At 38.7% G+C, this 144,179-nt stretch overlaps 1 protein-coding gene across 3 annotated transcripts; it reads right to left on the reverse strand.

Moving 5' to 3' along the window:
* Positions 1-11,794: 11,794 nt before the first annotated feature.
* Positions 11,795-84,213, reverse strand: clip2.S (CAP-Gly domain containing linker protein 2 S homeolog). Of its 3 annotated transcripts, none has more exons than XM_041584125.1 (17): positions 84,087-84,213; positions 59,504-59,727; positions 50,032-50,570; positions 44,987-45,111; positions 41,769-41,982; positions 40,402-40,599; positions 38,159-38,262; positions 37,837-37,897; positions 33,651-33,755; positions 28,954-29,895; positions 26,141-26,198; positions 24,428-24,511; positions 22,107-22,263; positions 21,254-21,413; positions 19,398-19,583; positions 14,861-14,923; positions 11,795-13,799 (listed from the first exon to the last, which is right to left on the reverse strand). In XM_041584125.1, the coding sequence occupies exons 2-17, from the start codon at positions 59,613-59,615 to the stop codon at positions 13,788-13,790; spliced, it is 3,120 nt and encodes a 1,039-aa protein (XP_041440059.1). In that variant the 5' UTR covers positions 59,616-59,727; positions 84,087-84,213; the 3' UTR covers positions 11,795-13,787. The 3 variants fall into 3 exon arrangements, with proteins under 3 accessions (XP_041440059.1, XP_018105178.1, XP_018105175.1); XM_018249689.2 differs by lacking the exon at positions 84,087-84,213 and adding an exon at positions 79,979-80,615; XM_018249686.2 differs by lacking the exons at positions 33,651-33,755; positions 84,087-84,213 and adding an exon at positions 79,979-80,613.
* Positions 84,214-144,179: the final 59,966 nt, after the last annotated feature.

Consider the following 144,179-nt stretch of genomic DNA (forward strand, 5'->3'; position numbering starts at 1 on the left):
AAACACGGTTCAAAAATCGTACGAATCCTCGATTCGTACGATCAGATATTTGCGTCTATGGCCAGCTTTAGATCTACCAGGCAGCTGTTATCTTGTGTTAGGGAGCTGTTATCTGGTTACCTTCCCATTGTTCTTTTGTTTGGCTGCTGGGGGGGGAGGGAGGGGGGTGATATCACTCCAACTTGCAGTAAAGCAGTAAAGAGTGATTGAAGTTTATCAGAGCACAAGTTACATGACCAGGGGCAGCTGGGAAATTGACAATATGTCTAGCCCCATGTCAGATTTCAAAATTGAATATAAAAAAATCTGTTTGCTCTTTTGAGAAATGGATTTCAGTGCAGAATTCTGCTGGAGCAGCAATATTAACTGATTCATTTTGAAAAAAAATTTTTTTCCCATGACAGTATCCCTTTAACATCAATTTAATATAATTACATTTAATTATACTATGCATTTAAATGGTAGTTGTGATGGGTGTATCTGGCTGAGGTAGGGTATATTTGATACCAAGAGGCTCAAAAATCAGTGTTCTCTCAGATGGGAAGCACAGAGCTGCAATGTTTAGTCCTGCTAAACTGGAATCTTAGGTTCTATTCTTCGAGTTTGGATGGTCTCCCCGTTCTTTTCTGGTTTTTGTCTGGTCTTCTCCTACAGTTCAAAAACATACAGGCAGGTTAATTGGTGCCTGATAAGTGTCTATAGATCATGGGAATGCAATTGGGAGATTGTAGGCTCCATTGGGGCGGTGAATGTATCTTTGTATAGCATTGCGGAATATGGCTTTTAGATTGCAAGTTTGATTTTTTTAATGTAATCTGTATGTTCAATGTTTACATTCAATTATTGTAAAGTGTTGTAATATGGTGCACTTTAAATGCATTTTATTAATAAGAAGAAGAAGAAATAGAAGACGAAAATCATGTTGGTGCTTTATAAATGAAGAATAACAATTTTTTTTTGGTGACATGAGCTACATTACATAGGCAACAAGTGGCAAGTCACCCGTGTGGTTACAGGCCTACTTCTGCCTGTACTAGTGATATGTATACTGGCTTCATAGAAATTATATATGAAATGATATATGTGCATCAGGCCATTAAACCCTAAATGAAACAAAATTAAGAAAATATGATGCTCTTAATAATAAACCTTACAGGGCACCTATCACCTATATGTATTTTCCTCACTACAGGCATAGGGTAAAAGAACCTGAACTCTGGATGCTGAACCAATAGTATGTTTTTTCGGGAGAAAAAATCCCTCACTATGTCGATGTGGTCATATTGGGACAAACATTCACGTAATGCAGAAATGACACTAGAATTTAAAAGAAATACTATTTTTAAAAAATGAAATGAATAACTAGCCGTAGCTTCTTGACTACTGATTCTACTTTTACACCTGCTCATTTCAGTGACTGTGATTTAACAGCCATAAAGTGAATTTAGACACAGTATACAAGACACAAGGTTGCACTTTTGCAGTAAGTGTGGAAGATGTATCAGAAATCCTCTATTAAAAAGTGCATAGTAGCTGCTCCTCTGAATTGACACATATTTAAGTGTTTGGGTTTTTTTTGCACTCTGTATGTGCTAATTTGTAATAAACCTGGGTAAATGTTAAAGGGGAGCTAACATGAGAATGAAAACTCTTTACGTTGTAGAACAGTGTTAGTTATATCTATAAACAGCAATTTATTCAAAGTAATCCAGTCTGATTTTGAGTAAAATACCTCCACTAACCCCTGGGCTGCTTCACCCCCTGTCCAGCTAAGATTCAAATGCTGTTTATTGACTAATATACTTTATAGAAGAACTTCAACAATTTGCTTATCATCACCATTTACTGTACAATTTAAGTAAATGCTTCTGTGTGGCATTTAGAATTTACATGTAGTAACACTCATTGGGGCAAATTCACTAAAGGGCAAATTTTTGCCAAATTTGAGATGGTGCAAATGCTTAAAGTGGCCACTTATTATTAAAATGTCCGAGGAAGCAAAATAAAGACAAAAGAGATCCTCTAATGCCCTAGACATGAGCCCACCCCTCATGGTAAAAAAAAAAGTAAAACAATAAAATTTTAATAGTTACAAATTTTAAAGACAATTCCACTTAAAAATATGAAAAAACTCCAGCGTTTTTTATCATCATTACTTTTCAGCATACAGGATATAATGTCAGTGACATAAGATTGAGGAGGATGTAGCTTCATCTTATAAGTTCACCAGGTCTAAGCTGGCGAAGGAAACTCTGGCGAAAGGGGTAACGTTCTGTAAAATTCGCACTTTAATGAATTTGCGGTATAACGATCACTAACCTGAGCAAAACTTCACCTGGAGATAGGGCACCAAACTTTGTTAGCGAAGTAATTTTTCTCTAGCGAATTGTCCTCTACGCCTGTTAGTAAATTGGCGATGTCCCTGCAGATGGTATTTTTGCTAGCGACGGCCACTTCGCCATAGTAAATCTGCCCCATGGCTCTAACAAGGAAGCAATCCTGCTAGTATATGAAAGTTTATCCTCACATAAGCACTTTGTCCTCTTTTGTTACTGTAAAGATGTGTTCTGCTATATGGAGCCTAAAAAGCTTTTTAAAGAATGAGTGAAAATATCACTACTTGAAGTGCATGTGAAATAAATTTTATGCATTGAACAAGGCATTCTCAGAATGGCTTGAAGTGTATATTAATAGGAAATTATGCAAGTAATAAAGAACAGAATCTTAATGAGCTAGCCCAATTAAAGGAAAATGTAACAATCAGAATATGCATGTAAAATACAAACAAGAATGCCAAGCCTCATAATTAATATAATTATTAAGCAAAATAACATATTTACAGTCATCAATAACTGACCTTTAACATATACTTTTATATAAAAAATAGGGTTATTATATTATAGCCAGTCAATTAAAGAAATTATAACTTAACCAATAGATACAGTAATTTATATCCTAGTAAGTGACCTAATACAGAATATACATGACAGCAAATATTGTCACTCATTGATCACCTGACAGGAAATTATTTTGGTTCTAACTGTAACAGGAAGGAGTGCGGGAATAAAATACACAGCTCTATCTGTTTATTGACTGATGTAACTTAAAGGGTACGGTCATGGGAAAACATGTTTTTTTCAAAATGCATCAATTAATAGTGCTGCTCCAGCAGAAGTCTGCACTGAAATCCATTAATTAATTTGAAATGGGGCTAGACATATTGCCAGCTTCCCAGCTGTCCCCAGTCATGTGCTCTGATAAGCTTCACACACTCTTTACTGCTGCACTGCAAATTGAGTGATATCACCCCCTCCCTCTTTCCCTAATACAAGATAAGAGCAGCCTAAAAACAGAACAAAGGGAAGGTAACCAGATAACAGCTCCCTAAAGATAACAGCTGCCTTGTAGATCTAAGAACAGCACTCAGTAGTAAAATCCAGGTCCCACTGCGACACATTCAGTTACATTGAGCAGGAAAAACAACAGCCTGCAAGAAAGCAGTTCCATACTAAAGTGCTGGCTCTTTCTGAAAGCTCATGACCAGGCAAAATGACCTGAAATGGCTGCCTACACACCAATATTATACATTTAAAAAAAATACACTTGCTGGTTCAGGAATTAAATTTTACATGGTAGAGTGAATTATTTGCAGTGTAAACTGTGTAATTTAGAATTAAAAACTACACCATAAAAATCATGACAAAATCCCTTTAACATGTATTTGTGCACTTGCTTTGAGCAGGCTTGCTTATCAAACACTTGACAAGAGTAAACAAAATACAAATGGAAAGGAAAATATGTTACTTCTGACTATAGAGTAAAAAATAGAGTAAAAAAAGACCAGCAACGTCAGAGTTAATCCCATGTCTATGGATGGGGGATTCTTTTTTACAGCCCACCTGCAAGACAGACATAGGACAGGTGGCATTTTTCTCCTCTGAAGGAATAGTATCAACTGTTTTTTCTAAACGACTCCATTATTGGTTTACCCTACCACAATGTCATTTTTTTATGGAAAAAACAAAATACATCTACATATATATAGAACTCTGCATTCACTCTTATGCTCTTAAACCAAATTCTGGCACAAAGGCCTTTTTTGCACTGGCTATTGGTGACAAGGCAGTACCAAGACCAGAACTGGATGGTATGAGCGTGCATGCTGGGGTTGTAGTCTATCCAGGGAAGTTAGCATGAGGGAGATTCCACTGGCCCCTCCAAATAGCAGCAAAGCCTCCCGCATTGATATATACACCATAGATGTAAAATATGGGGACTATGCATTTATTACTAAGGAGTTTTGAAAAGGTTTTACTTTACCTTTAAGGGGTGATATTTTCCAAGTAGGGTGGAAGGTTTAGGGGAGACACTTGGGTGTTTTAAAATGCTTTAAAAAAATTCTCTCCACGCAGAGTTGTGGGGGAGAGGGGTACCCCTCTCTCCTTCAACTGGCATATGCGCAGATGGTACTGCAAGGTAGAGGTCCATTTGGAGGTCTATGGGATGACTTGAGGCACCAAAGAATTTCTGACATTAAAAGTAGTGAAAATGTTGTAGAAAAAGCAGTGGCACTCAACATTTTTAGAATTTATCTGAAAAAGGAATACATACATAATAACCACAGCTTTGAAACTGCATTTTTTTTTTTCCTTTATATTGAAATTAAGTTGGGCCATTAAGATCTATAATTAGCATTGCTTAGAGGTGTGCAGCATGAAAAACAGGAATAACTTGTTATCTTGTTACTGGGTTACAGTACAGATGGCCCCATCTCTCCATCTGGGTGCATTTCTATGTTACTTGGAAAGGGATGAAAGAAGCAGTGTGTTTACAGTGTCTAGCTGTCATGAGAAGCTCATTCTCCCCTCCACCCAGAGATACAAGTTCTAGACAACAGCTAATGCTTAACACTTTCCCAAATGCTGCTGTCTTTGTATGTATGTACGTTTGTCTCTAATTACATTATGTACATATATACATTGCCAGAATTGTTCTGTAACCCAGTAAAAAGATTTCATACAAACAACTTTGTACAGGTATGGAGTCTGTTATCCAGAATGCTTGGGACCTGGGGGTCCAGATAACGAATCTTTTCATAATTTGGATCTTCATACCTTAAAGTGGACCTGACACCCATAAACAAAAAGCTGCATAATAAAAGTCCTTTTCAAATTAAATATGAAATCCAATTTCTATTTTTTATTAAAGCATTCATAGCTTTTGTAAGCTCATTTAAAAATCTCAGCTGTCAATCAAATATTGCCTGCCCCTCCTCTATGCCTTAGGCACAATTACTTTCACTTTCCATTCAGCACTTCCTAGATGTCACTGCTCTCCACATATTCCCCCGTTCTTGTTTAATTGTGTAGCCAGGGAATGGAGATGAACATTCTGGTGCACAAACAAGATTCTGAGATGATACAAGGCTTGTCTTAATAACAGTGTCCACAAAATGGCTCCTGCCTGCTTGTTATAATTATGAATTCCCAGACTGAAGGAAACAAGATTTAAATAATTTATATAGTGTAATTAAAGTTCATTTTGCTTGACTAATGTGATAAAATAGGATTTTGAATATTTTTTTGGGTGACGGTCCCCTTTAAGTGTACTATAAAATCATGTAAACATTAAATAAACCCAGTTGGCTGATTTTGCTTACAATAAAGATTAATTATATCTTAGCTTGGCTCATTATATAATATATATATTATATAATATTATTATAGAGGAGCTATAGTACACAGAATATTTTTAAACTTTCGGTCTAACGTATTTGACAATGTATTTGATATTTTCATGAAAAAAATAGATTTGCTGATAAAAGCATATATTTTGTATGCTCTCCCATTTTAAAATGTTCTTCCATAATAAAATACTAATACTTTGGAATCTTAATAAAACAGCATTATGTATTAGAGAGTGATAAGCCTAGAAATGTTAACACTTTTTACAGATACGGACTCTGCACCAGCTCTAGTGATCATAAATGCATGGTACTTTGCTTTTTCTGCGTGTCAAATATATTAAGACTTACCCATATGAATGTGCGGAGAACGACCGCTCACATCCACTTGAAGGTTAAAGTAAATGAAAAATAAATTGAATGGTTCTTATGGGCTTTCACAGCTGAATGGTTGGGGGGTCTACTATTTTTGTTATAGCACATGAAAGGTCTGATGGTGGGCTCCCAGTTACAGTAGGCCCTGGGCAGTTGCCCCTTTTGTCTTTTTATTATTATTGATTACCAGGAACATAGGTGGCAGACTGACAGTTCATATAATCACGTAGAGGCCCTCAGGAATCAATTGGTACCAGACATCTTATCATGGTATTAGACACCCCCCCCCTCTAGTTGATGCTGCACAGTGATAGCTGAATTGTTGTCTTAGTATCATTTAAATAGTGTGAGTGCTTAATTTCAACTCCGCAGTAAATATGATGTATCCAGGTAACCAGGGGATAATATGCACGCACTGTATGCATGCCCTGGATTCCAGCCAATGCTGTCACTACCAGTAAAATGTGGCAGAAATCCAGACGTACCACAAGCCCTTGGTTTAGTTAAATAAAATATAATTTTGCCTGGAATCCTGAATAAAATTGGCTTGTTACACACAGCAGCTCATAAGTAGGTTTGCTAGAAGCCCAACTAGAAAATATTGTATAATTTCTGTGAATCCAGCAAAGCCCTGGAGCTATAAGTACAGGGGCTGCATGAATAGGAATCCAAATGACCAGCAGCCAGGTGAGATGAGAAGGAATGAGTTAAAGGAGAACTAAACCCCCTTGCTAATAAAAACCCCCACCCCTTACCCTCCCAGCTCCCCCTGCACAGTGGTTCGAAAAAGTAAATGCCCCTATGCTGATAATTACCCCTCATTGCAGAGTCATCGCAGCGGAGCTCACTGGAGCCATCTTTAGTGCTTCGGGAATATTAAGTAGGTAAGTGCCGTATCTGCGCATGCGCAGTTGTAGCAATATTCCAGTCCCGAACAATTGCGCATTCGCCGAAAGCCACTGCAACTGCCAAAGGGACCCGAAGATTGCAAGATGGTGCCCGTGAGCTCCGCTACCCTGACTCTGAATGAGGGATAATTACAGCTTAGGGGCATTTACTTGTTTGAACACCTGTGCTGGGAGAGCCGAGAGGAGGACTATGGAGGGTAGGGGTTTTTATTAGCAAGGTTGTTTAGTTCTCCTTTAAGGCAGGAGATGGCCGTACCCAGGGGCAGAGAAAAAGAGTGACATGATGTCAGGGAAGGGTTGCCAGGTTGGCAGTTTTTCCGCCAAATTGGGCTACTAATTTCAAGCCCAAGTGAGTTTCCAAAGTACAAACTAGCCAAGGAACAGATTTGGGCTAGTTTTTGGGCCTTGGTGGGTTTGCACCAGAGAGCATCAGGGTAAGTGAGCTGAACCAACAAAAGAAGTCCTTAGAAAAAATGAAAGAGAACTTAGAAAGAAGTTTCCTCTTTTTAGTGAATTGTACTGTATTGACAGGATCAGACACCGGGAAAAAACCCAGTGGACCCCACTGGCCCAGACCCGGTCTCCACGGCCCATTGATCAATTGCCGGACGTCCCTGCCACACGGCCCCAGTATGACACTGTGTATTGATGGTCTCCATATTTCACGCACCTGAGTAGTCAGATGTAGCACATGCTTATGGGAGCACTTAGTGCTGTTGTGTCAAGCATCCCAATTTCAGCAGTCTATTTTAGCTATGTTAAAGGAATTGTTCAGTGTAAAAATAAAAATGTAGTAAATAGATAGACTGTGCAAAATAAAAATTATTACTAATATAGGTAGTCAGCCAAAAATGTAATCTATATAAGGCTGGAGTGACCGGATGTCTACCATAATAGCCAGAACCCAGCTTCTTGTTCTGCAGCTTTGTTATTGGTTACCAGTCAGTAACCAATCAGTGACTTGAGGGGGGCATGGGTCATAACTGTTGCTTTTGAATCTGACCTGAATGCTAAGGATCAAAAGCAAACTCACTGAACAGTTATGTCCCATGTGGCCCCCCTTCAAGTCGTTGACTCAGAGTTAGAGAGCTGAAAAGCAGGAAGTTGTGTTTTGTTCTGTTATGTTAGACATCCAGTTTCTCCAGTCTTTATACATTACATTTTTGGCTAAGTAACTATATTAGAAATATTTTCTATTTTGCACAGACTATCTATTTACCCAGTTTTTTAATTTTACACTAAACTATTTCATTAATGGGTCACCCTTTTTTACCCCGTCAGAGGCGTGGGCTACTAGAGCCCGCACCCCAATTGGGGGATATAAAATGGTTTTGTTTTTTCAAAAAATTGCCCCTGCCAGACCTAGGCTGCCCACACCTCTGGTGGGGTAAAGAAAAGGTGACCAGCGCCAGATGGAACTAGTGCATTTTCTTAAAGGAGCAAACTTTTATGTTTTGTGTGCCTCTTAACCAATTGTAAGTAATACAGGTATTTTCTCAGTGTATAGGTTGGCTTCTCACTCAACATTATTTATTACAGCTTTGTCTGAATATGTCATTTAGGCAGATGGAAGCAGTGGCATCTAGTGGTTGGAAAAAATATTTATTACGCAATCCCCAAGCATTTCATGACTGATCATTACATTTTATTTGTAGCAACATATTGCCTACCTTTTTGCCTAGTATTGTAAAACATAAAGAGTGGCAGAAACTTACCGAACCAAGAGCTAAGGACCCTACAAATAGGGATTATGATTTAAAACCTTTTTTAATGAAGTCTGCCGCAGTGGCTAATATGGGCTAGTTCATTGGTATCTCTAAGGTTGCTAAAACTCAGTGATTTATGGATTCTGTAAACAATGTATGGCATTTCCACTGTCTGCTGGTTTGAAAAGTTATGGTACGTTAAAGCTAAGGAATCTGCCAGTTTGCATGGTCGCTAAGCCACTCAGTGCTGTGTTTTAATTAGAGTTTATAAACACTTCAATCTGACTTAAATAAGGCTCTTTTGAGGATCATTTACTATGACCCTGAGCTAAAGAACTATGCAGTTTGTAAGCCTGAGTCTAAATAATGCTCAAGTTGCAAAGCTTGAGGGAGATGCCTAGATGTCCATCCCTTATGATTACAGAGCTGCTATATAAAGGCAGTCCTGTTTTCATTGGTCACTGCTATTTAGAGAGGGCAGAGGACACATTTTTTTGCACTTTTACCCTGCACTTTGTAAATGATCCTTTAAAGGGGAAACCTAGTCGGCGCAAACCCCCCACCCCCCCTCCCGTTTGTTGCCCACCCTCCCTCCTCCCCCTGGCCTACCCGTCCTGCTGGGCAAATGCCCCTAACTTGTTACTTACCCTTCTGCGCAGGTCCAGTCCAGGGAGTTCAGAGACGACATCTTCTTCCACGCGATCTTCTTCCTGCTGTGAACGGCGTTTTGGCGCATGCGCAGTAGGATAATTTCGCCGGTACGGATCTACTGCGCATGCGCCAAAAGTCACGCGCATGCGCAGTAGATCGTACCGGCGAAATGATCCTATTGCGCATGCGCCGTTCAAAGCAGGAAGAAGATCGCGTGGAAGAAGATGTCGTCGGTGAACTCCCTGGACTGGACCTGCGCAGAAGGGTAAGTAACAAGTTAGGGGCATTTGCCCAGCGGGACAGGTAGGCCAGGGGGGAGGAGGGAGGGTGGGCAACAAACGGGAGGGGGGTGGGGGGTTTGCGCCGACTAGGTTTCCTTCCCCTTTAAAGGGATTGTTCACCTTCAAACACTTTTTTTTCCAGTTCAGTTGGTTTTAGTTCATCAGAAATAGTTTCTTTTTTCTATTGGTGACCGTTTTCCTAACAGTGAAGTGTAAAGTTTAATTTTTCACCTTCTAAAGCAGCTCTGGGAAGGGGGGTCGCCGACTCTTTAACTGTTCTCAATTGATACATTTAGTTGATACATTTGTTATCTTTGTCCCTACTGAACAGAATCTCTGGGTTTAATTAAAGGGATTGTTCAACAACTTTTAGTATGTTGTAGAGAGTGATATTCTGAGACAATTTGCAGTTGGTTTTCATTTTTTATTATTGAAGGTTTTTGGGTTATTTAGCTTTTTATTCAGCAGCTCTTCAATTTGCATCTTAAGCAATTTGGTAACTAGGGTCCAAATTACCCCATACATTTATTTGAATAAGAGACTGGAATATAAATAGGAAAGGCCTGAATAGAAGGATCATTAATAAAAAGTAACAATAACAATACATTTGTAGCCTTACAGAGCATTTGTTTCAGAAGAAAAAGGCAAATAATAAAACTATAAAAAATAAATTGGAAAGTTGCTTAGAATTGGCTGTAATAATAATAGAAGTTTCTAAATGCTTTTTTGAACTTTCACCAGTTTTAATTCATCAGAGCGAGCATTTCTTAGTGAACGTTTGCTAGTGTTACGTTTAGGTCAATTTGAATAGGACGGGTTCACATAGGTCGTATAGATGTCTTTATTAGTGATGTTGGTTAAAATGCTTGAAGTGGCTACTTTTTATTACAAATGTCCATGGAAGCAAAGTAAAGAATGAAGAGATCATTTAATGTCCTAGACATGAGCCCACCCTAAAACAAATGTGGCATGCCCCCTCAAATCACAAAAATCACAAAAATCTTTCTAGTTAAAAGTTTTGAAGGCAATCCCGCTTTAAAAAATTAAAAACTTTTATAAGTTTCCAGCTTACAGAATATGATGTCACTGACATAAAATTGAAGAGGATAAAGCTTCATCTTTTCAGTCCACCTGGTCTAAGGTGGCGGAGGAAACTGGCGAAACGGGTAACATTATGTAAAATTTGCACTTAAGTGAATTTGTGGAGTTACGCTTTCAACTGAGCGAAAATTTGCCTGGCAATAGGGCACGAAGCTACTCTAGCAACTTGCTAGCGAATAGTCATCTATGCCTGTTAGTAAAATGGTAATGTCCCTGCGGATGAGATTTCTTCACTATTCACTAGCAATACTGTACTTTTCTGAAGTCCTGGTTGGATTTGGATTTGGAACAGTAAACAAATTGTGCATTTAAAGACAATTTCTGAGAAAGTTTTGCCTGCTTCGCTTTGGATAAAAATGTGATTAAAAACCTAAAGGGTTTGAACGTTAGCGCACAATGTGCAAGGCTGAAAGCACAAAAGACATGCATACTTGTGCACCTTTCTCCATTTTTGGTAATAGAAACAAAATTATGATTCTCTTTTCATCTCGGTTTTTTAGGAATATAAAAACTTATCAAATCCACCCTAGAATTTTACAGTGATTTACAGTGATTATGCTAAATACCAACTCTGAATGTTTCTGTCTAGAAGGTTTTTCATGTCTTAGCATGTTCCAATTAGAGGTCAGGCACCCTGTGTTGGGGTCAGTACAATGCACTAACAGGCAGGAATACTGTTTACATTTCCAGGCCCGGATTTGTGGCAAGGCCACAAAGGCCCTGGGCCTAGGGCGGCAGAATTTCAGGGGCGGCATCCAGTTTGACACAAGAACTGCACATGATTTTACAGCAGTGGTTTTCAAACTGTAGATCTCTCTAGGGAACCAAAGCAGAGGAAGGATACCCAGGCTGAAAACTGGGAATTTTGATACTGAATGATTGGTTAATATTTAAGGGACACATTTTCATAAATGTGTCCTCCTAGTATGTTAGGATGGTTTGTACCAAAGGTTTGTTTGCAAGGGGGTTATTAAACCCAAAAGGTCAAACATTACAGTCTTCTTGTGATATAATGATCTCAGTTGCATCTCTGTTACCTTAGTTTCAATTAGATGCACAGGTAGAATGAGGAAGCATTGAACACTGGTGCCTAAATTAAAATATTTAATATATAAAAGATTGTGTTGCAACATTTATACATTTAACATTTTCAAAACATCAATATGTTGAGGGGCAAATGCACACTATTTCTGAGCAGGATGTGGCTTCCATTTATTCCCCATTAGATGGTAAATAGAAATGTGTTTTCCATACTGTGCACAAAACATGGCTGCTTTGGGTAATCTGCAAATTCTCTGCAGACTATAACAATGGCCCCACTAGGAGGCACATTTATCAATGGTTGTATTTAGAATTCATGAGAGTTTTTTAAAACTCCCATAAACTCGAAATTCGGCCAATTGAAATGTATTAATAAAATTGAATTTTCTCAGCTTGGACGAATATATTCAACCCAAAATCTCGAATCAAATTCGATTCCAATTAGAAAAACTCGAATCGAATTCTCTGGAAAAAACTCGAATGTCAGGAAGGCTGCAGACATCCCCAAATTGATCCCTGTACCTCTCCTCTTGACTTATACAGCAATTCGGCAGGTTTAAGGCGGCAAATAGTCGAAATCGAGTTATTCAAGAGCATGATAAATCTCAGAATTCAAATCCGAATTTGAATTAAAATTTGAATCGAGTTTTGATAATTCACAATTCGAATTTGAGAGTTTCAACCCATAATAAACCTGTCCCTAATAGTCACAAACATATGGGGCTGGTGCAATTGTCTAGAATTCATATTAGATTTTTATTTTTAGGCAATTCCGCTAATATATATAACTGCCCAACATGGTGGGGGAAATATGTTCTGTGCCGACCATAAGCTACACTGTCACACTGTACTTTCTATTGTAAGAAGAAACATCTAAAATAAAACATATTGTACAAAGTTTCATTTCATTTTTGTTTTATGATATAGCAGGTACTGCCTATTTATTTTTCATAAATCTCCTTTAATGTTACAACACGTTCATTCTTAATATAAAACATATAACAGGATTAGTTTCCCTTTAAGACAAAAAGGTCTAGATTTTTTGAAAACCTGTCAGTGTCATGTCTGCTTAGACAATCCGCACAATGTAATCTGCAAACTGAGCATTTACAGGCACATTTGCCCCCCTTTAAATAAATAAGATATTGCATGAATTAAAAGGTGTATTTTATCATTCTAAAAAGACCAGATCTATAGAGTCTAACGTTGAAGCCTTATATACCCTTCGTTTTAGTAAAGGTTCCTGCGGGATTTATGTATTAACCAGATATTTGAGTGGTTATACAGTGTTTATATGGTTTTACTTTTGTTTTATTTGGGCATTTTGAGAGCAAATGAGATAACCAGAGGTGGGCTTGCTATCTACATTCACATCATCTGTAATAAGTGCAGTTTGTTGATCATAGTCAGTCAGTAACTGCCACAACAATAACAAGGGTTATTTACAATTAAAAAAAAGCATATATACCATTCTTATCAAATACTGTTTTCCCTGAAAAAAAATTATATTTTTCATGATGAGTTTGGATCTTTGTTGACTTTGCTGTGTCATCCAATGCACAGAAACACTTGAGCTTCTTCTGCTGGTCAGATGATGTTTAATGATCCAAGCCTTTGCCGTGTCATCTCTGTCTTCAGATTCAGTAAAATATTTAGTGTCATAACTATGTTTGTGCCTGTAGTATTAAACATTTCAACTACAAATAAGTTATTATGGCAAGTGTTTACTTTAGCCATTCCAAATAGCTCTGGCAATGAAAGCTAAAGCAGACGAAATCAACAAAACAAAAATGAGAACTGGCCAAATCCAGGTTAGACAGTGCATTGTTACGTTAACTGGCCCATGATATGAGAAACAATTGGGATTGTGGAATTATAGATTGTGGAATTATGTGCTTCCTGAAGTCCATCAACTGGTGCCCTCCAAATGATTGTCCTAGAGAGATAGCTGATAGTGCTGTAGCTTATCAACACTGCTGTCTTAAATGAAAACACTGCGTTGGAGAATTTTAGGCCCACCAAAAAGGATTTGTCCTCAATTTTAATGATTTTCCTACAAGAAAAATAGAAAGAAAAAATTGATTAGTACAATATACATTAAAGAAGGTAAAAATGTTTCAAATGGAATGCTACCCGCAAATTTGTTTTTGCATAGCAAAAGGAAATGAAATAAAAGTTCAATGAAAAGGGCTTGTGCTGAACCTACTTTTCTTATCTACATCGCAAGGACCGAACATGAAGTGGTTTCAGTCTCCCTGTTGTCCTATTTACTTTAAGAAATAACAAGCAAAAAGCCTACCCAAACTAAAACCAGCGAATTTCCTACAACAAACAGAATGGTTTGATTATAAATGTAGTTATTATACCACGTGTTCTTGGGTTTTATACCCGACATTGCCACTATATTTATCAGAGATGCTCTGTTGGAGATTATTTATATTGTAAGAAAGGTTTCCAGGATGGTTGTGATTACTTAAAGAATGAAAATTTTATGCACTTTGTTTTTTTAAATAAAATAATAATAATGTACAATAAATGGATATTCCCCAGTGTCAAGGCCCGAAGGAGCAGTTTGCAGTGTGGACCAAGGAGGAAGCATTATAGGAGGAACACGGTTCGCGGTACACAAGGATTAGGCAGAAGAATCATCAGTTCAGGCGGAAAGATTTTGTGGTCAGGATTCAGGCTTGGGTCAAGGATCAGGAATTCACATAATAATCACACCCAGGAACTCCTATAATCGGGCAAAGATTCAGGCCTCTGGCGTCCTTTTATGTGACTTTTCGCGCCAAAACATTTTGATTCTGCGCCGGAATGGTGCGCTGGCGTCCGAGGACCCACGACTCCCCTGGGCGCCGACGTCTTGGGGAAGAGGCCGAAAGAGTAGGGAGCACCCGCGAGCGCTCCTTACACCCAGGCCCGGGTTTTCCTTATTTGGCACCCCCCCCAGGCTGCCAGGTCTCGCCACAAATCCGGGCCTGATAATCCCATACTAAATAAAGGGTATCACCTTTAGTGAAGAGAATACTGTTGCATTTACTAGCCATTGACACACTATAGTAATATTGTCAGAAAACTGTGACCTCTTATTTAACGTTACTATTTCTTTCTCACCTCTTCTTTGTGGGCCGTGTCCTGTTCATGGATCCCATTGGCGGAACCTGAGTTTTCAGTAATCTGACAGAAAACAAAGGAAAAACACTGCTCAAGCAAGACACTATTGACATTTCAGCATCTAATTTTGGCATGGAAATAAGACAATATAGACATAGCCAATTATCCATATTTACAAAAGTAGCCCAACTAATACATTATTTGGTAATGTCTCTTGATCATTTTACAGATATCAAGGCAATAGTCACACCTTAAAGGAGAACTAAAGTTAAAATCATCGGGGTGGTGTCAAATGTTAGGTACCTGTCAGTAATTATAAACCCCTTATACCCAGAGCATGTGCTCCTATTAGCAGAAAACTGCACCAGCCAGGGCATAGAAGCTCATTCTCCATGATCCTTCTTCCTCTTATGTCCTCTTTTCTCTAGGCAGGTGTTTGTATTGAATTAAGGCAACTAAGCTGGTAAAAGGTATTGAAAATCTTAGCTATGAGGAAAGACTGGCCATGTTAGGGTGGTTCATGCTGGAAAAGAGGTGCTTAAGGGGTGATATGATAACTATGTATAAATATATATAAGGGGACCATACAATAATCTCTCTAATGCTTTATTTACCAGTAGGTCTTTCCAGCTGACACAAGGTCACCCATTCCGATTAGAAGAAAAGAGGTTCCACCTGAATATTCGGAAGGGGTTTTTTTTTACAGTGAGAGCTGTGAAGATGTAGAATTCTCTCCCTGAATCAGTTGTACAGGCTGATACATTAGATAGCTTTAAGAAAGGGTTGGATTGCTTTTTTAGCAAGTGAGGGAATACAAGGTTATGGGAGATAGCTCATAGTACAATTTGATCCAGGGACTAGTCCGATTGCTATTTTGGAGTCAGGAAGGATGAATCAAATTTGAGAGGCTTCAAATGGTTTTTTTGCCTTCCTCTTAATCAACTAACAGCAAAGCGGGTTAAAATTGAGTTTAAAGGTTGAACTTGATGGATGTCTTTTTTCAACCTAATTTACTATGTGCAGTAGCTTGAAGAAATCAGCGTATTGTGTCTAAGTTCTGCATATACTTTACTGGACATGTGCCTGCCCTGACTGGAAAAAAAAAGAAGATGGAAGTGCATAAGATGAAAATGAGGACCTTCTACAGAAATAACCAGTGCTGGTGCAGTTTTTAGCAAACAGGAGCACTGAGCTGGGGTATCAGGTAAGAGATTATTATCCCTGGCGGGTACCTAAGATGTTGGATAATTATTGCTGTAACCAAGTTATACACTTCAGAAGCGATTCATAAAAATCACATTTTATTGTATTACTGTATTTTGGTATTAAACATCGGTTTTTACAGTTAAACTCTAAACATTAAATTAGTCATGACAATAAAGCAGAATACTAAAAGGAAAGTAACTAGCAGAGCAAATTGCTGCATAAATCAACAATTTTAAAAAGCTGAGTCACAAAGTGAAGTTCCAGTAATTGAAGAATGGAAGAGAAAGTCTAATTGTACAGTTGTCAATAAAAGTCAGAGATCCTCTTTAACACACTGAGTTAAAGGAAAGGGTAGGATTTGTTATTAGACTTAAAATCAGGGATAGATTCTGCAAGAGCATTGGGAGCACTCACAGCAGCACATATGTATATATAAAAAATATATATATATATATATATATATATATATATATATATATATATATATATATATATATATACACATACAATCGCTCCACATGGCTTTGAGTATCTATCTATCTATCTATCTATCTATCTATCTATCTATCTATATATATATATATATATATATATATATATATATATATATCTCATTAATTAAAATGATACTGAAAATTCCAAACCAATAGATATCATAGATGCTACAATGCACTTGTTACCTTTTCAGATTTAAAATTGCTCACAATTGGGCAAATGGATCTCTGAGCATGTGAGAGTTGCATGAAATGTTTAGCAAAGCCCTTCCTGGGACATTATAGCAAATTAGTCCAGCTAGAAATCATGGGTATAGAGATGCTTAATTCTTGACAGAGAGTAAGAAAGGAGAAGGAAAGGCTTGGTGCACTTGTGGGTGCCAAATGTTAGGCATCACCAAGTGATTGTATTGACTTACCTGAAACCACGGGCCTCTGAGTGAATCATTTGCCGAAGTTGCCTGAAGTTTCCTCGTCAGGCAACTTCGGGCAACTTCAGGCAACTTCAGAAAATGAAATGCTCGAAGTGCCATCCGGCTGGCGGTTTACATTCTAGCTGGCGACTAATCTCTAATCTAATCTCCCCGAATCTGCCTGTGTGCCCTGACCCTTATACAAAATGTAAAAACCTCTGCTGTTATTTTTTTTTGAATTCCTATTGGCTACAATAAAAGCCCAGGACAGGGTCAGCCCACATGGTGTATTTATGGACATAAAAAAAGCCTGCAAGGAGAACTGAGCAAAACTTTCCAAGGTTCTGAATCTGATCCAAGGCTCTTAGACTAAGAAACATGCCCTGTGAAATGGTTGACTGGAACTTTCTAGTGGGTGTAAATATTATTCTAAGGAGTCATTGATGTCATGCTCACTCAAATCCCTAAAGGTGTGTCCTTACTCTTCTATTAGCATTATGATATGCGTGTGATTAGAGTGAACAGCACCAGCACATCCCACATTTTCAACAGGTGTGAAGCTGATAATGAAAATGCCACTCCCTACTAATCTTCAATTATATCTTGTTAAAGGAAAACTATACCCCCCAAACAATGTAGGTCTCTATAAAAAGATATTACATAAAACAGCTCATATGTAAAATCCTGCTTCATGTAAATAAACCATTTTCATAATAATATACTTTTCTAGTAGTATGTGCCATTGGGTAATCATAAATAGAAAATTGCCATTTTAAAAAATAAGGGCCGCCCTCTGGGATCGTAGGATTCACTGTACTCACAAACAAACCAACAAACCATACATGTTAGGTCACATGAGCCAATTAACAGACAGAGTTGTGTCTTTTGCTTCCTCACTTCTTCCTGTTACAGTAAGAGTTGTAGTATTTCTGGTCAGGTGATCTCTGAGACAGCACACAGACCATCACGAAATGGTGGCTCAAGGCAAGAGATGTAAAAGGGCAATATTTACTTTAATATATATTCCAGTTTGGTAAGATTCTTTAATATGCCACTTAATATGATATAAACTATCTGTTGCTTAAGTGTTCATTTTGGGGGTATAGTTTTCCTTTAAGTGAGAAGTTGATTGTTTGTTCCAATGTTCTTCTTATGAGTAGCCATGTACCAGAATAGGACAAGTCACTTTTCTAGTATTGTTTATTATTGGTGAGATGTTGCCATATAGATTGCTTTTTTGGGCATTTTTACATTGAAGCATTTGACTATTTCAACTCCATTGTAGATATCTTGGTAATAGATTTGATGTGGACATTTATTATGCAGTGCAATGACTCTTTTCTATCCATCTATGTCTATTTCTTAAAAGTAGCCCTGTCTAAAACAGATCGATTTGAATAAGCTAAATAGTTGATGGACTATAAAATCACGCAAAACATAATGCAACGGAAACAACCTATGCCAATTGTCAAATCGTCATGTTCTTGATGTCATCTTATCCTTCTTCTATATAAACAATACTGCAGATTCAGCCACTTAACTGTTCCGTATTATTGCTCTTACGTTAATGTAGGTATATAAATCTAGCATTTGCCATAGTGATGAGTTTGCTATTTCAGACAACTGAATGTGAGAACATGTCCCACAAAATATATAAGGACTCATTTACAACATGGAAGCACAGTGCAGTACAAATTCTGCAATATTTTTTGTACTTTGCACCCTGCTTTCAGCATTGTCTGTATAATCGTAGGTCTTAACATTTTTAGGAACAGTTCAGTTTAAAAAATAAAAACTGGGTAAATAAATAGGTTGGCAAAATAAAAATGTTTCTAATTTAGTTAGTTAGCCAAAAATGTAATGTAAAAAAGGCTGAAGTGACTTGGCCCTTGGGCTGAACGATTGGATTACAATGCTACAACTGTGCGCCGACGGGTCACAGGGCTGCATCAACTAGCCGATGCGGTCCTGGATCGTTAAAAAAAATCAAACTTGACCGATCGATATCTGCCCGATTTTTGGCCTGATATAGATCGGGAGGACCCGTCGGGAGCCCCCACACATGGGCATATAAACTGCCAAATCGGTCTAAAGGACCGATATCCGCAGCTTTAATCTGCCCGTGTATGGCCACCCTTACTCTGAATTAGTCAGCAACTTGAAGGGGGGCCACATGGGACATAACTGTTCAGTGAGATTGTAATTGATCCTCAGCATGCTGGCTAGATTCAAACGCAAGCAGATATGACCCATGGGCCCCCCCCCTCAAGTCACTAATTGTGGAAACCTAGAGAGCTGCAAAGCAGGACGTAGTGTTCTGGCTATTATGTTACACATCCGGTCACTCCAGCCTTCAGATTCATTTAAGAGTACAGAGACCTGAGACTAGAATAAACCTGTGAACACTGTATCTGCAGTTAGTACCTGTGGCTTATCTGCTCCATTTCGCATGGCCTCCATTAGTTTCTCCACCTGTTGACCCTGATCAAGGGCAACCCGCAGAGCATCCTCTGTGTTAATCAAACGGTGTTGTAATCGCAGAACTTCTGACTCTGTTGTGGGATCAATAAGTGAGTAGCGCCTCTGTTCTGATCCAGGCTTCTCTTTATCCTAGAAGTTAAAGGAGAAGGAAAGGTTAAAACTAAGTAAGCCTTATCAAAAAGGTCCATCTAAATATACCAGTAAACCCCCAAAGTAATGCTGCTCTGAGTCCCCTGTCAAAAGAAACACAGCATTTCTTTCCTTCTATTGTGTACACATGGGCTTCTGTATCAGACTTCCTGCCTTCAGCTTAAACCTCATTGCCCTGGGCAAGAGCATGCTCAGTTTGCTCCTCTCCCCCCACCCCCTCCCTTCTCTACTGTAATCTGAGCCCAGAGCAGGGAGAGACTCAGGCAGGAAGTGATGTCACACCACATTAATACTGCAGCTCCTATTCTAAACAAACAGAGTTTCTAGAGCTTTTTACTCAGGTATGGTAAAACATTCTACAGAATAAATATAGCATTCTAGCTTGCACTAGTGCAGCTAATCTATTGGCAATAAAATGCCTCTGTAGCTTTCCTTCTCCTTTAAGGCAAAATAGAAGAAATTGAAATATTGCATAAATATGAAGTGCTAAGGAGCAGCAAACTTACTGGTTCCCACAGAGGGAGTTCCTGGGGGGAATGTAATAAAATTTGCAAAGAGCACAACTTTTAACCTTTAATGCATGCTCTGGAGTTTCTTTAAATATTTTGTCGCAAAAAATAGTTTGTGATTGCGAAATTTTAATACATACAATGAGAATGTTCACAACATGCAGTTTTGTCACACACTTTGCGAGGAAATCATCGAGGTCTTAATTAGTCAAAAAAGGTGCAAACATAGTCGCTATTGGGTGCAAGCATCTTTGGGAAAGTTTTTTTTGCGATAACAAAGCAAATTACATACCCCCTAATGAGTTGTGAAGAAAGGATGTAATGGCAATATATAATCAGTTACTTGTCTGATTCTGTGGTACTCATGTACTTTACTTTAAAGGAGAACTAAAGCTAACAAAGAAATTGTTTAGAAATATTGTACATTATGTTGTGATAATCTACACCAGCCCATGTGACTACTACCCTTTAGAAGTGAAGAGCTGTGCCCCATTAGCTCCCCATGCCATGGGCTGCTGTCCGTTGCCTGAGTTTAGGGATTGACTCACAAAATTATATAAACAGCATATAAAATCAAAAAATATATATCAAAATACAAGGCTAATTAGTAATTAATTCAGAATTTAATCAGCCCTCTAGCATCATTGTCTCTGAAAAGTGAAACTCATTTTTGCTTGATTATTCGAGTTGATCCCTAAGCTTCTCAACAGCTGCTCAAAGCATGATTGAGCATGTGCAGTGTTACTGACACTCCTAACAAAATCCAAGATGGTGACCTCCCGTGCACAAGTTCAAAGGCCTCAATCATTACTGTTATAGAGATTTATAGGCTGATGCAGTAATTTCAGCATATAAAATATTGTACTCCTACCCATATTTGATTTAGAGTTTTCTTTAAGAAAAATCAGAAATCATGAAAAACCATTGGTTAATAAAAATACACTGTTAACATCTTTAAAAATTCTCTTTTAATTGACCGTTAACATTATCATAGCTTTATAGCTATATTTTTACATTTGCCTTTTTCTGCCATCGTCCAAGCCACTGTAGGGTCATTTCAACCTATTGTTTAGAATAAGTTAAAATCATCTAAGACTAGAAAGGCATGAGCAGAACAATGTTATGTTTAAGTTTACTTGCCACAATAATTAACTTGTCTCTTAATATTTTTATTTCTTCCTTGAGTTTTTGCTCCTTTGATCTCCAATCTGCTTTATGAACTTCTCTGCTTAAATCTTTCTCTGGTCCTGGAGAGTGGCGATTGGCTTCCAGAAGCAGAGCTCTCAATTCATTTAGACTTCTGAGATAAAAAAAAAAAAACACAACACAGGGCAGAATAAGAGACTGTTGAAATTTCACCCACCCATCGTACACTTTGCTGACCTTCATGGTATTCTATAGCTTGTCCTTGGGTTGAATAAACGTATACTGTACTAAGGGTCTTTCATTTGGCCAACTGAGTAAAATTTTACATTCATTTTACATTAAGGCCAATAATCTTCCATCCAGCCAGATCTCTTATTTGGTGCAGCGGTCAAACAAGCTGATCTCTACCCAACTTGGCCATCCATGCTGTGGGCCAAATTTGTCTGATATGATTGTTGGCCCGGGGGGATAAAAAGAGGGCCTACGGAGACCATTGTACGCGGACAACATGTCAATGCAGTCTACATACAACACGATTTTGTAACCTACCTCATAGAAAAGTTTTTATCAAGTTGTGTATGGCTACTTTAATTTGGAGATTTAAAGCACCAATATATTGAGCATCACTGTACAATAAATGGATGAATGCATACAGATTGCATACAAAAAAACAGAAAACCAATAACAGATACAGTACAAAAGTAAAGAAGGGCTTACAATCAACTACACAGTATTACAAGAAACTGTACTCTCTGTTCATTATTTCTTGTATACAAAACATAAAAAAAAAGTTAGTAATAAACTTATCCTACAAATAAAGTATATATATTTAACTCATTCCACTCACCGCTCCTTCTTGAGTAAATCTTGACTGATCATAACAAACTTCCCTGAGGAATCATGGGACTTCCTCCAAAAAGCTTCTAGTTCTGCTTCCAGCCTTTTATTCTCTTTTACTAAAGCATCAACTTTCTTTTCTCCTGCTTTGCATTTGTTTTCTAGTGCTGTCATTGATAGTAAATCAGAGTAATTTGATTAGTTTGTCATATCATATGTATATACAGTATAAAAAGGCATAACTCTGATATTTGGTGTACCTATTATATTTTAATAAAGTCATGATCAAAACTTCTTATATTACATATTACATGTTTACTTGTTTCTTAGTTAAAAGAACACTCTACAAGGAACAAATACAAATAAACATCATGCCCAAGCCACTTGAAGTACCAATCATTAACTGAGGATAATAGGAGAACATAAAATAAAACGAAACATTTATTATTAAACATTAAAAATACAAAAGCCACTTAATCGTGTTAACCAAAACAAAAGATTTAAACGTTTTTGGCACCTTAACAATCAGTACATAATAACAACCGTTTTGACAGAAATGCCACCCTTTTAAAAATTTCTTGCAGCCAATTTTGCCTTTCTTGCATGCAGGACAATCAGGGGCAGATTTATCAAGGGTCGGATTTGGAGTTAATGGGAGTTATTTTAAACTCCCATCACTTCGAAATTTGAATAAAAAAAGACCAACCAAAATTTATTAAGAAAATCAAATTTTTTAACTACGGGTGAATAGGCTGTATTCGATTATTTGAATCCCGATTGTATTCGATCGAATTAGATTCAAAGTTTTTCCCGAAGAAAACTTCGATTTTTCATTGTCCACCAAATGACTCCAAATTGGTTGTAGGAGGTTCCCCATAGGCTAAAACAGCAACTCGGCAGGTTTTAGATGATGAATAGTTGAAGTCGAATTTTTATATAGACAGTATATGATAAATTTTGATTTTCGATTTTTTGAATTTTTTTCAAATTCAAATACCTCAAAATTTGAATTTAAAATTTTGATTTTTCAATTCGACCCTTGATAAATCTGCCCCTTATAGTCCAGGTCCTGGTTGCCTTGCATGCACTGCATGTGTGAGATCCACACAGTGATTGCCCATAATACTTAAATCTTGGGGACAGAGATGGTCATTCCAAAACCTTAATATTTTTAATTTATCATTTCAAACTTTTTCAGATGCACTATGCAAAATTAGCTTCCAGGATTTGTTAATATTTGATAAAATTTATTTTTACCCCTATCCACACAATATTTTCTGCCCCAGTACTACTACACAAATCCAAAGCATAATAGATACATCCCTATGCTTAAGAGTTGGCAAGGGGTTCTTTTCTTCTAATGTTTCCCCATTTTTTCTGCAACAAACCTTTAGTGAATGTCGGCAAAAAAAAATCATATTTATTTGATCAGATAATTGTACTGGTTTCATTCCTCTCAGGGATCTGCAACCATGGCTCTCCAGCTGTTAAGGAACTACAAGTCCCACAATGCATTTGCCTTTAGACTCCTTCATTAGACTCCTTCATTGCATTGTGGGACTTGTAGTTCCTTAACAGCTGGAGAGCCAAGGAAGGTTATGTAAAGGTGGCCATACAGATTTTAGCTGCTGATTCAGCTTATTCAGTCTGAGTCTGTAGTTTATCTTTCCATGTATAGGACACTCCTACTTGAAAATTGACCAGATATCAATTGTCAGGGTTAAGAAAATCAGGGTGAAGAACACATGAAATTGGGCATATCAGGGAAACATCCGCTTGTTTGATGACCTTGGCCAAATCTGTTAAATTATTCAAATAAATACTGTAGAAAGGTAATGTAAAAGCATCAGGCAAATACTTTTATGAAAAATTATAAATAGCATTCAAAGACAATGTTATGATAAATAATAAAAAAAGGTTATTTTCTGATGTCAGTATCTCTTTAATATGTTGCAGAGATGCCCTTATACTGTCAAATGTCTAAAATGTAGTGTTTTAGTTAGAGTTGCCTCTGTAACATAATATCAAAGGAGACCATGTTATGATCACTATTCCCTTAATACTCACGCACACAAATGCTAGAGATGAGTTTGGTATTATTCGTTATTACAAGATCCAAAAGGGAATCATTCCTAGCAACGATAATCAGTTTAATATAAAATGGGTGAAGTGTATAATTGACTAGCAGGGGAAGCTTTTCAGGATACCATTGCATCATCACAAGATGGGGATTTTAATACTTTTGAAGCCTTTGTGGGAATATCCATTACATTTAATGCCAGATAAACTATGTAACTGTGTAATGAAAATGTAAGTCAACATATAACTTACCATTGACCTGAGCTTTTAGTGCTTCAGTATGTGATGTAATCGTTGATACTTCTTTGTCCCGCTTACTGAGTTTGACTTGTAGATCTTAATAGAACCAAAATATAACATTAGCTTTCTAACCCTTATAGAACACAACAATTTCAGCTTATAAGGAGAATTCCTAACTTGTCATGTAGATTTAATTCTAAATAACACTGTTTACATTACAAATAATTTACTCTACCACAGTGGTCCCCAACCAGTGGCTCACAAGTAACATGCTGCTCACCAACCCCTTGGATGCTACTCCCAGAGGCCTCAAAGCAGGAGCTTATTTTTCAGTTCCTGGCTTGGAGGCATATTTTAGTTGGATAAAAAACAGGTCTACCAAATAGCCAATCATAGTCCTTATTTGGTATCCCCCAGGAACTTTTGTAATGCTTGTGTTGCTCCCTATTTAATTTTAGATTTCAGTCTTGCTTAGGTGTAAATAGGGGTCTCCAACTCAAGCATATTACATTTAATTCATAAACCAATAAAAGTATTTTTTTAGCTATAATACTGATGTGTAGGCAGCCATCTCACATCATTGTGTCTGATTCTGCTCAACAGAAAGAGCCAGCACTTCTCAATGGAACTGCATTCAAATAAGTTTCTCCTACTCACTGTAACTAGAGGAGTTGCAGTGGAACTTGGATTTTTACTACTAAGTGCTATTCTCATATATACCACTAGGTCGGGCATGGGAGCATTGTTAGCAATGCATGTGTCAGGGAGCTGTTACCTTGTAAACTTCCCATTGTTCTACGTATAGGCTGCTTGAGGGGAGGGGTTTATATCACTTTTACTTGCAGTGCAGAAGTAAAGAGTGACTGAAGTTTATCAGTGCACAAGTCACATGACTGAGGGCACCTGGGAAACTAACAACATATCTAGCCCATGTGAAATTTCATAATTATATATTTAAAAACCGGCTTGCTCTTTTAAAAAATGGATTTCAATGCAAAATTCTGCTGGAGCAGCACTATTAGCTGATACATTTTTAAAAAAATGTTTGCCCATGACAGATGTAGACACATTTACTAGAAATCTAGAAAATAACAGTGACTCTATCACCAGCTGGCGTTAACATGCAGCTTCTATTCAACACAATGGGTATGCAGCAATTGAGTGATTATAGGTGTCAGAAAACAAACTGGCCTGTATTCCACAGGCCAAAAGAAGCGAAAATATAGTGGCACTTTTTTATGTATTTTAATTTTTTTTATTGATTAGTTTAAACTAATAAAAGATCAGGTGAGCACACTGGAAACTAGAGATACATGTGAAAATCATATTGGTCAGTTAAAGGTATTTTGAAAAGGAGGTAAACCTGTATTTGTACTCAAACTGTGGGTAAAGGGGGGAAAAAGTCGGAGGAAATGACCGGTGGGCCAACTATAATACAAGATTCTGTATAACTAGGGTTCTTAGTGACCTCCATTGTTTTTATTAATCATCAGATTAATAATCGTAACTATTTTTGCAAATTGGATTGCAGATTAAGTTTTCCTAGTGAAATGGCTTGTCCATAACTGTTACATTGTTAATTTGGTTGAACACATTTGTTCATGAAGTTTGCAACTTTATACAACAAAGTCCATAGTATATAGATGCTTGATTTTTTTATGACATCACATAAATGATCCCATCCCCCAGTTATTGTTCATGTGACTATTATCTAAAGCTGTATACCTTCTATAGTATTCTTCATTTTTATCTTCTCTTCTGAAATGTCATTTGTCTCAATCATCTATAAAAAAAAGAATTAATTGGTTATTAAATAATTATGTAAGAGGAAACAAAGCTGATTCTGCATGCTTTTAAGTTATTTTTGTAACAATATTATCCTAAAAGGCCATTTAACACAGTAAATTGCAGTGTGTTGCGGCTACTTTGTGAAACTCCATGCAGGCTTTAGATAACGGTCCAGAAGCCAAAGTATCAAAGAGACAAAGCAGGTCTTACCTCCTACCATTGTCTTTTACTTACTGTATAATAACCTGCTAAAGAGAAATAGAATGTTTACAATCCTTGGTGGTATGGCATGGGGTTATCTGAGCAGATCGGGCAAACAACTGCACCAATAAGGGCTTGTTTACAAACAGAGAGGCACAAGAGCAAAACAAGCACCATGGGGTTTATTTATCAAAGAGTGAAGTGAAAGATCAACATAGTCTGCTAGAGTGAAATTCTGCCACTCTGCATTAATTTCTATGGGATTTTGAAAGGCGTATTTATCAAAGGATGAACTTTCACCCATTTATAAATACTTATAGAAATTAATGGAGAGTGGTGGAATTTCACTCTAGAGGACTGTGGTGATCTCTACCTTCACTCTTTGATAAATATACCCCTATGTTTTTTAAATTTTGTACTTTGCCCTTTTTCTGCAATTTGAACCCACTGCAGCATGTGCAATGCTTTGTACTTGCAGCCAACATGTGGGCTTTCCCTGCCAGTTATGGCAGAAGCGACAGGGAACAGCAGATGCAAACAGTGTCGGACTGGCCCACAGGGATACCAGGAAAACTCCTGGTGGGCCCAGGTGTCAGTGTCCCCTCATGCTGCTGAACATTTGGCCTATTTTATGGTCATTCCCTATTTCTATGAGAACAAAGAGGCTAAATAGATGGAACAATTGATTATAGTATGTAAAGAAAACAGACTAGGAGAATAGAGATTGATTAAGGAGATGAAGAATAATAGTACTGACAGTGGCCCCTGGTCTAAGGTTCTCTAGTCTGAGGTTTTTGGGTGGGCCCCTGGTGTCCCAGTCCGACACTGGATGCAAAGTAATTAGTCCAGGGGTTCCCTTTGGGTGAGCACTTTTTGCCTGTACCAATGGTAAATTAGCCTTGTAGCTGCAACCAGAGCAAATAAAATGATGTAGTTAGCTGGTAGAATTTGTTTAAAAGAAAAATAATCCATTTTATATATTTACCACCAACAACACAAATATTCAGGCACAACATATTTTATTTCTCTGCTTGTGTGTGTGTATGTATATATATATGTATATATATATATATATAGCCTCCTTGCAAGTCCGCACACGTCGTTTGTCTGCTACTTCGGGTGCAGTGTGTAGATTGTAGTATACAGCATTCCAAGTTTACACGCACACCTTATCAGAAATCAATAATTATTTATTAGCATATATTATGCAATGCATCCGCATCGACGTTTCGGTTCATGGTCTTGAACCTTTCTCAAGATTCTTTACTATCATGCTTTATGGTAAAGCATTTTGAGAAAGGTTCAAGACCATAAACCGAAACATCGATGCGGATGCATCGCATAATATATGCTAATAAATAATTATTAATTTCTAATAAGGTGTGCGTGTAACCTTGAAATGCTATATATAGATATATACACACACACACACACATGTCCGTCTGGGTGGCACACTGTTTCTTGCATATTAACCGGGTGCATATAAATATATATATATATATATATTTATTTATTTTTTTACGTTTTTTAAAGGACCATGTAAAAAATGAAAAATCTGGCAAAATGTAAAATAAGGGAAGTGTGCAGGAATTACTTTAAAAAGTACTGAAACTTTACCATTGCCTTTAGTCTTTTCCCCTCTGCCCAGGTCCCTTACTCCTCTTTCAGCACTATTTGCCTTCTGAACTGCTTCTGTCCCCTCAAACACAGCCCCTTTGCTACTACAGTCCTGTCCCCTTTCTCCTCCAGCAATGATTACTCTTCTTAAAGCTGGCCATAGACGCAAAGATCCGATCGTACGAATCCGTGCGATTTTCGGACCATGTGTGGAGAGTCCCAACATTTTTTGTCTGGCAGAGATTGGTCATTTGGTCGGTCGGACATTGTAGAAAATTTATGTCGGCTGCCGATAATATCGCTACATGTATTGCTGATGTATTTTCAGTGGGAGACTGTCACTAGCTTGTCTGTCAGGGGCAGAACATCGGCTGATCTTTTCTTTTCTACTTTATTTAATCTGAATGGTTAATGGCAGGTCGGGAGATGGGATTCGAACGATCGGATCTTTGCATCTATGGCCAGCTTTACACTTGTGTCCTGCCCAAATAAGGAAAACCGGGCAGGATCTCCCTTGATTGACATAGCGCTCAGCCAATCGCTGATCACCACATCATAGCCCCACCCATGTAACGCCGCTCACTCCACCTACAACATCACTGACCCGTCCCTCATAGCTTCACCCTCTGCCCGAATCGTGGGCCGATGGCAACCCTATGGTATAGCTGCAGAGTGCAGTCTTTTTATAATCATACAATTTTAATTTGTAGCTATTATTGCAGTTGGCAGTATGGCTGCTCCCTTACTGTATATATACATGTATCTCTTATATACAGGGCAAGTTTGTTCTTTGATATTCAGCAATGCTGTAAAACTGAGCACACGTAGGTAATTATATTAGTGCACATTTATATTTTAAATGCATACAGTGGGAAATGTCATACTGTTTGTCTACTGAAGCATTTTCTATAAATATTAGAAAATAATCATACATTAGCATTTTGAGATGGATGGAACTCCATTGTCTGTAATTTATTTTCCAAGACCAGAAGTGTCTCCTGCAACCTTTGGATTTCTTGTTTATTTCGTACATCAGATTTCTGAAGAGTGTCATGATCCTGCATTTTCTGTTCTGCGCTTGAAATCTGCTCCTTTAGGAAGGCTATGGCTTGTGTCTGATCGCTATATTGAGTTTGTAACTTTTCTAGTTCACCCACTCTAAGTTCTGCTTCTCTGCATTTGTCTTTAATATCCTGAAGTTCTTTGAGGTGCTGATTTGTTTTTGACTCTAGTTGTGCTTTCCAGTTGTTATTGCTTTCTTCAACTTCATCCCTTATCTCCTGCAGTTTCATCTTGAGGTTTTCGTTTTCCTTAATGTGGATGGCTATGTCAATCTCGTTCTTGGCTTTCAGGTTCTCAGTCTCAAGTTGATGCTCCATTTTTAAACTTTCCAAATTTGCTTTAAGCTCCACTATCTCTTTATGTTTGGTGTCAGGGTTGGTGGACAGAGAGCCCTTTAAGTCCTCCAATGACCTCTGATGATTAGTAACTAAGCTATCCAGTTTAGACTTCCAACTATCCATCATGCCTATATTCTCCTTGGTAGCCTGCTCAAGCTTCTTCTTTAGTTCCACAATCTCCTGGACATGTTTCTCATTTGAGCTTTTTAGTTTTTCCACCTCCTGTTGGTATTTTTTTATGCTTTTCTCATACGTGTCTCTCTGCTGGCTGCTCTCTTTATGGTGTTCCTTACTGGCAGACAAGAGTTTGTCTCGAAGACGCAATGCTTCTGTCTGCAGACCCAGATTGTTTTCCGGAATCTCTGACTGACTGGAATTCAACAAGCAGTGATGAAGGTCTTCAATTTCATTGCGACGAAGGTTCAGCTCCTCTTCCAGTTGTTGAATTCTTGACTGTTCAGCAACAGTTGTTAGCTACAGAGAAGTTGAAGAATACAAAATATTATCAGTATTGTACATGATGATATGCCAATCTCTTACACATTAAGCTAAGATTCCAGAAAGAAATGTGCAAACTGTAAATGAATTATGAAATTATGAATTATGAATGAAAATGAATTAATATTGATGAGGATTATTTTACACCATAGTATAATGTCCTACTCAGCTATAATTAGAGTTCTATTTACAGTGTGTTTATTTTGTTAATAGTACATGTATGGGACCTGTATGGGACCTATTATCCAGAATGTTCGGACCTGGGGTTTTCCGGATAAAGGATCTTTCCATAATTTGAATCTTCATACCTTCTACTAAAAGATTATTTGAATATTAAATAAACCCATTAGGCTATTTTTGCTTCCAATAAGGATTAATTATATCTTAGTTTGGGTCAAGTACACGGTACTTTTTTATTATTACAGAGCAAAAGGAAATACATTTTAAAAATTTGGATTATTTGGATAAAATTGACAGTGGCAGACAGCCATCCCCTAATTTGGAGCTATCTGGATAATGGGTTTTTGGTTACCTGTACCAGGATTCCATATTTTTTTTTATGTGGCTATTACAATATTTTACAATAATTATTCACAGTGTAATATAACTACCATACTTCTACAGGATAACTTAGAGACTAATATGCTCGGGTATAAAATAAATATGCTATGGCATGAGGCTATGTATTAGCAGAAATTTGTTAGTGAAGAAAATATGATGTATATAAAAAAACCTGATATGTGCTATAAGCAAAACAATTCCAACACCCAAATGAGAAGGCCTAAATTCTGTATACTAATTGCATACAGCAATGCACCAATAAGATACTCTTAAAGGAGAACTAAACCCTACAAATGAATATGACTAGAAATGCCATATTTTATATATTGAACTTATTGAACCAGCCTAAAGTTTCAGCATCTCTATTGTAGTAATGATCCAGAACTTCAAAGTGTTCACAGGAGTTTCCCATCTTGGATTTTGTTAGGCGTGTCTGCGACATGCACATGCTCATTGAGCTCTGGGCAGCTGTTGAGAAGCTAAGCTTAGGGTTCCTCGCAAATCATCAAGCATAAAATAAGGTTTGCATGTCATGTAAGTTTGTGCTATAGGGCTAGTTTTTAAATGCTGATGCTTATTGTGCTGGTTTGTGAGCAGTCATGTAAAATATAAATATAAATACTATAAGGCACTGTCTTGTAAATTCTATTGAAGTGTGGGGGCTGTCATATATATAGGTATGGGATCCCTTAATGCAGAAACCCATTATCCAGAAAGCTCTGGTTTACATTGTGACCATCTCTTGTAGAATTTATTTCCCTTTAACTCCCTATTAATAAAACAGTACCTTATACTTGATCCTAATTAAAAGGATCCTGTCACCAGAAAACTTGTTTTTTTCAAAACGCATCAGTTAATAGTGCTATTCCAGCAGAATTCTGCACTGAAATCCATTTCTCAAAAGAGCAAACAGATTTTTTTATATTCAATTTTGAAATCTGACATGGGGCTAGACATTTGTCAATTTCCCAGCTGCCCCAGGTCATGTGACTTGTGCCTGCACTTTAGGAGAGAAATGCTTTCTGGCAGGCTGCTGTTTTTCCTTCTCAATGTAACTGAATGTGTCTCAGTGGGACATGGGTTTTTACTATTGAGTGTTGTTCTTAGATCTACCAGGCAGCTGTTATCTTGTGTTAGGGAGCTGTTATCTGGTTATCTTCCCATTGTTCTTTTGTTTGGCTGCTGGGGGGAAAAGGGAGGGGGGTGATATCACTCCAACTTGCAGTATAGCAGTAAAGAGTGATTGAAGTTTATCAGAGCACAAGTCACATGACTTGGGGCAGCTGGGAAATTGACAATATGTCTAGCCCCATGTCAGATTTCAAAATTGAATATAAAAAAATCTGTTTGCTCTTTTGAGAAATGGATTTCAGTGCAGAATTCTGCTGGAGCAGCACTATTAACTGATGCATTTTGAAAAAAACATTTTGAAATTTTTTTTCCCATGACAGTATCCCTTTAAGCTGCATAAATTCATACTGGTGGCAAAATAAATGATTTTTGGTAGACTTTAGGTATGGAGATCCAAATTAAGAACCCTTACCTACAAAACCCCAGGTCCCAAGCATTTTGGAAAATAGATCCTGTATCTGTACTAAAATTCTACAAGCCATATAACTATAAACTATTCACACATTTAGTCGGTTAGAACATTGTTGGTTATTTCTGAACAGGAGGAACAAAGATAAAGTAGTATAGAGAGAGCTATTCTGGTCTTAAAGCACATAAAAGTATATTTATCAATCAAGTGATAATATTTTATACACAATCCCAGCAACAGATCATCAGAATATAAGGAGGTTAATCTATAGTTGCCAACACTGAAACACAATGTAATGTTTGCATGTGACATTCTAGCCACCATATATGAAAATTGACATTGGGCCTCTTATAACTTTAATACAGGTATGAGACCGGTTATCCAGAATGCTTGAGACCTGGAGGTTTCCGGATTATGGATCTTATTGTAATTGGGATCTTCATACCTTAAGTCTGATAGAAAATCATGTAACCATTAAATAAACCAAATAGGCTGGTTTTGCTTCCAATAAAGATTAATTACAACTTAGTGTGAGTCAATACAAGGTACTGTTTTACTATTATAGAGAAAAGGAATCATTTTTTTTTAGAAATTTGGATTATTTTATTATAATGGAGTCTATGGGAGACAGCCTTTCCGTATTTCGAAGCTTTCTGGATAACAGGTTTCTGGATAACATATCCCATACCTGTATTGTATTCTAAACATCCCTTTCAATGCATTCTGGTCACTGAAATAATTTGTACTATTGTCAACTATAGGAACCTGGGCTAGAATGTAAAAAAGCTAGAGATTGTGCCAGGCAATAAGGAATATATATATTACCACCTGATAGATTAGAAGATATTACCACCTGCATTATTGATATACTATTTAGTGCTGCATGGTCTTCCAACATCCAGTCTATCTTTGACTTGTAGCATTTTTCCAGTCTCTGTTTTTCTGGTGACAGTTGCTGGTGTGTGTCATAAGCACCGTGATTCCCATTTTTAAAGTGGGAACCTGTTTCACACAATTCCTATGTTTTCTCCGGAGATTTTTTTGTTTTGAAGAACACATAGGCAAAGTCAACAGCCGTAATTCTTGAATAAAATAGCAATGGTGGCTTTAAAAAGGGAAATAAAAAGCATTGCAAAGATTCAACCATCCATGTGCTGAGCAACAAACAAAAAGCAGCTACAGTACTGTGTGCTAATCTGATACAGAACTTCACACAGTGACTACTTTTTTTATTTTAGCTCTTGTTTGTTTTTATTGGGAAAAAAAGAAGGAAATCTACATTTGTTAAAGATAATTTTTTTTTGATTAAACATTTTACACCAGTCTTTGAGGGGCAATACTACAGGTGGTGCTCTGACATTTCAGCTATAGTCCATTAAACCAGAACAGATAAAAGATGAATTAATAGACTGACAATAAGGATTTTAGTGAGTAGAAGTACTACTGCTATAAGTCTGAGAAAACTGAGCAATTTGTTATTTTTTCTGATGGTAACAAAAAAGGTGAATGCTGAAATTAAAATGTGGAAGCCGAAATGGACTGAACAGAAAGCAAGAAGGTTGGGACTTAAGGGCATAAATACAGCTAGCAAGCAAGTTCTGCAGGCATAGGGTCACTGGATTTATTTTACCCTCTTGTCCTCTAATTCTTTGAGAAGTTTTGATGTTTTTGCCTTCTCAAACAGTAGGCTCTGCTCGAGCTCCCGAATTTGGGCATGCTCCAACTGCGTCTGTGTCTGTACACACGGAATAGGAAACAGAGAGACAGAAAGGAAAGCTGCAACCATAATCTTTTTGTGAACATACTCAGTAGAGAGACAAAAGGAACTTAATGCTGCATGGTGTGGTCAATCGATGGTGAATGAAATCCAAACACACTTATTTACTAGAAATTGAAAGATATTACACCGTAGTAAACATTATTGGAAGACAGCCGCATAATGTCTAAAAACAAAACACATTTTTTGATGATATGACACCGTAGATATACACAAGGCTGTTTGTGGTGTTGTGTCCCAGGTAAATATCACCAAAAGCAAATAAATGCTGTGTGTCATATGCTTAATCCTTTTCACTACAAGAGCCACACAGCTATTTTACTTTTACTCTAAGCCTTTATTTTGTGTTGAATATTTATTTTGCTTGCAAAGTCTACAAGGCTTTAAAAATAAATGAGAATTCCCAGTGCTTTATAGCTCTCAAATTTTATTCTAGAGGCAATATTTTACCATTAGAACTACCTAGTAGCTGTTTCCCTGTTTTAGAATGCTTACTAGTGTGACTCCCCTACAATAATTTTAGGATATCATCCCATTAATGGGGCAGATTTACTAAAGGGCGAATTGCTGCCAGCGACTGCTTTGCACACTTCGCACGACTTCACTATGCGCAAATTCGTTACTACTTCTCTAATTCGCAAAAATGCGAAGTTGCATCCTGGATGCCAACAGATGACCTTTCTCTAGCAATACTTCTTCAGTGCGAGCATTTCATAGCAAAGATTCTCTAGCATTCGTATATGCCTAACGAAAAGTCACTAGTGATCTTACGCTTAGGTTAATTTGAATAGGGCAGGAACATTAAAGTTGTATGGACGTCTTTATTAGAGATGTTGGTGCAAATGCTTGAAGTGGCCACTTTTTCTTACAAATGTCCAATGAACCTTATTAAAGACAAAATCATATGATGAACTAGACATGAGCCCACTGTAAAATGAATGTTCAATGCCCCTCAAATGTCTGGGAAAAAAATTTAACCCAAAAAAATTCAAATTTATCCAGCTTAAAAAAGGAAAAGTCGCCTGCATTTTTTCAACTTAAATGCATTTTTGGCAGACAGGATATTATGTAAGTGACATCAGATTGAGGAAGATCTAGCTTCATTTTAGCAGTTTGTCTGAGGTGGCGAAGTCAACTCTGGCGAAAGAGGTAACGTTCAGCAATATCCGCACTTTAGTGAATTTGCAGTGCAACGCTAGCGACTGTCTCTTTCAGTGAATTGCGATATCCCTGCGGATTGGATTTGACATCACAGCGATGGCCACTTCGCCCTTTAGTAAATCTGCCCCAAAGATTGAAATGCTGGTTCATACAATATATACCCAGATCTGGTAAAAGCTTGTGCTAGTGGTTTCATCTAAACTTACTTGTCCCCCCAGCACTCATGTTTGACTGGAAAAGAGAGTTTTAAAATATTGCTTGCATATTCCAATTAGGGTTGCCACCTTTTCTGGAAAAAACTACTGGCCTTCCTATATTCTTGCCATTTTTTCCTATTAATAACATTGGCATCAAGCATCATTTTTACCGGCCAGGCCGGTAAAATACAGGCCAGGTGGCAACCGTAATTCCAATGGAACAGGCTTAGGGTGTCTGAGCTTAAAATATGTGTCCTCAGTAAGTTAAAGACAACGAAATAGGTAATAATAACACAGATACTGAATAACTGAGAGAGCATTACTAACACAGCTCACTAGAAATAATCCTTTATCATTGAGTCATCCCAGCCTTCTTTATAAACTGGCTTTACAGAAACTCTCTGTTCTACAAAGGATTTCTTGGCATAAAGATATCTTTGAAAAGGCCCTTATTTCTTGCTGACGCTGATATTAATAAAGCCTTCTGTTTGCAGATAGTTGAGTCAGTCAGGCATTTGCATGCCAAGCAAAGCATCAGTGTCAACTCTCCCGTCTCCTAAATAGTTACTATATTTAACCGAGATCACTTTGGCTTACAGTTTCAATCAAATATTGCTATCTGTGTTTATATCCCTTGCCTTTAAATATTAAAACTGCTTAGCATTAAATTAAATAAAAATGCCGTTCTGGGTCAGTTAGAAACATAATAATGCAGCCATCACAAAAGACGTTTTAATGAGATTCCTCAATGTATTCCCATTCATGTGAAGCTCAATAGAAGAGGCCATCAGCGAGGATGAACTGTGAAGAATGTCACCACTGTGACGAGAAGCCAGGCTGCCAGTGAATTTATAGTGGGTATAACTTTCTAACAATTGCAGGAACAGCAGACATGTCAAGTACCAACAGGTCTGGGAAGGTGAGAATAGAAAGGGCCCACTTTGTGATAATTGATCAAGTTAAAATTTGATGAAGTTAAAATTACTTCAATTCATTTGTGTGTTTGTATCAATTTTAAATGCACATTTGTGTGTGTTTTTTTTTACAAGTGTGCAATATGAAACAGACAAATAAACATACCAAAAACCATACATTCTGTATCTCCTAATTAAAACAATAGGCAAAATGTTTTAAGCAATATATTTTGCTCAGCAATTACCTTTGATTAACTTCATTAACTTGATTTGGTTACCTTTAGTACGACAAATGAAAGGAAAATTCTAATGGGTTACTTTGGGTAGCTTTTTCACAGTTTAAATGGCACTTGACCTTGTGACAACCCTATTTGGAGTGTAAATCTAATTTCTTGCAGTAATACGATAATTTGGTGTTGTTAGGCTAATAGCTAGAAAGGCTTAATGTGCAGTTACTTTTACATCTTAGAGGGTATTTATCCCGCAAAATAAGCAATTAGTACTTAACTGCTTCTTTTTACACACTTTCAGCATTTTAAAATGCTCACTTGGAAAGAATCATGAAAATGACCACTAAGACATTTTGTGCCACCAGTTAAATTAGAGGAGCTTTGAAGTCACAACAAGCAATAATCAAGCACGCTACACATTTTTTGTTCTTTGAAATTTTACATTCATTCTTTAAAGGAGAAGGAAAGGTTAAAACTAAGTAAGCCTTATCAGAAAGGTCCATCTAAATATACCAGTAAACCCCAAAAGTAGTGCTGCTCTGAGTCCCCTGTCAAAAGAAACATCACATTTCTTTCATTCTATTGTGTACACATGGGCTTCTGTATCAGACTTCCTGCCATCAGCTTAAACCTCATTGCCCTGGGCAAGAGCATGCTCAGTTTGCTCCTCTTCCCCCGCCCCCTCCCTTCTCTGCTGTAATCTGAGCCCAGAGCAGGGAGACTCAGGCAGGAAGTGATGTCACACCACGTTAATACTGCAGCTCCTATCCTAACCAAACAGAGAGTTTCTAGAGCTTTTTACTCAGGTATGGTAAAACATTCTACAGAATAAATATAGCATTCTAGCTTGCACTATTGCAGCTAATCTATTGGCAATAAAATGCCTCCGTAGCTTTCCTTCTCCTTTAATGGCACTAGGACTCTATGTGATGTGCTGCAGGGTCCTTGCATCGGCATAGTAAGCAAGGCAGGGGCGTAACTATAGAGTAAGCAGACCCTGCGGCTGCAGGGGGCCCAGAAGGTATAGGGGCCCCATGAGGCCCTACAGAATGAGCCATTTCAACATATATTGGTAAAATAGGGCAACCTCTGGATATTTTGGGGGCCCAAACATAAATTTGCTGTGGGGCACAGTAACATCTAGTAATGTCACTGGTATTAAGGGAAATATAAAATCCCATAGGGAAAGGGTAATTTTTCCCTTTTATAAAGCAGCAGGATGACAATAGATTGCAGTTTTGCTCTCCAGTACTAATACACAAACTAGGTTTGGGAAATCAAATTGGATGCTATGGATTGCTAAATGGATGCAATTTTATACCAATGTGGCTGAGCTTTCCATAAACCTAGTGCAGCGTTTGGTCAGGCACTAGGCTGCATATCCTCTCAACTCACCATGCAACTCTTACAATACTAAGTCAATGAGCAAACCAAATAGATAAAGGTAATGTAATCATAAACATGCATCACACAACTGAATGTTGCTCAGTTTTAGTCTACAAATAAAAAGAGCAGAATGATAAATTGTAAAGAATACCTCTAAATCACCCTTTGTTATGGATTCCTCTTCCACTCTAAACTGGAGATCTTCCACCTTCCTGAAAAGAAAAAAATATCATTATATATATTATATATTATATTTCAAAAAAGCGATTAAAAAGAGCATGCCTTGCTGATGTGCATGCTCTACAAAGAAATATATTCTAAACCAGGGCTATTGATATAAAATGATATATCAGATAATCAGCCCACCACATGGGAAGAATTCTGATATTCCAATATATATGTAACCTGTTTCTTTTCTGGTAAAAAGGTTATGTGATGATACAGATAAATTCCACAAGAGAAATAATATTTACCTTCTTTCCTCTTCCAGTTGGTTAAGGAACTCCATTTTTTCTTTTTGTGCTGTCTCCACTAAAGCATGAGCATGATGAAGGTTACCTTCTGCTTCTGTTACATACTATTAAGAAAAGCATGGAGGAGTCTTAAAATAGCAGACATGGCCTATTTTACATTAATATACAGAATGTTATCAGTTTACGCTTTTTCTATGTCATGAACCATTTCATATGATGGTGCTCATTGCTCAAAGATCTACAAAGTAAAAACACATCATCTGCAAAAAGTTCTACCTGACCTTTATTATGCAGCAGTGTAGTATGCTTTTTTTACATTTATTATTAAAACACAATTAGGAGAGATTAGAAACACTGAAAACATTTAATAAAATATAAGGGCATTGTATAGGATATAGGATTGTCTATATATATATATATTCATATATGCCATGACATTTTGACTTGGCCCACTGTTTAAATTCTAACTTTAGAGGGACAGAAGTTGGGGTAGAAGTTCCTACATCTACCTTAAGATCTGTGACTTTATTCTAGGCAACATTTTCCTTTTCAGGCTATAGTTTCCATATAATTTAGGTGATGTGTACGTACGTATTAGCCGAGGTACCTAATTTTACCTACGAAAACTGGGAAAACTTATTGACTATAGTATAAGCCTAGACACAACTACAGTCCTATCTCCCAGCAGCGCACATTCCGCCAAAGCGACCCCCACAGCGATCGGTCTTTGCAAAGTTGATGGTGACAGAGAATTGCCAAACAGATTACTGTGTGCATTGTCCCACTGTCCCACTACCATGTGCAGAGGGTGCTGTTTGATATACCCATCACTGTTAATCTTTCATATAACCAACAGAGGGCGCTGTGTGATATTGCCATCACTGTTAATCTTTCGTATAACCAACAGAGGGCGCTGTGTGATATTGCCATCACTGTTAATCTTTCGTATAACCAACAGAGGGCGCTGTGTGGTATTGCCATCACTGTTAATCTTTCGTATAACCAACAGAGGGCGCTGTGTGATATTGCAGTCACTATTATTCTTTCATATAACCAACAGATGGCGCTGTGTGATATTGCAGTCACTGTTATTCTTTCATATAACCAACAGAGGGCGCACTGTTATTCTTTCATATAACCAACAGATGGCGCTGTGTGATATTGCAGTCACTGTTAATCTTTCATATAACCAACAGAGGGCGCACTGTTATTCTTTCATATAACCAACAGAGGGCGCACTGTTATTCTTTCATATAACCAACAGATGGCGCTGTGTGATATTGCAGTCACTGTTATTCTTTCATATAACCAACAGAGGGCGCACTGTTATTCTTTCATATAACCAACAGATGGCGCTGTGTGATATTGCAGTCACTGTTATTCTTTCATATAACCAACAGAGGGCGCACTGTTATTCTTTCATATAACCAACAGATGGCGCTGTGTGATATTGCAGTCACTGTTATTCTTTCATATAACCAACAGATGGCGCTGTGTGATATTGCAGTCACTGTTAATCTTTCATATAACCAACAGAGGGCGCACTGTTATTCTTTCATATAACCAACAGAGGGCGCTGTGTGATATTGCAGTCTCTCCCCAAGCGAACTGTTGGTATAGGAATGATTAAAAGTGACTGCAATCTCAGCTACTGCCATGCTGACTCGAGTTTAAGCCGAGGTAGACTTTTTCAGCACATTTTGGATGCTGAAAAACTCGGCTTATACTTGAGTATATATGGTATGTCAAACTACATAACATTATGCAAGGGTGGGTATTTTTGTATGGGGAGGCTAACGTATCATTATATATATATATATATATATATATATATATATATATATATATATATATATATATATATATATATATATATATATATATATATATATATATATATATATACCTGTATATATATATATGAGAAGCAATGGTTCACGCTGTAGACTCAAATACTACCTGGGTGCCAGCACTGGTTATTTGCAATAGAAAGAAAGCTTGCGGCACTCACAGAGTTTATAATATGTAGTTTGACATACGTACACATCACCTAAATTATATGGAAACTATAGCCTGAAAAGGAAAATGTTGCCTAGAATAAAGTCACATATATATATATATATATATATATAAAATATCCCTAATCTTCACTATTCTGTGCCTATGTCTGAGGGCTTGGGAATGACAGTTATTTTTATGGGTAAGTTTACATATTATTTGTTGGTTTAAGGAATATTTCTTACCTGCTCGTGTTTAGTTTTTAAGAGTGTGAGTTCCTTCTCAACTTCACAGATATGACTTGTGGCCTTTGCCACCTCAGCTCGTTCAAGATCTCTTTCTGCCAGTAGTTGCTCAATATGTTGCTGTTTCTCCTTTAGTGCCTCCTGTAGCGCAGTAGTACCAGAGATTTTCCGTGCATACCTTGATGAGGTTTCTGTGAGCTATGGATCATACAATGAAAATCACTGCAGTTGAAGAAAACTACTGAAACCACTTAATAAACTTCACTGATGTTTTTCTTTCCAAATACAGAAACATTTCTTTACTTGGATTTGTTTCTTGACATTTTTTGACAATGTAATTATACTAAGGCTAAATTTAGCTGAAAACAGCAATACATATTGTGGTTATACACTGTATAATGCTAAACTAAAATAAGTACACAGCCATGTCTATTTTAGTAGTATCCAGGGCCGCAAACAGGCATGTACTGTAGGCAGAGGGGGCACGTAAATGGAAAGACATGATCCCAGTGTCACAAAAGGGGTAGGGAATTATGGGACAGGTTGGGGGTTTGGGTTGATCAAGGGCAAAGCTTTTTGGTGTGATTGTGCATACTAGTGGCATTTTTGTTTCATTGGGGCCCATTTTACATCATCACAGGGGTCCAAGAGAATGATGGGCTAATAATTGGGCCCCCCATAGGGAGAGGACTCTGCTACCATAGAAGTATGATTACTGATGGCAGCCTTGGGTCTTTTACTGGGATGTAAACTAAACCCTTTTGAAGTGGACAGAGCTACAGCTGAATTTAGGCCAGTTAAAGCAGACAGTATTTTAAACTTGATGTCACACATTCACACTTCAAAAGAGAAAAATCAGACATTAATAACATATACAATTTATGGTTTCAGGTCTTTTACATAAATACATGTATGTAAAAACACTTGAATTCTTTTCTTGAGTTTATTTTTCTACAATCCATTAAAATAAACATGCACACTTCTCAGCTCATCTCTGGCAAGTGCAGAAGATCCTGCTAATTCCCGTAGCATCTCGACTCACATGTGGGAAGAGCTTGTAGTCATTTGGCTCTTAATGAAATCACCTCCTCACTCTAAAAACTGTTTTCAGTATTTGCGATCTGGAATATGTGAAAAGACTACATGGCCCAATTAGCACTATGAGGTCTTCCCTAGGAATTTGAAGTCAGTTTGAGAAGTCTTTAGTGTACCAACTGATACAGAAACCACAGATCTTGACCTAGCTTAACTCAAGGTTGTGGTTGTGCAAACACTGGAGTGCCAAAAGATGCTTATCTCCGATCTACAGAATGGGAATGAACACAATTATCAGTGATTGAATGTTGACAACAAGAATTAATTCTCACCAGGCCACTTCTGCTAGGTCTTCCTCCAACTGATGATGCTACAGAGCTCACAGAGCTTATAGACGAACTGCTGGGACTGTGAGTAAGAGCAGATACTCCCATAGCCATCCGCTTGCTTTTTTTGGCTTTCGCAGGACTAGTAGATGGAAAGCCAATCCTAATGACTTTGTGAATTGGTGCAAAAAGGCCAAACTTTGGAGGACACTGAAAATACCTGGACAGTTAAAAACAGTGTTTTATTTTCAACAGAGTTTTTTATTTTCATATGAGTGATATCAAACACTCTAAAATAAAAACATGGCAAGCCAAGAATAATTTTATATAACTTTTCTATTGGCAGAAAATACAAATAATAAGTTTAAAAGATCGATAGACCCCTGATAACACTGGGTTCCTAGGCTATAGCCTAGGGTAGCCTGCGCATTAATCTGCCCGATCTATTGGCCTCATAACATGAATGAAGTTTGAAACATATAATAGCAGCCATATTTTTGTTATCAACACTAGAAATTCAATAATGATGAATTGTAATTGTGTAACTACATGTTACTAAAATTCAACCACTTGTACTCTACACTTGAGCGCTGAACCCTACATGCCACTTTTGCACTTTTTAGACCAGGATCATCTACCCAGTCTTACTGGGGTACCACCAGTCTGCATCATTGTGTAAAGAGAGAAGAACCAGAAGAATACAGTGATTTCAAGACATATGCATGAGTATGATCAATATTGGGTCAAACAATTGCCATATCAGCAGGCAAAGTATAGAGATTCCAATCAGCATCATGTCCCAGAAGTAATGAAAAGAGATTTGGAGGATGGGTGTGCTGCATAATATGCCTTCTTCATCAAGTATATCATTCCTATCCAGTAAAATGTATGACAACACTGGAACTATGATCTCATGTTTTGCTTATTTTAAAATCCACCCATGTTGTGATTACTCACAAAGACGTTAAACAAAACATTGTATTTCTGCTAGTGTTTTATGCAGAATACATCTGTACAATACACGTCAGGCCACTGTCTACTGTACGCACAGATAACCAGTAAAAATATTTTTTTTCCAACTTTTCTCCTAGTTCCCAACAGTTTCTTTACTAACGAAATGTCCAAGCGTACACGTATAAGCCAGCTGGCTTAGTACTCTGTTCCATGTTTTGCTTTCAGTCTTGAGGAATGTTGATTTGAACGTTTAATTTTTCAGGCATGTCGTGGGTGACAGCTGACATGGGCAGCAGGTGTTTGGTCACATTTCTGAATCTTAAATAGTGAACATATCAGCATTCAGAAATAATGATTTATACATTGTTATCTTTAAGCAAGTGGCAAATAATTAAATAAATCTCTGTTCGGTTGACATACTTGTCTTGGTCAGTATTCAGAAATAATTACATTATCAGATCTCTGATATCAGAAAGATACAGTTAAAACATTATCATCGGGGCATTACTTTGGAGGGAGCAGGGCCTATAACTGCTGGGCCTCAGGAGGTATAGGCAACCCAATGGGAGATTGGCAATGACTGATAAGTTTCATTATATACAGGTATATGTCTTATTCCTAAACTTTAGCAGGGTCCTAAAATAACAATGTCATGGAGTATCACTAATGTACAGGTATGGGATCTGTTATCCAGAATGCTCTGGACCTGGGGTTTTCCGGATAATAGATCTTTCCATAATTTGGATCATCATATCTACTAGAAAATCATGTAAACATAAAATAAACCCAATAGGCTAGTTTTGTTTCCAATAAGGATTCATTATATCTTGGATCAATTACAAGGTATTGTTTTATTAATACAGAGAAAAGGGAATAATTTTTTAAAAATGTTGATTATTTGGATAAAATGGAGTCTATGGGAGACGGCCTTTCTGTAATTTAGAGCTTTCTGGATAATGGGTTTCCAGATAACGGATCCATACCTGTATTGAGTATGAATAATGTACCAGTAATTAACATGTAAGAAGTATGTTAGGGGTGCAGTCAGTCCAAAACTCATCTGACAGCTACAGTCACAGTCATGTATAAATATTAAACGTCTGTATGTTCGCACACTCAACACAAAATGCAATTCAGAGAGAGAATGGTTTGAAAAAATAATTTTTACTTTTACTTTTATGCAGAGAAAGGCATTTTACATAGATAACGCCATACAATACATGGCACAATTTGTACAATATTAAAAAAATCGTATAGAATATAACCCACTCATTAGTAATACATAGTAAGCAAGAAACAAGCAAGAAGCGGATACACCTACCAGGAAAATGAGAATGGCCCAAACGTTTCGGCACCAAGGCATCCCCTTGACAAAGGCCTTGGTGCCGAAACGTTGGGGCCATTCTCATTTTCCTGGTAGGTGTATCCGCTCCTTGCTTGTTTCTTGCTTACTATGTATTACTAATGAGTGGGTTATATTCTATACGATTTTTTTTAATATTGTACAAATTGTGCCATGTATTGTATGGTGTTATCTATGTAAAATGCCTTTCTCTGCATAAAAGTAAAAATTATTTTTTCAAACCATTCTCTCTCTGAATTGCATTTTGTGTTGAGTGTGCGAACATACAGACATTTAATATTGATACAGGTTACCTGCAGTAGGGGTAACATTTGTTTCTGCACCTCTTATCATTTTTTGAAAATTTTGGTGTGCCCTCCATCCATTATTAATTCCACAGTCATGTATAACACAGGGGCTGGTTTATCAACATTCAAATTTTTACTGCAATTCAAATTTTTTTTATCTCATGAATTCGAACTACGGTTTCAAAAATTCTTACGTTCGATATTTATTAAACTATAAATACTCGAAAACCTGAAATGTAAAACCTCAGCATTTAAAAGTTGTCTTTGGCAAAATTTTACAGATTTTTTCAAATTGAGATTTTTGAATTTTACTGACAGTTTGTAGACCCATTGAAAAGTAGAATATGATTTTGATGTTTTTTTAAATAAATAAGCAAACATTTGAATTTTGTAAAGTTCATTTGAATTAGATAAAAAAAAAATCACAAATTTGAGTTTTGATAAACAGGCCTCCCTGTGTATCTCTTGGAGCACTAGGCAGTGTTAAAAAAAAAAATAAATAAATAAAAAAAGTGACCTATATTGTAGAATTTTACTCAAGTATGCATTAAAAAATATTCAACTTTTTACAAAGACCCCAACCTACACATTAAATTGATTCCAGATAAACAAATCCGTACCTTGTTCCAGCAACTGCTCCATCATTTTTCCCAAGAGGCTCATCCAACTCCACTCCGCACCACTCTCCTTTTGCAAAATCCGTCTCTCCCACATAACGCACAACTCCTGTCTTTGTTCCACCCACCTGCAAGTTACCACAAGGTAAATATTAGTGCAGTACATAGCAACATGTGCATTATGTTACGCTCCAAAATGTACAGCATTGTGCCAGTAACATCATATTTCATCTCCTTGCTGTTAAGTGTTTATACTGGGCTACAAGGCAACAATTTTTACACAGAAATTGCTTCATTAAAGTTTAGCTTTTCGTGCTACTGTGCATGTGCAGCCACTAGAAGACTGAGGAAGCAGGAAGAGGATTACTCTGTGGTGCTCACTGGAAGAACCCCGGGCTGGTGCAGTTTTCTGCTGATAGGAGCACTGGCCTGGGATTTCAGGTAAGTAGATACAATCACTTGGGCGTGCCTAGCTTTTGGCACCCCCAAGTGTTATTTGCCTTTCATTCTCCTTTAATACCCTTGGTTTTGGTATGAGACAGGTAGTTGTTGAAATACGTTTGACCATATTGTGTTGGATAAAGGAAATCAGTGTCGTTCTGGCCCACCAGGATACCAGGAAAAGTTCTGTTGGGCCCAGGTGTCAGTGTTCCCTCATGCTACTAAACATTTGGGCTATTTCATGGCCATTCCCTATTTCTATGAGAACAAAGAGGCTAAATAAATGGAATAATAGAGTATAGTATGTAAAGAAAAGAGACTAGGAGAATGGAGGTTGAATGAGGAGAGGAAGAATAATAGTTCTGAGAGTGGGCCCCTGGTCTAAAATGAATTGGTGGGTCAAAGGTTTTTGGGTGGGCCCCAGGTGTCCAAGTCCAACACTGAAGGAAATTGCAATTCATCGTCTGACATTAGCCTAACATTACAAATTTTGCTTTTATATTTTTTTCCAGACATCTTTGTTCACCTGCAAGCAAGACATTTATAAACTCAAAATATTTACCTTTTTTCAGCACAAATAAAGTCTGTTTAAATACAGTTTAAGTGCAATTTTAAGTAAAGTGATACAACCGTTGGTTCCAGGCAAGCTTTTGTTTGAGCTTCCTCCAGACAGCTGGAAGAGATTATGCTAAAGTCACAATGTTTACATTTGCAAGCAGCTGTAAAATGTGCATGTTTGAAAAGTCAGACCACTTGATTACTTTCAAGGCTGTGATCCTCTCAGCCACTGTTTCCCTTTATACAGACTTGCAAAAGGTTTTACCTGGGACACACTGAGATAAGACCCTTTTGGGGATGTACAAAAGTTATATTAGCCAGATGGTAATGTTTTGCTTGACCTGCAAACTACAATGTACAATGTACATTGGAGCTGCATCTGCATTATATGAGGGAAAATCTCACTAATTGTAAAAAACATGCATTTAGCTGGTAATCTGTTCAGCAAAAATCAAGTTTGGACTTTTAGCAGCTATCTGGTTGCTAGGGTCAAAGTTAGCCAGGCAATCACACTGCGATTTGAATAAGAGGTTGGCACTCGGAGCACTTTGTTTTCCAAAGTTGCCTCAAGAGGAAACTTTGGGCGACTTCGGAAAATGAAGCTCCGATTTGCATTCTATCTGCCGGGATGGTATGGGAAGGCAGTTCGGGGAGATTAGTTGCCCCGAAGAAGAGGAGATTTGTCATCGGGCAACTAATCTCCCTGTCCACGTGCCTCTGCCCTAAGAGGACCTGAATAGAAAGATAAGTAATACAAAGTACATTACTACTGGAAAATCAATAAACAGAATTAAAGTTAAAGGTCTTTATTCAAGACATACATAATCTATGGTCAGCATGGTGGTGCAATGGTTAGAACTACTGTCTTGCAATCTTAGGTTTGATTCTCCCTGTATTTGCATGGGGTTTCGCCCACGCTCTTCCAGGTTAATTGGCTGATGAAATTGACCATAGTGTGAATGAGTGAATATTATATAGACCATAGATTATAAGCTCCACTGGGGCAGTGAATGATGTATAACTTCTGTAAAGCACTGTGGAACATGCCTGTGCTATATAAATAAAACATAATCATTTTTCATTGGCCAGTAGTTGAATTGAGATAAAAAAGTCAACTGGTAGTGTGGGAAAATATCTACTATAAACAGATAGAATGTTAAGTACACAAAGGAATGCTCACACATACTTTCTGTGGTTTTTTCTGACAATGAGCTCACAAAATTAGACAAATCTTATATTCTTTAAAAGGTCAGATCATCTTCCTGTTACACATCACTAACTCAGAGGTGCCAGGAGCTGTCCTCTAAGATGTTGGAAAAGATAGTAATTAAATCTGCTACAATTCACAGCCTTGTCTGATTTGGGTGAATGAGTAGCAAAAATTCTGCAATTATTATTTTTTGGTGAAATATTAAACATGGAATGAAGAGAACCATAAAGAACGTTGGCAAAAATGGCACGAAAGACAAGAATTGGATGTGTCTTTTAATATCAATAAGTAATAGGCAAGTACAGTTCTTCCTTAGTGATTAGAAACAGGATGACATATATTACTCTTAAAAAGTTGAGGGAATACTACTAAGAAGAACAAGTCAATGTTTATTTAAAGTTGTAAAGTCCCAGAATAGCAGAAAGCTTCCTTGATGTTCTGTTTAAAGCACTATTCATATTGGGAACATTTGCTGGGTTCAGTACTACATAATAATTCTGAGAGAGTCCTTTAAATTAAATTCAATTAAATGGTTATTTAGTGAGCGGAAGAATGAGCAATACTGAAAAAAAGAATGTACAGTATGCTTATGTAGTATTTAATGTGCTTTGTCCCAGGATATATAGAAGAAAATACGCTATTTCTGTATTTGGTTGTATAGCAGGAAAGAAAAACACAATGCCAAATGAATCCTGTTTATTTGTCTTTCTATCTCCTGCAGGTTTCTTTACTGAGTTCACTTTTATTTAATTTATTCAATAGTGACTGGGGTGGGCCTTACGATTAATGTATCTGATGAAACAAAACAATGACCCAATAATTCCATCCAGGATGTGGCATCATTGCAGCAGGATCTTGACAAAACTGACAGTTGAGATTCAATGTTGTGTGACACCTAGACCTGTAGGGGTACCTGGGTCAGTGTCTTGGGGCCGCTTTCATCAGTCTTTTAGGTAAACAAAGCAGTCACAGATGTCGCTCTCTTAAAAGCAAGTGCCTGTAGTTTATTCTGTTACACAGTCTTTGGTAACAAGCACAGAAAAGAAATGAAAAGCAAGGAAAATAAACCCTTGCACCAGTGCGCTGGCTAAACAAAGTTGGCAGCCTAACTACAGTTGGGTGGCTTTCCCAACACCAATTTAAGGGTAATCTCATACCTGGAGATTTGGGGAGATTTAGCCGCCCGGTGACTAAATCTCCCCGAATCTCCAGGTGTGACCTTACCCTAACAGCAAAAGAACCATAGTTATTACAATCCCTGGTAACCAGTACCTTTCCTATTGCATTGCAGTGCCTGCTCTACCTCCCTGAAGTGAGAGAGCCCCTCCTCAAAAGCTTCTGGCCTGTTTTAATTATTACATGTTCCAGGGTGTTATATTATATAAGACCCTCGGTGCAATATATTGCCATCTATAACTAACCCGGCTGCTTTGGAATAACTACTTCATGATTTGAAAAGTCTGCCTGGAAGATTGGTCTTTGCAGGTGCCTGCTCTTTTTCTTTATACGGTAACCCGGCTGCTTTGTTACAGCTGATAAATGTAAAGTCATGCACCTGGTATGTAAAAATATTCAAGGCACTTATACCCTTATGGGACTATGTTAGGCAAATCCATAATGAAGAAGGACCTAGATGGTAAGGCCCCATCTAGAATATGCAGTGCAGTTTTGGTCTCCAGTGCTCAAATATTATTTGATATTATTGAAGTAGAAAAGTCAGCAAAAAGGCAACTAAGCTGTTTAAGGGAATGGAAAATCTGTTATGAAGAAAGACTTGTCAAGTTGGGATTGTTTACGCTGGAGAAGAGGCACTTAGGGGGAGATATGATACCTCTCAGTGATGTAACTAGATATAACTGGGCCCCACAGCAAATTATTTTTCAGGCCCCGTAAATGTTTAGAGGTTGACCAATGTGTTTTACCAATATATTTTGAAACATGGGGCCCATATACCTCCTGGGCACCCCTGCAGCCACAGGGTCTGGTTCCTCTATAGTTACACCCCTGATATCTATGTATAAATATATTAGGGAACTATTTAAACTCTATATTTGACCAGTCCTTCCTACATGAAGAAGAAAGAATGTTTGACCCTGCAGTAGTTTTACTAGCAGATAGATATATTAGATAGTTTTAAGAGGCGTTGGATGACTTTTTTGCAAGGGCTGAAATACTTTTTTCCTTGTTGAGGCAACTTGGAGAAGCTTCAGGTGGGGGTTCTTACCTTCCTTTGGGTCAACTAGTTAGGCAGGTGTAATTTAAAAACAAAAGCTGAATTCAATGGATATGTGTCATTCTTAAGACTAAATTACAAAGTTACAATGTAGTAAATAAAAAAACTCTGTCTGTTCCGATCTTTCTTTAAGCATAGATTTTTTTGCAACAAATAATTTTGATATTATACCTGATTTAAAAGTCGATTTCCCATCCAATTTAGTAAATATAAGACTGTCCTGCAATTAAGAGAATTCAGGAGGCGCAGACAACTGAAGCTTAGCAAGCCGCCTATTCCTACTGTTTTCCGCCTATACACTGTATAGACAAACAAAGGAAGACTAAGGCCCAATGCTAAAACATTTTATTAAACATTTAATAGAAATAAAAAGCCTATGCTAAGTCATCTGTGTGAACATTCCCACGTACATGTACTACAAATAAGTAAAAAGCTATGTTCTGTGGAAGTACTGAGCATCACCATCTTTATTTATTTATTATTTTTTAAAGTTAGCTGATTATTGGTATAAAGCAAAATTCAACATGAGAATATCACATTTCAGCAGTAAACAAAAATATTTTGTTTCTCATTCTTCTTCAGTAGCAAAAAATGAACAGTGCTTACCAGAACGCGATCTCCAATCCTCAGATCTTTATCACCTTTTTTCACCGACCCACTGTCTGAAATATTTGATCCTGACTCATTTCCGGTCTTTCTGGTACTGTTTAAGACACTTTCCCGCAAAGGTACAATGCGAGTATTAAGAGGCGGGGTGGCTGTTCCAGAATGCAAGGACAAGTTCTGCGTTGTCAATGACTCTACTGAATGAGAATCACTACCTGCACCATCTGCCACAGGTTGTCGGGTCAACTTGGAAGGCCTTGTAAATATCCCTTGTAATGGCTGGCATTCGAAATAGCGGACTCCACCTACGGATCCATCATTTTTTCCAACAAAATCATCCAAAACAACTCCTGCCCACTGTCCTGGTGCAAACTGTGTTTCTCCCAGGTATTGCACGACTCCAAACTTCACTCCATTGACCCATACACGTTCTCCAACCACAAAATCTCCAGCAAATTCATCCCCAACCTCTATGAATTTTGAACTTGATTTCTCTCCACAAGCTGAAGATGTAGATCCCTGTTTGTGTAAAGGAGAACCTGTGAAGAACAAATAAACTGAGTTATTATGACAGCATTAACTCAATAACTACATTACAAAAATGTGTGCCCTATTGTCAGGGTTCAAGTCACAAAAAATGATGGTACAGTAATTCGTATAATTAGTCCCAATGCTGGTAAAAGGACAAAGATCTCATTAATAAGTCTACACATTCCTTGCACTGCATGGGTTGCATCGACTACACTGTATTGCTGTAGTAGTGGCAGGACTGCCGGAGGCACCTGACGGCACTGCTTACCTTCCCGGCTGTCGCAATGAAAATCCAAGATGGCGGCGCCCATGCGGCGTCACTGCATGATGACATCATCGCTGGTGCCAGGATTTTGTAATAAAAGGGGCGCCCTGGATGCTGAAACCCTGCCCAATTATAGGTCTTCGATCCTGTGAGTACCTGGGTGTATTATTGTCTGTCTGATTCCTGGTTTTGATTCCCGCTGTGATCCTGACTCTTATCCTTATCTGCCTGCCTGTTTGAATTATTGCCTGGACTTTTACTAACGATTGTGCCTGATTCCTATTTGTACTGCATACTTGGACTTTAACCCTTCTTGGGCTTCCTCCTCGGTCCTGACTACTCCCGCTGGGAGCCGATAGGCCCCCTGACAAGTAAGAGCAGTATGCACTATTATTAAAACTATTATACGGGCACATTTGAAACCTATTATGTGATATTTCTAGCTGCAGCTCATATCCTTTGAAATTACCTTTCTCCAGCCTGCAGTCAGCCTCTGCTTTGGTTCCTACAGATACACAATCTTCTAAGTAAGAAACTCCCTCGTGCCAGCTTCTGACATTATACTGATATCTCATTTGATCAATGTCAGTATAACTGAAACCAATACACCAACAAAGCAGAAGCAATGATATTAGTTACACTTTTAATTTTTGCAGTGTCAGCAGCAACATTAAAAGAAACCTTTATATTGAAATGGTGTTATGTTGTGTAAAAGAATTGCCCATGCCATATATCACAGCCTAATAAAGAGTAATGTATAATTCATAAATATCTATCTGTCTTCATTGTTAGATTAGAATTCTGAGGAATGTACAGTTTTATGTTCTAACATTTGACTTACATGTCAGGAGGTTACACAGAGTAATATGAAATCATTTCTAGACCATCACTGACTTCCTCTACTCAACTTCCTTTACTTTAATAGTGCCTTAAGGCATGGATTTATCTACCTTAAGGTGGCCACACACTGAGAGATCCGCTCGTTTGGCGATGTCGTCAAACGAGCGGATCTCTCCTCGATATGCCCACCTTGAGGTGGGCAATATCGGGCTGATCCGATCGTGGGCCCTAGGGCCCAACAATCGAATCCTAACGAATAGCAATGGGCGGTCGGATCGCAGGACCGCATCAAAAAATAGATGCGGCCGCGATCCGACGGGATCTTTTGTCCCATCCGATCGAGATCTGGCCGACTTTCGGTCAGATCTCGATCGGTGAAGCCCGTCGGGGGGCCCCATACATGGGCCAATAAGCTGCCGACACGGTCTGTATCGGCCTGTGTATGGCCACCTTTAGTTATCATTAAGTACACATTACTGTTTTAATATTAGAGAGAAAAAGGTTATAATTAAAAACACAGAATTATCTGCTTAAAATTTACTGGGAGATCCTGATCTACCTGGTAGCCCACCTTATGAACTTTCACCTGTTTTATTTCTTTCCCTTTAATATATCACATGCACTGCATATATTTTCATACAACAGTAATGATTTTATAAGATGCAGCTTTTTGCAGTATGTAACAGTTACAATGCAGAACCTAATAACTCATGCTAGCAGGACAGGAAATAAAATTCAGACAGTTATAAATAAATTAGGTAACAAGCAGCTTAGAAGTTAAGTCTGGCTAGATACAAACTTTTCTACCCAGATACCAAGTTATCATTATGATGCTAAATGCCTTACCAATCAAAATAAAAACCAATGCTTTTGATATGATATGTGATATATATGTGTGTGTGTAAAAATCAGCTGGGGCAGAACGTTCTCTCCGAGCTACCGAATGCTTTTGTAGTCTGTGCTTGAATAAACTTCCTTCTCTGATTGAAACTTTGAAAAGGGCAATGTGATTATCAGTTAAAAGCTTGGCTGTATGTGCAAGGCAACCCACAGTGGTGCAGCTAGAGAAATGCCCCATGGCACACACACATGCGTCTTTGATCACTGATGTCCTCTCGGGGGAAACCCTTGGAGATGAAAACTTAGACTTCTCAGTTGACCTGTCTGTATCATTTGTTGCCATAGACAGTTCCATTATTATCTAACGATTCATGGTTTCCCTGTTGCACTCAGTAAAAGGGTTGTGACAATCGAAAAAGTCGTTTAATTAAGTTTTATTCATGCACAGATATGGTTAGGAGCATGTAAAGCTGGCCATAGACGCAAAGATCTGATCGTACGATTTTCGGACCATGTGTGGAGAGTCCCGACATTTTTCTCCGGCAGAGATTGGTCATTTGGTTGATCGGACAGGTTAAAAGATTTCTGTCAGCTGCGGGTCATAGCTCTACATGTATTGCTGATCTGACGATTTTCAGAGGGAGACTGTCACTAGCTTTTATGGAAATAACTTTAGTTAAGGGGCAGAACATCGGCTGATCTATTTTTTTTTAATTTATTTGATCGGAATGGTTAGTGGCAGGTCGGGAGAAGTCCGATGATTCGCACGATCGGATCTTTGCGTCTACGGCCAGCTTTAGTCATCTGGGGTAAGTTTGCTGATGCGCTTTATCAATGGGAGCATGGTGCATTGAGATGAGGGAGTTATAGGAGCTGCAGGTCCTCTTCACTGCCTATCAGATCTGATCACAGGCTCAAATGAAATAGCATTTGACCATCCTCTGTTTATGGCTTATCAGTCAGATACCTAGAAGGACCTGCCACCTATAAATGCACTTACTGGGGGAACTTCAGTAAGCTGTATCTCTGCTTTTTCTGAGATCACTTCTTTTATTATCATTTTTATACATACAATTCATATGGATATGTTAAAACTTGCTATTCAATCTGATACCTAAACGTTGATTGCAGAACATGTGAAAATTCATCTAGGGAATGTGCACTTCAGCACTGGAACAATTCCTCGTTGTTAAGCTTTGTTAAGGCCTTGGCAGAACATGTGCAGAACTGGAATTTCAATGAGATCAAAAAGATATCGATCAGCATTTAAAGGGAATTTACAGTTGAATTGTGTCTGCTTATGTAGCATAAGTCTGGATTTGCTATTTTTAGCATTTTCTTCTGCCACAGTTTCAGCTATCCCTATACATAGTTTTCTTAAGCTCCAAATTTTTTAGTCAGACTTTTAAAGGGGAAAATAATAATTTTTTAGGGATTTATTGAAGTCCGATGGTGTTAAAAGTCAGATTAAAAAAGTACTCCAACTCAGACCTGCCGAGAACATGTAAAAGTCAATGGCAGATGTCCTGTTAACAAGACATTGTTAACAGGAGTTAACACTGGATTTCTGAAAAAAATCGGGAGATTTTACAATGTCTGAAAAATCACAGGATTCTGATTTTTTTACGATTTTTTTCAGAGTAGTTTTCAGAAAACAGTGAGAACTTTTCGGATTTTGATAAATAACCCCCTAAATCTTTGCATTTTCACATTTTTCCTCTGCAGACATATTGCAATATCATTTGGGTGTCTCAGGCATCAACTGCTGCTATTGTAGATGGCCACATGCAGTGTCAGACATGGGCCCAGTCCGACCCTCGGCACATGAGCAGTACAGAATTCAACAAATAAATCCCATGGGTGGCGCAGGGGATTCTTAGGACACTGGAACAAACTGGCTAAGGAGAGTACCCCTAGGTATGAAGTAAGCACTAGAATCACCGGGAAGTGATTAACAACTTGGCCCACCAGTGACTCGACCTTTTGTTCTACATGCGCTACTTGTGTTGATTTCCACCTGATTTGGTGACCATTGTGCTGGGTCGATTTATGCTGATCAACTTTTCAGCCAAAGTACCAATCACAATCACACAGTCACACAGAAAATCTGTGCAGAGCCACTGTAAGGATTTTCTAGTCCATCTATTCGCTGTCTGAAAGAGCCCCAATGTACTTTAAATTGGAAAAGACATCATTTTGGAGCACAAAGAACCAACAGACTGCCATTCTGGCCAACAGTGGCAGAGTAAGCAACTAATAACTGCCTGTGAGCCCATTTTATCTCTTATATGCTTGATGAATTATTAGAATTTGGAGAATAAGAAATACAGAAACAAAGTTAAACAAAGGTTTGCCTTCATGACAATCCTTTTAAGCCTAATTCTTTTCATCTTAAAATCACTGTAATCTACATTTATATGAAGAATAAAGACATTTTTATACAACGTAACACGTGTATTGCTTTGTCTGAATATCTTGTAAATAAGGAATGACAATTTGACACTACTCTTTAAAAGCATTTTATTGAAGCTATTTAAAACTTTGAACTGTAACTTAAGCTTTCTTCAAAAACTAGAAACTAGGAAAAGAAGATAAAGGAAGCCCAGCTCAATTACAAAGGTTCCAAATGTGCTTAAGGTAAATTGCACTTAAAACTTGTGTTCCAGATGTGTCTCCACACATTCCAGCACCCACTGGATTAAAGCCAGTCACTCTGATGGCTAGCTGTGTTGCACAGTTCACTGCTGATGCTCCTTTAGGGTAAGGGTACACGCTGCTATTTCGGGAGATTAGTCCCCCAGCGACAAATCACTTCTTCTTCGTGCAACTCATCTCCCCGAACTGTCTTCCCACCGGCTAAAATCTAAATCGCCTCGTTTTCCGAAGTCGCCCAAAGTTGACTTATGAGAAAACTTCGGACGACTTGATCCGCGGGTGATTTACATTCTAGCCAGCGGGAACACGATTTGTCGCTGGGCGACTTATCTCCTCAAATTAGGTTCTGCCTTAAGAAAAGAGGTTCCGTCTAAATATTCGGAAGGGTTTTTTTTACAGTGAGAGCTGTGAAGATGTGGAATTCTCTTCCTGAATCAGTTGTACAGGCTGATACATTAGATAGCTTTAAGAAGGGGTTGGATGGCTTTTTAACAAGTGAGGGAATACAGGGTTATGGGAGATAGCTCATAGTACAAGTTAATCTAGGGACTAGTTTGATTGCCATTTTGGAGTCAGGAAGGAATTTTTCCCCATCTAAGGCAAATTGGAGAGGCTTCAGATGGGGTTTTTTTTTGCCTTCTTCTGGGTCAACTGGGGTTTTTTTTTGCCTTCTTCTGGGTCAACTAGTAGTTAGGCAGATAAAAAAAACAAAAAAACTAAAAGGTTGAACTTGATGGACCTTACTTACTACTTACTATGTAAATAGCAACGTGTACCCTGGCCCTTATACTAAAAAAATAGATTGTAAATGTGTATTTTAAATCTGTACAGGTTTTGCATTTCTAGATGCATGCTCATCCATATTAACCACAGCACATCCTAAACAGTTCTGATTCAGCAACAACAAAAGTTGTTTGTTCATGTTCAAAATGTTTCCACGTGATGTTGTTAAAACGAAGGATTTCTCCCTGCATGGAAAGGAACTTGAAGGCGCCTGTTTTGCTAAAGAGGCGTAGCGGAACTCAGTCTGTTAGGGGCTCTTTGTTCTCATCTCTTTGCAGTGACAGAATGCAGCGTTTGTGGCATGGTATCATCAGTGCTTCCATGGGAGAAGCCTGGTACTCGCTGCTACAAGGAGCCTTTTTGTTCTTATTGAAGTGGAGGAAAAAACATTTGCATTAAAATTGGTCTCTAGTAAAATAGGTATCCTGATCTGGCCTAATATGCACAACCAGACCTAACATTTTAGACAAGATAACCTATATGGATGATAGATGACAGACAGATAGATAGATAGATAGATAGATAGATAGATAGATAGGCCTATGAAAGAATAGAAGAGTTTTGGAAACATTTACTACCGTGTTACCTTGGTAACTGAATGAAGAAAGCGAGATAATACAATGATCAACCACGAGAGAAATGCAGTGCATATCAATTACAGACCTAAGCAGTAGGTGTGTACAGCAGGTATGGGTAACCTTTGGCACTAGAGAAGTTATTGGATTAAAGCTGGCTATAGTTGTTCCAATTTGTTTTCCTTGTACAACAAACGTTTCGGTGGCGAGCATTCGTTTTAATGCAACATTCTAAAACTAACCATTCATATTTAAATTGTAGGATTAAAGTAGATATAATAACAAATCAGATGATGTTCTAGCCATTAATTGACAGCCAGCAGTTGTATTTAATGTAGTAGATAATGTAGCATAGATATTAATTATCTGTATTAATTACTAGTCAGCTGTTTATTGTGACATTTATATTCTATGTGTACTGTATATTTTCGGTCCCTCAGCAGAGTAAGTGGCAGCAGCACAGAGTATATGCAGTGACTCAGCAGAAAATAAGATGTGGAGCTACGTGGGCATCTTTGGAGGCACATAACTTCCCTGCTAAAGGGCTGTGGTTGCCTTGGGCTGGTACAAAAGCCCACAACATAATATACAACATTTCCAGCCTACGTCTTTAGTTAAGCTTTAGTACTCCTTTAAGAATTCATAAAGCCATAGATGGTGCTCTTTGATTAAGTGTCTGAAGGCAAGAAATGTGTAACGGCATCCATATACAGCCAATCAGAAATTGGCCCATGGGCCAAATGAGAGCATACTAGGGTCAGACATAGTATGGCCTCTTCTCACTTGGAATGGAACAGCAGTGAGTGAAGAGAGGCTGCATAAATACTGATATCTATATAGTACATAAATAACAGTTGGGATTCCCAAAGCCACCGTACACGTATAGATAATTATATGAAACTTTGTGCCATAAGATTTATCTGTGCATGTATGGCCACCTTAAGGCTTTTGACATGTTTCTTCAATAAACTCCAAGTATTTTATGTTGGCCTATCCTTTGAATGCCTACACAAGTTAATGTATAGTTTTCTCTCCCATAGGACTTTGTGGTCCAATTTGATTTTCCAAAATGCCAAATGATTGGGGGGGGTTATTACCTTAAAATAATACTGACATTCATACAAATTTGTCACAGAAAAATCTATTAGAGAGCTGCATACAACTGAATGGGCCTTGTCTGGTTTAGGAGATTAGGCAAAACAAATATTACAAAGATATATGGCCACTTAGCCAAAGTCTGTCTCTGGATATAGGTCAAGATAAAAGCAGAACATTGCCGTGCATAGATCATAGCTAAATGAGGTTAAAACAATAAGGCAATAAAGTTAATCTCCCTAGACACATGCAAGGTCATTATAGGAAAACTCAATGGGACACTTTATTCCCAGCATGTTAGGGCAATCGCTTAGAAGCAAAGGAAATTTAATTACCATTAAAGCAAAGAGTTCTTGGAAATGAAGTCACTAAAGTTGTGAAATCTCATATTATAAACCTGTAATAGCAAATTCGGTAGATACATTTAAGAGCTTGATGGGCTTTTACAAACTGTAGTATGTTCAAGGTTATTTATGCTGGCTGATATTACAGTGAACATATTTAAACAAATAGTTACAGAGCTCAGGCAGCAAGATGAAATCAGTTTTACAGTTGATTTTACGTTATATACAAGGGCAACTTTTGCTGTCCTGGGGTGGTTTTATATGAGACAACTTGCATAGGAGAATAATGAATGGTTAGAGATGCTTAGCCTCCTAAAATATAGATCAATTATATAGTTATATGCTCTCCCATGGAATGCTATTTAGTAGACTTCCCAGACATTTTCACCTATGGTCAGGAAGAAGCTACTCAACAGAACAGATACAATAGCAGCAAAGTGGTTGGATGAGCCAACAGAACAGCCCAAGATAAATAATTGCTAACATCCCAGAAAGTCTCAGGCTGCATTAAAACTGACTTCCATGCAGTCAATTACCTGTATGTCACTTGATATAGAGCTTTATGGGAAAATATGTTATGTATTATTAATTATATCTAAGTTGGGATCAAGTACAATGCATTGTTTTATTATGACAGAGAAAACGGAATTCATTTTTAAAAATTTGCATTATTTGATTAAAATGGGGTCTACGGGAGATGGCCATTCTGTAATTTGGATGGAAATAAATGTAAGTCACATGATCACAGAACAAAAGGGAACTGACTAAGAGACAAACCATCTCAAACACAAACAGTAAAGCAACAACAATGTTTTTATAGTGTTAAATTACTTTACTATACCTGGTAAGGCCTCATCTGGAGTATGCAGTTCAGTTTTGGACTCCAGTCCTTAAGAGGGATATAAATGAGCTGGAGAGAGTGCAGAGACGTGCAACTAAATTGGTTAGAGGGACGGAAGACTTAAATTATGAGGGTAGACTGTCAAGGTTGGGGTTGTTTTCTCTGGAAAAAAGGCGCTTGCGAGGGGACATGATTACACTTTACAAGTACATTAGAGGACATTATAGACAAATGGCAGGGGACCTTTTTACCCATAAAGTGGATCACTGTACCAGAGGCCACCCCTTTAGACTAGAAGAAAAGCACTTTCATTTGAAGCAACGTAGAGGGTTCTTCACAGTCAGGACAGTGAGGTTGTGGAATGCACTGCCGGGTGATGTTGTGATGGCTGATTCAGTTAATGCCTTTAAGAATGGCTTGGATGATTTTTTGGACAGACATAATATTAAAGGCTATTGTGATACTAAACTCTATAGTTAGTATAGGTATGGGTATATAGAATTTTAATTAAAAGTAGGGAGGGGTGTGTGTATGGATGCTGGGTTTTCATTTGGAGGGGTTGAACTTGATGGACTTTGTCTTTTTTCAACCCAATTTAACTATGTAACTATGTAACTATAAACAACAATAATAAAATAGTTTAACATTTCTTGATAGTGCTGCTATGTATAATACAGTTTTACAGTAAGATTTGATTTCTTACCTTCTTTGGAACTGGTGCTGCCAGTCACACTTGTTCCCGCAGAAGATCTGCCTACTGGGCTGGAGTGTTTGGGTCCCCTCCCAGGTATTTTAAACCCACTTGGTTTCAGCATATTTTCAGCAGTCTATGCGCCCAGTCTAGCAGTCTTCCCAAGACACAGGAGGCGTCACTCAGCTTTTAACCATCAAACCTTTGGGTTGTGTGCATTGTCCATGTTTCCAATCCTACATAAACAAAAATCTCAAGTTACTTCTATTTTCCATCTTCTCTTTACAAACCCCAAAACAAAAATGGAAACCATGCACCATATGTACAAAGCTAAACAAGCAATAAATGCAAATTATATGTGAATACATATAAATCTCATACTCATACAGTCATAGCATGACATTTTTCACCAGTAATTTATATAATCTTGCTAAAGAGTAGAGCTGTCACTTGTTGGTAAAAATTATACTTGATGCCAATGTAGGGAAGAAAGTCAATTCTTCACTGCACATGCTCTGGGCTGATGCCACTTACTGAGTTTAGGGACACACTCACAATATACAGTACACATTGAATATAAATGTCACAATATAAGGCTGATTAATAAATAATACAGATAATTCCTACATGACAGCTCAGAAACCAGTGCAATTAGCATCAGAATTTAATAATCAGCCTTGTAGCATCAGCTTCTATTACAGGCCAACCGTATCTTCTGCTTGATCATTTGCATATTCACAAGATACTGGGAAACATTTGTGTAGGTCCTGTTCAGCCTCAGATAAAATGGAATGCTAAAGGCCTGTGTTATCAGCTGAACTTAGGTCTGCTTTTTCTCTAGAAAACTGCCAGTGAATGGATAATAAAAAGGGCTTCTAAATTTGGAACCTAATTATTAAAGAGGAAACATAAAACAAATGCAATTGTTTCCTATCACTCCTGTTCTACCCTTGAGCTGTGAAATGTGAAAATCTTTAGAATTTTAATGATTGGTACAGCACTCTCTAATTTATTAAACAGACTTCCACAACCACATGAATTAGGGTGGTGCAGGAGATAAAAAGATTTTAGAAGTAAATAGTATATAAAAAAGTATCTCGAAATCTGCACTCGGAATTTAGTCTATAAATATTTAAATTGCATTTAAGTTACTCTCACAACCGCTTAGTCCAATAATTTAATTACAAATGTATTAATACAAAAATTCATATTTTTATTTTACACGTATGCAAAAACCGACTTATTTGTATAATTTAATAAAGTGCAAAAAAAAAAAAAAAAATTGTCAAAATTGATAACATTCATTATTTCATGTTGAATGAAGTTGTGAAAAAAACTGGTATTTATTAGTTCATCATTTGTTTGAGGTGTATAAATTCATTAGTTGGTTAGTTCATTAATTGATGAATTTGTTAATGTCCCAAATGAGTTCATAAAAATTCCAATATGAATCTGTTAAAAGTAAAGTCACTGAGGAAACGTTAACTTTATTCTTCCTCCTCCTTCTGCCGCTGTTAAATAATCAAATTGCCTGATATTACTGTTGCCACTTTAACACATCATCCGGATGCAGGATGGAAACAATTGTTGCAAAGTGATTGTGGCAAAAATTGGACACAGACAGACTTACTATCCTTTTTTTTCCCCCTTCCAGCCACTTAAAAAGGAGTCTTAGTTGCAACAGTATGAGGCAATTAACCCAATTGGGTGTTAAATATCTTATGCCAAATTTTTTGCGATGGCCGTCTGGTGCTGAGAAATGCTTTATATCTCTGTCTCTTAAGTGGAGTAGTGTCGCGGAGAAATATCAGTATAATTTACCGCTTGATGAATGCTGAAATAAGCGTTACTGAGGCTGGACACGAGTCGCGTCTCAACTTCATCCACTTTGCAGAGCATTTTCACCGTCACTTGAGGCAGACGTCTGGGCCGTGTAGGCGCATTTCATTTTTCTTCCGATCGTTGGGGTACAATCACAAGCGCCAAACACACGAGGAGGCAGCAGGCAGGGAGGGGAAACGTTTTACTTTCAGCGGGTACACGCCAACGCGCGTTTCACCGTCATCGGCTTCGTCAGGGCGTAATGCTGCAAGCAATCCAGATCCTCTTAAAGTGCAATGTAGCGGAACACGTCATGGCAACCTGTCCCCACGTTACATTAATCATCGTTAATACCAGTCTAGGTTATTAGTAAAGCCACCAAAGAGCCGCACAATAAAGCTTTTACATACAGTGAATTATTATTATTTTACAAAGAACTAGCTTGGATCAGGCATTTATTTAGGATCTTTTCAGCATGGGAGAATCACGAATTTCTTTATATAAATATTTACAAAAAAACACCAAATGTGAAAATCTTACTGACCACTTACAAACCCCTACACTGGGAAAACTCTTTATTACAACAGAATGAGCAATAAATGAGTACAAAATAGCTGTGCATCAATATTAACGTGATTCATAAAACCTTACTAGTAATGTGTGGTTCCCAGATTTCATTTTTCCCATGTATCTACTGTTCCTTAAAACTGATAGAAACACATTTAAGCAAACAGAACACCAGGAACTTGAAATGCCCTAAAAGCTTTTCCACTCTGTGATATTTTTGCTTTTGGCAACAACTCATTAATATGTATTATCTACAATCCATTGAATACAAAAGGGACAACAAACTCAATTAATAACCAACATACTGCTACCTTTACTTCAAACAAATGATTGTACACGTCAAGTATGAAAGTTCAAATTGATCTTAAACGGTACTTGCACAATAATACACAGCCTTTAATTATTAGGAATAGAAACAATAAACACCTCAATATTTCTCAGAATACATTTCCATTTGTCTAAATAAAACCTGCCTAGTTAATCTAGAGCAGTGATCACCAACCAGTGACTCGTGAGCAACATGTTACTCACCAACCCCTTGGATGTTGCTCCCAGTGGCCTCAAAGCAGGAGCTTATTTTCTAATTCCAGGCAAGTTTTGGTTGTATAAAAAACTATATGTACTGCCAAACAGAACCTTCTGTAGGCTGCAAGTCCACATAGGGGTTACCAAATAGCCAATCACAGTCCTTATTTGGTAACCCCGGGGGTATTATTTATGCTTGTGTTGCTCTAACTCTTTTCACATTAAAATGTGGCTCATGGGTAAAAACGATTGGGGACCCCTGATCTAGAGGAAGGGAAGGCGGATTAAATTCCCTGCTGCAATTCTGTAATGAAGAACTTGCATACAACACCTATTCATGCAGTGGAGCAGGGTGCAGGGCAGCACAGAGAGAAGGACTTTTTTTTCCAGCAACACTATGGTGTGTAAACTTGTACTATGGATATTGGTTGGTTTTGGTAAATAACGTCCACTGATGCACCTTATCTAATACATACACAGATGATGAACTGCTCTCTGCTCTCTTTGCTCAAACAACCTGAACAATAGAAAGGCATTGATGACATGTATGGCCACTCATACATAATCTCTGCATTTCTCCTGTGGGTCAATCAGTCAGATACCTATGTATGAATTATAATTATTGCTGGCTCTGTCTCAGATTAAAGCAGATCAAGCCAGGTTTACTGTATTCCCCTACCCACAGCACACAAATTCAAGAGAATTTTACCATACCAATAAATCCCTAAAGGTGGCCATAGACGTTAAGATTTTTAAAAGATCTTTTTGTTATCGTAAGACCAAGCTTATCTTCAAATGATCATTTAAATGTACGATTTGTCCATTTCAAGCGATATAGTCTAGCTGAAGCTGAAAACTGAGGGTAGCTGCCTGCATGGCCCTGCAAACAATTAGACAATGGATACATTTCAATGTGACCAATGAAAATTTTCTAACCTGCACAATCAATTTTCTGACCAATGTCAGATGAAAAATTGTTAGATGCACCACGATTGTTCTGTGCCCTCTAATCTTACTATAGTTTGACGGATTTCTCAGATCGCACAAATATCAGTCATTAAGGAGAGAAAAATCTTAACAACTAAGATGAGCAGAGTAGAGGTTCTTCTGGCTTCCAGTGTATCTGAAAAATCAACCTGACCTGTATGCTGAACACCAGCTGTAACATAATCACATTTCGATTAAAATCAAACTGCAAGGCTGAACTTATAGTATTTCTGCTTTACTTATGCTCTGCCAGATGGTCTCAGTCAATGCATTTGGTATGCAAAGGAGTTGAAAGATATGCACATACTGTGTATTTATAGTTTATAAATGACTATTATCCTTTGTTCATGTTAGACTGGTGTTAGACTAGGGTTTCCAGGGCCCACTGGGGCTGCCTTCTTAGGGTCCCCCATGGCCCCGCTAGGGTTGCCACCTGACCGTTATTTTAACGGCCTGACCGGTAAAAGTGATGGTTGATACCAATGTTATTAATAGGAAAAAAAGTTAAATATATAGGAAGGCCAGTATTTTTTCCAGAAAAGATGTCAATCCTAGGCCCCACCCTAGTCATACCTCCCAACCGTCCCGTTTTGAGCGATACAGTCACGCTTTTGACAGATCAACAGTCCCAGATATGTACTGATATGTCCAGAGTTTCTCTTTGATCTGCTGCACTGAACTGCCAGAAAAAGATACAAAGTTTCTAACTTAATTGGCTCTTGGCAGAGAGCCCAGAATACATACGTAACATACTTTTGTAACGGTTTTAGATAAGATAAGAACTTACAGAACTTAAAGGGCAATTCACCTTCATTAGCAAAACTGTAATAACACATAAAAACCACAGAAATGTGTTCAAACTTTCATAACCTGCCAAATTTTGTAACATGGCGCCCATGAGCTCCGCTGCGCTCACTCTGCATTTGCGGTCACTATTTCAAGAGGGGACAGAATTCTGGGATAAGACTGTGCAAGGGGGAGGCAAGGAGGGGGCCAACGGAGGGGAGCCAGTGGGGACTTAGTTTAGTTCTCCTTTAAATAGATTATACATCATTTAAATCATTCATAAGGTCCCTATCACATTCACACATGCTATGGTCAATTTATCAGGAGCCAATTAACATGCATGTATGGTGGTTGGAGTCAAAGGGGCAGATTTACTAAAGGGTGAAGTGGCCGTCGCTTGTGAAAATGCACCAGAAATCGCATCCGCAGGCACATTGCCAATTTGTTAACAGGCGTAGAGGACAATTCGCTAGCGTAGCTAGTGTAGTTTGCGCCTTATCGGCAGGCGAGTTGAAAAACTATTGAAAAAATTTGTGTTAATGTTTTTTTACCATTTAAGGGGCATGGCACATTTGTTTTAGGCTGGACTCATGTCGAGGACATTAGAGGATCTCTTATGTCTTTATTTTGTTTCCTTGAACATTTGTAATAATAAGTGACCACTTCATGCATTTGCACCAACATCTATAATAAAGACATATATATGACCTATATGTAACCTGCCCTATTCAAATTGAGCTAAGCGTAAGAGTACTAATGAAGTTTCACTAGACAGAAATGAATGTTAGCAAAAGTTCCCTATGAAATGCTTGCACTGACGAATTAACGCAAACACAACTTCGCCAGCATTCATCTGCCGAGATGCAACTTTGCACTTTAGTGAATAAGCATAGTGGTAGCGAATTTGTGCCTGGCGAAGTGGCGCAGAGTGTGACGAAGTCTTCGCAGGCGAAAATGCGCCCTTTAGTGAATTTGCCTCAAAGTTAGAATTACATTAATCCTAACCACTGCAACACTGTGAATCCCCTTAAATAGAAACAAGAAAAACAAATGGCAAAATCAACAGTTTATAAATAAAAAGACAATAACAGACACAATAAAATGTTAGCAATAAATCAAAGATTTGCTTACATTATTCAACATGCAGAAGGAAGATGAGAGCTAATTAAAAGCTAATTGCTGAATGTTTGCTGAGGATATATATATATATATATATATATATATATATATATATATATATATATATATAATTCAGTAAGCAGGACCCGCACTCGTTCAAATTCAGTGAAATAAAAGTGTCTTTATTCACAGGTTCATTTTCCAACGTTTCGGTCCTCACTGGGACCTTTTTCAAGATCCTTGAAAAAGGTCCCAGTGAGGACCGAAACGTTGGAAAATGAACCTGTGAATAAAGACACTTTTATTTCACTGAATTTGAACGAGTGCGGGTCCTGCTTACTGAATTCTATTACACTTTGACCAACGCACCAACATCGATTGAAACAAATCCGGAAGGAGTGCGTCCACTGAACCGACAGTATATATATATATATATATATATCTATATATATATATATCTATAAAGCAACAAAAAGAGTCCGCACACACAGGTCTTATGTGAAGAAAAAAAGTGGTCGTTTATTGAAATAAACGACCACTTTTTTTCTTCACATAAGACCTGTGTGTGCGGACTCTTTTTGTTGCTTTATCAATATTGATGTTACAGTTCCAGCACCTAGGCTTCATTTTTGTGCTCTGGGTGCACTGACCAAGCGTTGTTTATATATATATATATATATTATACATACTGTATCTTGATACAGATATGGCATTGTAAAACAAAGTATTTACCCTCACAGTTTGTGGTCATGACCCTTAAAATGCAATATTTTTTAAAGCCATTAACTAAAAATAAAAGCAGTGATGTGTTGATTGCAGAAGTATTCAGTCCAATTGTAGGTGGAAATAGACAGACACATTCAGTATACATGCTGCAGGGAAAAATGTCCCTCACAATTGCATTCATGCACCTCTCTGCATTAGTAAGTGGGGCAGCATATTGAGGAGGAAATGAATAGAGTGTCATATTTGATTAATTTGCCTGGATCTCCAGACTACAGTCTATATGGCTTCAGGGTATAGTAGGCACCCTCTGTAACATTCTGTCAAGGTGACCTGTCTGTATTTCTTCATCTTCATCTGTTCAGGTAATTCCTCTTTCTCTCCTCACACATTCTCTTGTGCATGTGTGACTAAGAAGTATTCTACTAATGGTGGAGGACTAAACCCTCTGACTGAAACCAATGCCCATGTTAGGAGACACTTATCCCAAGAAATGCTACCATGCAGGGAGGTGCCAGCATTTGTATTCTATGACCGAAGGTAAATAGTCAGGAACCGCCATATGGGGTTTACTTTGAAGTGGTATGGTGACTTACCGATTTTATACTAGATTGCTTGTGAGACGGGACCAGGGAATGTGCATTGATCAATCCATCTTCTTTTTCTCTATGTTTGTACATAATACAATTTAGCAAGAGACTTGGTAACAAAAAATGACCCTGAGATTCAAACTGTTCAGTGCTGCAACCATCTGGTACTGAAACTTTATGTTTGTAATGGGAAGCCATTGTTTGTTGTATTTATTGAGTTATATCTGCAATGTGTGAGCTTCACTTTCATTTATATCTAATTAGTGTTAAAATGTTGTATCCTAACCTATTTACAGTGTACACATATTTATAGAGGAAGCAAACCCTGCGGCTGCAGGTGACCCACACATTTGTGTGGGTGTCATGAGGGGATGGGGGGGGCTGGGCCTACAAAGTTACGGCAGTAGTCCTATTTTCCATGTTTACTACAGTTTTATTTCAAAATGGACATGCACCAACATGTCACCACAGCAGCATCAACATTTCCTAGCACTGATGTCATGTTGCGGCTATGGGTGGACACCATCTTGAAAGACTGTCTGGAGTAATGGAGGCCTCAGACTTACCCCCATATATAATAAAAGGCACTATGTTTGCCCAGGAGCAGGGTTGGGCTGGGGAGTCAGGGCCCACCAGGGCTGCCACATCAGGGCCCCAGCCCCCCTTCCCAGTCGCAAGGCTCCCTCTGTGCCTCTCCCCCCCCCCCGTGTGTACCTGCTCTACGTCTTCTTTATGCGATCGGGTGGGGGAGGTCAGGAGTGCCGCTCTGTGGAGTGGGTCTAGGCTGGCCAGCCCAGTCCAACGCTGCTGGTCAGTGTAGCATCTGCTGCTGCACCAGTCCAAAATGCTCTCCATGGGCCATGGCTCCACAGCCTCCACTGTAACTTCAGGGTCAATCAAAGGCCCACTGCACCTAATAGAATGCGCATGACTCACCAGGTGTGGCCCGGGGACGTTGGCTGCGCTGTTCCTGCCTGCCTCCCTGCCTGTAACGTAGGATTTACGTTACATGCAGCCGCATAGTAGGGTCATGTGGTAGGCCATACTGGCAGCAGGCAGCAACTATGGGTGGAACGGAAGCCTGCAGACAGTGTTCACCTTATAATTATTATTCAATTATTTTACCAAACCATAACAAGTTAATAAAAGCAAGGGCCCCAGGGGCCCACCAAGGCTGGGGCCCACCAGGTTTTCTCCCGGAGCCCTGGCAGGCCAGTCCGACCCTGCCCAGGAGAAGTAGCGCATAGCAACCAATACAATGTTTTCTTTTAAACAGGTGACCAATATATGCTACCTGCTGATTGGTAGCTATGAGTTACTGCTCGTGGGCAAACTTAGTGCCTTTAATTACCTAACCCTATTGAACTTTTTTTTTGTTTCAAACAACCCCTATTGAACTTTAATCACTAATCCACCTCTATTATCAAAGATACACAAAGATGTTGCTCTTCACCAACCAGATCCTGCAGAGCAAATACAAGCGTTAATGGCTTCTACACCCTAAACAACTTCATAGTTGTCAGATATACACCACCTGTAGTTCTTTTTTTTGCTAAATAACATCTCCCACTCTGTGACCACAGAGGGCACTGGGAATTCTAGCTTAGCATCTGCATTATCAGCAAATTAACCGTTCTAGGCATTTAGGAAAAGATGCGCTTGCCAGCAGTATATTGTATTCGTAATCTTGATGTTGCAGCAGTTTAGAGACCTTGGGATGTCCAATCTTTAGAGGTGGATAGACACAAGTGACAGCATTTCAGCAGTATTTTGAATAAATGCATAGGAAAGCACATGAAAAATAAAGAGAGGAAGCCAAAAGCCAACACAGCAAGTTAATGTTGCAGTGTTATCACCTGCACATATATATATATATATATATTTCCTTCATGGGGAATGGCAGATTTCCAGCATTCTCTGGAAAGCAGAAGACAGACGCTTACTTCCTCAGTCGGCATAGTATTTAAGGAAAATAATAAGTGTAAAATATGCAACATAACATGTTAAGCTTTCGTGCTTTCTTAAAGGAACAGTATCACCAAAAACTGAAAGTATTTTAAAGGAAAGACAGTTTAATGTACTTTTGCCCTGCACTGCTAAAACTGGTGTTTGCTTCAGAAGCACTGCTATAGTTTATATAAACATCATTTTTCATTTATAAATTCTTTATAGCAATGCAAGAGTATACTTTTATATGATTACAACTGTAGCAGTGGTAATGAAACTGCTATAGATTGGGACCTAGAGAAACAGGCCATTTAATCCTGGAAACAAGGGCAAGTTATCAAATAAGTCAGAACTTGTGTTGGCCAAACACTGACACTGTTAGAATGCCATCTGGCAAAAATGAAGCTGCACTCCACCCAGTATGTTACGTGGCCAAATGTCTGGATTCCCCATCGTTCAAACATTCTGTATTTTCATCTTTCCGGCTACAATTTTTGTACGATGTGTTCATCTTTCTAAAACAGATTTTATATTCAGAGCAGGAATCTGAAACTTTTAGTTCCCTTACTTTTCTTACCTTACGGTTCCTTGCTTTCAATATTATCCTACAATACAAGAGTGAGTTACACCTATTACACATACATATATTTGTCGACTTAAAAAAGCACCCCTTTAGCTACATAGATACATAGTAGAGGTTGATCAGTGACACATGTCCACATGCCCTTGAATCATGTGAATTAAAATCAAAAGAGGGAGTTTGTATCTCTCTACCATTTACATTAAATGTAATCAAAAGTGGACACTTTCATTATTATTGTTGAGTGAAATTGCCTTTTCTGACTTACAGCACATCAACAGTAGTACAACTACAACTGCATTCAGTTTGTCTACCATCACACAGGACATATAATTAATATATAATTAATTATACTTAATGGATATATTTGGCCATGCATTAAAAATATTTAATTGCCGTACCATAACTAGATGTTACTGGGCTCCTCAGCAAATGTAATTTAGGGCCCCAAAACTTTGGTAATTTGATCTACCAAGATATATTACAATTGCTCATTAATTAAGGCCTCACTGGGTCCCTGCAAGGTTTCACTTCCTCTGTAGTTACAGCCCTGGTTCTTTGGTTTAAACATAATATGGAGTGGGTTATATTACATCTAATGTGCCCTTGCTGGGTCACCAGGGATGAAGCACAGCATTGCAGTATTTTCTGTGAGGATACTTATTTGCTTCTATTATTTCTCAGTCTCTTTGTAAAGATATGTTTATGCTAATCCAACAAGTACATATGGAGTGTTTATTTTTTCTGAAATACAACCATTGATGGAAATATATTTGAGGAACAGAGTTTCAGTGCAGCAATTGGTGGAATTCTGTTTCAGAATTAATACTTATGAAGGGACCATTTTCAATAAAAGGTATGCTCAAGAGGTATAATGGAGAAGAAAATGCCAGTAAAAGCTCCCTGCTAATAAAGTGCTGAAGAAGGTTCAATGCATTGTGGGAACTGGAGTATTTTCTGGAGTAGAGCTAGATTGTTTCAGTATTAAGAAACAGCCATGCAGAAAGGGGCAAATGTTGCTTTCAATTGAAATTTCACTGTTAAAGCTACTGAAATGCTTTTATTACAGTCACATTGCTTTCATATGTAATTTATTTGCAAAAATACAAATGTGGGTGTAATGTGCCTTCAATATATTATAAGCACTCAAACAACAACAAACACTACAGTACAGGCCAACTTATTTAAGCATGTTAACATTATATCAATGCTACCTTCCCACAGATAACCAAAATTTCTACAGTGAAACCGTGGATCATCTTCAGTGACACTGAACTCAAAATGCTGACATATTTGACATCAGAAAAGTCCATATAACATATAAAATGCATGCTTATGAAAGGGTTTTTTTAATTAAAATTTGGCAAAAGGAAAGTGTATTCTGAATTTTTGACCATTTTATTTCCAGTAAAATAAGGCATTCTTATTATTCAAGGTATTACTCTGTATAAATGTCTGTAACCCACACACACAGTTTGAGTTTGAGTACGCCACTGTAAACAGCGCCAAACCACATGGATGAGTAAGACCTGTCACCTCTTACAGCAGCAGAGAAGCACATGCGAGTAATCAAATCAGTTTCCCCACTCACAGGAAGTCTGGAAAACTTCACAGCCTTGATTTTTGTCATGATGAGTCACGCACTGTATGTCCAGCTGGGGTTTCTGGTTCAACATGGGGAAATTTAGAAAGGATGTCTTCATCATCATTGCCTTGATAAAAGTCTCACTGCACAGCCATATGGGAGATATATTGCAATAGCTTTATTATTGTTCCATTTTGGGCCAGAAATATTTCTATACATCCTCCAGCATGAACTAACCCCAGAGGCTATTGTTTTTTTTAACCTAAATCATACCAGATTCCAAAAACTTCTCCCAGCCTGACAATCAACCCTCACATATTCCACATTGTTACATTGAAATGGAAATATCCATTCCACGTTTAAATCAAATTTGCCCATGAAACAAAGGATGGCTACAAATGATGTACACTGTAGTAGTTTACATCTCTCCAATGTTTTCATTCTAATTTTCATTAATACAAATAAGCACACCTAATGAATGTTTTCTGAGCAGATACATTTCTGCCACTCAGGGGCGCTTCACCAATGAGGCGAGTTGAGGCTGTCGCCTCAGACGGCAGCGCCCCGCCCCCGCTAGGTACCAGGGGCGGCAAAAGTGCCGCTCCTGGTACTTTAAGAGCCGAATTTCCGGTTTTCAAACCGGAAATTCAGCTCTTGTAGTGCAGAGAGCGCATTTAGGCTCTCTGCGCTAGCATACTGGCCCTCTCTGCCAACCTTGTGGACCCCCCTCGACCCCCTCAGGCGCAAAAATGTAAGCACGCGGGGGAGGGGGCGGCAGAAACTGCTGCTGCCTCAGCTGGGGGAGGGGCCAGGATCCCCCCTGCTGACACTATGTTAATAAACACTGCAATCTAGCTGGAGAGTGTGCCCCAGAGTAAGAGGGAACTACATTCTGAGAGGATTGAGTGCTTGGAGTGCTGCTATTTGTTTTCCAAAGGGAAAAGAGACTCTTTGAAGGTACTGTGACTCTGTGGAGTTGTACGTTAGTTTGGCGGGGAAGCCCAGTAGGGGACCGGTTGTGGAGAGGGAAAATACCCTGTGTATTAGTTAGAGCCCTAGTGTGGCAAGGATTTTATTTTGTTTTGAAATAGTTCACACTCAGAGTCTGGCATTGTAAATAATAAATTGGACTTTAATGGCTAAAACAGTCTGTTCGTCTGATCCTGCTCACAGTAGGTACAAGTATGTTTCACATGGTGCCATAAATGACGTGAACTCTACAAGGGCTTGGCTTTCCTCACACTGCAACAGGAAAGTGTTAGATATCAACAAACCCCCTAAAAATAGATCCCAACAAAGTGCTGTAAGTCAGCTCAAGTGTTTTTCTTGAAATACTGAAGATATGGGTGACTAAACTAAACCCTAATGCAGTCCTCTTTTGGCCTGTATAGGAGATATGATGCAGAGTGATTAAGCTGTAGCAAGATGTGGCAGGCATCCATCATAACAAATCATTCTATCTTCATTGTAACATCAGTTATGCCTTGGTAAAAGTTCACTGAGCCTTTTAGATTTAACAGTTGTTTGAGTCCTTTCCCCATGCGTTACTATGGGAATTGGAAAGAATGCTCTAAGACAGGTGATAGTGCTTAATGCTACTGCTGAGAAACACTGACTACTATTACTCTATAAGACAGAATGCTGTTTTCTGCACTTATATCATTACCAAGTCCTCCTGTTACCCACCTGCTTAGACACTGAACAGTATAGTATATTCTCTGCAAAAGGAATAGTTGTACTGTAGTAGATTATAACACACAGGCCCGGATATGTTAGGGGGGCATGCTGCTAGGGTTGCCACCTGGCCGGTATTTTACTGGCCTGGATGGTAAAAATGATGATTGATCCCAAAGTTATTAATAGGGAAAAAATATAAATATATAGGTATTTTTTTCCAGAAAAGGTGGCAACCTTACATGCCACCCAGCCTCATAGTAAGGTGCCCTGGGGGCGACCAGGTCTCCAATGCTCCAGCGCATGAGTAAGTGCGCTCAAGGGGGGAAGGGTGGGGGCTTGCGCACGAAGGCAGACGCTATGACCGAGCAAGCTCAGGGCGACAATGAGGGAAATCAGGCCAAGAACATAAACAAGACGACTGTATTGTGGCTTTTTTCACCAACAGAGAGCCAAATGCTGGTACTTTTTCCATAGTGCCAATGCCATTTCAAAAGATATAGTTCATATTATTAATAAGATCACCTATAACAATAGAGTATAACAGAGGCAAAACAGACAGATGCTGTCTGAAATCAAAACTATGCATTTTCTTCTGGGATGTTATAAGAAAAATCTCACATAGTTAGCAATTATAATATGTGTGTGTTTATTATAATATGTATAATAATATATAATATATATTATAATATATAATAATATAATTATAATATGTGTGTTTATTATATGTATAATAATATAATTATAATATGTGTGTTTATTATAATATGTATAATAATATATAAAATATATATATAATTATAATATGTGTGTTTATTTTCATGTTCGGGACATCTGGCTCACTGAAACATGCATTTTTTTTTTTAACTGTATCTCCTATTGTAAGGTTCGAAGATATCAGAAGTCACCGTAGAGTCCAACCTTGTATCTTTATATCACCATGGAATACCTTGGTGACTTCTAATATCCTTTTATTTTCATTGTTTATATTATAAATATACATAATTACAGGAAGTGCTAGGTCTTAGACAAAGGAAGAAGAAGGTCCTTACTTCTCAGAGTTCACAATAAAATTTTTAGGCTAATGTCTCATGGGGCTGAAACTAGGCCTGAGAATCAAACATTACGCTCAGGGGAGCTGCACCAATGAGGTGAGTAGAAAAACTCACCTCAGGTGACAGCTCCCCTCAGGTTACAGGGGTTGGCAAAAAAGCATGCCTGGTACCTTTAAGAACTGAATTTTCAGTTTTTAAATTGGAAGTTCAGCACTTCTAGTGCAAGAGCGCCCAATTAGGCTCTCCTCAATAACTATGCGCCACCCTCTTGGACCCCCTTCGGCACAGGAAAGATAAGCACTGCGGGGTGAAGGGCAGGGGAGGCATGATTATGCTGGAATTAGTGCCTTACCTTGTCTGCACCTCAATCCACTGGGTTGGCAGTGGATTCCATGCAAACTCTCACGTTAATGGCACCTAAATCTGACGTGTGCCAACACAATGGATCTAGGTGCAGGCAAGGTAAGGGTTGATTTCAGTGTAATGGTTGATTCTCTCCTTGCATTTTTCAGCAGGCCGAGTTCCAGCCCATATGGCATTAACTTTATGCTGTTTGTCACAAACAAACTATATCTGTAAACAATATCATAAAAATATTTATTATTTTTATCTATAAAGTTGCTTGTTTAAGCCACTACTTCTGTAGAAAAATAAGTCTTCTAGATTAAACAGAGCAAATGAATTTCCCTGAGGATCAACATTCTATATGGCATGCTGCTTCAGACAGATCTAACGCAATCACCAGTTGTTCACAAACATGAACGTTTAGATTTGTTCTTATGTTTCACAGTGCAACTGTCTTGGAGTTTAAACCCAATGTCATAACATTTATATAATATATTTCCTAAACGTGCACACCTGTCCCAAAGCATTTAACCACGTTCTTTTATTGTCAGTTTTACACTAAAACAGCAGCTGTCGACATATACGTGCTTTTATGGGACTGACCCACAACCTGTAGAAATGTTGCCATGAAACTATCAGTTAGAATATAAACCTCCTCATGGAACATTCAAACACTGTTTCCTTTTTTTTGCATGGGCCTATGCTTTAATCCTACTATACATGTCCTTTCTATACTTTATTCTTGTTGGTTACCATTTTATATCCTACTGGGGGCCCCTGAACTATATCCCCTAGGAAACGACTAGTTACAGCTTATCATTAGCAGACACCGTAGTTGTGCAATATACTACTGATGTAACAACACATTTATTTTACAAACCAAGATTTATTCCATCAAAACACTGTGGGCTAAAACACCAGTACTGAAAGTCTTTTAGAAAATTCCGGTAGAATAACAGGGACTAATACATAATCATGTTTCATCACTGGATTGTGACTAGAATAAAGAACATTCCCCTAATTATATAATTAATCCCCATGGATGTGTCAGCTATATGCAATAATCTGGCAATATTGATTGTAATGTGGGGAAAATATGATGTACTGTAATAACTAAATAAATAATAACAAATAAATAATATTAAGTGGTCATTCATAATCACATCCTGTGACATCACAAAATATATGTCTCAAACAGATGTATTTAACTCTTGCAATGTTATAAAAGAATGGTCACAATATTACATTTTCATATTCCACAGACACCTATAAGCTTATTCAATATTTTCTTCCAGGCGTTGTTCAAATTTGACTTAACTTTTAGTATGATGTAGAGAGTTATATTCAGAGACAATCTGCTAGTAGTCTTCATTTTTTATTATCTGTGGTGTAGCTTTTTGTTCAGCAGTTCTTATCTGCTGAAATTCCAAGAACTGCTAAACAAACAGAGATCTGGTTGCTAGAGTCCAAATTACCCTAGTAACTAGGCAGTGGTTTGAATAAGAGACTGGAATATGCAGATGAGAGGACCTTGAAAACAAAGATGAGCAATAAAACAAGTGGGGGCCACTGGAAGCTAGAAAGAAGATGAATGAGCATATGATCTCTATAGCTGGCCATCTAGCTGAATGACAAGACAAGGGGGCCAGAAAGAAATTGGTGTGTAATACTATCTAATCATGGTTAGTGATGAGCGAATTTGATGAGCGAACACGTTTCGACAAAAAATTTGCAAATTATTCTGACGTGCGCCCAGATTTTTTCAATGCAGTGGATTTTTTGCAAAACGTGGAAATTCACAGAGAATTCGTGCCTGGTAAATTTATTCGCCCATCACTACTCATGGTCAGTTTATGCCTATAATCATTACACAATGTAGAAGTTACAGGATACTCCTTCCTTAGTCTTCCAATTCACTATCCTACTATGCATCCAAATATCACACAAATCTCTTATTTGACCTGCAAGCCATTCATGGGAATAATAGGCCTCAATAATGGCGTATAAAACCCTTAACAAGAAGTCAAATATATCCGTGTTCCCCTCATATTATGTTCAGGTATTTATAGGTCATGTATAAAAACATGAAGTGCTGAGCTGAGATACTGCCCTGAATGAATAAAGGGTTAACAGCTCTTCAGGTTCCTCGTTTAGACCAACTGACCACCAATAATACAGTATATAATTGGATAAGAAACCTGCACATAATTATACCAATAGAGAGTCTTTAGGTCATTTTGGGATAAGTTCCAATGTGGCCCATGAATAGCCACCTAACTCTATTGACAAATACATTGTACATGTTATTGACTTCTGGTGTTCGCACAGAGTGTACTCCTACAATACCTGGAATTTCTGTGGCCATGTACAACTCCTGACTTAAATAGTTAACAAAGAGCCACACAAAGCACTTAACACATTTATGATAAGGGCTGCCATTAAGCCTTGATCCTCTGCAGGAAATTGGTAGCATCATAAAACACATACCACACGATCCTTTTCAGTGAATACCCAGAGGGACGTCAGTCTCACTCCAAATGCAGACTGCATGACAGCACACATTAGATAGGATTACTCCAAAATGCAGCATTCATCCAAAGCCTCAATGAACCAAATTATAGATGTGCTCAGTATGCACAATTTCTGTACAAATATTGTTAAGCTAAAAAATGTGCCATAAATCTACGCAAACACAGAAATTTATGTCTATGATTGCTCTTGGCAGAGTTGTAAAACATAAACTGAAATGGGAAGCAATTTTATAATTTATTGGCAAAACACTCTTATAGACATTATGCTCTGAAATGATCTTCCTTCTAGATGTTAAAGGAACAGTAAAGCTAAACTGCAACATAATATTAAATAAACAGAATGCCGGGAGTATGAAAGACGCATATGTCAAAGCTTCAGATTAGTACTGTCCATGTTTTTGCACATAATCGGCCAACCTTTATACCAGATACTGGGATGGGTGTATTGAAATGATGAATTAATTCAAAATAGCCTATGAATCTTTTTAGCCTGTATCACATAGTGCGTCAATATCACAATAAATAAATAGGCTCTTAAGCATTTCAGTACAGGTATGGGACCTGTTATCCAGAATGCTCGGGACCTGGGGTTGTCCGGATAACGGATCTTTATGTAATTTGGGTCTTCATGCCTTAAGTCTACTAGACATTCATTTAAACATTCAATAAACCCAATAGGCTGGTTTTGCTTTCAATAAGGATTAATTATAATTTAGTTGGGATCAAGTACAAGCTACTGTTTTATTATTACAGAGAAAAAGGAAATCATTTTTAAAAATTTGGATTATTTGGATAAAATGGAGTCTATGAGAGACAGCCATTCCGTAATTCGGAGCTTTCTGGATATCGGGTTTCCAGATAAGGGATCTTATACCTGTATAAGCAATGTTTACCATGCACTGTAATATAGGTATGTATTTGCTTTCTGTGACATTGATAGGAAACTTTTTTTAAGCCAACATAGGGGAACTGCAGGGTTCATTTTGCACAGCAGATCAATTGATATTTACAATTATCTATATCTTATATCTAGATAGTTCTTGAATTTGGCCTAAAGCAGTAAGTAATGTATTTAATATTAGCCATGTAACTTTATCTACTTGCCTCTTGTCATTGATTCTAGATATTTTTCTAACAGTGGTTAAGTAACAAAAACCTAAAGTAACGATCAATAATACTCTACATCTGAAATGTCTGGGTCTGTCTGTAGCATGAAGAGGCCTTACTAGAATTACGTAGAAGAGTTGGGAACAGTGTCGGACTGGGACGCCAGGGATCCACTAGAAAACCTTAGATCGTGGGCCCACTTTCCGAACTAGTTTTACTCTTTTTACTCAGCCTCTTTATTCTCCTATTCTTTTATATCTACTTGTAAGAGCCAAATTTCCGTTTTCAACCTGGCAATTGACAGAATCGCCCCAGAACAAGAGGGCCCACTGGGAGTTTTCCTGGTATCCCGTTGGGCCAGTCCAACACTGGTGGAAAAGATACAGTATGTATGTATGTAGGGCTTATTTAGTACAATACCCAAATGTTCCCGTAGTCAATTGCACAAATAATCAAATTTATTAAAGATTCTTGCTTCAAAAGATGCTCATTGTACTTCCATATAGTAGTGCTTGCCAACCCTCGGTCCTTCCTACCTCCCACTTCTAATCAAGTGCAACTGTGCCTATAGACTCAGGAGAACCCTGGCGTTACCTTCACCTCCAAACCAGGTTGTAGCTCCAGGTTTCCCACAGCACCCTGGAATATAGCCACAGTGCAGTTGTGCTGAAAGAATATGGCACTCTTTTCACTTGCACACCAAATACTGTAAATTATGCAAGTCTTAACGTATTGGCTGCAATTGTATTAGGTGAAGCAGTGGCGGGTGCCACAACACTGGAATAGGTTTACATGACTAGTGTTGTGGAAAATTGCACTTTGCGCACTGGGATTCGGTAAGTAAATGAGCCCTTGAATCATTATGTATGTATGTATGTATGTATGTATGTATGTATATATGTATATATGTATATATATATATATATATATATATATATATATATATATATATATATATATATATATATATATATATATATAGTGCTACTTGTGTATACAGCACTGTGCAGTAAGCAATAAACCATTGGAACACCAGTGATTATGTGAAACCAAATCCTATTCAACAGAAACTTTCATGGCATGATTTTAAAGGGTAAGTAAATATTAAAATGTAGGAAATGTGATGTTCACAGTATTCCTTTAGGGACAGATAAAAGCTAAAAGTATTTAAGAACAAATTTTCCTTTCCCTTATAGAATTGTATGGTTTGTGTGTTGTTCTTAAATGTATTCATAAAATGCAACTTTATAAAACATTGTAAAAAGATGTGTTTAGCAATTTAGTGGAGCAGGCAGACCTTTGACAAATTACACCAAAATAGCAGAGAAAAAAAATCATAGTACCAACTGTATTACCAGTTTTTAAAACTTTCCAATACAACTATGTGTCCACATACCATACATAAACCATCCATAAAATGCAGGGTATTGAGGCTAAAGTTGTAGCAAATGTAAAAAAAAAAAAGACTGCCTTAAACCTACAAGGCTGTGGAACTAGGGGGGATCCCCTGTCAGATAATTACGTTTATTTACTTAGAAAGCATTTGCCCATATATGTACTGCAGCAAATCATGAAAGTCACATATTGATAATAATAATATAATACATATTGACTCACTTTTCAAAAAATTTGAATATTTACCAAACTACTAATTATTTTCTCCCTTTATGATGACTTTTAACCTTTTTTGCTACTTTACAGTATACGAATATTTGTATCCTCCTGTGTCTCTGTAAGTTCCTCTGACTAATGGCATTTAATGTCCATCATAAACGATACTTTACTGCTGAACATGTCGTCAGCCATGTTCCTCCGGTACAAAGTCAATATTCTTTCATTTGAATCTTAGTATCTGACATGGAAAACCATGCTTACTTTCCTACGCTGGCACCTTCTGCAGTGCATATCTCATATTCTAGATTTTGAACTAAATTAGTGAAAGCAGTATGTGCATTTACGTTATGCACAGTATAGGTGTATCTTAATCGTAGCCTTGCCTTAGCATTTAGAGAAATCAAACAGCAGTCCTTCCCATATTGTTTAGATAGCACAGGGATGCAGTCCTCTGATGAACTGCAATTCTCACCATGTAGTTGACAGCTGGAGGGAACAGAATGGAATTCCCTAGGCTAATATTCAACCGCAACACACACCATTGAAAAATTCTCACTTTTTTCAGAGGTCATGATTAATATGTTATTTTCATAATTCCACTAGACTGATTCTATAGAGTGCCTTGCAAATCAGTGAGAATTGTAATTCCATATAATGAGAAATTGATGAATATTAACCCAATATACCCATACCGAATAAACTTATTTCTAACCTGAATTCTTCGCCTGATATTGGAGACCTTTAAGTAATAAGACCTCCCAATATCCTATAATCAGTCAAGGCACTTGTTTCAAAATACATTTGACAAGCAGCATGGAGCACTGTTCCATCATTCCTATCTTCTTTGTTGCAGCTCTCATAATGGAAGATGCAATACCCACCCCATGCAAGAGACATTACCCCTACATTGCCAGCTGATGCTAACCCTTACCTCTTGACGTGTCAGCAGCCAAGGCACCAGTTTAGCAGATGGATCCCAGCATCAGCCCAGCCCTGCAGTCTGCCTCTATGATCAGCCACTCCCTACAGGCAGAGGGTACAAATTGGAGGAAGAAAGCTTGCAAGAGTGGGCACGGAAATGGCAGCAGCCCGCAAAGTGTACCCAGCCCAGATCACACCTTGACTGTTGTGTGGGTGAAGGACACTCACTCACATGTGCTGCTGGAGAAACAGAAAATCCACAGGCTGGGAATGAGCTTGTAACCAGAGCCCAGGAATGGATGCTGGAGTGAATGCCTCGGTTCCCAATGGCTGGACACAAAGCTCATGCAGTGTAGATACTTCTTTCACTATGGATGCTGTGTGTGCGGCTCATGCACCCAGCCAGTCTGCTCTGCTGAATGTATGAAACAAAAGAGGAAGCCGAGGGGAGATCAGCAGTCAGGAGGAGGAGGAGGGGAAATCCAGCTGTTTTAGAAAGCAGCAGACAATGGAGATCTGTGTTTCCTAGACCTGCAGTTCTCCAGAAAGCTAGGAGGGAGGGCGAATATGTTTAGAGGCCACACACTTATCTTCTCACTCCCTTTAACCCTATGACATTTGGATAATAAGTCTGATCCCATTCCTCAGTATGTCCCTGTGCATATTACAATTTAATACTCAAAATGATATATGTAGAATGTATAAGGGAAGTCAAAGGATGTTGCAGCGGCAATGTGTTTTCATTTAGACACTTACTGGTGTGGTTTATCATCTTTGTAATTTACAGTAGGGTGGTTGCAGTACTTGATGCCATATATATAAGGTGTAAGCACATCAGTCATCAACACTTCATTCATATTTAAAAGTGATTGGTCTTTCTCTATAAAATAAATGCCGTTAAAGAGCATTAATATATTTCAATATCAAAGATATTAATAATTTAGAAAATCTCAGGCTAAGAATAAATGCTCTAAATGCATATCCTCATACTATGTGAGGCTAGAGACTCTTTCTTGATTTGTGGGAAACTCCTAATCTGTGGCCAAATCCGAATTCAAAATAGGCCCTGTCATTTCAAATGCACAGAGGCCCAAACAGCCCCCATACCGGCCCAATAAATAGTGTCTGTCTACAGCAGCCCCTCTGGGCACAGAATCTGTGGATTCTGGCAAATGGCAGCCTGTCTGTGGCCTCAGAATTTGGGTATGCTGCCATATGATCAATATATTTAAAAGGGGCATAAAGTGCCCTACCTCTAGTATGTTATGCTTAATTGTCATGATTAGGATAAAGCAACTGAATTATAACACACCCTTTTTATAAGATCATTAAATTACTTCTGTGCAGTTTGCCAATAAAAAATCATCATTCGTTACTGGAAGAGCTGTATGTTATATATTTTAAAACAGGGATGATACAAAACCACATCATCACAGTATTACAGTCCTCACAGGAGGGATAACAATACATGCTGTGTAAATCCCGTGTTGGACATTCTAATCCCTGAGACCAATGATCACTGTTGATTCCACACCATGACTGTTTTGTCATGCAGCCCTGTTTGGTGATTTCCTCAAAAGTTTATTGTTGTTGGAGTCTGGTGTTTATTCCAGCTATGATTTGTTTGTTCAGGGTGAAAGAACCCAATATTTAAGTATTTTTTCTTTAAATGAAGGCAAATCCAATCTAACGTTCTAGTGCAAACACTTGATACAGTACATAACTCTAACAAAATTATGGCTTCCAGTGTAAAGTATGTTGTCTGATAATACTACATAGGCCTGCTCTGCCAATCTCTACAAGATGTTCTGATGTGGCTAAACCTTATTAAATAACTCACAAATCAATCTTTATCACACAGATGTTCCTTTGTATTGTTAATCTTTAATAAAAAGGCTGGAAAAAAATGTCACCTGTTTACGGTACTAATTCTTGAACTAAATATGTGTACAGAGAATGTATATATGTTTATATTAAACATATTTTCAGATATTTATACACTGCCATTATGTATCGCTAAAAACTTAAAATTAAGTAGCTATCACATCTAATAACCCACAACATATCAGAATGTAGTATTTGCTGGTCTGATTGTTATGAGTTATATCTTTTGTTACTGCTCCCCCACCCCCACCCCATATGTGTCTAGCCATATACTTCTTTACTCTGTCTAAACTGGCTTATACTGTCCGGCATGGATCCAAGTGCTTAATATAAGGGAATACTGCAACTCAGTAGAGATCTGCAACCATCTGTGTACTCTATTCTCATGTCTATCATAAGAGGAAATTTAATGAATAGAAATTATTTAATATTCAATATATGTTTTATAGTTATTATTGTATTATATATTACAAAGCATTCTAAACCCTTTCTAATTAGAATTTTCCCAAAAATGATGCTCTCAATCCAGTCCCCTGCATAATCTCCTGGTAACATGCTATACTCTCCTGATGGGACATACGTTATCTCTTACACAGCTCATGTAGCATCTCTTCTTCTGTCATATCTTCCTCTCTGCTAAGAGGCTTTTACATTCATATGTGGCAGTCCTACAACATATTTAAGATTTCAGTTCAACAGATTGAGTTGCTGCTAATTAAAAGATAGCATGCTTGAAAATAAGCTAAGGGTATATTCATTCATAAACGTAACTTGGGCACTTTTAAAGGGCAACTATTGGCAAAAATCTATTATTGCCAACCAAAGCTCCCTCCCGGGGTTTTTGCACTGGGATGGAGCTCTTAGTGCTAGCAGCCATGTCAGTCAGAGCGCATGTGCATGTGCATGAGCAGGTTGCGGCATACATGCATGCGTGTGCTCCAACAGGGATGTTTAAACTGGGAGATCCCTTCCAGTGCAGGTGGCCTAGCGCTTAAGTGTGCTTAATCCACATTAAGCTTTGACAGATCAAACAGTGGGTAAATGCTATAATGCTGGAATTATGTGTAAAAATGGGTAATCATGGGTAAAAAACACTTTATTTTGCATACCAATGTATATAAAATGATGTATTTTTAACCCATTTGCATTCACAAATAAGCTTTGTTTTCCAAAAAAGATAGGAGAGTTCTGATGAGAGTGAGAAGCCATGGTTATTGTAATGACTGCAATTCCTGTGCTAGCAGGATGTATTGGTGCTGCTGCTTCCCTCCCACATTCTTACTTTTCTAGCAACTTGAATCTAGGTAAGTGGCCACAAAATTCCTGGTGCAAAGTGCTGCTTGGGGCAAGGTTTTCACCCTGCTTGATGGCAGATGTGCTGCTGGCAAAATGTGATCTTTAAATCAGGTTTAATGAACAGATGAAACAATGCAAGGTAGGAAGGAGATGTCAAACACATTATAAAAAAGAATTGGGTTCACCAGCTGGTAGTAGTCCTGCCTTTCCTGGCCGGAGCAGATCAGCTAATATTTTATTCAGGAGAAATGGGCCCCAGGAGAATACAAGGAAAACAGGAAATACAAATTACCTAGGGGTTTACAGTGCCAGTCTGCTCAGCCTCTATAGAAAAGATAAAATGCAGTGTGACACGCAAGAGGACAATTATACCCCCTACGAAAAGATCACGTTTAACCCAATCAATGAGTTTTGATAGAAGATTGGTTGTGTTTCTCTAATGGGCAAACTTACCTCTTTATAGCATGAGCCCATTATACTAGGATTTGTATTGCCGCTTGTATTAGACAAAAGGAAGTTTTCTAAGACACTGCATTTGATTTGTATCGTGAATAAACCATAGATTTACATTTTGTACTCGTGATGGGCGAATAAAATCGGCAGACACTAATCTACGTCGAATTTCAGCATTTTGCCGCAAGCGAAACTGTGGCGAAAATTTACTGGCAAAACATCCACTGCGTCAAAACTGGCACAAGCATAAAACTTGTTGAGCGTCAAAATGATTCAGACGCCCATTGACTTTAATGTATTTTGACGTATAAAAATTGAAGCTTGCGTCAAGTTTATTTTGACGCCTATTGACTTCGATGTGTTTTGCAAATTTTTTGCCCGTTTTCTAGATTTTTTTGGTAAATTCTATTTTTTTTTTTTGGAAAAGTGAAACAGCACAGGTTCGCCCATAGCTACACTTTATAATAGTACTGTATGTGACTTACCTGGTGGAAGAGAAGTGCCTGATTTACTCCCACTCTTCTTTCCACTATCAGGAAACACAGGAGTCCTTTTCATGTGTTTGATGCATGTCTGCAAAGCAGGTTTCAATGCTTGACATGTGTTCAGATGACAACAGAATATAGGCTTGCACTTAAAACCTGACAAAAATGCATTTAAAAAAAAATATATAAACACAATATGTGCATTTCTATGTGCTATGCATACTTTTCTAAATGCATAAAAAAGGCCCATGTGAGAATCCTTAGAGTTGCAGTGAGTATACTGACATGGACACACTTGTCCTTCATTGTCAGCACCTACAGCATTCTGAACAGCTAGGAGTTAAGGGTTTTTTAGCACCTGATTCATTCTCTATTTCCATTGTCTCTTCCGTCTCTACCTGGATGGAGGTGTGTTACGAAACCATTAAATCTCTTGTTGTGGGAAGTTCATTTTTCGAAATTCCCAATCTTCTGCCCCTACACTGACCTGTGCTAGCATCCCTGCCTACTTCTCATTAAGGGCAGAGACAGACACGAAGTTTCAGGGAGATTTAGTGCCTTTCTTGTCCTTACCTTGGTGCTTCTGACCAGGATGGCCTGGCTCCCAAGGCAACCCGGCCGGATACTCCGCCCCCCCCCCCCAATGTAGGAGAGAACGACAGAGGGGAGGGTGACAGGAGGTAGGAGAGAGTGCCTACCCCTAGTTCCGGCCCTACATATACAGACACACACACATATAGGCACACACATGTACGCACATATACAAACACACACACACACAAATATATAGAGACACACATACAGACATATACATACATACACACATACAGACACACATTAATAGACACATACACACATACATACACAGACACACACACACACATACAGACACACATATACAAAACACATATACAGACAAACACACATATACAGACACATACACATATAGTGACACACATTAACAGACACACACTAATACAGACACACACACACACACACACACATAAACAGACGCACACAAAAACAGACACACACATACATAAACAGATGCACACACAGACACACACATACATAAACAACACATATACAGACACACACACACACATATACAGACACACATATACAGACACACACACATATACAGGCACACACACATATACAGAAACACACTGTCGGCACTCAACACCAGAACAAATGCCAAGCAACCTGGTCTCGGCTCGTGCTTCACCTGTAGTGTGACCGCCTTTGGCCCGGGAGGAGCCCTCAGCTACTTGGATGCCAGCAGGACTTAAACAAGAGGTGCAAGGCAAGAGGTTCTGGATAGGCACGACTGTTAGCGAGAGTCTTTGGGCCGAAGGTCATAGTACAAAGCGTTAGGCAATAGAGTAGTCAGATCAGGCCGGGTCGGGGCAGACAGAGAGTAAACATAGTCAGGCAGGCAAGGGTCAAACCAGGAAGTCAATCAGAAGGGTTAAAGCAGAAGAGGTAGTCGGTATTCAGGCAAAGGTCAGGATCCAGAAGTCAGAGTAGTCAAAAGCCAGGCAGGGGTCACAACAGGAATCAAACAGGTTCAAAAAACAGGATAGCAAACTCACAAAAGCACCAGGAACAAACTCCTATCACAGGCAAATTCCAGTAGTGAAAATGGGCTATTTAAACATTTGAATTTGGCGCCAATTGCGCGCTGGCGTCATCACGCCATTGGCGCCAAATTCAAATGTTTAAATAGCCCATTTTCACTACTGGAATTTGCCCGTGATAGGAGTTTATTCCTGGTGCTTTTGTGAGTTTGCTATCCTGTTTTTTGAACCTGTTTGTATGTGTGTGTGTCTGTATATGTTTAAGAACCCTCGAGGCACGTGCCCTAAGAGACCAGTGCCGGCGTTAAAGAAGAATTGGCGCGGTGTGGCGGGCGTCCCCGCCGCACCGGGTAAGCCCTTACACACACTCATACAGACACACACACATATATATATACAAACACACACATATACAGACACACATAAAGACACATATACAGACACACACACACATAAAGACACACAAACATATACAGACACACACACATACACACCAGCAGGATGGCACTGGGAGTGCTTCATTTTCCGAAGTCGCCTCACGAGAAAACTTCAGGCGACTTCAGAAAACGAAGTGCTCCGAGTGCCATCCCGCTGACGTGGTCGTCCGAAGAAGAGGATATTTGTCGCTGGGAGACTAATCTCCCCGAAAAACCTTCCTGCCTGCTAGAATCTAAACCACCAGCAGGATGGCACTAGGAGCACTTCGTTTTCCGAAGTTGCCTCACGAGGAAACTTCAGACGACTTCGAAATACAAAGCGCTCTGAGTGCAATCCTGCCGGCGTTTTACATTCTAGCCGATGGGAAGGCATTGCGGGGAGATTAGTCGCCCAAAGAAGAGGATATTTGTCGCTGGACAACTATTCTCCCCGAATCTCCACGTGCGACTCTGCCCTTAAAGAATCTCTAGTGATCACATTAAAGCGGAATTAAACCTAAAAACATAATATATAATTTTCAGCATTAGTTATCACTGAATATAACAGCTACTGAAGGCAATCTCGGTGCCTTTCTTGTCCTTACCCTGGTGCTTCTGACCAGGGCCGGGCAAGGACGGCCGGGCGCCCGAGACAACCCGGCTGGTCACCCAGCCCCCCAATGTAGGAAATAACGACAGAGGGGAGGGTGACAGGAGGGAGGGGAGAGTGACAGAAGGGAGGGGAGAGCGACAGAGGGGAGTGTGACAGGACAGAGGGAGGGTAGAACGACAGGAGGGGGCGTGACAGAGGGAGGGGAGAGTGACAGGATGAAGGGGAGAGCGACAGAGGGGTGGGTGACAGAGGGAAGGAAGGGGTGTAAGGGGTGCAAACAAAGCTAGGGATAGGCACAAGACAATTTTAGATGTAGCTGCCCAGCACCCCCTTATCATTGTGTCCTAGGCAGCTACCTCTTCTGCCTACCCCTAGTTCCGGCCCTACATATACAGACACAGATACAGACACACACACATATATAGGCACACACACATGTACACACACACATATATAGACACACACAGACACACACCAACATAAACAGACATACACAGACATACACGCATAGAGACACACACACACACACAAGACACACACGCATATACAGACACACACATACAGACACACACACACACACACATAGACATATACAGACACATACCAACATAAACAGACACACAGACATACACACATAGAGACACACAGACACACACGCATATACAGACAAACACACATATATACAGACACACACACACGTATACAGACACACATACGGACACATAAATATACACATACAGAAGCACACACATAAACAGACACATACACAGGCACACACATATACAGACACACATAAAGACATACACATAAACAGACACACATATATACATATACAGACACAGACACACATACAGACAGACACACATACAGACAGACACACACACATAAATACACACACAAATACACATATACAGACACACATACACACGTACAGACACATACACATATAGCGACACACATTAACAGACACACACACACATATACAGGGACACACAAATACAGAGACACATATTTACAGACAAACATAGATATACCGACACAAACACACAGAAACACACACATATATATTATATATATATATATATATATATATATATATATATATATATATATATATATATATATATATATACATATATATATATATATATATATATATACACAGACATACAGACACACACACACATACATAAATATACACATACAGACGCATACACATAAACAGACACATACAGACACACTCACAGATACATAAATACACACACACAAAAACATATATACAGACACACATACATAAACGGACACATACACACATGCATAAACAGACACATACACAGACACACACATATACAGACACACATGAAAACACACATATACAAAACACATATACAGACACACACACAAATACAGACACACACACACACATTTACAGACAGAAACATACACACATATACAGTGTGATGTTTGGGGGATCACAGCAGGGTTTTTTTCACCAAACATGCAGGCCACTCCATGTTAAAGGAAACATTGTTTATTTTCTTCAGTTCAAATAAATCTCTCACAGACAAGCAGTGGCATAAAAATCAAAACAGCTTCAGTTCAGCAACAAATAAGTCCCAACAAAAGAGCCATGTACTTGCCAAGAAAACTTGCAGTGTCCAGTCTGCCGGGAGTGAACTCCTTAGTCTTTTAGAAAATAACTTTCTCCAACTCCACAGTGAGTAGCCACACATGAAAACCAAACTTTTCTGTTTAACACAGCAGTGAGTTTCCACACCTGAGAAAAAACTCCCACCTCCTTCACCTGCTGCTCACCTCCATTAAACACCCCTTGGATGTCCAGCCCACCTCTGGCTGGTTAACCCCATGGTGTCTTTTAAAGAGGTAATTTTAAAACCTAAAGAATGGGGATATATATAGGTCATCTACAATATATCCCCCCAGCTTCTACAACAGACACACATATGAAAACACACATACAGACACACACACATTTACAGACAGATAGACACACATTTACAGACAGATACACAGACACACACATATACAAACACACAGACAAATACATACACACACATATACAGACACACACACACGCATATACAGACGCACACACAAAGACACACACATAAACAACAAATATACTGACACACACACATATACAGACACACATATACAGACATACATACAGAAACACACACACATATATATATATATATATATATATATATATAGATTATATATATATATATATAGATTATATATATATATATATATATATATATATAATCTATATATATATATATATATATAATCTATATATATAATCTATATATATAATCTATATATATATATATATATATAATCTATATATATAATCTATATATATATATAATCTATATATATATATATATATAATCTATATATATATATATATATATATATATAATCTATATATATATATATATAATCTATATATATATATATATAATCTATATATATATATATATATATATAATCTATATATATATATATATATATAATCTATATATATATAATATAATCTATATATATATATATATATAATCTATATATATATATATATATATATATATATATAATCTATATATATATATATATAATCTATATATATATATATAGATTATATATATATATATATAGATTATATATATATATATATATATATATAGATTATATATATATATATATATAGATTATATATATATATATATATATATAAACACACACATACAGACACACATATACAGACACACACATACAAACACACACACATATACATATAGACACACATACAGATACACACATAAAAAGACACACACACATATATATACAGACGCATAAACAGACACATACATATACAGACACACATACACACACACAAATATATATACAAACACATATAAAGACACACACATATACAGAAACACACACACACACACATAAACATACAAAAACACATAAAGAAACACACAAATAGAGACACACACATAAACAGACACATATACAGACACACAAACCGTCTGAGACGGCTGGCGCTTTTTACCTGCTACTTCTAAGAGAGAGAAAAGTCAAATTAAAAGGTATGCTCACCTTGGCGTCAGAGCCGGCTAGTGCTTTTTACCTACTACTTCTTAGAGAGAGAAAAGTCAAATTAAAAGGTATGCTCAGCTTGGCGTCTGAGTCAATTAGCTCTTTTACCTACTACTTCTTAGAGAGAGAAAAGTCAAATTAAAAGGTATGTTCAGCTTAGCGTCTGAGCCGGCTAGTGCTTTTTTACCTACTACTTCTTAGAGAGAGAAAAGTCAAATTAAAAGGTATGTTCAGCTTGGCGTCTGAGCCGGCTAGTGCTTTTTACCTACTACTTCTTAGAGAGAGAAAAGTCAAATTAAATGGTATACTCACCTTGGCGTCTGAGTCAGTTAGCTCTTTTTACCTACTACTTCTTAGAGAGAGAAAAGTCAAATTAAATGGTAGGCTCAGCTTGGTGTCTGAGCCGGCTAGCGCTTTTTACCTACTACTTCTTAGAGAGAGAAAAGTCAAATTAAATGGTATACTCACCTTGGCGTCTGAGTCAGTTAGCTCTTTTTACCTACTACTTCTTAGAGAGAGAAAAGTCAAATTAAAAGGTATGCTCAGCTTGGCGTCTAAGTCAGTTAGCTCTTTTTACCTACTACTTCTTAGAGAGAGAGAAAAGTCAAATTAAAAGGTATGCTCACCTTGGCATCTGAGACGGCTAGCGCTTTTTACCTACAAATTCTTAGAGAGAGAAAAGTCAAATTAAAGGAACGTTCAGCTTGGCATCTGAGCCGACAAGCACTTTTTACCTACTACTTCTTAGAGAGAGAAAAGTCAAAATAAAGGTAAGTTCAGCTTGGCATCTGAGACGCCTAGTGCTTTTTACCTACAACTTCTTAGAGAGAGAGAAAAGTCAAATTAAAAGGTATGCTCACCTTGGCGTCTGAGTCAGTTAGCTCTTTTTACCTACTACGTCTTAGAGAGAGAAAAGTCAAATTAAAAGGTTTGCTCACCTTGGTTTTTGAGCTGGCTAGTGCTTTTTACCTACTACTTCTTAGAGAGACAAAAGTCAAATTAAAAGGTATGCTCAGCTTGGCGTCTGAGTTAGTAAGATCTTTTTACCTACTACTTCTTAGAGAGAGAAAAGTCAAATTAAAATATATGCTCACCTTGGCGTCTGAGTCAGTTAGCTCTTTTTACCTACTACTTCTTAGAGAGAGAAAAGTCAAATTAAAAGGTATGCTCACCTTGGCATCTGAGACGGCTAGCGCTTTTTACCTACTACTTCTTAGAGAGAGAAAAGTCAACTTAAAAGGTATGTTCAGCTAGGCGTCTGAACCGGCTAGTGCTTTTTCACCTACTACTTTTTAGAGAGAGAAAAGTCATATTAAAAGGTATGCTCAGCTTGGCGTCTGAGCCCGATAGCGCTGTAACCTACTACTTCTTAGAGAGAGAAAAGTCAAATTAAATGGTATGCTCAGCTTGGCGTCTGAGCCGGATAGCGGTTTTTACCTACTACTTCTTAGAGAGAGAAAAGTCAAATTAAAGGTAAGTTCAGCTTGGCATCTGAAACGCCTAGTGCTTTTTACGTACAACTTCTTAGAGAGAGAGAAAAGTCAAATTAAAAGGTATGCTCAGTTTGGCGTCTGAGTCAGTTAGCTCTTTTTTACCTACTACTTCTTAGAGAGAGAAAAATCAAATTAAAAGGTATGTTCACCTTGGCATCTGAGCCGCATATCGCTTTTAACTACTACTTCTTAGAGAGAGAAAAGTCAAATTAAAAGGTATGCTCGCCTTGGCGACTGAGCCGGCTAGCGCTTTTTACCTACTACTTCTTAGAGAGAGAAAACCCAAATTAAAGGTATGTTCAGCTTGGCGTCTGAGCCGACAAGCACTTTTTACCTGCTATTTCTTAGAGAGAGAAAAGTCAAATTAAAGGTAAGTTAAGCTTGACATCTGAGCCGCCAAGTGCTTTTTGCCTACTACTTCTCAGAGAGAGAGAAAAGTAAAATTAAATGGTATGCTCAGCTTGGCGTCATAGCCATCTAGCGATTTTTACCTACTACTTCTTAGAGAGAAAAAAGTCAAATTAAAAGGTAAGCTCAGCTTGGCGTCTGAGACATCTAGAGCTTTTTACCTACTACTTCTTAAGGAGAGAAAAGTCAAATTAAAAGGTATGCTCAGCTTGGCGTCTGAGCCGGATAGCGCTTTTTACCTACTACTTCTGAGAGAGAGAAAAGTCAAATTAAAAGGTATGCTCACCTTGTCATCTGAGCCGGAAAGCGCTTTTACCTACTACTTCTTAGAGAGAGAAAAGTCAAATTAAAAGGTATGCTCACCTTGTCATCTGAGCCGGAAAGCGCTTTTACCTACTACTTCTTAGAGAGAGAAAAATCAAATTAAAAGGTATGCTCACCTTGTCATCTGAGCCGGAAAGCGCTTTTACCTACTACTTCTTAGAGAGAGAAAAGTCAAATTAAAAGGTATGCTCAGCATGGCGTCTGAGCCGGCTAGAGTTTTTTACCTACTACTTCTTAAAGAGAGAAAAATCAAATTAAAAGGTATGTTCAGCTTGGCGTCTGAGCTGACTTGTGCTTTTTTACGTACTACATCTTACAGAGAGAAAAGTCAAATTAAAAGGTATGCTCAGCTTGGCGTCTGAGCCGGCTAGGGCTTTTTACCTACTACTTCTTAGAGAGAGAAAAGTCAAATTAAAAGGTATGCTCACCTTAGCGTCTGAGCAGGATAGCGCTTTTTACCTACTACTTCTTAGAGAGAGATATGAGTCAAATTAAAAGGTATGCTCACCTTGTCATCTGAGCCGGATAGCGCTTTTACCTACTACTTCTTAGAGAGAGAAAAGTCAAATTAAAAGGTATGCTCACCTTGGCGTCTGAGCCGGCAAGCGCTTTTTACCTACTACTTCTTAGAGAGAGAAAAGTCAAATTAAAAGGTATGCTCACCTTGCCGTCTGAGTCAGTTAGCTCTTTTTAAATACTACTTCTTAGACAGAGAAAAATCTAATTAAAAGGTATGCTCAGCTTGGCGTCTGAGCCGGCTAGAGCTTTTTACCTACTACTTCTTAGAGAGAGAAAAATCAAATTAGAAGGTATGCTCAGCTTGGCGTCTGAGCCGGATAGCGCTTTTACCTACTACTTCTTAGAGAGAGAAAAGTCAAATTAAAAGGTATGTTCAGCTTGGCGTCTGAGCCGGCTAGCCCTTTTTACCTACTACTTCTTAGAGAGAGAAAAGTCAAATTAAAAGAAATGCTCATCTTGGCGTCTGAGCTGGCTAACGATTTTTACCTACTACTTCTTAAAGAGAGAGAAGTCAAATTAAAAGGTATGCTCCCCTTGGCGTCTGAGCCGGATAGCGCTTTTTACCTACTACTTCTTAGAGAGAGATAAGTCAAATTAAAAGGAATGCTGAGCTTGGCGTCTGAGCCGGATAGCGCTTTTTACCTACTACTTCTTAGACAGAGAAAAGTCAAATTAAAAGGTATGCTCATCTTGGCGTCTGAGTTAGTAAGATCTTTTTACCTACTACTTCTTAGAGAGAGAAAAGTCAAATTAAAAGGAATGCTCAGCTTGGTGTCTGAGCCGGCTAGAGCTTTTTACCTACTACTTCTTAGAGAGACAAAAGTCAAATTAAAAGGTATGCTCACCTTGGCGTCTGAGTCAGTTAGCTCTTTTTACCTACTACTTCTTAGAGAGAGAAAAGTCAAATTAAAAGGAATGCTCAGCTTGGTGTCTGAGCCGGCTAGAGCTTTTTACCTACTACTTCTTAGAGAGACAAAAGTCAAATTAAAAGGTATGCTCAGCTTGGCGTCTGAGTTAGTAAGATCTTTTTACCTACTACTTCTTAGAGAGAGAAAAGTCAAATTAAAATATATGCTCACCTTGGCGTCTGAGTCAGTTAGCTCTTTTTACCTACTACTTCTTAGAGAGAGTAAAGTCAAATTAAAAGGTTTGCTCACCTTGGTTTCTGAGCCGGCTAGTGCTTTTTACCTACTACTTCTTAGAGAGACAAAAGTCAAATTAAAAGGTATGCTCAGCTTGGCGTCTGAGTTAGTAAGATCTTTTTACCTACTACTTCTTAGAGAGAGAAAAGTCAAATTAAAAGGTATGTTCACCTTGTCATCTGAGCCGGATAGCGCTTTTACCTACTACTTCTTAGAGAGAGAAAAGTCAAATGAAATGGTATGCTCAGCTTGGCGTCTGAGCCGGATAGCGTTTTTTTACCTACTACTTCTTAGAGAGAGAAAAGTCAAATTAAAAGGTATGCTCAGCTTGGCGTCTGAGCAGGATAGCTCTTTTTACCTACTACTTCTTAGAGAGAGAAAAGTCAAATTAAAAGGTATGTTCAGCTTGGCGTCTGAGCCGGCTAGTGCTTTTTTACCTACTACTTCTTAGAGAGAGAAAAGTCAAATTAAAAGGTATGCTCAGCTTGGCGTCTGAATCAATTAGCCCTTTTTACCTACTACTTCTTAGAGAGAGAAAAGTCAAATTAAAAGGTATGTTCAGCTTGGCGTCTGAGCCGGCTAGTGCTTTTTTACCTACTACTTCTTAGAGAGAGAAAAGTCAAATTAAAAGGTATGTTCAGCTTGGCGTCTGAGCCGGCTGGCGCTTTTTACCTACTACTTCTTAGAGAGAGAAAAGTCAAATTAAAAGGTATGCTCAGCTTTGCGTCTGAGCCGGATAGCGCTTTTACCTACTACTTCTAAGAGAGAGAAAAGTCAAATTAAATGGTATGCTCAGCTTGGCATCTGAGCCGGATAGCGGTTTTTACCTACTACTTCTTAGAGAGAGAAAAGTCAAATTAAAAGGTATGTTCAGTTTGGCGTCTGAGCCGGCTAGTGCTTTTTTACCTACTGCTTCTTAGAGAGAGAAAAGTCAAATTAAAAGGTATGCTCAGCTTGGCGTCTGAGTCAATTAGCTCTTTTACCTACTACTTCTTAGAGAGAGAAAAGTCAAATTAAAAGGTATGCTCACCTTGTCATCTGAGCCGGATAGCGCTTTTTACCTACTACTTCTTAGAGAGAGAAAAGTCAAATTAAAAGGTATGCTCAGCTTGGCGTCTGAGCCGGATAGCGGTTTTTACCTACTACTTCTTAGAGAGAGAAAAGTCAAATTAAAAGGTATGCTCAGCTTGGCGTCTGAGTCAATTAGCTCTTTTACCTACTACTTCTTAGAGAGAGAAAAGTCAAATTAAAAGGTATGTTCAGTTTGGCGTCTGAGCCGGCTAGTGCTTTTTTACCTACTACTTCTTAGAGAGAGAAAAGTCAAATTAAAAGGTATGCTCACCTTGTCATCTGAGCCGGATAGCGCTTTTACCTACTACTTCTTAGAGAGAGAAAAGTCAAATTAAAAGGTATGTTCAGCTTGGCGTCTGAGCCGGCTAGTGCTTTTTTACCTACTACTTCTTAGAGAGAGAAAACTCAAATTAAAAGGTATGCTCACCTTGTCATCTGAGCCAGATAGCGCTTTTACCTACTACTTCTTAGAGAGAGAAACGTCAAATGAAATGGTATGCTCAGCTTGGCGTCTGAGCCGGATTGCGTTTTTTTACCTACTACTTCTTAGAGAGAGAAAAGTCAAATTAAAAGGTATGTTCAGCTTGGCATCTGAGCCGGCTAGTGCTTTTTTACCTACTACTTGTTAGAGAGAGAAAAGTCAAATTAAAAGGTATGCTCAGCTTGGCGTCTGAGCAGGATAGCTCTTTTTACCTACTACTTCTTAGAGAGAGAAAAGTCAAATTAAATGGTATGCTCAGCTTGGCGTCTGAGTCAATTAGACCTATTTACCTACTACTTCTTAGAGAGAGAAAAGTCAAATTAAAAGGTATGTTCAGCTTGGCGTCTGAGCCGGCTAGTGCTTTTTTACCTACTACTTCTTAGAGAGAGAAAAGTCAAATTAAAAGGTATGTTCAGCTTGGCGTCTGAGTCAATTAGCCCTTTTTACCTACTACTTCTTAGAGAGAGAAAAGTCAAATTAAAAGGTATGTTCAGCTTGGCGTCTGAGCCGGCTAGTGCTTTTTTACCTACTAGTTCTTAGATAGAGAAAAGTCAAATTAAATGGTATGCTCAGCTTGGCGTCTGAGCCGGTTGGCGCTTTTTACCTACTACTTCTTAGAGAGAGAAAAGTCAAATTAAAAGGTATGCTCAGCTTGGCGTCTGAGCCGGATAGCGCTTTTACCTACTACTTCTTAGAGAGAGAAAAGTCAAATTAAATGGTATGCTCAGCTTGGCGTCTGAGCCGGATAGCGGTTTTTACCTACTACTTCTTAGAGAGAGAAAAGTCAAATTAAAAGGTATGCTCAGCTTGGCGTCTGAGTCAATAAGCTCTTTTACCTACTACTTCTTAGAGAGAGAAAAGTCAAATTAAAAGGTATGTTCAGTTTGGCGTCTGAGCCGGCTAGTGCTTTTTTACCTACTACTTCTTAGAGAGAGAAAAGTCAAATTAAAAGGTATGCTCACCTTGTCATCTGAGCCAGATAGCGCTTTTACCTACTACTTCTTAGAGAGAGAAAAGTCAAATTAAATGGTATGCTCAGCTTGGCGTCTGAGCCAGATAGCGTTTTTTTACCTACTACTTCTTAGAGAGAGAAAAGTCAAATTAAAAGGTATGCTCAGCTTGGCGTCTGAGTCAATTAGCTCTTTTTACCTACTACTTCTTAGAGAGAGAAAAGTCAAATTAAAAGGTATGCTCAGCTTGGCGTCTGAGCCGGCTAGTGCTTTTTTACCTACTACTTCTTAGAGAGAGAAAAGTCAAATTAAAAGGTATGCTCAGCTTGGCGTCTGAGTCAATTAGCTCTTTTACCTACTACTTCTTAGAGAGAGAAAAGTCAAATTAAAAGGTATGTTCAGCTTGGCGTCTAAGCCGGCTAGTGCTTTTTTACCTACTACTTCTTAGAGAGAGAAAAGTCAAATTAAAAGGTATGCTCAGCTTGGCGTCTGAGTCAATTAGCTCTTTTACCTACTACTTCTTAGAGAGAGAAAAGTCAAATTAAAAGGTATGCTCAGCTTGGCGTCTGAGTCAATTAGCTCTTTTTACCTACTACTTCTTAGAGAGAGAAAAGTCAAATTAAAAGGTATGCTCAGCTTGGCGTCTGAGCCGGATAGCGGTTTTTACCTACTACTTCTTAGAGAGAGAAAAGTCAAATTAAAAGGTATGCTCACCTTAGCGTCTGAGCCGGATAGCGCTTTTTACCTACTACTTCTTAGAGAGAGAAAAGTCAAATTAAAAGGTATGCTCAGCTTGGCGTCTGAGTCAATTAGCTCTTTTACTTACTACTTCTTAGAGAGAGAAAAGTCAAATTAAAAGCTATGTTCAGTTTGGCGTCTGAGCCGGCTAGTGCTTTTTTACCTACTACTTCTTAGAGAGAGAAAAGTCAAATTAAAAGGTATGCTCAGCTTGGCGTCTGAGTCAATTAGCTCTTTTTACCTACTACTTCTTAGAGAGAGAAAAGTCAAATTAAAAGGTATGCTCAGCTTGGCGTCTGAGTCAATTAGCTCTTTTTACCTACTACTTCTTAGAGAGAGAAAAGTCAAATTAAAAGGTATGCTCAGCTTGGCGTCTGAGCCGGATAGCGGTTTTTACCTACTACTTCTTAGAGAGAGAAAAGTCAAATTAAAAGGTATGCTCACCTTAGCGTCTGAGCCGGATAGCGCTTTTTACCTACTACTTCTTAGAGAGAGAAAAGTCAAATTAAAAGGTATGCTCAGCTTGGCGTCTGAGTCAATTAGCTCTTTTACTTACTACTTCTTAGAGAGAGAAAAGTCAAATTAAAAGCTATGTTCAGTTTGGCGTCTGAGCCGGCTAGTGCTTTTTTACCTACTACTTCTTAGAGAGAGATAAGTCAAATTAAATGGTATGCTCAACTTGGCGTCTGAGCTGGATAGCGGTTTTTACCTACTACTTCTTAGAGAGAGAAAAGTCAAATTAAAAGGTATGCTCACCTTAGCGTCTGAGTCAATTAGCTCTTTTAACCTACTACTTCTTAGAGAGAGAAAAGTCAAATTAAAAGGTATGCTCAGCTAGGCGTCTGAGTCAATTAGCTCTTTTTACCTACTACTTCTTAGAGAGAGAAAAGTCAAATTAAAAGGTATGCTCACCTTGGCATCTGAGCCGGATAGCGCTTTTACCTACTACTTCTTAGAGAGAGAAAAGTCAAATTAAAAGGTATGTTCAGCTTGGCGTCTGAGCCGGCTAGTGCTTTTTTACCTACTACTTCTTAGAGAGAGAAAAGTCAAATTAAAAGGTATGCTCAGCTTGGCGTCTGAGTCAATTAGCTCTTTTACCTACTAATTCTTAGAGAGAGAAAAGTCAAATTAAAAGGTATGCTCACCTTGTCATCTGAGCCGGATAGCGCTTTTACCTACTACTTCTTAGAGAGAGAAAAGTCAAATTAAAAGGTATGCTCAGCTTGGCGTCTGAGCCGGAAAGCGGTTTTTACCTACTACTTCTTAGAGAGAGAAAAGTCAAATTAAAAGGTATGCTCACCTTAGCGTCTGAGCCGGATAGCGCTTTTTACCTACTACTTCTTAGAGAGAGAAAAGTCAAATTAAAAGGTATGCTCAGCTTGGCGTCTGAGTCAATTAGCTCTTTTTACCTACTACTTCTTAGAGAGAGAAAAGTCAAATTAAAAGGTATGTTCAGCTTGGCGTCTGAGCCGGCTAGTGCTTTTTTACCTACTACTTCTTAGAGAGAGAAAAGTCAAATTAAAAGGTATGCTCACCTTGGCATCTGAGCCGGCTAGTGCTTTTTTACCTACTACTTCTTAGAGAGAGAAAAGTCAAATTAAATGGTATGCTCAGCTTGGCGTCTGAGTCAATTAGCCCTATTTACCTACTACTTCTTAGAGAGAGAAAAGTCAAATTAAAAGGTATGTTCAGCTTGGCGTCTGAGCCGGCTAGTGCTTTTTTACCTACTACTTCTTAGAGAGAGAAAAGTCAAATTAAAAGGTATGTTCAGCTTGGCGTCTGAGCCGGCTGGCGCTTTTTACCTACTACTTCTTAGAGAGAGAAAAGTCAAATTAAAAGGTATGCTCAGCTTGGCGCCTGAGCCGGCTAGTGCTTTTTTACCTACTACTTCTTAGAGAGAGAAAAGTCAAATTAAATGGTATGCTCAGCTTGGCGTCTGAGCCGGATAGCGGTTTTTACCTACTACTTCTTAGAGAGAGAAAAGTCAAACTAAAAGGTATGTTCAGTTTGGCGTCTGAGCCGGCTAGTGCTTTTACCTACTACTTCTTAGAGAGAGAAAAGTCAAATTAAATGGTATGCTCAGCTTGGCGTCTGAGCCAGATAGCGCTTTTACCTACTACTTCTAAGAGAGAGAAAAGTCAAATTAAATGGTATGCTCAGCTTGGCGTCTGAGCCGGATAGCGGTTTTTACCTACTACTTCTTAGAGAGAGAAAAGTCAAATTAAAAGGTATGCTCAGCTTGGCGTCTGAGTCAGTTAGCCCTTTTTACCTACTACTTCTTAGAGAGAGAAAAGTCAAATTAAAAGGTATGTTCAGCTTGGCGTCTGAGCCGGCTAGTGCTTTTTTACCTACTACTTCTTAGAGAGAGAAAAGTCAAATTAAATGGTATGCTCAGCTTGGCGTCTGAGTCAATTAGCCCTATTTACCTACTACTTCTTAGAGAGAGAAAAGTCAAATTAAAAGGTATGTTCAGCTTGGCGTCTGAGCCGGCTAGTGCTTTTTTACCTACTACTTCTTAGAGAGAGAAAAGTCAAATTAAAAGGTATGTTCAGCTTGGCGTCTGAGCCGGCTGGCGCTTTTTACCTACTACTTCTTAGAGAGAGAAAAGTCAAATTAAAAGGTATGCTCAGCTTGGCGCCTGAGCCGGCTAGTGCTTTTTTACCTACTACTTCTTAGAGAGAGAAAAGTCAAATTAAATGGTATGCTCAGCTTGGCGTCTGAGCCGGATAGCGGTTTTTACCTACTACTTCTTAGAGAGAGAAAAGTCAAACTAAAAGGTATGTTCAGTTTGGCGTCTGAGCCGGCTAGTGCTTTTACCTACTACTTCTTAGAGAGAGAAAAGTCAAATTAAATGGTATGCTCAGCTTGGCGTCTGAGCCAGATAGCGCTTTTACCTACTACTTCTAAGAGAGAGAAAAGTCAAATTAAATGGTATGCTCAGCTTGGCGTCTGAGCCGGATAGCGGTTTTTACCTACTACTTCTTAGAGAGAGAAAAGTCAAATTAAAAGGTATGCTCAGCTTGGCGTCTGAGTCAGTTAGCCCTTTTTACCTACTACTTCTTAGAGAGAGAAAAGTCAAATTAAAAGGTATGTTCAGCTTGGCGTCTGAGCCGGCTAGTGCTTTTTTACCTACTACTTCTTAGAGAGAGAAAAGTCAAATTAAATGGTATGCTCAGCTTGGCGTCTGAGCCGTATAGCGCTTTTACCTACTACTTCTAAGAGAGAGAAAAGTCAAATTAAATGGTATGCTCATCTTGGCGTCTGAGCCGGATAGCGGTTTTTACCTACTACTTCTTAGAGAGAGAAAAGTCAAATTAAAAGGTATGCTCAGCTTGGCGTCTGAGCCGGCTAGTGCTTTTTTACCTACTACTTCTTAGAGAGAAAAGTCAAATTAAAAGGTATGCTCAGCTTGGCGTCTGAGTCAATTAGCTCTTTTACCTACTACTTCTTAGAGAGAGAAAAGTCAAATTAAAAGGTATGCTCACCTTGTCATCTGAGCCGGATAGCGCTTTTACCTACTACTTCTTAGAGAGAGAAAAGTCAAACTAAAAGGTATGCTCAGCTTGGCGTCTGAGCCGGATAGCGGTTTTTACCTACTACTTCTTAGAGAGAGAAAAGTCAAATTAAAAGGTATGCTCACCTTAGCGTCTGAGCCGGATAGCGCATTTTACCTACTACTTCTTAGAGAGAGAAAAGTCAAATTAAAAGGTATGTTCAGCTTGGCGTCTGAGCCGGCTAGTGCTTTTTTACCTACTACTTCTTAGAGAGAGAAAAGTCAAATTAAAAGGTATGCTCAGCTAGGCGTCTGAGTCAATTAGCTATTTTTACCTACTACTTCTTAGAGAGAGAAAGTCAAATTAAAAGGTATGTTCAGCTTGGCGTTTGAGCCGGCTAGTGCTTTTTTACATACTACTTCTTAGAGAGAGAAAAGTCAAATTAAAAGGTATGCTCAGCTTGGCGTCTGGGCAGGATAGCTCTTTTTACCTACTACTTCTTAGAGAGAGAAAAGTCAAATTAAAAGGTATGTTCAGCTTGGCGTCTGAGCCGGCTAGTGCTTTTTCACCTACTACTTCTTAGAGAGAGAAAAGTCAAATTAAAAGGTATGTTCAGCTTGGCGTCTGAGCCGGCTGGCGCTTTTTACCTACTACTTCTTAGAGAGAGCAAAGTCAAATTAAAAGTTATGCTTAGCTTGGCGTCTGAGTCAATTAGCTCTTTTACCTACTACTTCTTAGAGAGAGAAAAGTCAAATTAAAAGGTATGTTCACCTTGTCATCTGAGCCGGATAGCGCTTTTACCTACTACTTCTTAGAGAGAGAAAAGTCAAATTAAAAGGTATGCTCAGCTTGGCGTCTGAGTCAATTAGCTCTTTTACCTACTACTTCTTAGAGAGAGAAAAGTCAAATTAAAAGGTATGTTCACCTTGTCATCTGAGCCGGATAGCGCTTTTACCTACTACTTCTTAGAGAGAGAAAAGTAAAATTAAAAGGTATGCTCAGCTTGGCGTCTGAGTCAATTAGCTCTTTTACCTACTACTTCTTAGAGAGAGAAAAGTCAAATTAAAAGGTATGTTCACCTTGTCATCTGAGCCGGATAGCGCTTTTACCTACTACTTCTTAGAGAGAGAAAAGTCAAATTAAATGGTATGCTCAGCTTGGCGTCTGAGCCGGATAGCGGTTTTTACCTACTACTTCTTAGAGAGAGAAAAGTCAAATTAAAAGGTATGCTCAGCTTGGCGTCTGAGTCAATTAGATCTTTTACCTACTACTTCTTAGAGAGAGAAAAGTCAAATTAAAAGCTATGTTCAGTTTGGCGTCTGAGCCGGCTAGTGCTTTTTTACCTACTACTTCTTAGAGAGAGAAAAGTCAAATTAAAAGGTATGCTCACCTTAGCGTCTGAGTCAATTAGCTCTTTTTACCTACTACTTCTTAGAGAGAGAAAAGTCAAATTAAAAGGTATGCTCAGCTAGGCGTCTGAGTGAATTAGCTCTTTTTACCTATTACTTCTTAGAGAGAGAAAAGTCAAATTAAATGGAATGCTCAGCTTGGCGTCTGAGCCGGAAAGCGGTTCTTACCTACTACTTCTTAGAGAGAGAAAAGTCAAATTAAAAGGTATGCTCACCTTAGCGTCTGAGTCAATTAGCTCTTTTTACCTACTACTTCTTAGAGAGAGAAAAGTCAAATTAAAAGGTATGCTCATCTAGGCGTCTGAGTCAATTAGCTCTTTTTACCTACTACTTCTTAGAGAGAGAAAAGTCAAATTAAAAGGTATGCTCACCTTGGCATCTGAGCCGGATAGCGCTTTTACCTACTACTTCTTAGCGAGAGAAAAGTCAAATTAAAAGGTATGCTCAGCTAGGCGTCTGAGTCAATTAGCTCTTTTTACCTACTACTTCTTAGAGAGAGAAAAGTCAAATTAAAAAGGTATGCTCACCTTGGCATCTGAGCCGGATAGCGTTTTTACCTACTACTTCTTAGAGAGAGAAAAGTCAAATTAAAAGGTATGCTCACCTTGGCGTCTGAGCCGAATAGCGGTTTTTACCTACTACTTCTTAGAGAGAGAAAAGTCAAATTAAAAGGTATGCTCAGCTTGGCGTCTGAGTCAATTAGCTCTTTTACCTACTACTTCTTAGAGAGAGAAAAGTCAAATTAAAAGGTATGTTCAGCTTGGCATCTGAGCCGGCTAGTGCTTTTTTACCTACTACTTGTTAGAGAGAGAAAAGTCAAATTAAAAGGTATGCTCAGCTTGGCGTCTGAGCAGGATAGCTCTTTTTACCTACTACTTCTTAGAGAGAGAAAAGTCAAATTAAATGGTATGCTCAGCTTGGCGTCTGAGTCAATTAGACCTATTTACCTACTACTTCTTAGAGAGAGAAAAGTCAAATTAAAAGGTATGTTCAGCTTGGCGTCTGAGCCGGCTAGTGCTTTTTTACCTACTACTTCTTAGAGAGAGAAAAGTCAAATTAAAAGGTATGTTCAGCTTGGCGTCTAAGTCAATTAGCCCTTTTTACCTACTACTTCTTAGAGAGAGAAAAGTCAAATTAAAAGGTATGTTCAGCTTGGCGTCTGAGCCGGCTAGTGCTTTTTTACCTACTACTTCTTAGAGAGAGAAAAGTCAAATTAAATGGTATGCTCAGCTTGGCGTCTGAGCCGGATAGCGCTTTTACCTACTACTTCTAAGAGAGAGAAAAGTCAAATTAAAAGGTATGCTCAGCTTTGCGTCTGAGCCGGCTAGTGATTTTTTACCTACTACTTCTTAGAGAGAGAAAAGTCAAATTAAAAGGTATGCTCAGCTTGGCGTCTGAGTCAATTAGCCCTTTTTACCTACTACTTCTTAGAGAGAGAAAAGTCAAATTAAAAGGTATGTTCAGCTTGGCGTCTGAGCCGGCTAGTGCTTTTTTACCTACTAGTTCTTAGATAGAGAAAAGTCAAATTAAATGGTATGCTCAGCTTGGCGTCTGAGCCGGTTGGCGCTTTTTACCTACTACTTCTTAGAGAGAGAAAAGTCAAATTAAAAGGTATGCTCAGCTTGGCGTCTAAGTCAATTAGCCCTTTTTACCTACTACTTCTTAGAGAGAGAAAAGTCAAATTAAAAGGTATGTTCAGCTTGGCGTCTGAGCCGGCTAGTGCTTTTTTACCTACTACTTCTTAGAGAGAGAAAAGTCAAATTAAATGGTATGCTCAGCTTGGCGTCTGAGCCGGATAGCGCTTTTACCTACTACTTCTAAGAGAGAGAAAAGTCAAATTAAAAGGTATGCTCAGCTTTGCGTCTGAGCCGGCTAGTGATTTTTTACCTACTACTTCTTAGAGAGAGAAAAGTCAAATTAAAAGGTATGCTCAGCTTGGCGTCTGAGTCAATTAGCCCTTTTTACCTACTACTTCTTAGAGAGAGAAAAGTCAAATTAAAAGGTATGTTCAGCTTGGCGTCTGAGCCGGCTAGTGCTTTTTTACCTACTAGTTCTTAGATAGAGAAAAGTCAAATTAAATGGTATGCTCAGCTTGGCGTCTGAGCCGGTTGGCTCTTTTTACCTACTACTTCTTAGAGAGAGAAAAGTCAAATTAAAAGGTATGCTCAGCTTGGCGTCTGAGCCGGATAGCGCTTTTACCTACTACTTCTTAGAGAGAGAAAAGTCAAATTAAAAGGTATGCTCAGCTTGGCGTCTGAGTCAATAAGCTCTTTTACCTACTACTTCTTAGAGAGAGAAAAGTCAAATTAAAAGGTATGTTCAGTTTGGCGTCTGAGCCGGCTAGTGCTTTTTTACCTACTACTTCTTAGAGAGAGAAAAGTCAAATTAAAAGGTATGCTCACCTTGTCATCTGAGCCAGATAGCGCTTTTACCTACTACTTCTTAGAGAGAGAAAAGTCAAATTAAATGGTATGGTCAGCTTGGCGTCTGAGCCAGATAGCGTTTTTTACCTACTACTTCTTAGAGAGAGAAAAGTCAAATTAAAAGGTATGCTCAGCTTGGCGTCTGAGTCAATTAGCTCTTTTTACCTACTACTTCTTAGAGAGAGAAGTCAAATTAAATGGTATGCTCAGCTTGGCGTCTGAGCCAGATAGCGTTTTTTTACCTACTACTTCTTAGAGAGAGAAAGTCAAATTAAAAGGTATGCTCAGCTTGGCGTCTGAGTCAATTAGCTCTTTTTACCTACTACTTCTTAGAGAGAGAAAAGTCAAATTAAAAGGTATGCTCAGCTTGGCGTCTGAGCCGGCTAGTGCTTTTTTACCTACTACTTCTTAGAGAGAGAAAAGTCAAATTAAAAGGTATGCTCAGCTTGGCGTCTGAGTCAATTAGCTCTTTTACCTACTACTTCTTAGAGAGAGAAAAGTCAAATTAAAAGGTATGTTCAGCTTGGCGTCTAAGCCGGCTAGTGCTTTTTTACCTACTACTTCTTAGAGAGAGAAAAGTCAAATTAAAAGGTATGCTCAGCTTGGCGTCTGAGTCAATTAGCTCTTTTACCTACTACTTCTTAGAGAGAGAAAAGTCAAATTAAAAGTTATGCTCACCTTGTCATCTGAGCCGGATAGCGCTTTTACCTACTACTTCTTAGAGAGAGAAAAGTCAAATTAAAAGGTATGCTCAGCTTGGCGTCTGAGTCAATTAGCTCTTTTTACCTACTACTTCTTAGAGAGAGAAAAGTCAAATTAAAAGGTATGCTCAGCTTGGCGTCTGAGCCGGATAGCGGTTTTTACCTACTACTTCTTAGAGAGAGAAAAGTCAAATTAAAAGGTATGCTCACCTTAGCGTCTGAGCCGGATAGCGCTTTTTACCTACTACTTCTTAGAGAGAGAAAAGTCAAATTAAAAGGTATGCTCAGCTTGGCGTCTGAGTCAATTAGCTCTTTTACTTACTACTTCTTAGAGAGAGAAAAGTCAATTAAAAGCTATGTTCAGTTTGGCGTCTGAGCCGGCTAGTGCTTTTTTACCTACTACTTCTTAGAGAGAGAAAAGTCAAATTAAAAGGTATGCTCAGCTTGGCGTCTGAGTCAATTAGCTCTTTTTACCTACTACTTCTTAGAGAGAGAAAAGTCAAATTAAAAGGTATGTTCAGCTTGGCGTCTAAGCCGGCTAGTGCTTTTTTACCTACTACTTCTTAGAGAGAGAAAAGTCAAATTAAAAGGTATGCTCACCTTGTCATCTGAGCCGGATAGCGCTTTTACCTACTACTTCTTAGAGAGAGAAAAGTCAAATTAAAAGGTATGCTCAGCTTGGCGTCTGAGTCAATTAGCTCTTTTTACCTACTACTTCTTAGAGAGAGAAAAGTCAAATTAAAAGGTATGCTCAGCTTGGCGTCTGAGCCGGATAGCGGTTTTTACCTACTACTTCTTAGAGAGAGAAAAGTCAAATTAAAAGGTATGCTCACCTTAGCGTCTGAGCCGGATAGCGCTTTTTACCTACTACTTCTTAGAGAGAGAAAAGTCAAATTAAAAGGTATGCTCAGCTTGGCGTCTGAGTCAATTAGCTCTTTTACTTACTACTTCTTAGAAAGAGAAAAGTCAAATTAAAAGCTATGTTCAGTTTGGCGTCTGAGCCGGCTAGTGCTTTTTTACCTACTACTTCTTAGAGAGAGAAAAGTCAAATTAAAAGGTATGCTCAGCTTGGCGTCTGAGTCAATTAGCTCTTTTTACCTACTACTTCTTAGAGAGAGAAAAGTCAAATTAAAAGGTATGCTCAGCTTGGCGTCTGAGCCGTCTAGTGCTTTTTTACCTACTACTTCTTAGAGAGAGATAAGTCAAATTAAATGGTATGCTCAGCTTGGCGTCTGAGCTGGATAGCGGTTTTTACCTACTACTTCTTAGAGAGAGAAAAGTCAAATTAAAAGGTATGCTCACCTTAGCGTCTGAGTCAATTAGCTCTTTTAACCTACTACTTCTTAGAGAGAGAAAAGTCAAATTAAAAGGTATGCTCAGCTAGGCGTCTGAGTCAATTAGCTCTTTTTACCTACTACTTCTTAGAGAGAGAAAAGTCAAATTAAAAGGTATGCTCACCTTGGCATCTGAGCCGGATAGCGCTTTTACCTACTACTTCTTAGGGAGAGAAAACTCAAATTAAAAGGTATGCTCAGCTAGGCGTTTGAGCCAGTTAGCTCTTTTTACCTACTACTTCTTAGAAAGAGAAAAGTCAAATTAAAAGGTATGCTCACTTTGGCATCTGAGCCGGATAGCGGATTTTACCTACTACTTCTTAGAGAGAGAAAAGTCAAATTAAAAGGTATGTTCAGCTTGGCGTCTGAGCCGGCTAGTGCTTTTTTACCTACTACTTCTTAGAGAGAGAAAAGTCAAATTAAAAGGTATGCTCAGCTTGGCGTCTGAGCCGAATAGCGGTTTTTACCTACTACTTCTTAGAGAGAGAAAAGTCAAATTAAAAGGTATGCTCAGCTTGGCGTCTGAGTCAATTAGCTCTTTTACCTACTACTTCTTAGAGAGAGAAAAGTCAAATTAAAAGGTATGTTCAGCTTGGCATCTGAGCCGGCTAGTGCTTTTTTACCTACTACTTGTTAGAGAGAGAAAAGTCAAATTAAAAGGTATGCTCAGCTTGGCGTCTGAGCAGGATAGCTCTTTTTACCTACTACTTCTTAGAGAGAGAAAAGTCAAATTAAATGGTATGCTCAGCTTGGCGTCTGAGTCAATTAGACCTATTTACCTACTACTTCTTAGAGAGAGAAAAGTCAAATTAAAAGGTATGTTCAGCTTGGCGTCTGAGCCGGCTAGTGCTTTTTTACCTACTACTTCTTAGAGAGAGAAAAGTCAAATTAAAAGGTATGTTCAGCTTGGCGTCTGAGCCGGCTGGCGCTTTTTACCTACTACTTCTTAGAGAGAGAAAAGTCAAATTAAAAGGTATGCTCAGCTTGGCGTCTAAGTCAATTAGCCCTTTTTACCTACTACTTCTTAGAGAGAGAAAAGTCAAATTAAAAGGTATGTTCAGCTTGGCGTCTGAGCCGGCTAGTGCTTTTTTACCTACTACTTCTTAGAGAGAGAAAAGTCAAATTAAATGGTATGCTCAGCTTGGCGTCTGAGCCGGATAGCGCTTTTACCTACTACTTCTAAGAGAGAGAAAAGTCAAATTAAAAGGTATGCTCAGCTTTGCGTCTGAGCCGGCTAGTGATTTTTTACCTACTACTTCTTAGAGAGAGAAAAGTCAAATTAAAAGGTATGCTCAGCTTGGCGTCTGAGTCAATTAGCCCTTTTTACCTACTACTTCTTAGAGAGAGAAAAGTCAAATTAAAAGGTATGTTCAGCTTGGCGTCTGAGCCGGCTAGTGCTTTTTTACCTACTAGTTCTTAGATAGAGAAAAGTCAAATTAAATGGTATGCTCAGCTTGGCGTCTGAGCCGGTTGGCGCTTTTTACCTACTACTTCTTAGAGAGAGAAAAGTCAAATTAAAAGGTATGTTCAGTTTGGCGTCTGAGCCGGCTAGTGCTTTTTTACCTACTACTTCTTAGAGAGAGAAAAGTCAAATTAAAAGGTATGCTCACCTTGTCATCTGAGCCAGATAGCGCTTTTACCTACTACTTCTTAGAGAGAGAAAAGTCAAATTAAATGGTATGCTCAGCTTGGCGTCTGAGCCAGATAGCGTTTTTTTACCTACTACTTCTTAGAGAGAGAAAAGTCAAATTAAAAGGTATGCTCAGCTTGGCGTCTGAGTCAATTAGCTCTTTTTACCTACTACTTCTTAGAGAGAGAAGTCAAATTAAATGGTATGCTCAGCTTGGCGTCTGAGCCAGATAGCGTTTTTTTACCTACTACTTCTTAGAGAGAGAAAAGTCAAATTAAAAGGTATGCTCAGCTTGGCGTCTGAGTCAATTAGCTCTTTTTACCTACTACTTCTTAGAGAGAGAAAAGTCAAATTAAAAGGTATGCTCAGCTTGGCGTCTGAGCCGGCTAGTGCTTTTTTACCTACTACTTCTTAGAGAGAGAAAAGTCAAATTAAAAGGTATGCTCAGCTTGGCGTCTGAGTCAATTAGCTCTTTTACCTACTACTTCTTAGAGAGAGAAAAGTCAAATTAAAAGGTATGTTCAGCTTGGCGTCTAAGCCGGCTAGTGCTTTTTTACCTACTACTTCTTAGAGAGAGAAAAGTCAAATTAAAAGGTATGCTCAGCTTGGCGTCTGAGTCAATTAGCTCTTTTACCTACTACTTCTTAGAGAGAGAAAAGTCAAATTAAAAGGTATGCTCACCTTGTCATCTGAGCCGGATAGCGCTTTTACCTACTACTTCTTAGAGAGAGAAAAGTCAAATTAAAAGGTATGCTCAGCTTGGCGTCTGAGTCAATTAGCTCTTTTTACCTACTACTTCTTAGAGAGAGAAAAGTCAAATTAAAAGGTATGCTCAGCTTGGCGTCTGAGCCAGATAGCGGTTTTTACCTACTACTTCTTAGAGAGAGAAAAGTCAAATTAAAAGGTATGCTCACCTTAGCGTCTGAGCCGGATAGCGCTTTTTACCTACTACTTCTTAGAGAGAGAAAAGTCAAATTAAAAGGTATGCTCAGCTTGGCGTCTGAGTCAATTAGCTCTTTTACTTACTACTTCTTAGAGAGAGAAAAGTCAAATTAAAAGCTATGTTCAGTTTGGCGTCTGAGCCGGCTAGTGCTTTTTTACCTACTACTTCTTAGAGAGAGAAAAGTCAAATTAAAAGGTATGCTCAGCTTGGCGTCTGAGTCAATTAGCTCTTTTTACCTACTACTTCTTAGAGAGAGAAAAGTCAAATTAAAAGGTATGTTCAGCTTGGCGTCTAAGCCGGCTAGTGCTTTTTTACCTACTACTTCTTAGAGAGAGAAAAGTCAAATTAAAAGGTATGCTCACCTTGTCATCTGAGCCGGATTGCGCTTTTACCTACTACTTCTTAGAGAGAGAAAAGTCAAATTAAAAGGTATGCTCAGCTTGGCGTCTGAGTCAATTAGCTCTTTTTACCTACTACTTCTTAGAGAGAGAAAAGTCAAATTAAAAGGTATGCTCAGCTTGGCGTCTGAGCCGGCTAGTGCTTTTTTACCTACTACTTCTTAGAGAGAGATAAGTCAAATTAAATGGTATGCTCAGCTTGGCGTCTGAGCTGGATAGCGGTTTTTACCTACTACTTCTTAGAGAGAGAAAAGTCAAATTAAAAGGTATGCTCACCTTAGCGTCTGAGTCAATTAGCTCTTTTAACCTACTACTTCTTAGAGAGAGAAAAGTCAAATTAAAAGGTATGCTCAGCTAGGCGTCTGAGTCAATTAGCTCTTTTTACCTACTACTTCTTAGAGAGAGAAAAGTCAAATTAAAAGGTATGCTCACCTTGGCATCTGAGCCGGATAGCGCTTTTACCTACTACTTCTTAGGGAGAGAAAACTCAAATTAAAAGGTATGCTCAGCTAGGCGTTTGAGCCAGTTAGCTCTTTTTACCTACTACTTCTTAGAAAGAGAAAAGTCAAATTAAAAGGTATGCTCACTTTGGCATCTGAGCCGGATAGCGGATTTTACCTACTACTTCTTAGAGAGAGAAAAGTCAAATTAAAAGGTATGTTCAGCTTGGCGTCTGAGCCGGCTAGTGCTTTTTTACCTACTACTTCTTAGAGAGAGAAAAGTCAAATTAAAAGGTATGCTCAGCTTGGCGTCTGAGTCAATTAGCTCTTTTACCTACTAATTCTTAGAGAGAGAAAAGTCAAATTAAAAGGTATGTTCACCTTGTCATCTGAGCCGGATAGCGCTTTTACCTACTACTTCTTAGAGAGAGAAAAGTCAAATTAAAAGGTATGCTCAGCTTGGCGTCTGAGCCGGAAAGCGGTTTTTACCTACTACTTCTTAGAGAGAGAAAAGTCAAATTAAAAGGTATGCTCACCTTAGCGTCTGAGCCGGATAGCGCTTTTTACCTACTACTTCTTAGAGAGAGAAAAGTCAAATTAAAAGGTATGCTCAGCTTGGCGTCTGAGTCAATTAGCTCTTTTTACCTACTACTTCTTAGAGAGAGAAAAGTCAAATTAAAAGGTATGTTCAGCTTGGCGTCTGAGCCGGCTAGTGCTTTTTTACCTACTACTTCTTAGAGAGAGAAAAGTCAAATTAAAAGGTATGCTCACCTTGGCATCTGAGCCGGCTAGTGCTTTTTTACCTACTACTTCTTAGAGAGAGAAAAGTCAAATTAAATGGTATGCTCAGCTTGGCGTCTGAGCCGGATAGCGGTTTTTACCTACTACTTCTTAGAGAGAGAAAAGTCAAACTAAAAGGTATGTTCAGTTTGGCGTCTGAGCCGGCTAGTGCTTTTACCTACTACTTCTTAGAGAGAGAAAAGTCAAATTAAATGGTATGCTCAGCTTGGCGTCTGAGCCAGATAGCGCTTTTACCTACTACTTCTAAGAGAGAGAAAAGTCAAATTAAATGGTATGCTCAGCTTGGCGTCTGAGCCGGATAGCGGTTTTTACCTACTACTTCTTAGAGAGAGAAAAGTCAAATTAAAAGGTATGCTCAGCTTGGCGTCTGAGTCAGTTAGCCCTTTTTACCTACTACTTCTTAGAGAGAGAAAAGTCAAATTAAAAGGTATGTTCAGCTTGGCGTCTGAGCCGGCTAGTGCTTTTTTACCTACTACTTCTTAGAGAGAGAAAAGTCAAATTAAATGGCATGCTCAGCTTGGCGTCTGAGCCGTATAGCGCTTTTACCTACTACTTCTAAGAGAGAGAAAAGTCAAATTAAATGGTATGCTCAGCTTGGCGTCTGAGCCGGATAGCGGTTTTTACCTACTACTTCTTAGAGAGAGAAAAGTCAAATTAAAAGGTATGCTCAGCTTGGCGTCTGAGCCGGCTAGTGCTTTTTTACCTACTACTTCTTAGAGAGAGAAAAGTCAAATTAAAAGGTATGCTCAGATTGGCGTCTGAGTCAATTAGCTCTTTTACCTACTACTTCTTAGAGAGAGAAAAGTCAAATTAAAAGGTATGCTCACCTTGTCATCTGAGCCGGATAGCGCTTTTACCTACTACTTCTTAGAGAGAGAAAAGTCAAACTAAAAGGTATGCTCAGCTTGGCGTCTGAGCCGGATAGCGGTTTTTACCTACTACTTCTTAGAGAGAGAAAAGTCAAATTAAAAGGTATGCTCACCTTAGCGTCTGAGCCGGATAGCGCATTTTACCTACTACTTCTTAGAGAGAGAAAAGTCAAATTAAAAGGTATGTTCAGCTTGGCGTCTGAGCCGGCTAGTGCTTTTTTACCTACTACTTCTTAGAGAGAGAAAAGTCAAATTAAAAGGTATGCTCAGCTAGGCGTCTGAGTCAATTAGCTATTTTTACCTACTACTTCTTAGAGAGAGAAAAGTCAAATTAAAAGGTATGTTCAGCTTGGCGTTTGAGCCGGCTAGTGCTTTTTTACATACTACTTCTTAGAGAGAGAAAAGTCAAATTAAAAGGTATGCTCAGCTTGGCGTCTGGGCAGGATAGCTCTTTTTACCTACTACTTCTTAGAGAGAGAAAAGTCAAATTAAATGGTATGCTCAGCTTGGCGTCTGAGTCAATTAGCCCTTTTTACCTACTACTTCTTAGAGAGAGAAAAGTCAAATTAAAAGGTATGTTCAGCTTGGCGTCTGAGCCGGCTAGTGCTTTTTCACCTACTACTTCTTTGAGAGAGAAAAGTCAAATTAAAAGGTATGTTCAGCTTGGCGTCTGAGCCGGCTGGCGCTTTTTACCTACTACTTCTTAGAGAGAGCAAAGTCAAATTAAAAGTTATGCTTAGCTTGGCGTCTGAGTCAATTAGCTCTTTTACCTACTACTTCTTAGAGAGAGAAAAGTCAAATTAAAAGGTATGTTCACCTTGTCATCTGAGCCGGATAGCGCTTTTACCTACTACTTCTTAGAGAGAGAAAAGTCAAATTAAAAGGTATGCTCAGCTTGGCGTCTGAGTCAATTAGCTCTTTTTACCTACTACTTCTTAGAGAGAGAAAAGTCAAATTAAAAGGTATGCTCAGCTTGGCGTCTGAGTCAATTAGCTCTTTTTACCTACTACTTCTTAGAGAGAGAAAAGTCAAATTAAAAGGTATGCTCAGCTTGGCGTCTGAGCCGGCTAGTGCTTTTTTACCTACTACTTCTTAGAGAGAGAAAAGTCAAATTAAAAGGTATGCTCAGCTTGGCGTCTGAGTCAATTAGCTCTTTTACTTACTACTTCTTAGAGAGAGAAAAGTCAAATTAAAAGGTATGTTCAGTTTGGCGTCTGAGCCGGCTAGTGCTTTTACCTACTACTTCTTAGAGAGAGAAAAGTCAAATTAAATGGTATGCTCAGCTTGGCGTCTGAGCCGGATAGCGGTTTTTACCTACTACTTCTTAGAGAGAGAAAAGTCAAATTAAAAGGTATGCTCAGCTTGGCGTCTGAGCCGGCTAGTGCTTTTTTACCTATTACTTCTTAGAGAGAGAAAAGTCAAATTAAAAGGTATGCTCAGCTTGGCGTCTGAGTCAATTAGCTCTTTTACCTACTACTTCTTAGAGAGAGAAAAGTCAAATTAAAAGATATGTTCAGTTTGGCGTCTGAGCCGGCTAGTGCTTTTACCTACTACTTCTTAGAGAGAGAAAAGTCAAATTAAATGGTATGCTCAGCTTGGCGTCTGAGCCGGATAGCGGTTTTTACCTACTACTTCTTAGAGAGAGAAAAGTCAAATTAAAAGGTATGCTCAGCTTGGCGTCTGAGTCAATTAGCTCTTTTACCTACTACTTCTTAGAGAGAGAAAAGTCAAATTAAAAGCTATGTTCAGTTTGGCGTCTGAGCCGGCTAGTGCTTTTTTACCTACTACTTCTTAGAGAGAGAAAAGTCAAATTAAAAGGTATGCTCACCTTAGCGTCTGAGTCAATTAGCTCTTTTTACCTACTACTTCTTAGAGAGAGAAAAGTCAAATTAAAAGGTATGCTCAGCTAGGCGTCTGAGTGAATTAGCTCTTTTTACCTACTACTTCTTAGAGAGAGAAAAGTCAAATTAAAAGGTATGTTCAGCTTGGCGTCTGAGCCGGCTAGTGCTTTTTCACCTACTACTTCTTTGAGAGAGAAAAGTCAAATTAAAAGGTATGTTCAGCTTGGCGTCTGAGCCGGCTGGCGCTTTTTACCTACTACTTCTTAGAGAGAGCAAAGTCAAATTAAAAGTTATGCTTAGCTTGGCGTCTGAGTCAATTAGCTCTTTTACCTACTACTTCTTAGAGAGAGAAAAGTCAAATTAAAAGGTATGTTCACCTTGTCATCTGAGCCGGATAGCGCTTTTACCTACTACTTCTTAGAGAGAGAAAAGTCAAATTAAAAGGTATGCTCAGCTTGGCGTCTGAGTCAATTAGCTCTTTTTACCTACTACTTCTTAGAGAGAGAAAAGTCAAATTAAAAGGTATGCTCAGCTTGGCGTCTGAGTCAATTAGCTCTTTTTACCTACTACTTCTTAGAGAGAGAAAAGTCAAATTAAAAGGTATGCTCAGCTTGGCGTCTGAGCCGGCTAGTGCTTTTTTACCTACTACTTCTTAGAGAGAGAAAAGTCAAATTAAAAGGTATGCTCAGCTTGGCGTCTGAGTCAATTAGCTCTTTTACTTACTACTTCTTAGAGAGAGAAAAGTCAAATTAAAAGGTATGTTCAGTTTGGCGTCTGAGCCGGCTAGTGCTTTTACCTACTACTTCTTAGAGAGAGAAAAGTCAAATTAAATGGTATGCTCAGCTTGGCGTCTGAGCCGGATAGCGGTTTTTACCTACTACTTCTTAGAGAGAGAAAAGTCAAATTAAAAGGTATGCTCAGCTTGGCGTCTGAGCCGGCTAGTGCTTTTTTACCTATTACTTCTTAGAGAGAGAAAAGTCAAATTAAAAGGTATGCTCAGCTTGGCGTCTGAGTCAATTAGCTCTTTTACCTACTACTTCTTAGAGAGAGAAAAGTCAAATTAAAAGATATGTTCAGTTTGGCGTCTGAGCCGGCTAGTGCTTTTACCTACTACTTCTTAGAGAGAGAAAAGTCAAATTAAATGGTATGCTCAGCTTGGCGTCTGAGCCGGATAGCGGTTTTTACCTACTACATCTTAGAGAGAGAAAAGTCAAATTAAAAGGTATGCTCAGCTTGGCGTCTGAGTCAATTAGCTCTTTTACCTACTACTTCTTAGAGAGAGAAAAGTCAAATTAAAAGCTATGTTCAGTTTGGCGTCTGAGCCGGCTAGTGCTTTTTACCTACTACTTCTTAGAGAGAGAAAAGTCAAATTAAAAGGTATGCTCACCTTAGCGTCTGAGTCAATTAGCTCTTTTTACCTACTACTTCTTAGAGAGAGAAAAGTCAAATTAAAAGGTATGCTCAGCTAGGCGTCTGAGTGAATTAGCTCTTTTTACCTACTACTTCTTAGAGAGAGAAAAGTCAAATTAAATGGAATGCTCAGCTTGGCGTCTGAGCCGGAAAGCGGTTCTTACCTACTACTTCTTAGAGAGAGAAAAGTCAAATTAAAAGGTATGCTCACCTTAGCGTCTGAGTCAATTAGCTCTTTTTACCTACTACTTCTTAGAGAGAGAAAAGTCAAATTAAAAGGTATGCTCATCTAGGCGTCTGAGTCAATTAGCTCTTTTTACCTACTACTTCTTAGAGAGAGAAAAGTCAAATTAAAAGGTATGCTCACCTTGGCATCTGAGCCGGATAGCGCTTTTACCTACTACTTCTTAGCGAGAGAAAAGTCAAATTAAAGGTATGCTCAGCTAGGCGTCTGAGTCAATTAGCTCTTTTTACCTACTACTTCTTAGAGAGAGAAAAGTCAAATTAAAAAGGTATGCTCACCTTGGCATCTGAGCCGGATAGCGCTTTTACCTACTACTTCTTAGAGAGAGAAAAGTCAAATTAAAAGGTATGCTCACCTTGGCGTCTGAGCCGAATAGCGGTTTTTACCTACTACTTCTTAAAGAGAGAAAAGTCAAATTAAAAGGTATGCTCAGCTTGGCGTCTGAGTCAATTAGCTCTTTTACCTACTACTTCTTAGAGAGAGAAAAGTCAAATTAAAAGCTATGTTCAGTTTGGCGTCTGAGCCGGCTAGTGCTTTTTTACCTACTACTTCTTAGAGAGAGAAAAGTCAAATTAAAAGGTATGCTCACCTTGTCATCTGAGCCGGATAGATGTTTTTACCTACTACTTCTTAGAGAGAGAAAAGTCAAATTAAAAGGTATGCTCACCTTAGCGTCTGAGTCAATTAGCTCTTTTTACCTACTACTTCTTAGAGAGAGAAAAGTCAAATTAAAAGGTATGCTCAACTAGGCGTCTGAGTCAATTAGCTCTTTTTACCTACTACTTCTTAGAGAGAGAAAAGTCAAATTAAAAGGTATGTTCACCTTGTCATCTGAGCCGGATAGCGCTTTTACCTACTACTTCTTAGAGAGAGAAAAGTCAAATTAAAAGGTATGCTCAGCTTGGCGTCTGAGTCAATTAGCTCTTTTTACCTACTACTTCTTAGAGAGAGAAAAGTCAAATTAAAAGGTATGCTCAGCTTGGCGTCTGAGTCAATTAGCTCTTTTTACCTACTACTTCTTAGAGAGAGAAAAGTCAAATTAAAAGGTATGCTCAGCTTGGCGTCTGAGCCGGCTAGTGCTTTTTTACCTACTACTTCTTAGAGAGAGAAAAGTCAAATTAAAAGGTATGCTCAGCTTGGCGTCTGAGTCAATTAGCTCTTTTACTTACTACTTCTTAGAGAGAGAAAAGTCAAATTAAAAGGTATGTTCAGTTTGGCGTCTGAGCCGGCTAGTGCTTTTACCTACTACTTCTTAGAGAGAGAAAAGTCAAATTAAATGGTATGCTCAGCTTGGCGTCTGAGCCGGATAGCGGTTTTTACCTACTACTTCTTAGAGAGAGAAAAGTCAAATTAAAAGGTATGCTCAGCTTGGCGTCTGAGCCGGCTAGTGCTTTTTTACCTATTACTTCTTAGAGAGAGAAAAGTCAAATTAAAAGGTATGCTCAGCTTGGCGTCTGAGCCGGCTAGTGCTTTTACCTACTACTTCTTAGAGAGAGAAAAGTCAAATTAAATGGTATGTTCAGTTTGGCGTCTGAGCCGGCTAGTGCTTTTTTACCTACTACTTCTTAGAGAGAGAAAAGTCAAATTAAAAGGTATGCTCACCTTAGCGTCTGAGTCAATTAGCTCTTTTTACCTACTACTTCTTAGAGAGAGAAAAGTCAAATTAAAAGGTATGCTCAGCTTGGCGTCTGAGCCGGATAGCGGTTTTTACCTACTACTTCTTAGAGAGAGAAAAGTCAAATTAAAAGGTATGCTCACCTTGGCATCTGAGCCGGATAGCGCTTTTACCTACTACTTCTTAGGGAGAGAAAAGTCAAATTAAAAGGTATGCTCAGCTAGGCGTCTCAGTCAATTAGCTCTTTTTACCTACTACTTCTTAGAGAGAGAAAAGTCAAATTAAAAGGTATGCTCACCTTGGCATCTGAGCCGGATAGCGCTTTTACCTACTACTTCTTAGAGAGAGAAAAGTCAAATTAAAAGGTATGCTCACCTTGGCATCTGAGCCGGATAGCGGTTTTTACCTACTACTTCTTAGAGAGAGAAAAGTCAAATTAAAAGGTATGTTCAGCTTGGCGTCTGAGCCGGCTAGTGCTTTTTTACCTACTACTTCTTAGAGAGAGAAAAGTCAAATTAAAAGGTATGCTCACCTTGTCATCTGAGCTGGATAGCGCTTTTACCTACTACTTCTTAGAGAGCAAAAAAGTAAAATTAAAAGGTATGCTCAGCTTGGCGTCTGAGCTGGATAGCGCTTTTACCTACTACTTCTTAGAGAGAGAAAAGTCAAATTAAATGGTATGCTCAGCTTGGCGTCTGAGCCGGATAGCGGTTTTTACCTACTACTTCTTAGAGAGAGAAAAGTCAAATTAAAAGGTATGCTCACTTTGGCGTCTGAGCCGTATAGCGCTTTTTACCTACTACTTCTTAGAGGAGAAAAGTCAAATTAAAAGGTATACTCAGCTTGGCGTCTGAGCCAGTTAGCTCGTTTTACCTACAAATTCTTAGAGAGAGAAAAGTCAAATTAAAAGGTATGCTCAGCTTGGCGTCTGAGCCGGCTGGCGCTTTTTACCTACTACTTCTTAGAGAGAGAAAAGTCAAATTAAAAGGTATGCTCACCTTGGCGTCTGAGCCGGCTAGTGCTTTTTTACCTACTACTTCTTAGAGAAAGAAAAGTCAAATTAAAAAGTATGCTCAGCTTGGCGTCTGAGCCGGATAGCGCTTTTTACCTACTACTTCTTAGAGAGAGAAAAGTCAAATTAAAAGGTATGCTCACCTTGGCGTCTGAGCCGGCTAGCGCTTTTTACCTACTACTTCTTAGAGAGAGAAAAGTCAAAATAAAAGGTATGCTCAGCTTGTAGTCTGAGTCAATTAGCTCTTTTTACCTACTACTTCTTAGAGAGAGAAAAGTCAAATTAAAAGGTATGCTCAGCTTGTAGTCTGAGTCAATTAGCTCTTTTTACCTACTACTTCTTAGAGAGAGAAAAGTCAAATTAAAAGGTATGCTCAGCTTGGCGTCTGAGCCGGATAGCGCTTTTACCTACTACTTCTTAGAGAGTGAAAAGTCAAATTAAAAGGTATGCTCAGCTTGGCGTCTGAGTCAATTAGCTCTTTTTACCTACTACTTCTTAGAGAGAGAAAACTCAAATTAAAAGGTAAGCTCAGCTTGGCGTCTGAGCCAGTTAGCTCTTTTTACCTACTACGTCTTAGCGAGAGAAAAGTCATATTAACTGGTATGCTCACCTTGGCATCTGAGCCAGATAGCGCTTTTACCTACTACTTCTTAAAGAGAGAAAAGTCAAATTAAATGGTATGCTCAGCTTGGCGTCTGAGCCGAGTAGCGTTTTTTACCTACTACTTCTTAGAGAGAGAAAAGTCAGATTTAAAGGTATGTTCAGCTTGGCATCTGAGCCGGCTAGTGCTTTTTTACCTACTACTTCTCAGAGAAAGAAAAGTCAAATTAAAAGGTATGCTCACCTTGTCATCTGAGCCGGATAGCGCTTTTACCTACTACTTCTTAGAGAGAGATAAGTCAATCTAAAAGGTATGTTCAGCTTGGCGTCTGAGCCAGTTAGCTCTTTTTACCTACTACTTCTTAGAGAGAGAAAAGTCAAATTAAAAGGTATGCTCACCTTGTCATCTGAGCCGGATAGCGCTTTTACCAACTACTTCTTTGAGAGCAAAAAAGTAAAATTAAAAGGTATGCTCAGCTTGTAGTCTGAGTCAATTAGCTCTTTTTACCTACTACTTCTTAGAGAGAGAAAAGTCAAATTAAAAGGTATGCTCACCTTGTCATCTGAGCCGGATAGCGCTTTTACCTACTACTTCTTAGAGAGCAAAAAAGTAAAATTAAAAGGTATGCTCAGCTTGGCGTCTGAGCTGGATAGCGCTTTTACCTACTACTTCTTAGAGAGAGAAAAGTCAAATTAAATGGTATGCTCAGCTTGGCGTCTGAGCCGGATAGCGGTTTTTACCTACTACTTCTTAGAGAGAGAAAAGTCAAATTAAAAGGTATGCTCAGTTTGGCGTCTGAGCCGTATAGCGCTTTTTACCTACTACTTCTTAGAGGAGAAAAGTCAAATTAAAAGGTATACTCAGCTTGGCGTCTGAGCCAGTTAGCTCGTTTTACCTACAAATTCTTAGAGAGAGAAAAGTCAAATTAAAAGGTATGCTCAGCTTGGCGTCTGAGCCGGCTGGCGCTTTTTACCTACTACTTCTTAGAGAGAGAAAAGTCAAATTAAAAGGTATGCTCACCTTGGCGTCTGAGCCGGCTAGTGCTTTTTTACCTACTACTTCTTAGAGAAAGAAAAGTCAAATTAAAAAGTATGCTCAGCTTGGCGTCTGAGCCGGATAGCGCTTTTTACCTACTACTTCTTAGAGAGAGAAAAGTCAAATTAAAAGGTATGCTCAGCTTGGCTCAGCTTGGCGTCTGAGCCGGCTAGCGCTTTTTACCTACTACTTCTTATAGAGAGAAAAGTCAAATTAAAAGTTATGCTCACCTTGGCATCTGAGCCTGATAGCACATTTACCTACTACTTCATAAAGAGAGAAAAGTCAAATTAAAAGGTATGCTCAGCTTGGCGTCTGAGTCAGTTAGCTCTTTTTACCTACTAGTTCTTAGAGAGAGAAAAGTTAAATTAAAAAGGTATGCTCAGGTTGGCGTCTGAGCCGGCTAGCTCTTTTTACCTACTACTTCTTAGAGAGAGAAAAGTCAAATTAAAAGGTATGCTCAGCTTGGCGTCTGTGTCAGTTAGCTCTTTTTACCTACTAGTTCTTAGAGAGAGAAAAGTTAAATTAAAAAGGTATGCTCAGGTTGGCGTCTGAGCCGGCTAGCTCTTTTTACCGACTACTTCTTAGAGAGAGAAAAGTCAAATTAAAAAAGTATGCTCAGCTTGGCGTCTGAGCCGGATAGTGTTTTTTACCTACTACTTCTTAGAGAGAGAAAAGTCAAATTAAAAGGTATGCTCACCTTGGCGTCTGAGCCGGCTAGCACTTTTTACCTACTACTTCTTAGAGAGAGAAAAGTCAAATTAAAAGGTATGCTCAGCTTGTAGTCTGAGTCAGTTAGCGCTTTTTACCTACTACTTCTTAGAGAGAGAAAAGTCAAATTAAATGGCATGCTCACCTTGGCATCTGAGCTGGATAGCGCTTTTACCTACTACTTCTTAGACAGAGAAAAGTCAAATTTAAAGGTATGTTCAGCTTGGCGTCTGAGCCGGCTAGAGCTTTTTACCTACTACTTCTTAGAGAGAGAAAAGTCAAATTAAAATGTATGCTCAGCTTGGCATCTGAGCCAGCTGGCGCTTTTTACCTACTACTTCTTAGAGAGAGAAAAGTAAATTTAAAAGGTATGCTCAGCTTGGCGTCTGAGCTGTCTAGCGATTTTTACCTACTACTTCTTAGAGAGAGAAAAGTCATATTAAAAGGTATGCTCACCTTGGCATCTGAGGCGGATAGCGCTTTTACCTACTACTTCTTAAAGAGAGAAAAGTCAAATTAAATGGTATGCTCAGCTTGGCGTCTGAGCCGACTAGCGGTTTTTACCTACTACTTCTTAGAGAGAGAAAAGTCAAATTAAAAGGTATGTTCAGCTTGGCGTCTGAGCCGGCTAGGGCTTTTTACCTACTACTTCTTACAGAGAGAAAAGTCAAATTAAAAGGTATGCTCACCTTAGTGTCTGAGCCGGATAGCGCTTTTTACCTACTACTTCTTAGAGAGAGAAAAGTCAAATTAAAAGGTATGCTCACCTTGGCGTCTGAGCCGGCTAGCGCTTTTTACCTACTACTTCTTAGAGAGAGAAAAGTCAAATTAAAAGGTATGCTCAGCTTGTAGTCTGAGTCAATTAGCTCTTTTTACCTACTACTTCTTAGAGAGAGAAAAGTCAAATTAAAAGGTATGCTCAGCTTGGCGTCTGAGCCGGATAGCGCTTTTACCTACTACTTCTTAGAGAGAGAAAAGTCAAATTAAAAGTTATGCTCATCTTGTCATCTGAGCCGGATAGCGCTTTTACCTACTACTTCTTAGAGAGTGAAAAGTCAAATTAAAAGGTATGCTCAGCTTGGCGTCTGAGTCAATTAGCTCTTTTTACCTACTACTTCTTAGAGAGAGAAAAGTCAAATTAAAAGGTATGCTCAGCTTGGCGTCTGAGTCAATTAGCTCTTTTTACCTACTACTTCTTAGAGAGAGAAAAGTCAAATTAAAAGGTATGCTCAGCTTGGCGTCTGAGCCGGATAGCGCTTTTACCTACTACTTCTTAAAGAGAGAAAAGTCAAATTAAATGGTATGCTCAGCTTGGCGTCTGAGCCGAGTAGCGTTTTTTACCTACTACTTCTTAGAGAGCGAAAAGTCAAATTAAAAGGTATGCTCACTTTGGCGTCTGAGTCGTATAGCGCTTTTTACCTACTACTTCTTACAGGAGAAAAGTCAAATTAAAAGGTATACTCAGCTTGGCGTCTGAGTCAATTAGCTCTTTTTACCTACTACTTCTTAGAGAGAGAAAAGTCAAATTAAAAGGTAAGCTCAGCTTGGCGTCTGAGCCAGTTAGCTCTTTTTACCTATTACTTCTTAGCGAGAGAAAAGTCATATTAAATGGTATGCTCACCTTGGCATCTGAGCCAGATAGCGCTTTTACCTACTACTTCTTAAAGAGAGAAAAGTCAAATTAAATGGTATGCTCAGATTGGCGTCTGAGCCGAGTAGCGGTTACCTACTACTTCTTAGAGAGAGAAAAGTCAGATTTAAAGGTATGTTCAGCTTGGCATCTGAGCCAGCTAGTGCTTTTTTACCTACTACTTCTCAGAGAAAGAAAAGTCAAATTAAAAGGTATGCTCACCTTGTCATCTGAGCCGGATAGCGCTTTTACCTACTACGTCTTAGAAAGAGATAAGTCAAATTAAAAGGTATGTTCAGCTTGGCGTCTGAGCCAGTTAGCTCTTTTTACCTACTACTTCTTAGAGAGAGAAAAGTCAAATTAAAAGGTATGCTCACCTTGTCATCTGAGCCGGATAGCGCTTTTACCTACTACTTCTTAGAGAGCAAAAAAGTAAAATTAAAAGGTATGCTCAGCTTGGCGTCTGAGCTGGATAGCGCTTTTACCTACTACTTCTTAGAGAGAGAAAAGTCAAATTAAATGGTATGCTCAGCTTGGCGTCTGAGCCGGATAGCGGTTTTTACCTACTACTTCTTAGAGAGAGAAAAGTCAAATTAAAAGGTATGCTCAGCTTGTAGTCTGAGTCAGTTAGCGCTTTTTACCTACTACTTCTTAGAGAGAGAAAAGTCAAATTAAAAGGTATACTCAGCTTGGCGTCTGAGCCAGTTAGCTCGTTTTACCTACAAATTCTTAGAGAGAGAAAAGTCAAATTAAAAGGTATGCTCAGCTTGGCGTCTGAGCCGGCTGGCGCTTTTTACCTACTACTTCTTAGAGAGAGAAAAGTCAAATTAAAAGGTATGCTCACCTTGGCGTCTGAGCCGGCTAGTGCTTTTTTACCTACTACTTCTTAGAGAAAGAAAAGTCAAATTAAAAGGTATGCTCAGCTTGGCGTCTGAGCCGGATAGCGCTTTTTACCTACTACTTCTTAGAGAGAGAAAAGTCAAATTAAAAGTTATGCTCACCTTGGCATCTGAGCCTGATAGCACATTTACCTACTACTTCTTAGAAAGAGATAAGTCAAATTAAAAGGTATGTTCAGCTTGGCGTCTGAGCCAGTTAGCTCTTTTTACCTACTACTTCTTAGAGAGAGAAAAGTTAAATTAAAAAGGTATGCTCAGGTTGGCGTCTGAGCCGGCTAGCTCTTTTTACCGACTACTTCTTAGAGAGAGAAAAGTCAAATTAAAAGGTATGCTCAGCTTGGCGTCTGAGCCGGATAGCGCTTTTACATACTACTTCTTAGAGGAGAAAAGTCAAATTAAAAGGTATACTCACCTTAGCGTCTGAGCCGGATAGCGCTTTTTACCAGATACTTCTTAGAGAGAGAAAAGTCAAATTAAAAGGTATGCTCACCTTAGCGTCTGAGCCAGTTAGCTCTATTTACCTACTACTTCTTAGAGAGAGAAAAGTCAAATTAAATGGTATGCTCAGCTTTGCATCTGAGCCAGATGGCGGTTTTTACCTACTACTTCTTAGAAAGAGTACAGTCAAATTAAAAGGTATGCTCAGCTTAGCGTCTGAGCCGGATAGCGGTTTTTACCTACTACTTCTTAGAGAGAGAAAAGTCAAATTAAAAGGTATGCTCAGCTTGTCATCTGAGCCGGATAGTGCTTTTACCTACTACTTCTTAGAGAGAGAAAAGTCAAATTAAAAGGTATGCTCACCTTGGCGTCTGAGCAGGATAGCGGTTTTAACCACTACTTCTTAGAGGAGAAAAGTCAAATTAAAAGGTATACTCACCTTAGCGTCTGAGCCGGATAGCGCTTTTTACCAGATACTTCTTAGAGAGAGAAAAGTCAAATTAAAAGGTATGCTCACCTTAGCGTCTGAGCCAGTTAGCTCTATTTACCTACTACTTCTTAGAGAGAGAAAAGTCAAATTAAAAGGTATGCTCAGCTTGGCGTCTGAGCCGGCTAGGGTTTTTTACCTACTACTTCTTAGAGAGAGAGAAGTCAAATTCAAAGGTATGCTCACCTTGGCGTCTGAGCCGGCTAGCGCTTTTTACCTACTACTTCTTAGACAGAGAAAAGTCAAATTAAAAGGTATGCTCAGCTTGGCGTTTGAGTCAATTAGCTCTTTTACCTACTACTTCTTAGACAGACAGAGAAAAGTCAAATTTAAAGGTATGCTCATCTTGGCGTCTGAGCCGGATAGCGGTTAATAACTACTACTTCTTAGAGAGAGAAAAGTCAAATTAAAAGGTATGCTCAGCTTGGCGTCTGAGCCGGCTAGCGCTTTTTACCTACTACTTCTTATAGAGAGAAAAGTCAAATTAAAAGTTATGCTCACCTTGGCATCTGAGCCCGATAGCACATTTACCTACTACTTCATAAAGAGAGAAAAGTCAAATTAAAAGATATGCTCACCTTGTCATCTGAGCCGCATAGCGCTTTCACCTACTACTTCTTAGAGAGAGAAAAGTCAAATTAAACGTTATGCTCAGCATGGCGTCTGAGCCGGCTAGAGCTTTTTACCTACTACTTCTTAGAGAGAGAAAAGTTAAATTAAAAGGTATGCTCAGCTTGGCGTCTGAGCCGGCTAGGGTTTTTTACCTACTACTTCTTAGAGAGAGAAAAGTCAAATTCAAAGGTATGCTCACCTTTGCGTCTGAGCCGGCTGGCGCTTTTTACCTACTACTTCTTAGACAGAGAAAAGTCAAATTAAAAGGTATGCTCAGCTTGGCGTCTGAGTCAATTAGCTCTTTTACCTACTACTTCTTAGACAGAGAAAAGTCAAATTTAAAGGTATGCTCATATTGGCGTCTGAGCCGGATAGCGGTTTTTACCTACTACTTCTTAGAGAGAGAAAAGTCAAATTAAAAGGTATGCTCAGCTTGTAGTCTGAGTCAATTAGCTCTTTTTACCTACTACTTCTTAGAGAGAGAAAAGTCAAATTAAAAGGTATGCTCAGCTTGGCGTCTGAGTCGTCTAGCGATTTTTACCTACCACTTCTTAGAGAGAGAAAAGTCAAATTAAAAGGTATGCTCAGCTTGGCGTCTGAGCCGGCTAACGCTTTTTACCTACTAGTTCTTATAGAGAGAAAAGTCAAATTAAAAGTTATGCTCACCTTGGCATCTGAGCATGATAGCACATTTACCTACTACTTCATAAAGAGAGAAAAGTCAAATTAAAAGGTATGCTCAGCTTGTAGTCTGAGTCAGTTAGCGCTTTTTACCTACTACTTCTTAGAGAGAGAAAAGTCAAATTAAAAGGTATGCTCACCTTGGCATCTGAGCTGGATAGCGCTTCTACCTACTACTTCTTAGATAGAGAAAAGTCAAATTTAAAGGTATGTTCAGCTTGGCGTCTGAGCCGGCTAGAGCTTTTTACCTACTACTTCTTAGAGAGAGAAAAGTCAAATTAAAAGGTATGCTCACCTTAGCGTCTGAGCCAGTTAGCTCTATTTACCTACTACTTCTTAGAGAGAGAAAAGTCAAATTAAAAGGTATGCTCACCTTGGCGTCTGAGCAGGATAGCGGTTTTTACCTACTACTTCTTAGAGGAGAAAAGTCAAATTAAAAGGTATACTCACCTTAGAGTCTGAGCCGGATAGCGCATTTTACCAAATACTTCTTAGAGAGAGAAAAGTCAAATTAAAAGGTATGCTCAGCTTGGCGTCTGAGCCGGCTAGTGCTTTTTTACCTACTACTTCTTAGAGAGAGAAAAGTCAAATTTAAAGGTATGTTCAGCTTGGCATCTAAGCCGGCTAGTGCTTTTTTACCTACTACTTCTTAGAGAGAGAGAGAGAGAGAAGTCAAATTAAAAGGTATGTTCACTTTGTCATCTGAGCCGGATATCGCTTTTACCTACTACTTCTTAGAGAGAGAAAAGTCAAATTAAATGGTATGCTCAGCTTGGCGTCTGAGCCGGATAGCGCTTTTACCTACTACTTCTTAGAGAGAGAAAAGTCAAATTAAAAGGTATGCTCACTTTGGCGTCTGAGCCAGATAGCGCTTTTTACCTACTACTTCTTAGAGAGAGAAAAGTCAAATTAAAAGGTATGCTCACCTTGGCGTCTGAGCCGGATAGCGCTTTTTACCTACTACTTCTTAGAGAGAGAAAAGTCAAATTAAAATGTATGCTCAGCTTGGCGTCTGAGCCGGCTGGCGCTTTTTACCTACTACTTCTTAGAGAGAGAAAAGTAAATTTAAAAGGTATGCTCAGCTTGGCGTCTGAGCCGTCTAGCGATTTTTACCTACTACTTCTTAGAGAGAGAAAAGTCAAATTAAAAGGTATGCTCAGCTTGTAGTCTGAGTCAATTAGCTCTTTTTACCTACTACTTCTTAGAGAGAGAAAAGTCAAATTAAAAGGTATGCTCAGCTTGGCGTCTGAGTCGTCTAGCGATTTTTACCTACCACTTCTTAGAGAGAAAAAAGTCAAATTAAAAGGTATGCTCAGCTTGGCGTCTGAGCCGGCTAGCGCTTTTTACCTACTAGTTCTTATAGAGAGAAAAGTCAAATTAAAAGTTATGCTCACCTTGGCATCTGAGCATGATAGCACATTTACCTACTACTTCATAAAGAGAGAAAAGTCAAATTAAAAGGTATGCTCAGCTTGTAGTCTGAGTCAGTTAGCGCTTTTTACCTACTACTTCTTAGAGAGAGAAAAGTCAAATTAAAAGGTATGCTCACCTTGGCATCTGAGCTGGATAGCGCTTCTACCTACTACTTCTTAGATAGAGAAAAGTCAAATTTAAAGGTATGTTCAGCTTGGCGTCTGAGCCGGCTAGAGCTTTTTACCTACTACTTCTTAGAGAGAGAAAAGTCAAATTAAAAGGTATGCTCACCTTAGCGTCTGAGCCAGTTAGCTCTATTTACCTACTACTTCTTAGAGAGAGAAAAGTCAAATTAAAAGGTATGCTCACCTTGGCGTCTGAGCAGGATAGCGGTTTTTACCTACTACTTCTTAGAGGAGAAAAGTCAAATTAAAAGGTATACTCACCTTAGAGTCTGAGCCGGATAGCGCATTTTACCAAATACTTCTTAGAGAGAGAAAAGTCAAATTAAAAGGTATGCTCAGCTTGGCGTCTGAGCCGGCTAGTGCTTTTTTACCTACTACTTCTTAGAGAGAGAAAAGTCAAATTTAAAGGTATGTTCAGCTTGGCATCTAAGCCGGCTAGTGCTTTTTTACCTACTACTTCTTAGAGAGAGAGAGAGAAGTCAAATTAAAAGGTATGTTCACTTTGTCATCTGAGCCGGATATCGCTTTTACCTACTACTTCTTAGAGAGAGAAAAGTCAAATTAAATGGTATGCTCAGCTTGGTGTCTGAGCCGGATAGCGCTTTTACCTACTACTTCTTAGAGAGAGAAAAGTCAAATTAAAAGGTATGCTCACTTTGGCGTCTGAGCCAGATAGCGCTTTTTACCTACTACTTCTTAGAGAGAGAAAAGTCAAATTAAAAGGTATGCTCACCTTGGCGTCTGAGCCGGATAGCGCTTTTTACCTACTACTTCTTAGAGAGAGAAAAGTCAAATTAAAATGTATGCTCAGCTTGGCGTCTGAGCCGGCTGGCGCTTTTTACCTACTACTTCTTAGAGAGAGAAAAGTAAATTTAAAAGGTATGCTCAGCTTGGCGTCTGAGCCGTCTAGCGATTTTTACCTACTACTTCTTAGAGAGAAAAAAGTCATATTAAAAGGTATGCTCACCTTGGCATCTGAGCCGGATAGCGCTTTTACCTACTACTTCTTAAAGAGAGAAAAGTCAAATTAAATGGTATGCTCAGCTTGGCGTCTGAGCCGACTAGCGGTTTTTACCTACTACTTCTTAGAGAGAGAAAAGTCAGATTTAAAGGTATGTTCAGCTTGGCATCTGAGCCGGCTAGTGCTTTTTTACCTACTACTTCTCAGAGAGAGAAAAGTCAGATTAAAAGGTATGTTCAGCTTGGCGTCTGAGCCAGATAGCGCTTTTTACCTACTACTTCTTAGAGAGAGAAAAGTCAAATTAAAAGGTATGCTCAGCTTGTAGTCTGAGTCAATTAGCTCTTTTTACCTACTACTTCTTAGAGAGAGAAAAGTCAAATTAAAAGGTATGCTCAGCTTGGCGTCTGAGCCGGATAGCGCTTTTACCTACTACTTCTTAGAGAGTGAAAAGTCAAATTAAAAGGTATGCTCAGCTTGTCGTCTGAGCCGGATAGCGCTTTTACCTACTACTTCTTAGAGAGTGAAAAGTCAAATTAAAAGGTATGCTCAGCTTGGCGTCTGAGCCAGTTAGCTCTTTTTACCTACTACTTCTTAGCGAGAGAAAAGTCATATTAAATGGTATGCTCACCTTGGCATCTGAGCCAGATAGAGCTTTTACCTATTACTTCTTAAAGAGAGAAAAGTCAAATTAAATGGTATGCTCACCTTTAGCGTCTGAGCCAGTTAGCTCTTTTTACCTACTACTTTTTAGAGAGAGAAAAGTCAAATTAAAAGGTATGCTCAGCTTGGCGTCTGAGTCAATTAGCTCTTTTTACCTACTAATTCTTAGAGAGAGAAATGTCAAATTAAAAGGTATGTTCAGCTTGGCGTGTGAGCCGGCTAGTGCTTTTTTACCTACTACTTCTTAGAGAGAGAAAAGTCAAATTAAAAGGTATGCTCAGCTTTGCGTCTGAGCCTGCTGGCGCTTTTTACCTACACTTCTTAGAGAGAGAAAAGTCAAATTAAAAGGTATGCTCACCTTGGCATCTGAGCCGTATAGCGCTTTTACCTACTACTTCTTAGAGGGAAAAAAGTCAAATTAAATGGTATGCTTAGATTGGCATCTGAGCCGGATAGCGCTTTTTACCTACTACTTCTTAGAGAGAGAAAAGTTAAATTAAAAGGTATGCTCAGCTTGGCGTCTGAGCCGGCTAGGGTTTTTTACCTACTACTTCTTAGAGAGAGAAAAGTCAAATTAAAAGGTATGCTCAGCTTGGCGTCTGAGTCAATTAGCTCTTTTACCTACTACTTCTTAGACAGAGAAAAGTCAAATTTAAAGGTATGCTCATCTTGGCGTCTGAGCCGGATAGCGGTTTTTACCTACTACTTCTTAGAGAGAGAAAAGTCAAATTAAAAGGTATGCTCAGCTTGTAGTCTGAGTCAATTAGCTCTTTTTACCTACTACTTCTTAGAGAGAAAAAAGTCAAATTAAAAGGTATGCTCAGCTTGGCGTCTGAGCCGGCTAGCGCTTTTTACCTACTACTTCTTATAGAGAGAAAAGTCAAATTAAAAGGTATGCTCACCTTGGCATCTGAGCCGTATAGCGCTTTTACCTACTACTTCTTAGAGAGAAAAAAGTCAAATTAAATGGTATGCTTAGATTGGCATCTGAGCCGGATAGCGCTTTTTACCTACTACTTCTTAGAGAGAGAAAAGTCAAATTAAAAGGTATGTTCAGCTTGGCGTCTGAGCCGTCTAGCTAATTTTACCTACTACTACTTCTTAGACAGAGAAAAGTCAAATTAAAAGGTATGCTCAGCTTGGCGTCTGAGCCGTCTAGCGATTTTTACCTACTACTTCGGAGAGAGAGAAAAGTCAAATTAAATGGTATGCTCACCTTGTCATCTCAGTTGGATAGCGCTTTTACCTACTACTTCTTAGAGAGAGAAAAGTCAAATTAAATGGTATGCTCACCTTGTCATCTGAGCCGCATAGCGCTTTTACCTACTACTTCTTAGAGAGAGAAAAGTCAAATTAAACGTTATGCTCAGCATGGCGTCTGAGCCGGCTAGAGCTTTTTACCTACTACTTCTTAGAGAGAGAAAAGTCAAATTATAAGGTATGCTCAGCTTGGCGTCTGAGTCAATTAGCTCTTTTACCTACTACTTCTTAGACAGAGAAAAGTCAAATTTAAAGGTATGCTCATCTTGGCGTCTGAGCCGGATAGCGGTTTTTACCTACTACTTCTTAGAGAGAGAAAAGTCAAATTAAAAGGTATGCTCAGCTTGTAGTCTGAGTCAATTAGCTCTTTTTACCTACTACTTCTTAGAGAGAGAAAAGTCAAATTAAAAGTTATGCTCACCTTGTCATCTGAGCCTGATAGCACATTTACCTACTACTTCTTAGAGAGAGAAAAGTTAAATTAAAAAGTTATGCTCAGGTTGGCGTCTGAGCCGGCTAGCTCTTTTTACCGACTACTGCTTAGAGAGAGAAAAGTCAAATTAAAAAAGTATGCTCAGCTTGGCGTCTGAGCCGGATAGCGCTTTTTACCTACTACTTCTTAGAGAGAGAAAAGTCAAATTAAAAGGTATGCTCACCTTGGCGTCTGAGCCGGCTAGCGCTTTTTACCTACTACTTCTTAGAGAGAGAAAAGTCAAATTAAAAGGTATGCTCAGCTTGGCGTCTGAGCCGGATAGCGCTTTTACCTACTACTTCTTAGAGAGAGAAAAGTCAAATTAAATGGTATGCTCATCTTGTCATCTGAGCCGGATAGCGCTTTTACCTACTACTTCTTAGAGAGAGAAAAGTCAAATTAAAAGGTATGCTCAGCTTGGCGTCTGAGTCAATTAGCTCTTTTTACCTACTACTTCTTAGAGAGAGAAAAGTCAAATTAAAAGGTAAGCTCAGCTTGGCGTCTGAGCCAGTTAGCTCTTTTTACCTACTACTTCTTAGCGAGAGAAAAGTCATATTAAATGGTATGCTCACCTTGGCATCTGAGCCAGATAGCGCTTTTACCTACTACTTCTTAAAGAGAGAAAAGTCAAATTAAATGGTATGCTCAGCTTGGCGTCTGAGCCGAGTAGCGGTTTTTACCTACTACTTCTTAGAGAGAGAAAAGTCAGATTTAAAGGTATGTTCAGCTTGGCATCTGAGCCGGCTAGTGCTTTTTTACCTACTACTTCTCAGAGAAAGAAAAGTCAAATTAAAAGGTATGCTCACCTTGTCATCTGAGCCGGATAGCGCTTTTACCTACTACTTCTTAGAGAGAGATAAGTCAAATTAAAAGGTATGTTCAGCTTGGCGTCTGAGCCAGTTAGCTCTTTTTACCTACTACTTCTTAGAGAGAGAAAAGTCAAATTAAAAGGTATGCTCACCTTGTCATCTGAGCCGGATAGCGCTTTTACCTACTACTTCTTAGAGAGCAAAAAAGTAAAATTAAAAGGTATGCTCAGCTTGGCGTCTGAGCCGGATAGCGCTTTTACCTACTACTTCTTAGAGAGAGAAAAGTCAAATGGTATGCTCAGCTTGGCGTCTGAGCCGGATAGCGGTTTTTACCTACTACTTCTTAGAGAGAGAAAAGTCAAATTAAAAGGTATGCTCACTTTGGCGTCTGAGCCGTATAGCGCTTTTTACCTACTACTTCTTAGAGGAGAAAAGTCAAATTAAAAGGTATACTCAGCTTGGCGTCTGAGCCAGTTAGCTCTTTTTACCTACTACTTCTTAGAGAGAGAAAAGTCAAATTAAAAGGTATGCTCAGCTTGGCGTCTGAGCCGGCTAGTGCTTTTTTACCTACTACTTCTTAGAGAAAGAAAAGTCATATTCAAAGGTATGCTCACCTTGGCGTCTGAGCCAGCTAGTGCTTTTTTACCTACTACTTCTTAGAGAGAGAAAAGTCAAATTAAAAGGTATGCTCACCTTGGCGTCTGAGCCGGCTAGTGCTTTTTTACCTACTACTTCTTAGAGAAAGAAAAGTCAAATTAAAAGTTATGCTCACCTTGGCATCTGAGCATGATAGCACATTTACCTACTACTTCATAAAGAGAGAAAAGTCAAATTAAAAGGTATGCTCAGCTTGTAGTCTGAGTCAGTTAGCGCTTTTTACCTACTACTTCTTAGAGAGAGAAAAGTCAAATTAAAAGGTATGCTCACCTTGGCATCTGAGCTGGATAGCGCTTCTACCTACTACTTCTTAGATAGAGAAAAGTCAAATTTAAAGGTATGTTCAGCTTGGCGTCTGAGCCGGCTAGAGCTTTTTACCTACTACTTCTTAGAGAGAGAAAAGTCAAATTAAAAGGTATGCTCACCTTAGCGTCTGAGCCAGTTAGCTCTATTTACCTACTACTTCTTAGAGAGAGAAAAGTCAAATTAAAAGGTATGCTCACCTTGGCGTCTGAGCAGGATAGCGGTTTTTACCTACTACTTCTTAGAGGAGAAAAGTCAAATTAAAAGGTATACTCACCTTAGAGTCTGAGCCGGATAGCGCATTTTACCAAATACTTCTTAGAGAGAGAAAAGTCAAATTAAAAGGTATGCTCAGCTTGGCGTCTGAGCCGGCTAGTGCTTTTTTACCTACTACTTCTTAGAGAGAGAAAAGTCAAATTTAAAGGTATGTTCAGCTTGGCATCTAAGCCGGCTAGTGCTTTTTTACCTACTACTTCTTAGAGAGAGAGAGAGAAGTCAAATTAAAAGGTATGTTCACTTTGTCATCTGAGCCGGATATCGCTTTTACCTACTACTTCTTAGAGAGAGAAAAGTCAAATTAAATGGTATGCTCAGCTTGGCGTCTGAGCCGGATAGCGCTTTTACCTACTACTTCTTAGAGAGAGAAAAGTCAAATTAAAAGGTATGCTCACTTTGGCGTCTGAGCCAGATAGCGCTTTTTACCTACTACTTCTTAGAGAGAGAAAAGTCAAATTAAAAGGTATGCTCACCTTGGCGTCTGAGCCGGATAGCGCTTTTTACCTACTACTTCTTAGAGAGAGAAAAGTCAAATTAAAATGTATGCTCAGCTTGGCGTCTGAGCCGGCTGGCGCTTTTTACCTACTACTTCTTAGAGAGAGAAAAGTAAATTTAAAAGGTATGCTCAGCTTGGCGTCTGAGCCGTCTAGCGATTTTTACCTACTACTTCTTAGAGAGAGAAAAGTCATATTAAAAGGTATGCTCACCTTGGCATCTGAGCCGGATAGCGCTTTTACCTACTACTTCTTAAAGAGAGAAAAGTCAAATTAAATGGTATGCTCAGCTTGGCGTCTGAGCCGACTAGCGGTTTTTACCTACTACTTCTTAGAGAGAGAAAAGTCAGAATTAAAGGTATGTTCAGCTTGGCATCTGAGCCGGCTAGTGCTTTTTTACCTACTACTTCTCAGAGAGAGAAAAGTCAGATTAAAAGGTATGTTCAGCTTGGCGTCTGAGCCAGATAGCGCTTTTTACCTACTACTTCTTAGAGAGAGAAAAGTCAAATTAAATGGTATGCTCAGCTTGGCGTCTGAGCCAGATAGCGCTTTTTACCTACTACTTCTTAGAGAGAGAAAAGTCAAATTAAAAGGTATGCTCAGCTTGTAGTCTGAGTCAATTAGCTCTTTTTACCTACTACTTCTTAGAGAGAGAAAAGTCAAATTAAAAGGTATGCTCAGCTTGGCGTCTGAGCCGGATAGCGCTTTTACCTACTACTTCTTAGAGAGTGAAAAGTCAAATTAAAAGGTATGCTCAGCTTGTCATCTGAGCCGGATAGCGCTTTTACCTACTACTTCTTAGAGAGTGAAAAGTCAAATTAAAAGGTATGCTCAGCTTGGCGTCTGAGCCAGTTAGCTCTTTTTACCTACTACTTCTTAGCGAGAGAAAAGTCATATTAAATGGTATGCTCACCTTGGCATCTGAGCCAGATAGAGCTTTTACCTATTACTTCTTAAAGAGAGAAAAGTCAAATTAAATGGTATGCTCACCTTTAGCGTCTGAGCCAGTTAGCTCTTTTTACCTACTACTTTTTAGAGAGAGAAAAGTCAAATTAAAAGGTATGCTCAGCTTGGCGTCTGAGTCAATTAGCTCTTTTTACCTACTAATTCTTAGAGAGAGAAATGTCAAATTAAAAGGTATGTTCAGCTTGGCGTGTGAGCCGGCTAGTGCTTTTTTACCTACTACTTCTTAGAGAGAGAAAAGTCAAATTAAAAGGTATGCTCACCTTGGCATCTGAGCCGTATAGCGCTTTTACCTACTACTTCTTAGAGGGAAAAAAGTCAAATTAAATGGTATGCTTAGATTGGCATCTGAGCCGGATAGCGCTTTTTACCTACTACTTCTTAGAGAGAGAAAAGTTAAATTAAAAGGTATGCTCAGCTTGGCGTCTGAGCCGGCTAGGGTTTTTTACCTACTACTTCTTAGAGAGAGAAAAGTCAAATTAAAAGGTATGCTCAGCTTGGCGTCTGAGTCAATTAGCTCTTTTACCTACTACTTCTTAGACAGAGAAAAGTCAAATTTAAAGGTATGCTCATCTTGGCGTCTGAGCCGGATAGCGGTTTTTACCTACTACTTCTTAGAGAGAGAAAAGTCAAATTAAAAGGTATGCTCAGCTTGTAGTCTGAGTCAATTAGCTCTTTTTACCTACTACTTCTTAGAGAGAAAAAAGTCAAATTAAAAGGTATGCTCAGCTTGGCGTCTGAGCCGGCTAGCGCTTTTTACCTACTACTTCTTATAGAGAGAAAAGTCAAATTAAAAGATATGCTCACCTTGGCATCTGAGCCGTATAGCGCTTTTACCTACTACTTCTTAGAGAGAAAAAAGTCAAATTAAATGGTATGCTTAGATTGGCATCTGAGCCGGATAGCGCTTTTTACCTACTACTTCTTAGAGAGAGAAAAGTCAAATTAAAAGGTATGTTCAGCTTGGCGTCTGAGCCGTCTAGCGAATTTTACCTACTACTACTTCTTAGACAGAGAAAAGTCAAATTAAAAGGTATGCTCAGCTTGGCGTCTGAGCCGTCTAGCGATTTTTACCTACTACTTCGGAGAGAGAGAAAAGTCAAATTAAATGGTATGCTCACCTTGTCATCTCAGTTGGATAGCGCTTTTACCTACTACTTCTTAGAGAGAGAAAAGTCAAATTAAATGGTATGCTCACCTTGTCATCTGAGCCGCATAGCGCTTTTACCTACTACTTCTTAGAGAGAGAAAAGTCAAATTAAACGTTATGCTCAGCATGGCGTCTGAGCCGGCTAGAGCTTTTTACCTACTACTTCTTAGAGAGAGAAAAGTCAAATTAAAAGGTATGCTCAGCTTGGCGTCTGAGTCAATTAGCTCTTTTACCTACTACTTCTTAGACAGAGAAAAGTCAAATTTAAAGGTATGCTCATCTTGGCGTCTGAGCCGGATAGCGGTTTTTACCTACTACTTCTTAGAGAGAGAAAAGTCAAATTAAAAGGTATGCTCAGCTTGTAGTCTGAGTCAATTAGCTCTTTTTACCTACTACTTCTTAGAGAGAGAAAAGTCAAATTAAAAGTTATGCTCACCTTGTCATCTGAGCCTGATAGCACATTTACCTACTACTTCTTAGAGAGAGAAAAGTTAAATTAAAAAGTTATGCTCAGGTTGGCGTCTGAGCCGGCTAGCTCTTTTTACCGACTACTGCTTAGAGAGAGAAAAGTCAAATTAAAAAAGTATGCTCAGCTTGGCGTCTGAGCCGGATAGCGCTTTTTACCTACTACTTCTTAGAGAGAGAAAAGTCAAATTAAAAGCTATGCTCACCTTGGCGTCTGAGCCGGCTAGCGCTTTTTACCTACTACTTCTTAGAGAGAGAAAAGTCAAATTAAAAGGTATGCTCAGCTTGGCGTCTGAGCCGGATAGCGCTTTTACCTACTACTTCTTAGAGAGAGAAAAGTCAAATTAAATGGTATGCTCATCTTGTCATCTGAGCCGGATAGCGCTTTTACCTACTACTTCTTAGAGAGAGAAAAGTCAAATTAAAAGTTATGCTCACCTTGTCATCTGAGCCTGATAGCACATTTACCTACTACTTCTTAGAGAGTGAAAAGTCAAATTAAAAGGTATGCTCAGCTTGGCGTCTGAGTCAATTAGCTCTTTTTACCTACTACTTCTTAGAGAGAGAAAAGTCAAATTAAAAGGTAAGCTCAGCTTGGCGTCTGAGCCAGTTAGCTCTTTTTACCTACTACTTCTTAGCGAGAGAAAAGTCATATTAAATGGTATGCTCACCTTGGCATCTGAGCCAGATAGCGCTTTTACCTACTACTTCTTAAAGAGAGAAAAGTCAAATTAAATGGTATGCTCAGCTTGGCGTCTGAGCCGAGTAGCGGTTTTTACCTACTACTTCTTAGAGAGAGAAAAGTCAGATTTAAAGGTATGTTCAGCTTGGCATCTGAGCCGGCTAGTGCTTTTTTACCTACTACTTCTCAGAGAAAGAAAAGTCAAATTAAAAGGTATGCTCACCTTGTCATCTGAGCCGGATAGCGCTTTTACCTACTACTTCTTAGAGAGAGATAAGTCAAATTAAAAGGTATGTTCAGCTTGGCGTCTGAGCCAGTTAGCTCTTTTTACCTACTACTTCTTAGAGAGAGAAAAGTCAAATTAAAAGGTATGCTCACCTTGTCATCTGAGCCGGATAGCGCTTTTACCTACTACTTCTTAGAGAGCAAAAAAGTAAAATTAAAAGGTATGCTCAGCTTGGCGTCTGAGCCGGATAGCGCTTTTACCTACTACTTCTTAGAGAGAGAAAAGTCAAATGGTATGCTCAGCTTGGCGTCTGAGCCGGATAGCGGTTTTTACCTACTACTTCTTAGAGAGAGAAAAGTCAAATTAAAAGGTATGCTCACTTTGGCGTCTGAGCCGTATAGCGCTTTTTACCTACTACTTCTTAGAGGAGAAAAGTCAAATTAAAAGGTATACTCAGCTTGGCGTCTGAGCCAGTTAGCTCTTTTTACCTACTACTTCTTAGAGAGAGAAAAGTCAAATTAAAAGTTATGCTCACCTTGTCATCTGAGCCTGATAGCACATTTACCTACTACTTCTTAGAGAGAGAAAAGTTAAATTAAAAAGTTATGCTCAGGTTGGCGTCTGAGCCGGCTAGCTCTTTTTACCGACTACTGCTTAGAGAGAGAAAAGTCAAATTAAAAAAGTATGCTCAGCTTGGCGTCTGAGCCGGATAGCGCTTTTTACCTACTACTTCTTAGAGAGAGAAAAGTCAAATTAAAAGGTATGCTCACCTTGGCGTCTGAGCCGGCTAGCGCTTTTTACCTACTACTTCTTAGAGAGAGAAAAGTCAAATTAAAAGGTATGCTCAGCTTGGCGTCTGAGCCGGATAGCGCTTTTACCTACTACTTCTTAGAGAGAGAAAAGTCAAATTAAATGGTATGCTCATCTTGTCATCTGAGCCGGATAGCGCTTTTACCTACTACTTCTTAGAGAGAGAAAAGTCAAATTAAAAGGTATGCTCAGCTTGGCGTCTGAGTCAATTAGCTCTTTTTACCTACTACTTCTTAGAGAGAGAAAAGTCAAATTAAAAGGTAAGCTCAGCTTGGCGTCTGAGCCAGTTAGCTCTTTTTACCTACTACTTCTTAGCGAGAGAAAAGTCATATTAAATGGTATGCTCACCTTGGCATCTGAGCCAGATAGCGCTTTTACCTACTACTTCTTAAAGAGAGAAAAGTCAAATTAAATGGTATGCTCAGCTTGGCGTCTGAGCCGAGTAGCGGTTTTTACCTACTACTTCTTAGAGAGAGAAAAGTCAGATTTAAAGGTATGTTCAGCTTGGCATCTGAGCCGGCTAGTGCTTTTTTACCTACTACTTCTCAGAGAAAGAAAAGTCAAATTAAAAGGTATGCTCACCTTGTCATCTGAGCCGGATAGCGCTTTTACCTACTACTTCTTAGAGAGAGGTAAGTCAAATTAAAAGGTATGTTCAGCTTGGCGTCTGAGCCAGTTAGCTCTTTTTACCTACTACTTCTTAGAGAGCAAAAAAGTAAAATTAAAAGGTATGCTCAGCTTGGCGTCTGAGCCGGATAGCGCTTTTACCTACTACTTCTTAGAGAGAGAAAAGTCAAATGGTATGCTCAGCTTGGCGTCTGAGCCGGATAGCGGTTTTTACCTACTACTTCTTAGAGAGAGAAAAGTCAAATTAAAAGGTATGCTCACTTTGGCGTCTGAGCCGTATAGCGCTTTTTACCTACTACTTCTTAGAGGAGAAAAGTCAAATTAAAAGGTATACTCAGCTTGGCGTCTGAGCCAGTTAGCTCTTTTTACCTACTACTTCTTAGAGAGAGAAAAGTCAAATTAAAAGGTATGCTCAGCTTGGCGTCTGAGCCGGCTAGTGCTTTTTTACCTACTACTTCTTAGAGAAAGAAAAGTCATATTCAAAGGTATGCTCACCTTGGCGTCTGAGCCAGCTAGTGCTTTTTTACCTACTACTTCTTAGAGAGAGAAAAGTCAAATTAAAAGGTATGCTCACCTTGTCATCTGAGCCGGATAGCGCTTTTACCTACTACTTCTTAGAGAGAGAAAAGTCAAATTAAAAGGTATGCTCACCTTGGCGTCTGAGCCGGCTAGTGCTTTTTTACCTACTACTTCTTAGAGAAAGAAAAGTCATATTCAAAGGTATGCTCACCTTGGCGTCTGAGCCGGCTAGTGCTTTTTTACCTACTACTTCTTAGAGAGAGAAAAGTCAAATTAAAAGGTATGTTCAGCTTGGCGTCTGAGCCGGCTAGAGCTTTTTACCTACTACTTCTTACAGAGAGAAAAGTCAAATTAAAAGGTATGCTCAGCTTGGCGTTTGAGTCAATTAGCTCTTTTTACCTACTACTTCTTAGAGAGAGAAAAATCAAATTAAAAGGTATGTTCAGCTTGGCGTCTGAGCCGACTAGTGCTTTTTTACCTACTACTTCTTAGAGAGAGAAAAGTCAAATTAAAAGGTATGCTCAGCTTGGCGTCTGAGCCGGCTAGCGCTTTTTACCTAATACTTCTTAGACAGAGAAAAGTCAAATTAAAAGGTATGCTCTGCTTGGCGTCTGAGCCAGTTAGCTCTTTTTACCTAATACTTCTTAGAGAGAGAAAAGTCAAATTAAAAGGTATGCTCACCTTGTCATCTGAGCCAGATAGCGCTTTTACCTACTACTTCTTAGAGAGAAAAAAGTCAAATTAAAAGGTATGCTCAGCTTGGCGTCTGAGCCGGATAGCGCTTTTACCTACTACTTCTTAGAGAGAGAAAAGTCAAATTAAAAGGTATGTTCAGCTTGGCATCTGAGCCAGATAGCGCTTTTTACCTACTACTTCTTAGAGAGAGCAAAGTCAAATTAAAAGGTATGCTCAGCATGGCGTCTGAACTGGCTAGAGCTTTTTACCTACTACTTCTTAGAGAGAGAAAAGTCAAATTAAATGGTATGTTCAGCTTGGCGTCTGAGCCAGATAGCGCTTTTTACCTACTACTTCTTAGAGAGAGAAAAGTCAAATGAAAAGGTATTCTCACCTTGGCGTCTGAGTCGGCTAGAGCTTTTTACCTACTACCTCTAACAGAGAGAAAAGTCAAATTAAAAGGTATGCTCAGCTTGGCGTCTGAGCCGGCTAGAGCTTTTTACCTACTACTTCTTAGAGATAGAAAAGTCAAATTAAAAGGTATGCTCACTTTGGCGTCTGAGCCGGATAGCGATTTTTACCTACTACTTCTTAAAAAGAGTGAAAAGTCAAATTAAAAGGTATGCTCAGCTTGGCTTCTGAGCCAGTTAGCTTTTTTTACCTACTACTTATTAGAGAGAGAAAAGTCAAATTAAATGGTATGCTCAGCTTCGCCTCTGAGTCTGTTAGCTCTTTTTACCTACTACTTCTTAGAGAGAGAAAAGTCAAATTAAATGGTATGCTCAGCTTGGCGTCTGAGTCAGTTAGGTCTTTTTACCTACTACTTCTTAGAGAGAGAAAAGTCAAATTAAATGGTATGCTCAGCTTGGCGTCTGAGTCGGATAGCGTTTTTTACCTACTACTTCTTAGAGAGAGAAAAGTCAAATTAAAAGGTATGCTCACCTTGTCATCTGAGCCGGATAGCGCTTTTACCTACTACTTCTTAGAGAGAGAAAAGTCAAATTAAAAGGTATGCTCACCTTGTCATCTGAGCCGGATAGCGCTTTTACCTACTACTTCTTAGAGAGAGAAAAGTCAAATTAAAAGGTATGCTCACCTTGTCATCTGAGCCGGATAGCGCTTTTACCTACTACTTCTTAGAGAGAGAAAAGTCAAATTAAAAGGTATGCTCACCTTGTCATCTGAGCTGGCTAGAGCTTTTTACCTACTACTTCTTAGATAGAGAAAACTCAAATTAAAAGGTATGCTCAGCTTGGCGTCTGAGTCAATTAGCTCTTTTTACCTACTACTTCTTAGAGAGAAAAAAGTCAAATTAAAAGGTATGCTCAGCTTGGCGTTTGAGCCGGCTAGCGCTTTTTACCTACTACTTCTTATAGAGAGAAAAGTCAAATTAAAAGGTATGCTCACCTTGGCATCTGAGCCGTATAGCGCTTTTACCTACTACTTCTTAGAGAGAAAAAAGTCAAATTAAATGGTATGCTTAGATTGGCATCTGAGCCGGATAGCGCTTTTTACCTACTACTTCTTAGAGAGAGAAAAGTCAAATTAAAAGGTATGTTCAGCTTGGCGTCTGAGCCGTCTAGCGATTTTTACCTACTACTTCGTAGAGAGAGAAAAGTCAAATTAAATGGTATGCTCACCTTGTCATCTCAGTTGGATAGCGCTTTTACCTACTACTTCTTAGAGAGAGAAAAGTCAAATTAAATGGTATGCTCACCTTGTCATCTGAGCCGCATAGCGCTTTTACCTACTACTTCTTAGAGAGAGAAAAGTCAAATTAAACGTTATGCTCAGCATGGCGTCTGAGCCGGCTAGAGCTTTTTACCTACTACTTCTTAGAGAGAGAAAAGTCAAATTAAAAGTTATGCTCACCTTGTCATCTGAGCCTGATAGCACATTTACCTACTACTTCTTAGAGAGAGAAAAGTTAAATTAAAAAGTTATGCTCAGGTTGGCGTCTGAGCCGGCTAGCTCTTTTTACCGACTACTGCTTAGAGAGAGAAAAGTCAAATTAAAAAAGTATGCTCAGCTTGGCGTCTGAGCCGGATAGCGCTTTTTACCTACTACTTCTTAGAGAGAGAAAAGTCAAATTAAAAGGTATGCTCACTTTGGCGTCTGAGCCGTATAGCGCTTTTTACCTACTACTTCTTAGAGGAGAAAAGTCAAATTAAAAGGTATACTCAGCTTGGCGTCTGAGCCAGTTAGCTCTTTTTACCTACTACTTCTTAGAGAGAGAAAAGTCAAATTAAAAGGTATGCTCAGCTTGGCGTCTGAGCCGGCTAGTGCTTTTTTACCTACTACTTCTTAGAGAAAGAAAAGTCATATTCAAAGGTATGCTCAACTTGGCGTCTGAGCCAGCTAGTGCTTTTTTACCTACTACTTCTTAGAGAGAGAAAAGTCAAATTAAAAGGTATACTCAGCTTGGCGTCTGAGCCAGTTAGCTCTTTTTACCTACTACTTCTTAGAGAGAGAAAAGTCAAATTAAAAGGTATGCTCAGCTTGGCGTCTGAGCCGGCTAGTGCTTTTTTACCTACTACTTCTTAGAGAAAGAAAAGTCATATTCAAAGGTATGCTCAACTTGGCGTCTGAGCCAGCTAGTGCTTTTTTACCTACTACTTCTTAGAGAGAGAAAAGTCAAATTAAAAGGTATGCTCACCTTGTCATCTGAGCCGGATAGCGCTTTTACCTACTACTTCTTAGAAAGAGAAAAGTCAAATTAAAAGGTATGCTCACCTTGGCGTCTGAGCCGGCTAGTGCTTTTTTACCTACTACTTCTTAGAGAAAGAAGTCATATTCAAAGGTATGCTCACCTTGGCGTCTGAGTCAATTAGCTCTTTTTACCTACTACTTCTTAGAGAGAGAAAAGTCAAATTAAAAGGTATGCTCAGCTTGGCGTTTGAGTCAATTAGCTCTTTTTACCTACTACTTCTTAGAGAGAGAAAAATCAAATTAAAAGGTATGTTCAGCTTGGCGTCTGAGCCGGCTAGTGCTTTTTTACCTACTACTTCTTAGAGAGAGAAAAGTCAAATTAAAAGGTATGCTCAGCTTGGCGTCTGAGCCGGCTAGCGCTTTTTACCTACTACTTCTTAGACAGAGAAAAGTCAAATTAAAAGGTATGCTCACCTTGTCATCTGAGCCAGATAGCGCTTTTACCTACTACTTCTTAGAGAGAAAAAAGTCAAATTAAAAGGTATGCTCACCTTGGCGTCTGAGCCGGCTAGTGCTTTTTTACCTACTACTTCTTAGAGAAAGAAAAGTCATATTCAAAGGTATGCTCACCTTGGCGTCTGAGCCGGCTAGTGCTTTTTTACCTACTACTTCTTAGAGAGAGAAAAGTCAAATTAAAAGGTATGTTCAGCTTGGCGTCTGAGCCGGCTGGCGCTTTTTACCTACTACTTATTAGAGAGAGAAAAGTCAAATTAAAAGGTATGCTCAGCTTGGCATCTGAGTCAATTAGCTCTTTTTACCTACTACTTCTTAGAGAGAGAAAAGTCAAATTAAAAGGTATGCTCAGCTTGGCGTTTGAGTCAATTAGCTCTTTTTACCTACTACTTCTTAGAGAGAGAAAAATCAAATTAAAAGGTATGTTCAGCTTGGCGTCTGAGCCGGCTAGTGCTTTTTTACCTACTACTTCTTAGAGAGAGAAAAGTCAAATTAAAAGGTATGCTCAGCTTGGCGTCTGAGCCGGCTAGCGCTTTTTACCTACTACTTCTTAGACAGAGAAAAGTCAAATTAAAAGGTATGCTCACCTTGTCATCTGAGCCAGATAGCGCTTTTACCTACTACTTCTTAGAGAGAAAAAAGTCAAATTAAAAGGTATGCTCAGCTTGGCGTCTGAGCCGGATAGCGCTTTTACCTACTACTTCTTAGAGAGAGAAAAGTCAAATTAAAAGGTATGTTCAGCTTGGCATCTGAGCCAGATAGCGCTTTTTACCTACTACTTCTTAGAGAGAGCAAAGTCAAATTAAAAGGTATGCTCAGCATGGCGTCTGAACTGGCTAGAGCTTTTTACCTACTACTTCTTAGAGAGAGAAAAGTCAAATTAAATGGTATGTTCAGCTTGGCGTCTGAGCCAGATAGCGCTTTTTACCTACTACTTCTTAGAGAGAGAAAAGTCAAATGAAAAGGTATGCTCACCTTGGCGTCTGAGCCGGCTAGAGCTTTTTACCTACTACCTCTAACAGAGAGAAAAGTCAAATTAAAAGGTATGCTCAGCTTGGCGTCTGAGCCGGCTAGAGCTTTTTACCTACTACTTCTTAGAGATAGAAAAGTCAAATTAAAAGGTATGCTCACTTTGGCGTCTGAGCCGGATAGCGATTTTTACCTACTACTTCTTAAAAAGAGTGAAAAGTCAAATTAAAAGGTATGCTCAGCTTGGCTTCTGAGCCAGTTAGCTTTTTTTACCTACTACTTATTAGAGAGAGAGAAGTCAAATTAAATGGTATGCTCAGCTTCGCCTCTGAGTCTGTTAGCTCTTTTTACCTACTACTTCTTAGATAGAGAAAACTCAAATTAAAAGGTATGCTCAGCTTGGCGTCTGAGTCGGATAGCGTTTTTTACCTACTACTTCTTAGAGAGAGAAAAGTCAAATTAAAAGGTATGCTCACCTTGTCATCTGAGCCGGATAGCGCTTTTACCTACTACTTCTTAGAGAGAGAAAAGTCAAATTAAAAGGTATGCTCACCTTGTCATCTGAGCCGGATAGCGCTTTTACCTACTACTTCTTAGAGAGAGAAAAGTCAAATTAAAAGGTATGCTCACCTTGTCATCTGAGCCGGATAGCGCTTTTACCTACTACTTCTTAGAGAGAGAAAAGTCAAATTAAAAGGTATGCTCACCTTGTCATCTGAGCCGGATAGCGCTTTTACCTACTACTTCTTAGAGAGAGAAAAGTCAAATTAAATGGTATGCTCAGCTTGGCGTCTGAGCCGGATAGCGGTTTTTACCTACTACTTCTTAGAGAGAGAAAAGTCAAATTAAAAGGTATGTTCAGCTTAGCGTCTGAGCCGGATTGCGCTTTCTAACTACTACTTCTTAGAGAGAGAAAAGTCATATTAAAAGGTATGCTCAGCTTAGCGTCTGAGCCGGATAACGGTTTTTACCTACTACTTCTTAGAGAGAGAAAAGTCAAATTAAAAGTTATGCTCACCTTGGCATCTGAGCCTGATAGCACATTTACCTACTACGTCATAAAGAGAGAAAAGTCAAATTAAAAGGTATGCTCACCTTGTCATCTGAGCCAGATAGCGCTTTTACCTACTACTTCTTAGAGAGAGAAAAGTCAAATTAAAAGGTAAGCTCAGCTTGGCGTCTGAGCCAGTTAGCTCTTTTTACCTACTACTTCTTAGCGAGAGAAAAGTCATATTAAATGGTATGCTCACCTTGGCATCTGAGCCAGATAGCGCTTTTACCTACTACTTCTTAAAGAGAGAAAAGTCAAATTAAATGGTATGCTCAGCTTGGCGTCTGAGCCGGATTGCGCTTTCTAACTACTACTTCTTAGAGAGAGAAAAGTCAAATTAAAAGGTATGCTCACCTTGTCATCTGAGCCGGCTGGCGCTTTTTACCTACTACTTCTTAGAGAGAGAAAAGGAAATTTAAAAGGTATGCTCAGCTTGGCATCTGAGCCGACTAGTGCTTTTTACCCACTACTTCTTAGATAGAGAAAAGTCAAATTAAAGGTATGCTCGGTTTACCCTTGGGGACTCAACAATTCATGTTAATCTAGGACTAATTTCCTTTTACCCAATACAAAAATCACATTCACAATCTAACACCAAAAATACTTAAAAACATCATAGCCATATGGAGAATACAATACAGATGTTAAAAAAACCGCTAATTAAAACACTATACAGTTGTATTTTAAAAAAAATAAAAAACCTTATGCAGAATCCATATCTAACATCACAATATAAATCTAGATTGAAAAACCTTATAAATTTAAATACTTCATTAACT

This window comes from Xenopus laevis, chromosome 2S, assembly GCF_017654675.1.
Source record: "Xenopus laevis strain J_2021 chromosome 2S, Xenopus_laevis_v10.1, whole genome shotgun sequence".
NCBI classification, from domain to species: domain Eukaryota; kingdom Metazoa; phylum Chordata; class Amphibia; order Anura; family Pipidae; genus Xenopus; species Xenopus laevis.

Coding starts and splice junctions, on each gene's coding strand:
- clip2.S (XM_041584125.1), bottom strand. CDS start 59,615: ATGCTGAAACCAAGTGGGTTTAAAATACCTGGGAGGGGACCCAAACAC. Junction 50,571..59,503: donor CAGCACCAGTTCCAAAGAAG/GTAAGAAATCAA, acceptor TGTTCTTCACAG/GTTCTCCTTTACACAAACAG. Junction 45,112..50,031: donor GGATTGGAGATCGCGTTCTG/GTAAGCACTGTT, acceptor GGTAACTTGCAG/GTGGGTGGAACAAAGACAGG.